This window comes from Aedes aegypti, chromosome 2, assembly GCF_002204515.2.
Source record: "Aedes aegypti strain LVP_AGWG chromosome 2, AaegL5.0 Primary Assembly, whole genome shotgun sequence".
Lineage (NCBI taxonomy): Eukaryota > Metazoa > Arthropoda > Insecta > Diptera > Culicidae > Aedes > Aedes aegypti.
In genome coordinates, this window is record NC_035108.1 from 126,185,332 (window position 1) to 126,329,510 (window position 144,179).

The window sequence follows — 144,179 nt, forward strand, 5'->3', positions numbered from 1 at the left end:
TCCGCAAATCATGCATTTAGAATTCATGCGACAATTTTTTGTTCAATGACCCCACTTTTGGCATCGACTCACAGTGGGCCGAATTAAAAAAATGTGGGATATGTGTTTTTGTGTTGAAACAATTGAGTTTTTAGCGTTTCATCATTTGTTGAGTACACTCGATTCTGTTTTTGCACGAGGGATGCAAAAAAAGATTTCAGTTCAAAATTTCAAAAACCGTGCAAAGAGAGTAACACCATTTCGCGAAAAAAAATCACTTAAAGTGATATACACTGAGAAAAAATAATAACTTTTTTATTTATTGTCAAAATTGAAAACTGTCTAAGCAAGTATTGTAGGCGACATCATTTCATGAAAGTTGGTGTAAATACATAAATATTTATTATCATAGAATTTGTAGTTTCTGCTCCGTGATTGACCAGAACAAACGAAATTGCTCAGAAATGCAAGGGTCAGGGTAATTTAGCATAAAGCCATTCGGAATAAGGTCACTTGACAAAATGCCATTTGGCATAATGGTCATTTGGCATCTTTGAAAAAAGGGATATAAGTAGGGTAATGACAAATGACCGTAATGCCCATACATTGTTATTTTGATAAATGACCTTATGTCAAATAGCCTGCTCCCGAAATGCAATGTATGGGGCTTGGACATCAGCTAACCATGCTTAATGTGCACAAATTGGGAGTTCAACATTTGAAGAAGGGTGGAAATGTTAGTTGGACAAACATTTTTACCACACACCTAGGAATTGAGTGCATCTCTACAGTTTTAATGAGAAGCATAATGTATTAGCGAAGGAACAGCATCTGGTAGTACCTTTTAGTTGATTAGATATATGGAGACGCATTAAAAGAAATAAACACTACTGACACGATGCGCAATGGTTGTTCATAAACGCACTACGCAAACAAAGAACTGGATATGACAAATCTTGATTTACCGCCCGCAGGAGCAAGCATTACTTCTGAGGCGGATTGAAGGTAGTATGTAACTCGGCATAGGGATTGTTAAAGCTGGTCCAAGAGTTTTAAAAGCATTTAATGAATTTTCAAATTTTGTGTATAGTGTGTACCAGAGCCTACTCTGTTTTTAGTAGAAGTTGCTTATCATGAACAAGATAATGGCTGTGATATTCCCACGCTCAAGAAATACGATCTCAAGTTTATCATATTTTACAATGACGTTTTTTTAGTGTAAACGAATACGAATAAATACGACAGTAAGTATAATTTCTTCATAGAAAATGCCTAAATGCATAACAGGTAGTAGATATCAATTGTAGTGGATACTAGATCAGTACATAGTTTCTATTTATAATAGGGGATCGCATCAAGCCACAATCAAATGACACACTCCACATGATAATTAAAAAGAAGGTTTCGACTGATTTTACGCTGCTTTTAGGCGAACACATTCAGCCTGATTTACACTTGTGCGGACAATACAACGGTGTATGGTGCGGTACGGGATATCACAAATCATACGTGGTAGATACTTAACTATTCGGACTACGTACTCATTCTTACGTTTCATTCGTTCGCTCGCTCGCTCGCTATACAAACTTTGTGTTGGGCGGATTTGGAACTGAAGCCAAGCTGTTTTACTCTGGCTTCAGACTAGAATTATTGAACTTTGCTCGGTTGGTGCAGCCCTAGTTCGAGGGCGGTAATTTCCGTTTGAGTTCCTCGTTCTGTTCCATCAGTGCTATGGCCATTGTTTTGTACTTTTCATACTTTGTCCGCAAAATCTCGTGATCCCCCTGAGAAAGATTCGGAAATTTTGTAAAATGCAATTAGAAAATTACAACAACAAAAATTAATAATAAAAACGTTAACTTACGTTTTGAATTGTCTTTTCCAGAGACTTGGCAGACTCGCATTTGCTTTGGTACAGCTTCTGTATCTGCAAACACTTATCTTCGGTCTCCTTGAGCTGTCGTTTCAGAATGGAAACCTCTTGCTGAACACTCTTGTTGGCATTGCAGCTCTCATTCTCCTTCTCTACGATGTTCTCGTTTAGACTGACGATTTGTTTGTTCCGCATCTGACAGACTCGCTTCATCGATTGATACTTCTCTTTTAGCTTTGCCAGCTCATCCTGGCACTCTTCAAGTCTTCTGGCTTGCTCTTGCTGCACCATGCTATTGACGGAAGCTCCTTCCTGTAGATCGTTCCTTTCCGTACCCACGGCCTTATCGCTTCGTAGCGACTTTAACCGTTGCTGCTTAGCACATACGTTGCAACGCTTGTCAGTGCGCTTCAATTCCTGATCCAGGGACGAGGAAAGGGTGCAGAGCTCGTGTTGCAGCTTATTGATCTGGGACTCGCGTTCTCTGACAAGCTGTCGCAGCTCAACGACATCGTTTTTGAGCGGGTTGGGCATCATCTTGTGAGTGTTCAGCTGGCATTCCTTGACTAGTAGTTGTTTACGCATTTCCTTGATCTGCGCATCCATTTCGCGACAAGCACAATCCGCAGCTAACATTGAACGAAAAAATCAATGAGTATTACAGAATTGATCATAAAAGTATTGAAACAAATAAAAAAACAGTAATTAAAAATTATTTTCTCGATAATTCTATAAGTCAATGGTTTCTTGAATATCGTGTTATACGGAAATTCGACTGCAATACATATTTACAGTGGCAACCTTCACTGAATTTTCATTTTGAAATTGCCGCTTTTAACGGTTTTCCTGGAATATTTATTTTTTTTTCCCCGTTTTTTATTGCTCATAAATAGCAACCATTTCAAATATCTAAACTGGTTGTCCGACATTTCGCGGTAAACCATTCCGCGGTCAACCATTTCGCGGTTTGTATCATTTAGCGGTTTACCGTTTTGCGATTAGTACCATTTCGCGGTATGCCATTTCGCGGTCTATACCATTTCGCGGTTTGGTTTTTCCTACGAGTTGCACTGAAAATTGTTGGCATTATCATCGATAACATTTTCATCGGTGATTTACCCTTCTTTCGAAAACAGGCAGTCCTTAAAATGGCACTGTTAAGATATATCAAACATCTCAGTACAAACCGCGTAACGGTGCACCGCGAAATGGTACTGACTGCGAAATGACATGCCGCCAAATGTTACTATCCGCGAAATGTCGTACCGCAAATTGGCAAACCGCGAAATGGTACACCGCGAAGTGGATCACCCCGCAAAATGTTATACAATCATCTAAACTTCTGATTTTTTCCTTCCTGCACAAATAAAGGGCAAGAGCAATACTATTTTAGCTAGCTTCTGATTCAGGGTTTGATGTTGAATATTTGAACATAAGAGTGTCTCATGTGAAAAATCTTATAAAACTTACAGCTAGGATCCGTCATGATTTCCTTGTCACGGGTATCGAACAGACCGCCACGACGATCATCGTGGGTGCTCTGTCGTCGTGATTTTCGATCCTTGTCGGCTATCCTTCGCAGATCGTCCATCTCCATGACCAAGTTTTGATGTTTCATCCGCAGTTCGTCGTTCTGGCGCTGTAACGACCGATGCCGGTTATTGGTGTCCTCGTACACAACTTCGTACCGCGTGATCTTCTCTTTCAGTTCTACGATTTGGGTTTCTTTCTCCTGGAAACTGGATTCGTGACTGAAACGATAAAGGATTCATTAATTTCCCTTCATTTCTCGAACTTTCATCAAACATTACCGCATTGTAGAGATTTCTTCTCGCAGATTATTGCACTCCACTTCCATGTGTTTCAGCTCGTCGATTCTGTCCTGTAACTGTTTAGTTTTGAACACGTGAACCTTTTGCATCTCATTCAACTGCTTCAGCAAATCTTCGTTCTCCTTCCGAAGAGCCTGAGCAACCTTGCCATCTCCAAGCGAGGGCCGACCATCCGGCTGAAGCGAAAACGACCCTTGTCTGACGTCTTCCAACTCCTTTTCCAGTCGCTCCACATTAAGCTTCTCTTGCTGGTAGAGTTTTTCCAGCCGTTCCACTTCGTCGGCATGTTTGATCGACGCTTCTGAATTTACCTTCAGTTGCTTCTCCAGCTCGTCTTGACGCTCGGTGAAGCGCTGAATCGTGCTCATCAGCGACGGTATCTGAAACGTTACGTGATCATTAAAAATCTTTAGTCTATCGGTGATCACATGAAATTCAGATAACGATCAACATTATTTTCATAAACCTAGCACTCATTACAAAGGGTCTGGGTCATTTTGGAGATTTGGCATACCAGTGAGATTTCCATTGAAATTTCGGTTTAGCTGTAAGAATTCTGGGATTTCAATAAGCAATTCGAAATATCTGCAATATATCTCTGGAATTTTGTGTTTGTAGTTCCGGATTTCAGATACCTATTCTAAATAAATATGGGAATCTCAGAAATAATAAAAAAAAAATGAAATTCCGGCGGATGGAATCATGTGGAAATCTTTGAAACTCCGATCGCAATATTTGGGATTTCTTAAGGATTATGTCTAGATTTCTGTAGGATTCCTGCATGGGGTTCATAGAATCTCGATAGTAATTTTTTGGTGTTTCTGCCTAAAAGTTTTAGATTCTATTGATAATCTTTTGGATTCCATAGCTAATCTTTGGAATTCTTGTATAATTCTTTTGAATATTGGTAAAAATCTTCGGGAATTCTTGGCGATGTCAGTAAGAATCTTTTAGATTTCGTTGGAAATATTGAAGTTTTAGCGGGACTCTAGACGAATCGAATCAGATAACTATTGTGCATTTGAAATAAATCATATTATTATTGATTACATGCTTGAAACCCTTTTTTGTATAGAAATAGTCGTTCAAAGTCGGGAGAGAGCTGTGTTTAAGCGGAAAAATGCCTGGCTCATTTGTTGGTACTTTAAGTGTGATTCAGGAAATTATTTCTTGCAAAATCGCAAAAATCTCATATACCATACAGGGAACTGTTCAAAACAATATATTGTACTGTAATTGTATTGTCATTTTACAATATACTGTATTGTATTTTCAATATATTGAATGGTACTGTTACAATACATTGTATTGTTTTTGTATTGTATTTTATATCCGGGTACAGGTAGTGAACTGCCCATATTCGCATAAATGCCCCATATATTCAGAAAATCCTATGGGAAATAGAACGATTATACGAATAGGAGCAGTTTGTTTGTATCACTTTCGTTCATAGCGTATGTTTGATTGTATTTTCTACTAACTTTTGCTAGCTAGCCTCGGAGTCTACTACCATGATTTAAGACTACTCATCGATATAATTGACATTTTCTGAGTATTCTGGAATTTCAAGGGATATTCTGGTCAATAGGCATAAAAAGCCTTTTCTTTTTTCTTTTCAAAATAATGCTTTTTTATGCAAAAGTTAACAAAATACATCGGATTTGTTCAAGAATTTTGGAAACCAGAACATGACCTGTTAAATAAAGACGGATGGTAGGGACAGGGATACCATCGAAACAACAATAATCCCAAATTTATAGAACCATTTAAAAATCTTGAGACCCAGAAACTTTACCACAGAATAATTAGGTATCCTGAAATCTCAAGAATCCCAGAAATTAATTTTAGGTAAACTACACCTATTACAAGGTGTCTACTCAAAAATCAAAATCAAAATGAAATTCCCTAATATTTCCAGGTTTTTCCAGATTTTGAAAAATAAATCCATATTCAAGAAATTTTCCAAAAATTATTGACGAAATTTGAAGTATTTTTCATTCTATAAAATTAATCATTTATTTTCAAAGATAGGAGTTAGGCATTGAGACACTTTAAAAATAAATTGCAAAGTATTTTTCACTGAAAAAAAAACAAACAAAATTTAGCGTTAGCATTAGCGTAGTTACGGTATACTTCGTAGATTGGATACTAGCAACATTCATGTTTCTTTTTAATAATCTCATCCTGACTACTTTCAAGAACAAGGCAAGGGAAAAGGTATATTCAAATCATAAACAAGAATACTAAAAGCATGAATATCGCTATTCCCGGCCACGCCCATCTTTACCGTAACTTGGGATAGGGGAAGGAAATGTTGATGTAGCACTTACTTAATGAGAGGCCACCGACTCAGCGACACCCTCATAAGTGCTACGGAGTTGGAGGTTGGGGAAGGTATATTGTCAGGATTCGCCTAGAAAGCTGGCGATAGACCATAAATATTTGTTTTTTAAGCGTTTTCAAATTAATCTTTTGAATGCCGGCAATCAAAAGAGAAAACAATAGCTTTTTATAGTATAAATAGTATTTCGCGAAATGCTTGTCGATTGTGCAGTAATATTTTTGCTCAATAACCAGTAAAAAGCAAAACCGATCCCTCCAGGGTCATCGGATTGTATAAAATAACGATACGCGTTAAAAAAATCACGCCAATTGAAAAACAGTACTGTGCCCATTAAGACAGTTTCACAAAAATCAAAATGTCTGGGATTCAACCAGTCACCCCCTTGTCCTAGTTGCAATACTAAAACAAACTACCAGACAAATTTTCATCCCATTTGGAGAAGATTAGGAGGTGCCTCAAGTCGAATTTGTGTTTTTTGGCTATTTTTTACATTCAAAAAATTCTAACGAGAATTTGGAAAAACGAAAATCAAAATAAATACCACTAGTTGAACGTATTATTAGTACTTTACAACTTTTGAGAACACTGTATGCCGATTAGAGATGGTTTTGACCTCATTAAATTGATTTCTGTTCATTAAAGTACCTGTAAAACATACATTTCTCTACAGTTTTTGTTCTACGAGATTCTTAACCTCATGCCTAATCATAAAAGTTCAACCGTAGTATCATTCCATTATCATTTCTGAACATTATTGTAGTACATCATCCGAATTACAGATAAATTGTAAAAATTCATCGGGAATACGATATTCCTCATTCCCCTGCATTTAGAGCTGCTGCCATATGGTGCAATTGCTGACATGTTACAGAATTGAACATAGTAGCTTTGCTTTTTCAATGATGGATGATGATTGAAGAAAACATCTAGCAAATGTCATCAACGCAGTCGTGTTTCAAACAACATTCGCATTTGATGCCAAGCAATTACACATGTGATATAGCCCCGAGGTCAAGCTTCTCGACTACCGATCTTGAGGATCGGAGTTCAATTATGATTCTTTTTTTCGAGTGAAACCAATGTTTATTATATGCAGCATAGAAAAAAGGACTAAAGGCGCAAATCACTACTTGAGCGTTTCTCTTCATTCACTTAGGAGTGGGAGATTTTTATGAGTCCTATTGATTAATGTCGTTTTCGATTATTCCCGAGGGTGCACCGCGCGAGTGTAACAATTGACACCGGAAAATAGAACGGTTTCGGTGCAATATTTTGACAGCGTATGATGGTGTTAGTGAAGGCGTCAATCAAAACAAAACGTCATTTTTTAAACAGAACAGCTGTTTCCGTTATTCAAGATGTGATGTAAGAGATTCGAAACATTAGATTCTTTTCTGTTTTGGATACACTGATAAAAATCCACACGCTCGATCTGTGTGTTTAAAATTATGGATTGATTCATGAACGTCCATATCGATTTGCTATGATTTTCTTGCAAACTTCGTGTGTGTTACACATTAAATTCCTGTGTTTTGCTTCATGGATTGATTCATCAACCGACAACAGGGATTCCATATTTTTTCCACATAAGTTCCCGAAGCTTTCTCTTCAGATTCGTATGTGTCAACCTATGGACGCATAGATCATCACCCCAACACGGATTCAGTGTGTTTTGCTTATGGTTATCTTGTGTCATAATCATCATGTTCAAGTTGGTCGATTCATTGATTTGCGCAATGAGATTGTTATGATGAAATCCATGAGCTATGCTATCGATTTCCATGTTCAAAGCTTCTAAATTGTTTGTGATAACCCATGGGATGCATAGTGAACTGAATTGCGGTTGGACCTCGTGTCGAACGACAGTCATCATCATGCTTCCAAAGAGAAGTAGCAAATTTCGAAGCTGAAAGTGTTAGATGAAAATTTGTGAATTCGATTTTTCTTTTATTAGTGAAATTGACCGATATACGAGAAAGGTAGAATTTTCTATAAGGAAACATTGATTATAATGTATAGTTTAATAGAAAAATCGGATTCCACTAACAGATTTTCCTGGCTTTCAGTTTCGAAAAAAATGGAATGCTTATCCCTGGCTTCCCAAATTATGGATTTGCGGTGCCCCGCTTGTTGCTGGCTCACGAGTTTGAAAAAAAAAAAACCAAGAGAGCTTGCGACAAGCAGAGGAGCCTCGGATCCATATTTTGGGGAGCAAAAGTTTTTCTACCAAATTTCTTCTTTCAGTCCCATGATATTTATGTTCTATCACACATGACTATCTGAAGCTTCTACATTTCGAATTCAATAAGCAAATCAGTTGGTTTTCATGATTTAATATTTGGAAATTCATGTTTGTTTCACATGACAACCTAATGTTGATACACATGTTATTATACCGTGAAATCAATGATGAAATCCATATGGCTACCACACTCAAATCATGTGGTTTTCCTCATTGCGCAAATCTATAAGTAAAACACACGACCTTGACGTGTAGATTTTTCTCAGTGTAGTTTGTGAACGGTTTCCACAACACTGGCTGAAAACATTACTATGCCGTGGGCCAAAATAAATGTTTGGTATATGAAAATACATTTATTCTTTTTCTGGGAATTGATACCATGAATACATTTTTCATATTCAGAATTTTCATAGTTCAATACTGTATATGCCCTTGACTTCATCGATGTTCTCTCTTGTTCATAGCTTCGTCGAAACGTATAGTTCCGCAATGTTTCTAGCTCACGATGAGAAATGTGAATCAGTTTTTTTAATAATGCGAAGACAGCAACGGAAATCGATCATGACATTAGAACAATAATGAAAAGTCAATGTTGATTTTGCAATCCGAGTTAAAAATCCGAACATACAGCTTCGGCCGCTGCTGATTCTATTTTGTTGGCACCCATGAACAAATTTCAGAATATTTGACTGTAAAAATGTTTTCTATGTACTACTCACTTGTATACATGTAATATAAACAACCAAAAGAAGAATTCCATTTTCTGGTATAAGCCGTAAAAGTTCCTACTGATAAAAAATCCTATTGATTGAAAAGCTATTCAAATATTCTGAAACAAATCACTTTCCTCCGCGCAGTCGAAAATGAGCTCAAATGAAGAATCTTGCTTACTCGTTACCGAAAACAACAAAACCGATCAAAACAAGAACGCCATTGACAGCTTAGAACCCTGCATGTGTTGGTAAAAAGAGTGCACTACCTGCTACACCCAACTCGATCAGGGTGTAGGATTTTCTGCACCGGTGGCCATCGGGTGTAAAAACGGTGTGCTACCTGCGGAATAAAAGAACGGTTTGGGTGCAACTTTTGCTACACCGGTGGGAAAACGGTGCAGGCGGTACAAATAAAGAAAAACGACATAAGACTCAGCCACAAGATGCACTTTTGAACAATGAATCGTGATGAAATTTTTGGGCCTCAAGTCATTTGGTCCATGGCAAAAAACAACACTCTAAAGGAACTCCCGTAATCAAACTCTGATCCTCAAGATCAGTAGTCGAGAAGCTTGACCTCGGGGCTATAACACATATGTAATTGCTTGGCATCAAATGAGAATGTTGTTTGAAACACGACTGCGTTGATGACATTTGATAGCTGTTTTCTTCAATCATCATCCATCATTGAAAAAGCAAAGCTACTATGTTCAATTCTGTAACATGTCAGCAATTGCGCCATATGGCAGCAGCTCTAAATGCAGGGGAATGAAGAATATCGTATTCCCGATGAATTTTTACAATTTATCTGTAATTCGGATACAAAAATGATGTACTACAATAATGTTCAGAAATGACAAAGGAATGATACTACGGTTGAACTTTTATGATTAGGCATGAGGTGAAGAATCTCGTAGAACAAAAACTGTAGAGAAATGTATGTTTTACAGGTACTTTAATGAACAGAAATCAATTTAATGAGGTCAAAACCATCTCTAATCGTCATACAGTGTTCTCAAAAGTTGTAAAGTACTAATACGTTCAACTAGTGGTATTTATTTTGATTTTCGTTTTTCCAAATTCTCGTTAGAATTTTTTGAATGTAAAAAATAGCCAAAAAACACAAATTCGACTTGAGGCACTTCCTAATCTTCTCCAAATTGTATGAAAATTTGTCTGATAGTTTGTTTTAGTATTGCAACTAGGACTAGGGGGTGACTGGTTGAATCCCAGACATTTTGATTTTTGTGAAACTGTCTAGTGCCCATTGAAAAACTGTACTGGGTAGTACTGTATTTTTAGATAATCGAAAAACGAAAGGAAGCGCGTTCGAACTAAACACCCTAGGATAACACAGTCGGTTTTTCTGCTCAAGATTATACGAAAAGCAGAATCGATCCCTCCAGGGTCATCGAACGGTTAAAAAGCATCCACAACCGATTGATAGTTGCGTAACAGCCGCCCGGACAGAATGCGCAATCTGAACATAATTATCAAACTCCGAAAATAACATTTTCCGTTCAAGAAACGATCAGAAGTTCCACGACGCGGACAAAAACGATCCGGAAGGCTCACAAAAGAAAAAGTATCATACTGGAACAAACTCACCGGATTGATTCTCTAAATTTATGTGCTGCCTGTCACTTCCGGATGGTTCGGTGAACTTAGGGCAGCCAAAAACCAACAGTACTGAGGACACAAATCAAACAAATCACTTTTTCATTTTTCACTTTTCACTATTCCATTTCTGAATGTAAAAACTGTCCTGCTTGGGCTTCACAAAGCACTACCCTTAAAAAAAAAAACAAACAAAATTTACACGAAAACCAAGAAAGCTTATCGAATGATCTGAAAGTGCCTTTAATTATCAGATATGAAAAAATACTCTATTCGAACTTAAAACGTACAAATTAGCGGGGTACAAATTAAAAAGTGGTCAGATTAAATGTGGTCAAATCAACGTACCCCCGGTAGGCCTATCTGTCAAGATAACAACATATTAGAGTATTTGCTCGTCTTACTAGTGATTTTAGTGGATCTAACCCGTTTGGCATAAAGTTGTTTGGCATAAAGGTCGTTTGGCATAACAGCCGTTTGGCATAATTGTGAAAAACATGAAATTTGATCAAATTTCTTCCATTAAGCAAAGAGATGTTGATAAACTGCTCGCGAACGAACATTCCGTTGTCAGTTATTGATTAGACATACTTCTCATACTCTTTTTTAAGGAAACCAATATATAGTGAAGCTTTTTTTTAGAATTGCATCATACATAACTTTTGGGGCCATTGTGTCCGGAATATTATAGCACATTTTTACAAAAATGTGTCCAACGCCTAAAATCTTCTTCTTCTTTCTAGCGTTACGTTCTAACTGGGACAAAGCCTGCTTCTCAGATAAGTGTTCTTATGAGCACTTTCCAGTGGCGATTCCCTAACCTCAAATCTACCTGTTCCACGCATAGAAATTCTTGAATTTTTTCAGCAATAAATTTGCATGTAATGAGAAGAGATTTGTTAGAAAGGACGATTTCAATAATTAACTTTTTGATTTATAATATAAATTAACCGCAATAGTTATTTTTAGAGTCGTAGAACAGGTAAAAATTGAGGTTACGAATCGCCACTGGCACTTTCACAGTTATTAACTGACAGCTTTATTTGCCGATTGACCATTTTTGCATGTGTATATCGTGTGGCAGGTACGAAGATACTTCTATGCCCTGGGAATCGAGAAAATTTCCTTTACGAAACGATCCTCGACCAGCGGGATTCGAACCCACGACCCTCAGCATGGTCATGCTGAATAGCTGCGCGTTTACCCACTACGGCTATCTGGGCCCCTATATGCCTAAAATATGCCATGCTATTTAAAAAAAAAGAAGGAACATGATATTTTATGACGCATCTTATGGTCCTGGATTTTACTGTACCTTTGCAGTATTTTCTTTATTAAAGTATGCCAAACGACCATTATGCCAAACGATTATTATGGCAAACAACTGTTATGCCAAACGACTTTATGCCAAACGGCATTATGCCAAATGGCATTATGCCTAATGACATTAAGCCAAACAGTGTAGACCCGATTTTAGTATTTCATTTTTTGCAAAAGTTCAATTAGTAGTTTTAGAACTGAGAACTGTACTTGCTCAACTTGACTTCATTGTCTAAACATGTTTTATGCTGAAAAATAAGAATGACTAAACAATATATTACCGAACATCGCAAGTAGCGTTTTGATAGTGGCGCAGCAAATTTTTTTTTGGTTGGAAACATTTTGTGTCGAAAAAAAGGAAATATTCTACCATATAATACTAATTTAAAATAATATCCCTAATTGTGGCCGAAATTCCCTGAGAATTCCAGGTTTTTCCAGATAGTAGATACCCGGTATTAAATATCTAGGAAATACTTGAAAACCAGAAATCGTTCCAACCCCTAATAAAATATAATGTATAAAATATATGTGTTCTTCCATAAACACTGTGATTTATTATGGCTTGGTTAGCATGCCTTCAAAAATATAAAATGTAAATAGACCTTCTGAAATAACCGTTTGATTGACTGAAATAACCTTTGCTCGTTAATCTAGGAGTATGATTTTCCCCCTTCGTGTTACACCATAAAAATACTGTTCGCTCACCTGATTGTTGCAATAATCCAGCACCTTTGATTTTTCAGCCACCAACTCTTCCCTAACTTTCCTCATTTCGGAATCATGCTGCTCGGCCATTTGTCCTCTGGTAGTAGATTCGCTCTTGAGCTTTTCGTTCAGCTGATCGATTTCGGACTTATTTTCCAGCAATAATTTTCCAAAACTGCTCAGTTTGTCGTCACGAATTACCAGTTCCGCCCTGACGTTCGCCAGTTGCGCTTCCAGTTGGATGATTTGCTTATCCACTAGAGATTTCTCTTGCAGTATATCGGTGTGAATGTCGGTCAGACTATTGAATTTTTGCTGTACGGTTTGTAACTCCGATGTCAACGCATCCTTCACTCGTTCTAATTCGTCGATTTGGGTTCGAAGCTCGTTGGAATGTTGTTTTTCTACTTTCAGGTTTTCATTGGAAGCAGTTTCCGCTTTTGTACATCTGTCGTTCTCTGTTTTCAATTCTGTTATTTGGTTCTCCAATGATTCAATTTGACATTGAACCTCTTTTAACTGACAATCTTTTTCGTTCAGTTCTTTACTGAGGGATTCTTGTTCAGCTACAGCCTCCTCAAGTTGTTTCCGCTGAAGTTCATTTTCTCTCTCCAAAGCACCAAGCTTATGCCTTTGTTCTTCGTTGCAAGCTTCCATATGTTTATGCTTCTCAGCCCATTCTTTTTCGACCTCAACAATCTGGTCACCATTAAGTTTTGCTGCAGCTAATTTTTCTTCCAGATTAATCACTTCTTCTGCCTTCTTTTCAATTTCTTTCTTAAATTGCTTAATTTCCAGCTCTAAGGTATCACGCAACTTCTCAACTTCTGTCCTACGTGATTCACATTCTACATTTCTCAACTCCGTTTCAGCCAGCTGTTTTTCCAATCTTGAAACCTGATGACTAATTGTCTCTAGTTCAACCTCCTTCTGCTTGATCAGCTCCCGCAGTGATTCACATTCCCCCTTTACAGCCACCACTTCTTCCAACAAGCCATTTTTCTCCGTTTCCAACGCATCCGATTTGATCTTGAGCTCTCCATTGCAGCTTTCAACATTTCTCAGTTTCTCAACCCACTCGCTTTCAGTTCTGCCAACACGTTCGACGCTTTCTTTCAGCGCTGCAGTCAGCTTCTCCTCCAATTGTTCAACCTCGTCAGTCTTACATTTCAACTCGTGCTGGAACGAGTCGTTTTCCTTCTGGAATTGTTCCAACTTTCCGTTGTTCTCAGTCAACTGTTGCTGCAGATTGCCTAAATCCGTCTTCAGTGCTCGGACTTCCCGTTCCAGGTGCTCCCGGATGCTTGACGACTCTTCCATTTCGTTCTCTAAGGATTGCAGCTTTGCGAGAAGTTTACTTTTTTGTTCGCCTACATCGGTCAGCTCTGATTTCAAAGCATTGATTTGTCCGTTCAACGCTTCGTCTTTTTCTTGCAGTTCGCTTCGCAGATTATTGTTCTCATTCATGAGTAGTTGCCTTTCAGCTTCGTTGGCTTGGTCTTTGACCGTTATCATTTGCGATAGTTCATTGCAGAGACTTTCACATTTATCCTCAATTGACTGTTGTTCCAATTTGTGGGATTCGATTCGCTGTTCTAGGATCGCCTTCTCTTCCTTAAGGGCGGACAATTCCTCCAACGATTGCTGCAGTTTAATTTCCAGTTCTAGAGAACCATTTATTGCTACTTCATTATTCGCTTTTTCGTCTTTAAATGCTTTAATCTGCTGTAATAAAACGCATTTCTCTTCTTCCAGTGCAGACACATTATCGGACAGAAGTTGTAGTGTTTCTTCTTGCTTCTGTTTGGCATCTTGAAGACTGGCATATCGGTCATTCAGCTCGTTCAAGTCTTTCTCTAAACTTCGCATGGCATTTTCCTTATCTGTTTGCAAAGCTACAAACTTTCCATCCCACTCATTTTGATCTGTTTGCAATCCGTCGATTTGTTTCCTCAGATCGTCATTCTCCTGTTCGAGATCTTGCACTTTCCTTTCGATTTCTTCCAGATTGGGGAGTGCCTCGGAGAGATGATCTCGCTCTTCCTTGATCAACTCAAGGCTGCTTTCCAGTTTAGCTTTGATGTTTTCGCTCACCAACTCGACACCACTATTATCTTCTCGAACCATCTGTTCCTCCAGGCTGACAATCTTTGCGGAAAGCTCTTGGACTGCCACTGTTAGGTCATGGTTTTCCTCTTGCAGCTGTTTGAGCTTCAAATGTTGCTCTTCAAAGTGAGTTTGCAACTGCCCGTGTTTCTCTTGAGACTCTTCCATGGAACACAATTTACTTTCTAATTCCTTCTTAGCTTCCTCCAGGGCTTCGTTTCTTGCCTTCAACACTTCATATTCTGCTTTTAGTTGTTCAAGCTGTTCAGAAACACTTTCAAGCTGAGCGACTTGCTGGGTGGACTCTTCGAATTTTGCTTTGAATGGTAAAAGTGTTTCATTTTCTTCTTGAAGCTGAATGATGCGCATATGTGCTTCACTCAATTGGTTTTCAGTTGCCTTGTTCTTTTCGTGTAAAAGCTGAAGTTCGGTTTCAGTGTTTTTGTATGACTCTATCGTGTTGGAAGCCTCCTGCAACTTCTTTTGTAGATGTTCAATCTGTTCTTTGTAATTGTCAATGTCCTGAATATTATCCATCACTTGTGTGGACAGCTCATCATACTCAACTGTTAATTTTTCGAACTCTTCCTTCTTGCTTTGCAACACATCGTGCAAACTCTTCGACTTGGATTGCTCCTCTTCCAACTGTTTCACAAGCTCTTTCATATGACTATCAGTCTTGTTCAGCTTCTCGATCTCATTTTCATACTTCTTCAATAAAGCATTCATGTTTTTGTTTTCATCTTCTAGCAGTTTTAGTTGCTTTTTGAGTTCGCCATTTTCAATGGTCATGTCCAGCAGCTGACTGTTGCCGTTCTTGTAGATCACATTCGTGTTCCCTGTGTCATTTGTCAGAACTATTTTTGACGGCGACATTCGGTCTAGACTATCACTGTTGAAGCTGGAGTCCCCTAAGCTATCGGCAAACTCGTCTGTGTCGATACTGGTGTTGATCAGTAACAAATCTTCGTCCGCCAAGATCGCCCTCAACTTGTTCACCAACCGGAAGAGCTTCTTCGCATCTTTCCTGTTGACATCCTTATCCAGGGCTTCCTTCATTTTGATCAGCTTCTCGCTGTGGTCATGTTCGGTTTTCTTAAGTTTCTCCAACTCTTCAGTTTGCCGTTCAAGTTGACGCTGCAGCTCATAGTTATGCACCTCAAGTTGCTTCAATTCCTGCCGCGTGGTCTCCAAAATCTTTTGGACGTCTGCTTTCGGGGTAGTACCGCCTCTGGCTTCTTGGAGCGATTCGATGAGCTCGTTTTCGCGTGACTTGGCGCGTTGTTGATACAGTTCGTACTCCATCTGGACGCTGTTCTGTACGTTTCGGCAATGTTCGGCTTCCTTGACGGCTGCCTCGCGCTCTTTCCGTGCGATAATCAGTTCCTTTTCCATATCGAATATTTGTTCTTGTTTTTGATGTAGATCTACCGTGAGGTCCTTACATCTGGAGAAAAAAGAGAATTGGAAAAAATATATATATGGGTATTGAACATAATTAATAAGTATCTGTTTGGATAATTCAATAACCGCACAAAAGCCTTCCTTTCCTTGAAATTATGGCAATGTCAACGACTGTAAAATCACCCTGAAATTGTATGGGTCTCATTTTTTCATGATATAGAATTTATGCTAAACTGTTAATATCAACGCATCGCCGATTATTTCTTATATGATTTAGAATTAATTTCAAATAATTTCAGTGGCTTCTCAGATAACCCCAAAAGTCGTAGCAAAGCTTCAAAGGCACCGTCCACCCAACTATGCAACGCTCTAGGGGAGCGGAGGTGGGGAGTAGGCTCAAGCGTTACGACTCATACAGAAGTTTGTAATTTTTCATACAAAAAGCGTTTCGGACGGGGAGGAGGGGGCCCGAAATTTCCAATTTTAGCGTTACATAATAAATGGGTGCTGCCAAAGATTTCAATTTTATATACATTGTCTTCTTCTGTTGGCTTGAATGTTCTTAATGTGGGCTTCGTGGCCGTGCGGTTAGTGTTACCAAGGGGATAACCACATCGAGTCAAGGAGTGTGGGTTCGATTCTCGCTTCAGCCCAGAAAACTTTTCGTCGGGAAGGTATTTCGACCACTGGGCGTTGCAAGCTAGTACGTTGTCTAGTGTGGTGTTTCCTTCAAATAGCAGATCGTCCTCTGGAAGCATTAACTTGTAGGCGTCTTTTTATTTTTTTAGATGTGATTTTTTAAAGTAAAATTGCTATCTAGCATGAGCTTTGGACACTTGACGTCATCTGACCAATGTATTGGAACCCTTCTCATCGTGACAAAATGTCTACTTGAAGGTTTCGAATAAGGAGATTTTGGTTTATGTGGGAATATTATTAGTTGAGTTTTGAAAGCATTAGGAGAAATATTCCATTTCTGTAAGTATGAAATCATCCAAAATTTGTGCAATCTACTTACAGATGATACGCAGGTTTCGTCCTTTGGCGGAGAGGCCTGTGTCATCGACAAACAAAGATTTTTGACATCCCTGAGGTAACTCAGGTAAGTCAGATGTGAAAATATGGTATGATATTAGTCCCAAAATGCTGCCTTGAGGAACATCAGCTCTTACAGGAGTCTTTCAGAACTTGAGTTCTGATAACTAACAAGAAGTGTGCGATTTGACAGATAATTTCAGATTATTCTAAATCAAATATCGAACTTTTTCAATTTTACAATCAAGTCTCCATGTCAAACCACTGTCGAATGCTTTTTCTATGTCTAGAAGCGAAAGATCAGTAGAATAGCCTTCAGTTTTGTTGGAACGGTTGGAATGAATCAAATTTGTTACCATTAGCGTAGCTAAGATTTTTTTCTGGAAGAAAATACTTGTAACTCACAAGGAATATCCTTTGTGTTTCTTCCTTAATCTTATCATGAATTATGTTCGTGCATTTCAGTGCTTTCTCCAAGAACTCGTTTACTTACCAGTTTTCACTGAGTTCGTCCTGGGATTTTCACGGAAAATGATTCCCAGACTTTCTGATCTCACCAGAAAATTTCTCGAAGGATCTCTATCGAATTGCTTAAAAACATTCTTGAAGAATTCCACCAGAGAATGCATTAGAAATTCTTTTAAACATTTCTCCTCTAGCAGGGTGTCTACTAATTTACAGAAATGAAATTCACTGAGATTTCCATGTTTTTCCAGATTTAAAAAAATCAAATTTCTGGAAATTCTCCAAAAACATAAATGATTGATGAATAGTTCATTTTACATGACTAAAAATAAAGTTTTTGGTGTGTTTCAAAGTTCTTAAGTGTTTCAAAGCACTTAAACAAAAAAATACTCAAATTTACATATTTTTCATTTTAATAAACAACAAATAACATTAGAAAAAATAAGAATTAAAAATGTTGTGATTTTCATTTGATTTCCACAAAATATTTTTTTTTTTTCAAATGATCTGAAAGTGCCTTCAATCATCAAAATCAGATGAAGAAAATAATCTATTCGAACATAAGGGAAAAAAACCTTTCCCCTAAAATGGGATTCTAAATCATGGACATTAGCGATACACCCAATTTCTTTAGAGGGCATTTTGTATTTTTTTTCTTTTCTAAGATAATATCGGGTCTGGCAGGCTTGATAATTCTCCTTAACATCATCAGAGTTCGGTGACTTACTCTAGAACAGCGTGCTGCCTTTGCCTCTTTGCGAGGGAGCGGAAAAATGGTAAGCAGAGAGGCAACGAAAAATGAGCGAGGAAGATGCAGCACAAAGGTGCTCTCACAACTCCCCGAGGACTGTCTGTTCGGGCGGCAGACTCGAGAGTTCGTTTGAAGTGTGAGTGATGGTGAGCATCGTAACGAGAGAGAGAGAGTGCCTGAAAAAATCCTCGCATTTTTCTGCACTCTCACTCGAGTCGCTTGAGGATCTGTGTTGATAATTTTGAGTTTATTTTTTCCTCCTCAGAAAAACGGCAAAATCGCCTCCTCTTTGCATCGCAGAGGAGTTTCTATCAAGCCTGGGGTCTGGTAGCGTTTGATAGTCTTCGAAATAAGAATTTTAGATACCTCTCGCATGAAAAAAAAAAACGAATAGAGATGAGACGATTATGAATATAAAAAAACACCGTGAAACACGTCATGAAATTTTCGTTCCTCATTTGATAATTCTAAGACTTGTCGAAGTCCCTTGACATTACGACAAGTATTAATGCTCGATTTACCGTGGATTTCTTTCACATATTACTCCAACGATCTCTTTAGTTTTTGATACCTTCAATAAATTTCTGTATTTTTCTGTATTTTTTTTTAATTTTCCAAAGAAATTGAAAAAACTAGTTGTTCTTCTAGAGATGTCTCCACTCCAGGGAAATGTCAATTTATAAAGAAATTTACTCGGGGATACGACTGTGATGATTATGTTGTAGGTTATGGCCTTCAGTCTATTATGCTCAAAAACGGATTTCAAGTTTTCATCCGACGTTTCAGGCACAATAAATGTGTCCGAAACGTCGGATGAAAACTTAAAATCCGTTATTGAGCACAATAAACTGAAGGCCATAACCTACAACGAAAGAAATTTAGAGAAAAATCCGCGTGGAATTTCTAAAGAAAATTTATGTGTGAGTTCTAATATGCCTTGATGAACTCCTACGAGAATATCTGAAATAACTTCTGCATTCTTGATGAAATTCTTCTTAGCTAAAAAGCTTAGCTGAAAAAAAAACCCGTATTTCTGAATATTGTCCTACAAGAAATTCGAAGAGACTCCCTAATACATAATAGAAATATAAGTATGAAAGAAAATCCTGTTAGAATAGCTATCTTATGTGGAACCTTGAATGAAGTTTTGAAGAACCCAAGGAGTTTGGAAATATTATTTGAAAAATTGTTAGATACAAGTTTGAACCACCGCAATAACATTTTGAAGAAATGCTGGAGATATTCTGAGAGAAATTTCTGGAGAAACTTAATGAGGAATTCCAGGTCGATTTTTTTGAGGAATTCTTGGAAAAGTTCATAAAAGATTTCATCGGAGTAAGGCCTGAGGAAATTTTCGGAGCAATTCATGAGAGTAATCGTGGATGATTTTTTATAGAATCCATGTGAAAAATGAAAAAAAAAACGACGTATGAATTATTGTAGGATTTCTTGCAAAAATATCGAAACTATGGAATGAACGTTTGTGCAAAGAAGGAATATGTGGTGAATCTCCTATAATAACTGGAAAAATCGGTGAATGAATCAGTAGAAAAACATTTGGAGAAAATCCTAGGCTAACCGCTGTCATTTTTTTTTTCAGAGTAATCTATGTGAAAATTACTGGAGGTAATGATGTTGCTCTACAATTTTCTTAACAAAATTTGTGCAGGAGTACATTTAAGCATCCCTTGAAATAATGCTGGCAGCATGTTTAGAGAAGTAATGGTATTCCAGAAAGAATCACTAGAATATCTGAAGCATTCCTTGAAATTTTGTCCAGAAGTTGGATAAATAAAAATCGGTAATAAAAAATAAGGAATTAATATTTCTAGCAGCATCTTGATAGCGGCGCAGCTGTTTGAAAAGATTTTCTGTCACGAAAAGGACATATTCTACATTGTATTACAGATGCAACAGAATTTCCCTGATTATACCCAAAATTCCCTGAGAATTCCAGGTTTTTTTCAGGTTGAATAAAATTTCCTGATAATTCCAGGTTTTCCAGGTTTTCCAGGTTTTTCCAGGTAGTAGACACCCTGGCAGGGTGTCTACTCATTTACAGAAATGAAATTCCCTGAGATTTCCAGGTTTTAAAAAATAATTCCAGGATGAGCAAATCCCTAAAAATATACGAATAGTCAATTTTAGATGGCAAACAACTTTGTTTTAAATGAAAGGTATCCTTGAAAATAAATTTATTTAACAATAAATTTCAAAGTATTTTTCGCTTTAATAAACAATTATCTGTTTTGTTATTAGTGTAAACATAGGAAAAAAATGGTGATTTTTATTTAAATGCCGCGAAAATCAAGAATGTTTATCAAATGATCAAGTGCCATCATCAAAGTCATATTTGAAAAAAAAAGTCTATTCGATCTTAAGAAAAAATATCTTTTCCCTCAAAATGGGATTCAGGATTTCTGGAGAGCGTTACGGTACTTTTTTCTTTGGGGAAATCAGGGCTGGTTATGACCGTATTAGAAATAAACGCTTCATAGACTTAAGACCCTTTTTGGAATTTCTTATGACATTACGACAAGTATAACAGCTCGATTTACTATAGATTTCTTTCACATATTACTCCCCAGATCTCTTCAAGAGTTTGTTTTGAGATTTGTCACGAACTTTCTAAGTAATTCTTCCATGAATCCCTTTCTATATACCCGACTAAGGGTACATAACAAAATTATATCAGCATATGTTATTATGTTATAAGTTTTTTTCGAGCATAGGTTGTTACAAACTTGATACAGGATGTTGTTAAAATAACTAAAATTATAACAAAAAGTGTATGAATAGTAACATAAATATAACAAAATATGTTTTAATTCTATCAAAAACATATCAAACCAAGTTATAATGTTTGATACAAAGTATCAAAATTATAATACTGTTCGATATACGATAATATTGTATATTATTGAAATGCATAACTATCTATTTATTTTGTTATAAAGTTGTTAAAAATGAATAAATAAAATATCTTAAAGGGAAATAAAACACATTATGTTATATTTCTGTTTTATTATGTTCTATGGAGAACGGAGCCTAACAAAATTATATCATAATATGATGTGCATATCATATTCTGATAAAATTTTATTATATTTTTGTTATAAGCCTCTAGTCGGGTACCTTCAACAATTCAATCTAGATTTATTCCAAGGATAATCACATCAGGAATCATCTATCCAAAAAATATTCCATTGATTTCCCTAGGACTTCCTCCAGTATTCCCGTTTAGAGAATCTTCAAGAATGCAAAATTCCTTCAAGAATGCCTCCAATTTTTTTTAAACATTTCTTAAAGAAGTCATTAAATATTTTTTCATCCAGCGAAACATAAAGAATTTTTTTTGATATTTTGGAGAAAAAAAAAATCTGCGGTGAATTTCGAAAGAAAATTCTAGAGTAACCTCATATGAAGCTTATGTGAGTTCTAAGTACTCCTTGAAGAATCCCTACGAGGATCTCCGAAAAACCTTCTGATTTTTGATAAAAATCTTCCTAAAACATTTAAAACATAAATTAGAGTCTTCAAATAATGTCCTACAAGACGTTTTAAAGAAATTACATGGAGCAATTCGGCCGAATCCCTGAATTTTGACTAAAGTTTTGAATAATCCATTTCATTTGACAAATTATTAGAGAAGTTTTTGAATCGCAGCAACAATATTTTGACGATATGCTGGAGACATTCCAAGATAAGTTTCAGGAGCAACTTAATGAGGAATCCTATGTCAAATTTATCGAGGAATTCTTCGAAAAGTTTATAATAGATATCATCGAATAATGCCTAGGGGGGTCCGTAGCCTTGAGGTTACGCTTTCGCTTCATAAGCGGAAGATCATGGTTTCAATTCCCAGCCCCTCCACAAAAAAACCCGTCCAGCCACCAGAAGACACCGCACGGAGGAGCGTGCTTTGGGGAGCACATTCATCCTCCGTCAGTATCAGATGGTGATTGAGACAAACTGACCCTCTTCGCAGGCAGCTAGCCTCACTAACAGCAGAGCTCTCTCCTACCTGCTCGGTGTGAGAGTGAAAGAGTAGGAGAGAGTGAAAGTTGATGTAAATATATAAGTTAAAAATACGAGCACAGTGTGCCTTAAAAAAAAAAAAGGATTTTTGGAGCAATTTCTGAGAGTAATAGTGGATGGATATTAAAAAAAAAACCTTATGAAAATGTCTGGAATAAATGAAAAAAAACCGGCTTAGGAATTATTTTAGGATTTTGTAGGCAAATGTCGAAATTTTTTTTTTTTCCCAAAAACTCTGGATTAAACTTTTGAGGAAGCGTTGGAGTGCTCTAGGATTTTTAGACCAAATTCTGAAGAAATGCCTCTAAGCATCCATTGAAATCGCTGATAGTATCTGGGGAGACATTTCTGAAAGTATTCAAGAAGAACTCACTGGAGAAATTACTAGCATGACTGAAGTATTCCTCGCGAGATCTAAGAAATAACATTAAGAATTTGTGGAATAGTCGCCTAAAAGCCTAATAGTTATAATTATAATATAATTTTGCATCAGAATTCACTGCAAGCAGATTAAAAAGGGACTTTAGAGATAATTTTTATTAAAATAGACTTTAGAGACCATAACCAAAAATAGAGACTTGCATTAAAATAGTGATCTGAAAAGACTGAACATGTCAACTAGCGTTTTGATAGCGGCGCAGCCGAAAATTTTTTTAATTGAAGACATTTTATGTCAACGATAGAACGACATATTATATTATCTATTACTGTTTCAAAATAATTTCCCTGTGTGGAGCCGAAATTTCCTGAGGTTTTTCCAGGTTGAATAAAATTCCCTGATAATTCCAGGTTTTCCAGGTTTTTCCAGGTAGTAGACACCCTGCGTCCGGCGCCAGGAAACACGTACAATGCCCACACAGTTACGGATCACCCACAGTGACGGATCACTTTGACGTTCAACATCGGATAACTCGCTCAAAACATTAACGTTGACGTAAAACATATTTTTTGCATGTTATACTATTTGTCTTTTACCATTTGTAATGTTAAGCACAACATTCAACCGCTAAATAACTGTATATTTGACAAATGTTTAGTTGGTAGCACACAGCTATCATTATATGGTCGTTTTCTGTAAGAAGTGCCGTCAGCATTCATAAGCTCCCACAGGTGGTAAAATTCAAATGTTATAGCATGTTTTATGCTCGTTCGCTTCGATTTAGTATAAATTCATCTTTGGAAAACATTTTACTTGATTCTTTTATTCCAAATGCCGAATATTAGCACTTCTAACTAGTGATCCATAATATGGACCAGGAAATGATTGGTTACCACGGTTATGGATCACTTTAAAAATATGTAGATTTCTGCTATTTTATGCATTGGATTCGACATTTTCAGACAATAGCACTAAGGATAAAACTAATAAAACATCAAGGTTTGTAAATTTCATGTTTTAGCAGACAAAAATGGGTGGAAAACTTGGTGTGGAGTGAAAACATTTCATGTCTCAGTTACTACAATGCAGTATCACAATAAAAAAGACATTTTACCCTTGTTTCCAGCTCTAACACTGCTATTTTTTGCAGTAATATATGACACATTGTTAACTTTCGCCATACTATGCAATACAGATGCATTGAGTTGAAAATCTCTTGATTTTGCGCACTGATCCGTAATATGTCACAATTTGATCCATAATATGAAAATTGATCCATAATATGGTTTTCAGGAACCGACACAATTTTTAATTTTTATGCAATTCTATGTATATATTACACTCAAAACAGTTTACTAATGGAAGTTCCAATTTGAAACGATTCGATTCGTGTTTTTTAATTACAATTTTACGTTTCCCATGTCGTTTTATTGAATTTTATAGGTTGGACTCCATACTATTTGATCCATAACTGTGGGGTCATGGTATACGGCAACCAAACTTTTCCTGCACCTATTTTGCGCTTTCCAGTGGTAAGTAGTCGAAATTTAGTGACAAACTCAACTATTTAGCAAACCAAAAAGGCTCAGCACGATTTTAACTGCTGACGTTGGTGAATTCGGTTGGTTTCCATACAAGAGTTAAATTAATCTGTATCAATGAGTTTGCCTCTTGTATACAAACCAACCAAATAATAATTATTTTGTCACACATTTTTCGATTACTTCCACTGAGATTCGAGCATACCGTACATGTTTATTCTCACGATAAATGCTTAATAAGGCACATGTCCATGTCGATTTGATTTTTATTTGTATTGTTTTCGGATTAAAAAAAACAAACCGGAGGAGCAAAGCGTGAAGCATGGGAAGCCAGTAAAAAACGCTCTTTAATTTTACTGACTAAGTCAGTAATTTCCATCAATCAAAACATGTTTTGGTTTACTGGGTTTTTTCGGTAATCGTAAAAATTACCGAAAAAAACTGTAGTTCCAAAACCCAGTAAAACTTTACTGGGGTCGGTAATCTGAATTGGCTGTATAAATGACACTTTTCGCTGAATAAAAGAAGATAACCAGTCTACTTAGCTGAATCATCCAACAGAATCCGTCAATTCAGCGTCTTCATAAAGTACACCATACACAGTATACGAAACCCAAAACTTGGTCAATATTCATGGCATATGAATGTTTCGTTATGCTTCGGGAAGCATAAACAATGATCAACAAAATTAAGCGATTATTCTCAATGCTACCTGCAATAAGACGCCCATACTCGCGTTTAAGATACGATATCGTCTCACGTTTCGTTTCGTTACAATCATACAGATACGCCGCTACTGTGTTGTGGAATAAGAATTCAAAATTTGAAACCATTTAATAAACCCTGTGTTCTAAATGGGAACGATCGTAAAATCATTCAACACCTACAACTATAAAGCTACTTACTAAAAGTAATGTTACAAAACTGTGACCCACGCGAAGAAGCGAGACTTTCGGTTACGTATGCTCCACTCCTGTCCTGGGTGATCGTATCAATCAGCTACCGTTTCATCGCAATCAATTAACACTGCTTTAATGATCGAGCCAACACTTATTCGACGTGGATTCCTCTACTGCTGTGAAGTGTAGGCTTTCGAGGTGAAGAGCGCCTCTCACCTAATTTTGTGTGGGAATAAAGTTCGCATTCACTCCTTTCCATTTGAGTTCCGCAATGCGACGACTTCCATCATATTTCATCGATAACATTTAAACTTGCACTTGCTCGGCAAGAGTGCCACCGTTCGGTCATCGTAGGTATGCCCCACACACAGCGAATTTCGCCTTATCTGGCCTTTTATTTGTTGCCATGTTCTTCTTCTTCTTTGTCGTGAAGCACGCTTTTCTCAACCACCCACTGTAGTTCCATTTGATTTAAAAATAGGTCATGAATCAAAAATGTCAGAACATGTTTTTCTTTTTAATTGCTAAGCTACACACATTTAAAACTTTTTCGATTATCCATACACATTTGTCAACATAGGAGGGTTACACACCAAGTTTTATGGACAGCAATTGATAAACTGTCGGTTAAACGCAATGCACCTCAATAAAAAACAAGCATTTACGGGATTGACTTGAGGTCCCATAACAATTTCTATAAAACATCTTCATGAAGGTTGGGCTTAAAGAGTGACGTTCCTTACTAAAAATACAGAGGGAACGTTATAAATGTTAATAAATGATTATGATTTTTTATTAGTTCGTTTGTGTAATGCGTCCCTTATTTTAGTACGGCCAAATGAGCACTTTCACAGTTATTAACTGAGAATTTTCTTTGCAAAAGTTACTATTCTCGCATTCGTATATCATGTGGCAGATACGAAGATACTCTATCGCCAATTTAAGTAAATTTCCATTACGAAACAATGCTTGACCGACCAGGAATAGAACCAAGACACCATCAGCATGGTTTTGCTTTGTAGCCGCGGACGTTACCAGTAGGTTAAGAAAGACCCAAAGAGTATGGATGGAAGTCATAAAAATGAGGCAAATTATTTTTCGATTTTTGTCCTACGAGCGGTACCTCTGTGCGACCCAACGTGATTGCCCGTGAACCGGTAAAATACTTTTCTCCCACCCACACAATTCCAAGAGAAGGTAGCTTCTAACTTTGCGGCAGTCATTAGCAATTACAACGAACAGGTAAGTAGATTGGCACAGGGCGGGTAACTGGTTCAACTCACCTTTCCTCCAAGCTGTCCCGTTCCTCTTTGTAGCGCTGCTCGGCTCGAGTGTCCGCTCCGGTTTGCAGTTTCCGCTTGATGTCAGCCAAGTCCAAATTCTTCTCCAGATTGGTAAACTCCTGCAGCTCCAGCAGTTCCTCTTCCAACTCTCTGCATCTGTGAATGGACACGACAATAAAAATATAGAACATTATACGGCACTTTGATAATTTATTGCCTATGGCTATCGAGCTCAAAAATAGATTTTGTAATTTTGATGTAACATGAGAATGTAGCGAGAATAGGTATAAGAGAGAGAGAGAGACGATGCAATTCGGCTCTTACGTTGAACTTACAAGTTACAAAGCAACCCGGTACGGAGAAACGACGGCGAAGATCGTCCCTTGATGAAATACCGAGAAACGCGAAAACAGCCTACTGAGATGATCGAACGACCGAGAGCGACTAAATTGTCTCCGTGCTCTAAACTTGGATGTAGAATTTCGTACAGCGAAGTAAGGTAAAATGCGCAACTCAACACTACTGCATTCTACTGCATTGCTATTAGCTCTCAGCTGTGTCTCTGTATAGGCGTCTTGGATCTCAGCTGGGTTCGCGACTTACTGCATGTATATCGGTTCTACCACAGAGTTGGCGACGACGACATCCATGGCAAGTGTAGGTATAAAGGTGAATGAAATGCAGAGAAATGCAAAAATAAACAAAACCTGCTGAATGAAGCACTTAGCAGTGCTGGAATTCCTTCCTTAGCTAGCAACGTGCGAAACTCACGCAGCTAAATATATGACTTAAGTAAATTTGTACTGCAGTCAACTCTCCCTTACTTGATGAAGAATGGTCAGTCCCTTCAAACTAGCATACATTGAACCCTCTATATGACGATACATCTCTATCTCGATACTATTTAATGCTATTTGTTTCAGTTTTCCATGTAAGTTTAGCTCTCTAACTCGTAATTTTTCTGGAAAATTGCAAATATCCTTCAAATGTTATTAAATTTAATAAATTCGATCATTTTAATTATACTGATACTAAAACATGGTGTCTATTCGTTTACCGAAATGGATTTCCCTGTTTTTTTTTCAAGTTTTACAAAATAATCCCAGGTTCAAGAAATATTCTAATTTAATATGGTAAAACAAATTAATGATATATTTTAAAGTATTTTTTGTTTTTATTTAAGAGGCTTTCAGCCGAAAGCTGGTTCATTTCTTAACTAAAAGTATTGTTGATTTAATAGCTATTTACACTTGAAACTTAGCCTAAATTAGAAAAGGTCGATTCATGATTTTCACCCAAAATTTTAGCGCAAATTAGTTGAAAAAGTGACTTTTTGGCGAAAAAAGAGACTTTAGTTTAAATGTCTTAAAAAAAAACATTGAAGTGACTGCCTTCAAAAAAGTGAGCAAGTCACTTAAAAGTGACTCGCTACCAGTCCTGTTGTCTTTATTTTTTTACAAAGGTTCTGTTCATTAGGCATTCAAAATAGGAAAATTGTAAAGTCTATTGTCTGAAAAGAGTCACAAAGATACCAAACAGTAATAATAATAATAAAAAAAACGAAACCTTACTAACCAGGCGAAAAGAGTTTGACTCCTCGTGGAATCAGCCCAGACATTTCTCTGAGAATATTTCTAGTTTTTTTTGTGGAAATTCCCCGTGTACTGCTTGTATTACTGTAAGGTACCGTGGGGCAAGTGGGTAATGGATTTTGCATAGTTGAGATTCTTCAAATCCTAGAGACTTTAAATTAAAACAAATGAGGTCATGTATATTTTTTAGCTTGACTCCCACCAAATATAAGCAGTATGCTGAAATTTATTTTTATGAAAAATTTAAGAAAAAAGCCCAGAAAAAGTTTTTGAAAAACGTCTCCTTACTTTTCACTTACCCTAAAAGTGGGGCAAGTGAAAAGTTTATCGTTTTGAACAATAAATTCAAAAACTAACAGTTATTTTCATGATTTCTATTATCTTTAACATTTGTTAAGGCTTCCCAATGAACAATAACATAAGTAACATGTAAGCAAAGAAAATTTTATTCTTGTTACTCGAATTTTCTTCTGTTTAGTTATGTTTGTTGAAATGATTCGACAACATTATAACTGCAACATTTCCAATGTTAGTTCTTACATCATGGGACAGCAATTGCATTTCTGCTCTGTAGAATTTACATCGCTCTTTATTTGTCAAGAAAATCGGATATGACGTCGGATAGCTCTTCGGGAGAAATCAAACGGAATACTTCAATGAAGTATTTAGAATTTTTTTATGTGGATACGCCTATATACCATTTTTTTTATATTTTGAACTAGCTTTACATAGACATTCCACGAGATTTACGTGCGTTCTCTTATATTGGAAGTTTTCAATCAACGACTTCCTTTTAATCGGCTGTCCAAAGTAAACATATTAATATCGTAATATTTGGCAACCCTTTTTAGAGAAGTTCTATGATAATAGCTTTTAACACTTTGAGTATAGTGTTTCTTGAATTATCAGCACATTCTGTCGTGCTATGATAATTGCGAACCTTGTATCCTAAGGAGAAAACACAAATTCAATCTCTAATAAGAAACTTTTCACTTGCCCCACGTGATTGGAAAATAGACGGTGTTTTAATTTAGTTGTTTTTAGTTCTATGTCGAATTAATTCTGAAACTTTTTTTATTGCAGTTTAAAACTGTCAGAGGGGACAACTTAGAAGTGGTACAGAAAATTATTTTCCGCAACTTTTTTCCGCTGAAAATATTAAAATAAGATTGCACGCCGCCAACTTGTTACGAAGTTATATTTAACAGGTTAACAATCTTTCGTTCTATTATGCAATAATGGTTGAAAAATCTCAGGAATCTCTCGCCTATCGTAATGTTCTGAATGGCCTCGAAGGTTTACACATGAGTTTAAAACGTTAATTCACATATTTAGTAAATTATGCAAATTATTTTCACTTACCCCATTTACCCACTTACCCCGCGGTACCTTATGCCTTTTCAATGATTTTATGAATATAACTCAAGATTTCTTCAGGTTAGATAGATGGATAAATATCTTTATTTGAGATATTTGCATTTTGTTTTCCTTCAGGGGTTCATTTAGTGATTATTTCCTATGAAATCCTTTTTAATAATTTCCCTAAGGAATTCCTCCAAGAATTTTGTTTTGGATATCTCAAAATACATACTGGATTTTCACAAAAAAAAAAAAACAACAATTACCTCAGAGATTCCATCAGGATCTCCTACAAATTGCTCTTCAGAATTTCTGTAAGATTTTAAATATTTCTCTAAGGAAATACTTCAGGGATTGCTCCTAAAATGTCTTTGGGAATTCCGCCAGTAATTCTAAGAGATTTCTCAAGAATGTCTTCAATGATCATTCCAAGCATTCTGCTAGGCATCTCTCAAGGGAAATGTGAATGAAATTTTCAGAAATCTGAGAAATTGTTGATGAAATTTCGTGACATATTCCTAAAGCAAATCTTTAGGTAAGATCTTATAAAACTTGTATAACTTAATAAGTCATCCTTGATGAATAAGGGTTTCTGAAAGATAATTGAAAAAAGAAAAACAAATCAATTGAATTTCTGTATAGTTTCCCGCAGGATTTTGTGAGGGAACTGAGAAAATTACTGTAGGTAGTAATGCTGAAGCGCTCAAGTAATTTCCTAAAGCAAATTCTGAAAAAAATCCTTTAGGCATCCTTTGAAAAATTACAGAAGTAATTGGTAGAGGAATCTCTTGGAGAATTTCTGGAGAGAAACCTGTATTACTTCCATAAAGAACTTTAGATGAAGTCTCTGGAGAAACCACCAGGATAATTCTTGAAGCTTTTCTCGAGAAGGAATTTTGCATCAGAATTCACTGCAAAAAGGATAAAGACAAAAGATACATTAGAGACCATTTTGGTTAAAATAACGACTTCAGAGACTTTTCATCAAAAATAGAGACTTTTTAGACTTGCATAAGAATAGAGACCAAATCTCTAAAAAAAACCTGCTCCCCGCCTTAGAAATGTGTATCCTTTACTGATCAAATATAGAGATATTAAAAAAAATATCAGTCATGTTTTGGTAAGTCAATAAAAACATAAATAACGACTTCAGAGACCCGAATAGATCCAAACTGATGAGCTGAAATAGCGTTTTGAAAGGGGCGCAGTCTATTTTTTTTAGATTGAAGAAAATTCACTGGCAAATAATTATTAACTCTGAGTATTGTGATTGTGATTGAAATTTGCTATTTTCACGTTAAAATTATAATTTTTAATGTATATTGTCAAAATAATAAAAAGGTGAAAAAAAATTCAATATCATGTTGATGGCAGAGTTGACAGTATAACAAACAGTGTTTCATGGAGGGGGTGTGGAGGATCCAAAAAAATCCAATTTTAGCGTTACGTAATGATTGGATACTGCCAAAGTACAAACAACGGAGTTTTGTGATTCAGTGTATTCCGGCACTTCAAAATTTTCAATATCAGTAGGCATAATGAAGGACTATGGATAAGAATGAAAGTGTAATACAATAATTACATGGTTATAGACTATAGTAGAGCCGGTAGATCTTGATTTGGATGACTTCCAATATCCGATATTTTGTCAAACAGAGTTTCCATTCCCGGGAATTGAGATTTCCCGGGATTCCCGTATTCATCTGGATTTCCATATTTTCTGAATAGTTCTATAAAATAGAGAATTAAGTATCTGTTTTCAAACAAAAACAATCGCACAATTTACTTTTCACACAATTCTAACCAATGACCTCACTACATCACTAGTTAAATTTCGATGCTGATTTTTTGTTTTCCGTAATGAAATAGTTGTTGATTAAATGGATATCGTTTTTGATGCTTTATAAAATAAAGGATTTTTTCAAGTGATCTTTTCTATGAATTGAGTGGGCTTATAAAGGGTCCCATGGATGTGACAGTCACAATTTTGAATATATATATATATATAATGGATTATATTCTAAACTTAATACGATTTATCAAGAATAAACCACAGACAACAATAAACTCCACGTAGGCTTTTGCTTAATGCTATTGCGCATTTCTTTCACCACTGGACTATCGCAGAAGTTTTTACAAGTGCGGAAACGTCAATAAAAGTGCGCAATGGCATCAAATCGGGTAGGTGTCTTTGGGGGATTTATTCTTTGTAAATCAGAGAATAAGTGCTCTGAAGACACCAACGTGATTCGATGCAATCCCGCACTTTTATTCACACTTTCGCACTTATGAGGCCGCACTTCGCAGTCCAGTGGTGAAAGAAATACACAATATATACTCTTTTGTATTAAAGACAAGGGTTTAAAACGAAGCTAACATTTTATTTAGAGAAAAATGAATAAAATACTCACTAAGAAGAGAAGCAACCAACAAATTTGCTTTATTTTCACGTTTTTAAGAATTTCCCGGGATCCCGGGATAATTTTATTTCCCGTTTCCCGGGAAATTCGGAAACTCTATTGTCAAAATTTGTTGATATCTGTTGGTTTTGCGAATACTGCATAGAGCCATTAAATGTATAGCCGTAGCGGTGAATTCAGCAAAACTATATGCTTTGGGTGAGGGGTTCGAATATCAAAGGTCGGGGATCTCCTCGGATTGGAAAAAAATTCTCGACTTCCGAAGGGTATAGAGTCTTTTGGTAACGAAAGCCTTCAGTTAATAGCTTTGGAAGTGCTAATTAGAACACTAAGCTAAAGAGCAGGCTGTGTCTCACTTTAGACCTGATTCTAGAAGAAGAAGAATTAGAGAGGATCTGCATTTTATCATCATGAATGACTCCACCAAACATTCATACCTTATGTATTCCGCAAATTATATAAGTTAGATAATTGATGTAACTACCTAAAGTGAGATCACTGAAGCTGATTTGATCGAAATAGACGAATAACTGCAAGAAATGTAATCAATTCACTGGAGAAATGTTTTGCAGATTTCCTCAGAAATTCAAATGCTTCACTAATTTTCCAGATATTCCCAAGGAAATTATGCTTTCAGTCTTGCAGGGTTTCATAATTTGTCCACAGACTTTAGCATTTTTCTTCCGGAATTTTCCCCTGAATTTTTAACCAGATTTATTTTGTTTTTTTTTATCGACAAATTTACAGAAATTCGCTCAACATTTTTTTATGGAGTCTAAGTCAAATTCCTCATGGTATTGAGCTTGAGCTTGATTGGCCGCCCGTGGTTGCTACTCCAGTATCGCGAGATCAGCTGCACTTACACAAGGAACCAACCAGATGACTGTTCGGGACTAACAGGCACCCTCAGTGTATAAGTGCTGGTGATCTTCTATTTTTAGGCAACAAAATGGTGCCTGCCACGTCAGAATGCAGACCAATGAGGGGAAGGCGAAGGAGTTGATGATGCATTCAACTGGCTCCCACGGTAGACCGTATATACCACTGCGTCTACGCCAGTTCATGCGGGAATGGTGAGGCGTAGGGGTAATTTTTATGGCAGAGAGGCTTGTTGGTTTGGTCACCAGACTGCCTATGCATCGGACGTAAGGAAAGGCGTGTTGATGGAATGATGATGGAAGAATGGAAGCGTAGGGAAACGATTTATTTCTGTCCCTCTCTGATTCTAGCAAATGCTGTGAACTGTGATAGATCAACTGTGATATATTAAGATAGAAGCAAGCGAAATGCACAACTACAAAGTACGAGGAAAGGGACGGGCCTGGAATTGAACCCATGACCTTCCGATTATGAAGCAGAAGCGGTAGCCATTAGACCACCAACCCCGTCTCCTAAGTCAAATTCCTCATGGTATTACAGCAAAAGTATTACCTCCAGAAGCTTGATGAGCGGATAAGGGGATACAACGTAGGCAACAACCTCAACAATCTGTGTGAGTCTATCCACGGTGCGATGAGCACAGCAGCGCGAGAGGTGATAGGTACTGCTCAGAGACGACCCAGAAACGGTTGGTTTGATGAGGAGTGCCAGAATGTGACGAATGAGAAGAATGTTGCCAGAAGCCGGATGTTAGTGTATGGTACCCGGCAGAATAGAGAGCGGTACAAGGAAGCTAGAGCAGCCGAGAAACGAATTCAACGCAGAAAGAAAAGGCAGTATGAAGGAGACATTATTACTGAGTCGCAAAACAGCATGGAACAAAACGAAATGCAGAGATTTTACGAAACTGGCAATGGCGTACGGAAAAAAAAAACTGCACCGTCTCCCGTCATGTGCAATGACCGTGAAGGTAACTTGTTGACAGACAAAATCTTGGTGGCTACCAGGTTGAAAGAACATTTGGAACAATTGTTGAATGGAGAGAACACGAGTGCGTCTGAGAACAGATTAATCATCAGCAACGATGGACAAGCTATGGAGCTACTGCACTGTACTCTGCTAAGAATATGGGAGGAAAAAGAATTGCCTGCTAGCTGGCTGGAGGGCCTCATCTGCCCTCTGCATAAGAAGGGACACAGATTGGAGTGCGCCAATTACCGAGGAATAACGCTCCTCAATTCGGCGTACAAAATAATGTCGCGTGTTCTGTTCAACAGATTGAGACCGCTGGAGGAGTCCTTCGTCAGCAAATACCAAGCTGGTATTCGTGAGGGCCGATCAACGACGGATCAAATGTTTACCTTGCGACAAATCCTTGATAGGTTCCGGGAATACAACTTGCAGACTCACCATCTGTTCATTGATTTCAAGGCGGCGTACGATTCAGTCAAGAGAAATGAGTTATGACAGAAAACTGTAGAACACGGTTTTCCGGCGAAACTGATTAGACTTATTTGTGTAACGTTGGATGGATCGAAATCAAGTGTGCGGGTTGCGGATGAGACTTCAACCTCCTTCGTAACCTTAGATGGATTGAAGCAAGGAGATGCGCTTTCGAACCTTTTGTTCAACATTGCTCTCGAAGGAGCTATTAGGAGAGCGGGCGTGCAAAGAAGCAGTACCATCGTCACCCGGTTGCATATGCTTCTTGGTTTTGCGGACGATATCGATATAATCGGAATTGATCGTCGATCCGTACACTCAGAAATAAAAATAGTCACAGAATTACTAAAGTTTATGCATTAATGATTATTTTCTATCTGCCCCTCTTTCATTCTGCTGTGAACTTTCACACTAACTGTCATTTCGACGGGGTTGAAGCTTAGCGATGCTTCAACCCAGGTGAATTGACAAATAGGAATAAAATTCCCTGCAGAATGAAAGAGAGGCAGATAGAAAATAGTCATGAATTACTAAAATTTAGTCATTCTGTGGCTACCCGTGTTTCTGAGTGTAGAAGAGGCATCTGTGCCTTTTAAAAGGGAGACAGCGAGGATGGGACGAATCTATGACAAAAGGTCGAAGGGACAAAAGGTCGAAAGAAAAAAAAAACGGTCAAAAGGACAAAAGGTCGAAAACAAAAATGGAAGGACAAAAGGTCGAAAATATATTTTCAAAGAAGGAAAAATTTCCCACCAATCAAATCATTTTCGACCTTTTGTCCCTCCATTTTTGTGCTTCGACCTTTTGTCATTTCGACCTTTTGTCTTTCAACCTTTTGTCCATAAGCCCGATAATGATGTTACCCGCGAAGTGAAAAGGCGTCTTGCAGCTGCGAATAGGGCTATTCACGGGCTCCGTAACCAGCTTAAGTCCCGTAGCCTGCAGACGAAAACAAAATTCGCGCTATATAGGACACTAATCCTTCCGGTTGCTCTATACGGCCATGAATCCTGGACATTAATAGAGGTCGATCGGAAAGCGTTTGGAGTTTTTGAGCGTTAAGTGCTGCGAACAATACACGGTGGTAAACAAGAAAATGGCATCTGACGGCGTCGCATGAATCATGAGTTGTGGAGAAGAATTATCCATTCGGCGTAGATCCAACGTAGCGGATTGTAGCCCATCAAGTATCAAGTAAGTAGTATTATAGCAAAAGTCATAATTCTGTAGAAATTACTTTTAAGACACTTCCTGATTTTCCAACGAGTTTTGTCTAGCTAGGTAACATTAATTAATTGTATTCGGAAACCTTCAGGAACATTTTTCTGGGAGTATATCTGTTCATTTCCCTGACCATGTACAATTTTCAAAACTATCTACAGAGAGTTTCATTACAATCTTTGTATTCGTCCATTGCTTTTTCCAGGCATACCTAAAACATCTACTAGATTCTAAGACGAATACCAGCTATTCTTCCAAACATTCTACTAAGAATTTCTCGAAAAAATCCTCAAAAAATGTGTTTTAGGATTTCTTTTGAAAATTCTAGCAGAATTATCTCTAGAATTTTGACCTGGTGTACTTTTAAAAATTCCACCAAGGATTGATCAAGAGATTTAGCTTTGAATAACACCAGAGACTCTTCCAGATTTGTTTTATATATTTTTAAGAGATTGATTGCTGAAAAGATTATGCAAGTCCTTCTCTAATTCCTCAAAACGTTCTTCTAGAGATTCTTCCCTAAATTTCATGTGATACTTCACAAGGAATTCAAACAATCTTTAGTTTCAAGACAAATTTCGCCAGTTCAAACCTAGATTCAAAAATATTTCGACAAAAGTTTGCATAGAATCCACGTATTCGGCTGGGTTTGGAATATTTAGAAAATAAAAAACGCAAATTACGTTAGAGATCTCTTTCCAATCCACCAAAAAGAAAACCTCCAAAGCAACGTTTTAAAACGATACCAAAACAATAACATATTGCCAGATTGACCTTCCCCCGCTAGTGCTGCATCATCGGATCGAAACCGAATACCAAATGTAAACAAACTGTCACGCAGTGACGACGTCGAATCAAGCCTGACTGTTGTTTCTATAAATAATAGCTTTCGGAGCATTTCCCACAATAATAGACAAAAACTCTATCCACTATGGAGTCGAAAATAGAACGAACCAACTCCCGATAACTTGCATCCCAGTCTGCAACAGATGTTTCCGGCTACTGACATGATAATTTGTAAACCCAAATAAACGATAATCGTAAATCATACATTTTAGATTCAGCATGTTTAAACTGTGTGGAAAAGGGCATCATTCATGGAATTATGGATATCAAAGTTTGATCTGAACAATGGTAAATAACAGATATAGTTTGTTGTGCTAGTTTGCATTATGATATGCCATAAAAAGAAAGATACAAAGAAAGGTTTTTTTTTTCACACAATTTCATAGCGAGAATTTAAAGACATCCATTGTGTTTGAAACTAATCTCCATGTTATATAACCCGTATGAATCAGTTCAGAACATAATATCTAGTACGTTGAATATTGATAAAAAAAGATATGCTCATGACATGCGCTTCTTATCGGGACTTATCTTGTGGCATGTGATTGTTTTTGGCACATTCTTTCAACTCTTCATCACAACTGGACTGTTTGTATGATGAATATTTTTTAATCGACATCAATCGAGATACTTTGGTTTGGTAGGTGTGAAAGAAATTCAAAGAAGAGGAGCAAAAAATTGGATCCCTCCGAAGAGATTATCTTAGCGTTGGGTCAAACAGATGAGAATGAATGTGAACGCACAATGTGGTAGGTATTCATTACTTTTGCTGTGAATGGGTTGAAAAGTATTGTCTTCCTCTCATTTGCCATTTCGGATATAATGGCAAAGGAGAAAAAGACAATAAAGTATTTGTTCAGATTCTAAAGAATCTAGTTCAGATTCTCATGAATCTTGTTCAGATTCTGGAGAATCTCGTACAGATTCTGGAGAAAATCATTCAGATTCATTAGAATCTCGTTAAGATTCTGGAGAATCTCCATCAGATTCTCAAGAATCTCCATCAGATTCTGGAGGTTCTCGTTCAGAATTTCGCTAAGATTACGGAGAATCTCATTCAAATTCTGGAGAATCTCGTTTGGATTCTGAAAAATCACGAGCAAATTCTGGAGAATCTCGTTTAGTTTCTGAAGAATCTCGTTCAGATTCTGGAGAATCTTGTTCGGATTCTGGAGAATCTCGATCAGATTCAAAAGAATCACGTTCAGATTCAGGAAAATCTCGTTCAAATTCGGGAGAATCTCGTTCAGATTCTGGAGATTCTCGTTCAAGTTCTGGAGAATCGCGTTCAGATTCTGGAGAAACTCGTTTAGATTCTGGAGAATCTCGTTCAGATTTTGGAGAATCTCGTTCAGATTCGGGAGAATCTCGTTAAGATTCAGGAAAATCTCGTTCAGATTCTGGAGAATCTCGTTCAGATTCTGTAGAATCTCGTTTAGATTCTGCAGAATTTCTTTTAGATTCGGGAGAATTTCGTTCAGATTCTGGAGAATCTCGTTCAGATTCTGCAGAGTCTTGTTCAATTTGTTGAGAATTAAGGTCAGACTGTGGAGAATCTCGTTCACGTTCTGGAAAATCTCGTTCAGATTTGGGAGAATCTCGTTCAGATTCTGGAGAATCTCGTTAAGATTCTGAAGAATCTCGTTCAAATTCTGGAGAATTTCGTTCAGATTCTGGCGAACCTCGGTCAGATTTTGCAGAGTCTTGTTCAATTTGTTGAGAATTAAGGTCAGACTGTGGAGAATCTCGTTCACGTTCTGGAAAATCTCGTTCAGATTCTGGAGAATCTCGTTCATATTCTGGAGAATCTCGTTCAGATTCTGGAGGTTCTCGTTCAGATTCTGGAGGTTCTCGTTCAGATTCTGGAGGTTCTCGTTCAGATTCTGGAGGTTATCGTTCAGATTCTGGAGAAACTTATTCAAATTCTGTAGAATCTCGTTCAGATTCTGGAGAATTTCGTTCAGATTCTGGAAAATCTTGTTCAGATTCTAAGGAATCTCGTTCAGTTTATGGAGAATCTCGTTCAGATTCTGCAGAGTCTTGTTCAAATTGTTGAGTATTAAGGTCAGATTGTGGAGAATCTCGTTCACGTTCTGGAGAATCTTGTTCAGATTCTGGAGAATCTTGTTCAGATTCTGGAGAATCTTGTTCAGTTTCTGGAGAATCTCGTTCAGATTCTGGAGAATCTCGTTCGGATTTTGGAGTATCTCGTTCGGATTTTGGAGTATCTCGTTCAGATTCTGGAGAATCTCCTTCAGATTCTGGAGAATCTCCTTCAGATTCTGGAGAATCTCCTTCAGATTCTGGAGAATCTCCTTCAGATTCTGGAGAATCTCCTTCAGATTCTGGAGAATCTCCTTCAGATTCTGGAGAATCTCCTTCAGATTCTGGAGAATCTCCTTCAGATTCTGGAGAATCTCCTTCAGATTCTGGAGAATCTCCTTCAGATTCTGGAGAATCTCCTTCAGATTCTGGAGAATCTCCTTCAGATTCTGGAGAATCTCCTTCAGATTCTGGAGAATCTCCTTCAGACTCTGGAGAATCTCCTTCAGATTCTGGAGAATCTCGTACAGATTCTGGAAAATCTCGTTCAGATTCTGGAAAATCTCGTTCAGATTCTGTAGAATCTCCATCAGATTCTAGAGAGTTTTGTTCAGATGCTGGAGAATCTTGTTCAGATTTTGGAGAATCTTGTTCAGATTTTGGAAAGTCTCGTTCAATTTCTTGAGAATCTCGTGCAGAAAATCTCGTTTAGATTCTGGAGAATCTTCTTCAGATTCTGGAGAATCTCATTCAGATTCCGGAGAATCTCGTTCAGATTCTGAAGATTCTCGTTCAGATTCTGAAGAATCTCGATCAGATTTTAAAGAATCTCATTCAGATTCTAGAGAATTTCATTTAGATTCTGGAGAATCTCGTTCAGACGTTTAAGAATCGTTTAAAATTCTGGAGAATCGTTCTGGAGACATCTTTCAGATTCAAGAAGGAAATAGGGAATAATTCTCATTGCAATCACTTACCTTCTCTCGTAGTCGATGAAGTTGACCGGAGTATCGCCAGTGGATGACCGCCGAGAGCGCCGCTTCGCCTTGAGCGTGGTGGGAGTGTGAATTTCCCGCGCCAAACTCTCGGGCGATTGGTCGTCGAAGTTTGCTAACTCGCCGGGAATGAACTCGTCGCTGTTGCTGAGGGCACCCACCGACAGGAAGCGCCCATTGCGGGGCGTCGTCGAGCGTACCTTGCGTGCCAGCCACTCCGTATTGGTATCGTTGGCCAGTTCCGGTCGAAGCGTAGGCGACCGCTCGGTGGTTTCGATGGAGGAAATCGACTGATCGCCGGAGTAGGAGCTAGGTCTGGACAGGAATGACGGCGGCGGAGGCATAAGGCGTGTATCGGCAGAAGGTTCAGAGTAAGCCAGTGGCTTTGGAATGCTGGAAGGGCACCAGGTTCGGCGGCGGGATTTGTCGAATTTGATGTGAGTTTGGGAATTGACAATCTGGTTGGCTCGCATCATGATTTCGTTTTGGAGCTGAAGGGTTTTGATGTTGCTCTGCTCGGATTTTAGTTGCTCCTGGAGGCGTTCGATTTCTCGTTCCAGGCGCTTCATCATGACCGTCTCCGAGAGGACCTCGTTGACTTTGGGCTTGTTCTTGATCGTTTTGGCGCGCATGGCGAAGCTCAGCGTGTAGTAGCTTTCTTCGAACGCAGCTGGGGTGATGTTACAGATCATGGTGGTCACGGCGTTTCCTCCCAGGGATGCTTGCAGTATTCGCGTCAGTTTGGAGTCCCTGTAGTTGATGTACTTGAGATTGTCGGCATTTTCACTGAGCTTTTGAATAACACAACTCAGCGAGAGCAAACTCTTGTTGATGTGGGCGCCTTCTATCAGACGAGATCCACTGGCCCCGGTTTGGTTCGCCCGTTCGCTTCCTGCCAGATCCACCAGGTTCAACGTACTGGTTTGCACCGCGTCATTCACATCCCCTTCCTTCCGGTCGATTAAACGCGATTCTATCGTTATCCGGAAGATGGTGTGCGATCGACTAGAGCGCTCGTTCATGTTGGTGTCCCCAATCCGCCTCAGCTTATTCCCTTCCTCCAAATACTGCATAATCTGTTCCGGACAGTTGGTGATGAACTCCTTGTAGTTCAACGACACATCCCCGTTCTGATTTTCAAATATCTTAAGCGTAGTGTTGCTCTTATCGAGCAGATCGAAGATTTTCTCGTTGTAGATCTCGATAAATCCAACTCTGATCAAAAATTGCCGGCCCTTAATGTTTTCAATCTCTTTGAATATCTCCCCTGCCGCCAGGGGTACCACTCCCGGTTCCCCGTCCTCGCCCATCATCGTGTAGGTTTTACCGGAAGAGGTCTGACCGTAGGCAAAGATAGTACCGTTGATTCCATTCAAGGTGGACGATATGATTGGACGACACACTCTTTCAAACAGTTCCCGCGTTGGGACGGTTTCATCGAAGATGTGATCTGCAATGATGAGTGAAATATGTTTGAAGATTAGTGAAACGTAAATGGTGATGATGCAGAGGTTCCCAACTTTTGTCCAATGATGACCCGATTTTTTTAGGCTCTTTTTCCAATAGTTTTTCAGCGCTCCTTGAGAGTATAAACATTTTATGAAAGTTTTTTTTTCTCCTGTGATGTGCATATTTATTAGGTCCTGAACAGGACTAACCTTCCTTGTGCATTGGGGACATGTTTGACCAATCGGCACGATAAAGAAGCTGTAACTTTATAGAGAAAAAATTGAAAATCTGAAATTTTCTAGATTTTCCTAACTTTTGAAAACGAACATTTTCGTGTTAAAAAAAGCTTTCAGCGACACTCCGGACATTTTTTTTTTGTGAGTATAGCCGAACACAAACCTAACATTTTTCTTCTTGTTTCTGGCATTAGGTCCCAACCGGGATAGCCTCAACTTAGCGTTCATATGAGAACTTCTACAGTTATTTACAGGGAGCTTCCTTTGCTGATTGACCATTTTGAATGTGTATATCGTGTGGCAGGTATGAAGATACTCTATGCTCTAGTAAGTCGAGAACATTTCCAATCCAAAAAATAACTTCGACCGGTGAGATTCGAACCTATGCTCCTCAATTTGGTCTTGCTGGAAAGCTGGGCGTTTTTTTTTTCTCTGTTTGGATGCGCCACTGCGACCATTATTTAGATCTATTGTGGCATTACCCGTATCCTTAGTGTATAGTGCATGTCGCATTACTCCATTTCCATTGATAGGTAATAAAGCATCGATTTCTGTACAGTTCTTGTTTTGGTTCCACACAGATTGATAAAAATCGAATGTGATGAAAAGGTCCCGCTATTTACACCCTTCATAGAGAATTACATCTCAGCGAAGGCGCGCCCCTTAGCAAACATAATCGATTTAATTACTGAAGAACCAAATCGGTACTACTGATATTTGACCATGCAACGGAACTCTAGTCCCATCCTTGTTTCGCTTTTAGGTTAGTCCCAGAAAAATACTAGAAAAAAGGGGCTTTGTAGTAGCAGCAAAACCGAATCAAGCTCGAAAATTTATTTAGTAATTCTAATTCACGTGAGTCCTTGAATTACCAGTACTTACAGTCCTTGTTGAGTTAATACTCATGATTGTTATCCTGGCTTCAAGTGTAGTCTCGGGACTGACCAACTCCGAGTCTTTAACCATCTGTTGCCAGTAACAAGGACTTTGTACCGCGAATCCTTGAATTACCAAAGCATACTACCCTAGCCCGACAAACAAGATGAGACTAGGGTTTAAATTGGTAGATCCTACCCCATAACGCACCACGAAAAGGTGATCTACCAGCGTAACCATTTCCGTTATGTTCAAATTAGAAAAAAAAACAATCAAAATTTTGGGACCAGTTCAAATGGGACTCCATCAAAACCTCCAGAGATTCCTTCAAGAATTCCTATGGAAGTATCTCCGGAGACTCTTCCAGAGATTTTTTTTTCGAAAATTCCTCCAGGAATTTTACCAGAACCAGATATACTTCCAAGATAATCTCTACCATAATCTCTACAGGGATTCCAGTAGCGGTTTTGCCAAAGATTTCTCCAGGAAGATTTTTTGTTCGTTACTAGATTTTTTAGATTGGTTCTGATAGGGCTCCAGAATAGACCTATTTATATTTTCAAAAATGCCTGGAAACTCCCCAGTAAACCAATGTTTTGATTTTACATGTCGAAATGAACTTCTGGTCAAAATTTCAGTCAATTTGGAGTAAATTTAGATGCGCTTCTAATCAATTATGTCTTTTTGGGCTGTTTTCAAGCTTTAAAAAATCATAACTACCGAAAGGAATACCAAGACTTATAAGAAATACCTCTGCACAGTAGTTTATCCAATTCAACGAACTTTTGTCGAACACGACTTTATGATTGGAGCAACATAGTTTGGTTGAGGTTTGTGTCTCGAGGTTCTTGAAAATCTCTATTTTCGGGTAGTGATTTCTTCGAATTTTCAGACATGATGACTATGCATATCTAAAAGTCAATTCCGTTCAAAGTAACCATTTATCTTACGAAAATAAATTATAAAATATAGGTAATTATGAATATAAAATAATACAAAAAATGAACACGTTATCACTGCCTTTTCTCAGTCGATGATGATGATGGTTTTCAAATTGTTCTAAATGGTTAGAGAAATGCGATCAAAATGATTATCACTTTGAAAGAAAAAGCAATACTTCTTCTTCTTGGCAATAACGTCCTCACTGGGACAGAGCCTGCTTCTCAGCTTAGTGTTCTTATGAGCACTTACACAGCTATTAACCGAGAGCTTTCTTTGCCAAAGTTGCAATTTCGCATTCGTGTGGCAGGTACGATTCTAGTTATGCCCAGGGAAGTCAAGGAAATTTCCATTACGAAAAGATTCTGGACCGATCGGGAATCGAACCCAGACACCTTCAGCATGGCTGTGCTTTGTAGCCACGGACTCTAACCACTCGGCTAAGGAAGGCCCCAGCCGAGTGGTTAGAGAAGGCAAAAGCAATACTAACTTGTTAAAATAGGTTCAAATCATTCATTCGTCGGTACATGTGTCATGTACGATTAAACTTTCATCAGGTTGCGATGCTGTGTTCGATCTTTGGGCATTTTTGTAATTTAGTGCCTTAGTACCGCAATCTTTATCAAATGAGCTGAACATTTCACCAGACGTTGTTCTTAGTATGAGAATTCAGAATACTGCTTGACTGGAAAACTTACAAACATTTTTTCAAATATGAACACTCCAGAAATACCTTTAGTAATATGTTCACAAATTTTGCCGACCTACTCCAGGGATTCAAGGATTATTTCTGAAATCGTTGTTTTTTTTTTTTCAGGGATATATCTGCCGGAATGCCTCCAGTGGTTCCTCCATAGATTTTTCCAGTAAAATCTTTACTTGAATTTCTCCAGGAATTTATATAAGGATTTCTCAGGAAACTTCTCTAGGAATTATTGCAGAGATTACTTCAAAGAGTTCTCCACGGTTTCTTCCGAAGATTCTTCAGGCGATTTGTCCTGATATTCCTCCAAAAAATCTTCTAGTGAATCTCCCTGCCCCTGGGTGATGGGATTGACGGTGATTTATCAAGTGAATACATATTGTTGATATTGTGAAATTACTCTAATGCTAATATATTGATCGCGAAAATTAATCGTGATCATAACTTATAAAATGTAAGCTAGTCTAATAGTTTTAAGTTATATAATGACATGTGTTTCAATGCTTTAATATATTTTACACTTGATTTATCACACCTTCAGCATGAGTTTAGTTACTGTCGCATGATCTAACACCAGATAACTACGCGTAATGCTGGAGGGACCGGCAGGGCCTACTACCAGTCTCTACTAACACTCAAATCACTAATAAGACTGGGAAACCAACGATCACCTTCATCAGTAGCACTATTTCTAATAGTATTATTAGTTCAATATACATCATCTTCAGTAGACCACGAGGCGCAAGAGTGGTATCTGCATCTCACAGGTCATTGAAAATAGACTTCTATGTTAGGTTTACTAACAATGTAGTAATTGTTACCTTAGTAATACCGTAAGGTACCGTAATTCAGCGCATCGCCTAAATCCGCGTATTTGGTCCGATATTTGTCGAAATTTAAGAAAAATTTTGAAATTTGCCCATACTGCTATTTGTATATGATGGTAATGCATCAAAATTCCAATTCAAATTTTCATTAATAATAATAATACGAATTTTGAGAAATATTCTAAAATGTGAATTACGACATTCTATGGTATTGCGTTATCTAGTAAGATAGGTTGTAGCGGTATTAGATATAGTTTAGAAGTGTTATTGATATATGTATAATAATTAGAAAACTTATGACGCTGTTGTTACTGAAATTTTTAATTTTTTACTATCTTTTATAATATGATATAGGGTCGATGTACCAATAGCCGCATAGCTAAGAACAAATATTCGTATAAAATCGAAAAATAAAGCCTGCGGAATTATTTTTACATCATCTGAAAGCTTTTTATCTTGGCTTTGTGGAAAAATTATGACACATACGAAAACTCATGTTTTTGTATTTATTATCGCTTGTGCCACTATAGGAACACATGTGCCTATAGTAGCACTATTCCTAATTTCTGTTCCTATAGTAGCACTAGCCTCACGGAATAGGCAAAACACAAATCAAAACCGTTTTTTTACAAAACTTTTATATTTTTCCTTTGAAGTGTGGATCAAAAGCGTTCGATTGATGTAAAAAAGTTCGTAATTTATCAACTATTTTGTTTAATAACAAAATAGTTTCTCTTAGTAGTGCTACTATAGGAACAATAGGTTAACTATAGGTGCAAGGGAGCTAAAATTTTAAGCAAAACTATTTATTTTGACCTTTATTTGAACAAAATCGAGCTGTGTGTCAATGGTACTTAGATAAACAGCTACTGATCTTCATGTCAAAAATTATTTTGCTACGATTACCAGCGAAACGGCCGTAAAAAGCCACTAGTGCGACTATAGGGGACCGTCCACTAAGGGAACACCGACCCTAATATTGTTGAACAAAATGCTGTAATAACTTATTTAATTCTCTAAACATGTTTGCACTACTTTGCGTTTATCACACCAACACTGGCGACATTAGCGTTCTTTGGGTAGTATTTCTGTTATGTAGTAGTAACCTCTATCGTTTTTGTTCTAACGATCATAACATAATTATCGTGAGCGTAGTAGTGGAAATAACATAGAAGTAGCTTTTGGATTTGTAGTTAAGGTATTATGGTATTAGTTGAAATGTGACACTTTGTTATAGTCTATGTATATACCGCTTTGATGATATCACATATATTTTCTAATTCTCTATTTCTCGGTACACCGGCCACGGGAACGTCCCTCGGACTCAACGGACCAGCGATGGACCGCATCTCAAGCTAAGTACAAAAATTATACTGCATACTATTTTTGTTTAAACTGAAACAACAACTTAACTTTTCGATCCCTACATATTCACCCGCCCGATAATACAGCCTTTCCAATCTGGAAACTAACTTGAGACATTATTCAATTGAATTCTCATTTTGAGAAGACCTCAGAACAATAGCAACGAACATAAAACACATCGCTGACCATACCGAACACATTTACAGTACATTTCGATTTGATACTTCTTCTCATAATTATCTATAACTTGGAATCGGTAATACAAGTTGTCAACATAGATAGTCATCTCTTCTAGAAATTGTAATGATTAGAATTCCAGCGCGACCTTTGGAAGATAAGACTTTTTAACTTGACTCATATTTTGGGATAGATCAGAACAATAGATTGGAATAGATTGGAACACATCATTGACATTGTTTCAGACTAGTAGCATAAACGACTAAAATACAAGAGAATACATGACATACAAGACCTGAAAAATGACAAGACACTTCAGATAGTTCTTGTTCGCGTATAGATGGAAGCACATTTCATGTTTTTCACTTCTATAACGTTCATTCGGGAAAACGGATATTCCATCAAATCGCTATCATTTTTAAATTCGACCGCAATCTATATAATTAACATTCTCTGTATATCATTGTCAAAAGATGCTTGGAGATGACATTTGGGCAGCAATTTGTCAACATAGACTACAACATGGGCCTATTCACATGACGTTCCAAAACAGCTGATCGGGAAGCGCTTTGACAGTTCTTCTATGAAAATGACAGCCTCGTGTATGCACCGGTCCTCCACCGATGTAAACAAATGCATAGACGGACCTGTCACATGAAAAGGCCTATAGCTCTGTATGTTATTGTGTTATTTCCAAGAAGTGCATTCATTTACAACATATATTTTCATGTCGCTTCTCCAAACGACCTTCAAGAATCCGAATGGATCATTGAAGGTCGTTTTTGTCATGCTCACCGAATCAAAACAAAGGCGCTACTGTATATGAGATTTAATATGTGACAGCATTGCTGTTCTGTCAAACACACAAGGCTACGGTGGCTATGTTTTCCATAACGGCCGTTTTGGTTATTTTAATGATCCATTGCTCAGGACTAAAGGCTGACTATACAAACACGACAACGGGAGGGAAACTGAAGCAAAAACAATTTAATAAAACTACTTCTGCACAATATTCAAACAAAATAGTGTTAAAGCGGGCAACATAGCCTATTCCGTCTAAATATTGGCAAAAGTAGAGGTAAAAATTTGCACTACGGGGTCCAGCACAGACAAAGAAGCTGTCATGCAGCTCCAGCTGAGCACACCTTAAAAAAAATCTTTTAGTGAATCTACAAGAAATAACTTCACGAATTTATAGAGGGATTCATCAAGAGTTATTTTCAGGAGTTCTTCCAGGGATACCTACAGGAAAACCCGGTAATCCTCCATGGTTTCCGCTTGAAATTTCTCCAGATAATTCATCCACTAATTTCTCCAGGAATTTCATAAAAAAAAGAATGAGATTTCCTCCCGGGATTCTGCCGCGATTTATTCTAGAGATTCTTCCAGGTACACCTTTCTTGAAGCAGTTTTTTGAGAATTCGCTGGATAAGTTCCTGAAGGAGTTTACTTTTTCCAGTAGACTAATCCCTGAAAGAATCCCCGGTGAAATTCCTGTGAGAATCCTTGAAATTGTTTTTGCAGGATCCCATAGAGGGATCCCCGAGGAAATCCCTGGAGCATCAAATATGCTTTTCGGCTATGCCGTCTTCATTTTTTCAACGACTTTTTAAAATAAAGAACGCGTAGACTAAAAGCGTATTTCATTAAAATATAGAATCGATTCTCCACCATGTAGAGATTTTTATGGAGCAATCCTTGGAGAAGCCTTTAGAGATTTTCCTAGAGAAATCCCTGGAGAAGTCTCTGGAGAAACTACTGTAGACATCTCTGAAAGACTAAGTAAGCTAATTACTGAAAGACTCATTAGGGAATCCCTAGAGATTTTTCGAGGTGTCCCAGGAAGAATCACTGTAGACATTTCCTGGTAGAATCGATAAAGCAATCCCTGAAAAAAAAAACTTTTTCTGAGGATATCCCTGCAACAATCCTTGGAGGGGCCTTCTTTAGCCGAATGATTAAAGTCCGTGGCAAGCAAAGCCATGCTGAAGGTGTCTGGGTTCGATTCCCGATCGGTCCAGGATCTTTTCGTAGTGGAAATTTCCTTGACTTCCCTGGGCAATGAGTATCATCGTACCGGCCACACGATATACGGATACGAAATGGCAATTTCGGCAAAGAAAGCTCTCGGTTAATAACTATGGAAATGCTCATTGAACACTAAGCTGAAAAGCAGGCTCTGTCCAAGTGAGGACGTAATGCCAAGAAAAAGAAGAATCCTTTGAGGAATCCATGGAGAAATTTCTGGAGTTTTTCCAAAAGCAATTTATGTAGAATTTTTACTGGATGAATGTTTTGTAGATTTCTTAATGTGTATGAAATGTAATTAAATGTAATCTTAGAATAATGTCTGATGAAATTCCACCAGGAGTTCATTGGAGAATCTCTTGAGGAATTTCAAGAGGAGCTTTTGGAGGAATCTTCGAAGGAAATTCCTGAGGAATCTCTGAAGGATTATCTGGACAAATCCTTGGATTTTCCTATCGGTAATTCTTGGATAATTCCTGGAGGAAAATGTTTAGGAATCCCTTAAGGAATTCCTGGTAGAATCCCTGGTGCGATCCGTGACGGAATCCTGAAAGAAATCTTCGAATCTCCAGAGGACTTACTTAGGGATATCTATGTATGTATTTATAGAGGATTCGTCGGAGGAAATTCTGGAGAAATCACTGCATACATATCTTAAGTAATCCATGAGGAGATTGTCCTTGCGTCCTGGAAGAATTCTTGGAGAAAGTCTTGAAGACATCTCTGGAAGAATCGTTGTAGAGTGTCGTAGTATCAACATATTTTGAGTTGCTCTCATAAATCTATTGATAGCAACCATGGTATATTATTATTATTATTATTATCTTTATTAACGAGATTTGCAGCCCGAGGCTGGCTCATCTCGGAAAGACCATGGTATATGCAGGTCACGATGCACATGTTAGGTACCATCAAGTGCATCGAAGCAGGACGAACTCTTTGCTTACGAATAGCTTTTCCATTCACTGCTTACGAATAGCTTTTCAATTCACGTCGATAACAAAAGGGTTCAAATTAAATGCAACGGTCTGAATTACAGCAATAAATCAGAGACCGATTTTTCCACTCAGCATTTTTGGATTAACGAATGTATTCCAATATGCAATCCTTTCTTGAATAAATCAGTTGTTTCCAGAGGTTTTCTGGAACGTAAGCAAAGGTTGTTATATAATTTAATCAGAGAAATAGTACCCCTCTGAACCGGTCTACGTTAAGAGATTTTCCTGGAGGAATCCTTGGAGAAGTCTCTGGAAGATTTTCTTGAGGAATCTATGAAGGAATATCAGGAAAATCGCTTGAAAATCACTGGAGAAACCTCTGGAAAAATTGCGTAGTATTTCTGGAAGACTTCCTGAAACAGATCCTGGAGAAATCCTTCGAGAACTTTCTAAAAGAATCCTAGTACAGATTTTACTGGAGGAATCCTTGAAGGAATTCTGCAGGAATTCATTGCGAAATCTCTAGAGGAATTCCTTTCTTGCAGGAATTCCTATCAGAATATGTCCAAAATGTCTCATGGCGAACTAAAGTTCTTCCTGGAGGAATCTCTGGCATAAGCTGGTACCGTTGGAGAAATCGCTGTATGAGTTACAGTAGAGATTATCTTCTAATAAAATCCCCGGAGGCCTTAACAGAAATGATATTCGGGTATGACAATTTTATGTTTAGAAGGCCTTATACCCGTAGCGGTAATCGCGCAGTAAAAAAAGGAGACCGGATATATATGGACAACAAAATACTCCTAACAAGGATTTATTAAAAATTCCGACCAGAATTCTTTTAAATGTTACTTCTACAAATTTTATTGTGGATATCTCGTGACATCATGCAAGCATTACGGCTAAACTCCAGAAATTACTCCAGAGACTTCAGTCTTCACTCTTCCAGGATTTGTTTAAATAGATTCTTTTACAAATTTCGCAAGAAAATCCCAATATAACCAGGAATTTATGAATTTTTTTTTTTCATCGATTTCGCTAGGATTTTGTTCAAGACATTATTCAGGACATCCTAATGAATTCAACCAGTGATTTCTGCAGCAATGCTTCCACTTATTTCTGAAGGTTTTCTCCGAAACTGTCGTTCAAGATTTTTTATGGATTTCTAAGGATACTATCAGAAAGTAGTCCAGGGACTCCTCTCGAGATTCCTTCTGAAAGTCCTACAGAAAATCTTCGAGAAATTTCCCAAGGAACTCAGAGAACTTATCCAGGAATGTTTCCAGGTGTGTCCCTAAGAAATCGTCAAGGATTATTTTTAGAAATTGTTGCAGAAATTCCCTAAAAAATCCGAGTGACATTTCTGAAATTTAAATCTTTGAAAGAAATTCATAATTTCTGAGGAAGTCATGGTGAATTTTCTAAATAAATTTATAATTAAATGGGATAAAACCCTGTAGGATTTTCTGTAAAAAATGTCTAGAAAGACATGGTTGGAATAAATGTTGTAGTATTTGCTGGTGTAACACCTTAAATGCAATTTTGAAGAACCCATGGAGATTTCATTTGATAGAAACTATTCAATAAATGTTTGGAAGGATTGCAAGACGAAGCTTTTTAAAATACCAAGAAAAAATGCTGGAGGAATTCCTGGAAGAGATATCTTAACAGATTTCTAGGAATAATCCTTGGAGGTGTTCTGCACCAATTCCTGAGACAAACCATTGATGATTTTGAAAAGCAATCCATATAAAAATGACTGAAGAAATCAATCGACGTATGAACTACTTGAAGAGTTTTTGTAGTTCTCTGGAAAAATACTCTAACAAATTTATTCAAAAACTATAGAATGGACAATTGATTTTTTTCTTGTGAGAAAGATTTCTACATCTTTGGAAGATTCGATAGAGTTATTCATGGAGAAATTGTTTGAAGAATTTGTGGAAAATAAAATAAAATTCAGGGTAATTCCTGGATAAATTCTTATATCTCTGGAAGAATTTCTGGAGGTAAGGGAAATTGAGGGAAATCTCTAGAGGATTTCTGGGCGAGCTCCTGAAGGTACCTATTCCAGATGAAATCTTTGGAAAAATCACTACAAGAATTCCTGAAACGCTTCCTCCAGGAATCTGAAAAGGAGAGACATACTACCAACCTGGTAATTGCTCAAATGAAAACTGTTATTAACTTAAGAACTCAAAATTGGCACAATTGCACAATGTAGCTGTTTGGGAACCTCTGAAATTGTAATATTCCATAAATAGAATTCATGTCACCTCGACTTTATATAGGTAAAGGAAAGTAACACTTACCGAACACAAACGGATCCCCATTTCCCTCGACGGCCACGATGGTATTCTTCCGAATCCGCCATTGCGACGTTTGTTTACTGTCCTTTTCCCGTTTGATCAACGGCCGGACCTTAATCGAGACCGTGATGTTATCGGCCATGGTTGCAGTCTGTCCAAAATCTTCCACTCAAAATAGTGTTTTTCCCTCTCCCAACACAGTTTCCTGAATCACCTGTTGCAACAAAAGAAATTTTCACGTTTTTCTCACTGATAACAATGGAACCGCTTTATATTTCCTCAACCGGCGACGCACATTTTTCTTTATATTCGCAATCAACCGATAATCACACTTTTTATTTGAACGCCATCTCCAAGAGGCGTTTTCAAATTTCCTAAACACAACACCATTGATTGCAAACCGACATGAATAATCACGAAAAACGAAAATATTACCACGATATTAATTAGATAGGTTGGTAGGTATTCTTCCTGTGAATATTATTCAAAACTCGCGAAGAACAGAACAAAAAACTCGCTTAACAACACAACGAAAATGTTATTCTTCCTTTTCGCTTCGCGGGATATTTTTAAACTGAGCCAACAGAAAAAACGTTGCGCTGCCAAAGCGAGACGTCTTTGTATTTTTTTTTTATGCGAAGGGAAAACACAAAAGAGAGAAACGTCGAAAACGAGCAAAATAGTTGAGCGATCAATTTGAAATATTTCCGTCGTTCGGTTTTGGGAGCATTGGGCGATTCGCGGGTTAAAATCGATTTGTTTTTGCTATGATCGATTTTTTTATACTTTCAGGATTCGACGTAACTCTGCGTTGAATTATAGAGATAGGGTAATTAATGTATTTTGGACCTATATATATTTTGGACCCCCTGGGCTATTTTCTTGCAAATATCCCAGTAAAAATCTGAAGACCAACTAAATTCGCATGTCATTTAAAAAGATAGGCCTATTCCGCACTTGCATCGACCGTTTGTACACAGAAAATGTGTTTATTTTATCTGAAATTAATTTAATTCAATCGGTTCACCCATGCAACCGTTACAACACGTTACACACAGAAAGTGAAGCCGTCAGAATTTTTTCAAATGTAAACAAAAACGTTTTTCAAATTTCTGGACTAAAAGCATAGAATTTTTTTCGGTTTTCCATTGTCAATCGGGGTCCAAAATATATACTTTGAGCCTTTGAGGGTCCAAAATGTATTGGTGTGTCCAAAATAATGAAAAAACAGTGCTTCACAATTCAATTATTTTCGACGATTTTTGAATTTTACATGACCGTGTGGGCAATTTTATCTCGTAGAGGAAGTTTTTCTTCGTATGTTGGCGTGTTCTTTGTTTTGGTTGCGCCAGTTGCGCTGTGCAATTAATTAATTGGGACAAAAAACTTAAATCACTTCCTTAAGGGGTCCAAAGTACGACCGTTACCCTAGATATTGACTGGTCCGCAGGATATGATACACCGCGCGGCTGTTGTAAAGTGTCCAAAAACGCGCATTTGCCCGAAATTCCACGCGGCGAATGGTGTAGGAAAGAAACAATCGCGTTTGATAAAACACCGCAATGTTATCTCCCACAAGAATGAGGTAAAAAGGGATCTGTTGAAGAAACCAGATCACCCTTTTTCCCAGGATAACACAGATAATTCACCGATTTTCGACAAAAATTGGCTGAATAGTATTGGCACGATGAGCTAAATATAATAAGAAAACAAAAATCATACGCTCGTTATCTAACTTAACACATTAAATGATAAAATTACTGATATACAGTCAACTTACTATTAATTTACAGTTGAAGTTCAAAATCACTTTGTTTCGAACAATTTAATCTTATTGAAGCAACTTTTTTTTTTTATCAAGGCGTCGTTTTAGCGATTCAATTTTTTATGAACAGTAATTCGGCGAGTAGTTGATCAGCGGGGAGAAGTTGATCATTTCCGTACCCACATGTATAAACTGCCAAGAGAGCTATGATCCGTTTTCAATATCACAACTTCTGTTATATCACATTACCTGATAGCTGGTCTTGACGTTTCTAAATTCGGTTTGCCGTTCAAGATAGCTATACCATGGAAACAGATTTTTAAGGAAATGTTCGATGAACTGTTGAAGGGTTCTACTCCAAACATTCGACCATTGCCAACACTGAGCTGAATCTCCAACTAGATTATATGTGCAGCGCACATATATTTTTACAATCAAGCTTTGCATTTGGACTGTATTAATGCTGCACATAAAATTAAATGCTCTGTTACCCTTAGATTTCAGATAGAGTGCCTCTATAAATTATATGCAACCGCATGTAATTTTTATAAAATCTAGCCAATATATTTGATTAGCGACCAAATGTTTATTCCCCCCTATTATTTTTTAATTAAAACAAGAATAAAAGCTAATTAAACACTTTACGGTTAATTGAACTCAATCTCATGTTTATTTTCACTTCAATGAAATCATTTTGGTGGACTTTAGTGGATATTCGGCAGAAAGTTTGTAGCCTTGGTTATGGTGACGCTGCTCACGGTAGGGTTGATGAGAAAGTATTCATGCCGGAGTACGGGTAGAGCTAGAGCATGTGGAAGTTTGCGCTGGTATCTATTCGGAATAGGCGAATCCTTAAACGTTCTAGAAGCGTGGCACAGTTTTTACTGCAGTCCATGTCGTCCACCGTCGCAGAATTTGAATTCGGTACAGTCAGATTCTCTGGAAAGAAATAAATGGCTGATTCGTCAATATATTGTTTTCAAACATTTTCACTTAAAGAAACCTACCGTCTAGTCAAACAAAACTCCATAATCCGTCGATTCAGTCGTTCCAATAGAACTTTTGAGAATAAAATCATATTTTTAAACAAAAGAACAATTAACTTCAAAACCACAAATCGTGTTAGCAGGATGATGCGAAATTGACATGTTTTCTTCCCGTTGCTCTGCGAGTATTATAGAATTCGATTTGAAACATGAACAGGTTGTAACAATCTGGCCTTTTTAATGCATTAGAACGCAAGTGAAGATTATGTGCACTGACATTGTATTTTATGTTACCAACTAAAATTTATATGCGGCACATAAAACCAAATTTGAGCACAAATTCAACATCTATCTGGTTTCTGCACATAAAATATAATGGAGATTTGATTTCAGTGTAAAGACACCATTTTGATAAACTGTTCCATACATTCCTTATATGTTCTGTAAACTCTGTTTTAAATTTGCTTTGACGATAAAAATTCATTTTCAGGGAAAATAAAAGTTATTTTTGTGGGCGAGTTACCAATTTCAAAGTAAATTGTATACCTTCAGGCGTTTTAATGTGATTATTAGTGACCCCAAATTTAGTAAATAGCATGTGTTTTTGATTTTAGGAAACCTGTCGCAGTAATTGATCAACTTCACCCCGGAATCAAAATGTCCACTTGTTGATTTCTAAAAAATGTTTTTATTATAGGATAAAATTTCATAAACATTTCGTTTGTATTATTCGATAAAACATCCAACCATTAAAGGTTAAAAAATATTTGGATGAGAATACATGCATCCTACTACTGATTATAAAACAGAATCGCTCAAAAGTGATCAACTTCACCCCATTTTATGGAACAAAGCTGTGGGAATAAAAGGTTTCACTTTGAAGTGTAGTATGGAAATCACAAAAATAAACTATTGCATCAATCAAGTTCTATTCTATTTTAAGCACTTCCAACAGTTATTAACTGAGAGCTTTCGTTGCCAAAGTTGCCATTTTTTGCATTCGTATATCGTGTGACAGATACGATAATTACTCAAGGCCAGGGAAGTCAAGGAAATTTTCATTATGAAAAGATTCTGCACCGACCGGGAATCGAACCCAGACACCTCCACATGGCTTGTTTTGTAGTCGCGACTCTAACCACTCGGGCTAAGGAACCCAAGACAACATTTGCCTATTTTATAATCATTTATTAACGCAATTTTTCACACTACATACTGAATATTTGCTTTATAAATATTACTTTGCAGCTGCTACGCACACATTGTTCAAGCAAATCTGGCGAAAATTATTAAGCTTCTTATCATTTAGTGACTGTAATCATATATGTAATGATGTTTATTCAGGTTTCACTTAGCTTAATAAGGATTAATGATTTAACAACGCTAGTTAACAAACTTCATTATTGCTGTATAATTCAGCATCATGTTAAACAACATTTTAATTATTTCCAAGTGAAAGCCTTTGTTCAGGCGTTGTTCACACAATTTGGGAAGAAGTTATAAAGCGTGTCGTTGTATATTGACTTTATTCTACAACTTCAAAATCGCTTCATAAGCATTCATCTCAGCTTTTATTCAACTGCCACAAAATTGATTGAAAACAAAATAAATGACTAAAATAGCTAACACTGTATACATCAAATGCAGTTGTATACCCTTACCATGAATAAATAACCACACTTTTAATAATACCGAATACTGGATTCAAACTCGAGACCTTCCATCGTCAGCGGTATACCTTGCCACTCTGCGTCATCTTGATATTCATATATCAGCCTTCCAGTGCCCAATATAAACCTCTTGTAGCTGATTATTGATCATGCTTGAGCTTCTATTCAACAATAACTAAATCAACACGTGCTATGCTGATCACACAACTGAATAAGCGCATTACTTCTGCTCTGTTCAGTACTGATGCGAGCTGAACTCAGTCGGCTTATTTATAGCGCACAGTGAGAAAAATTTATTTCAATTCTGGTTCAAAAATAAAGTTTATTCACAAGGTAAAAACAGTCTAAAATGATTAATCGAATTTCATAATAAGTTTTAACTTGTTAAATTTTAATTGAATTGTTCATCTAACTATACTAAATTCATTTATTAAATGGTATAATATTTCTACTAGGGTAATATTTTAATTATTTGTCGTACTTTTTCCATCTATTAAACATTATACAATATAAAATATATTTCATCAATAATCCCTTATGTCAGGAACTGATTCAAAATATTTTGTAAACAGCAAAACATCTATAACATTTTAAATATTGTATTGAGAAAGCATCAGTTATTATTGTATCAACATGTTTTTATATATTAGTAGTAGTGGCGAATTCGCCAAGGGCGAAAAGCCACTTCAAATGAAGATAAATAATAATTAATATTAGTAAGTTGAACATTGCAATATATTAGGATTTCAACGCAATTTTTAGATATTTTGTTCAATTTTCAAAATTTGGCTATGGTGTGACCTCTTTTTGTAGAGCTTCTTTGTTGCTGAACCAATGTGTTTAGTAATCGTTATTTTGGACTTCTTTGGATGACCTTCTCGGATGATATATCTATGTTGTATTAGGATTTTATAAAATACCTATTCAGCTTTAAATCATGTTCATGTTAAACATGGAAACAGCTGAAGTGCGAAGCAACCAAAACGTTAGTTCGTCTCCTGTACATCTGTTTACACAATTATATTTGTTTGGTGGAATATTGGCTCTTTAATAGAAGGAAAAATGACTTGTTCAACTCATTAGTAAAACAATTCGACAAGTCGGCAGAGATTCTTTGGAGAAGTTTAATAAGTGTTGATTCTACTATTATTCATTCCAATGAAAAATGTTGAACATTGACTTAAATTTGGATCTTAATACCATCTTCTCAGCTCTTTGTAGGGCATTTTTTCAGCTGTCACCATTATTCAACAATAATTAACTATGTATGTTTATTTGTGACACTTGCCTGTAAGTTGGGTAACCACTTTCATGTAACTATTGTTAAATTATTGTTTATACTTCGATTATCATTAAAAATGTTATGATTAGTAACTTTTTCCGATTTCAATAACGTCGCAGATGATGATCACTACATTTGGAAAATTTAAATTTTGATATTTTTAATCCAATGTGATTCGAACTTTACCCTCGTTGATCCATTACGTCGCTATTACGTCCATCACGTTAATCCATCTATCGCACACACGTCTTGGATTTGATTTGAAAAACATTTGAAACATTTGAAAATAACATAAAAAGACATAATATGTTTTGCTTGAATAAGAGCATACTCATATACTGTTATTCACGTTGTTTATAAGTTTTACTAATCATGCTGGTCAACATTTTAAGTATTAGACACTGAAACTTTTGTACGATTTGTTGTTAATCAAATGTTCAATATGCTACTAAAATGATGGCTACAACCTATAGAAGCTTTTAATCAGTCAATTGTTAAACTTCTTATGTGTTGTAGAACAAAAGCTACTATATTTGCATTTTTTGAGGTTTATTCAGCTCTTATGCAAAACACAAACTGCAAGTGGAATAACAGCTTTTTTATAAGCGGAATTAATATTATTCAATTAATGAGTCAACTTAAAATTTGTTCAGCAATGGTTGCTGCTATGCAGCTTGTATTAAACACGTAAGTATCTTAAAAGCTACCAATTGTTCCTTGGGAAGGCCCCTGCACTTCGTCGATTAGCAGATGGAGTGCGTCTAGGGTGCCCTTACTTCTCCAAAATCCGCAAATTTCATCAGAAATAAGCTAGTGATGTTCAACATAGCTTTCAATTATTCTTTAACCATAGTCTTGTTACTTTTTACGGAGACATGACGCCAAAGCTAAGGCGCGGAAAGAGTTAGCTTTTGATGGAGGTTTTCCAGGCTTTTCCAGAGAACCACTTGAAAGGTTTTCCAGGCCTCTGGGATGAGTGTCCGGCCATTTGGCCGAACGCCGTTTGGCCGAATTACGAACAAAAAATTATCAAATTACTACAACATTTATGTGTAAGATTCTTAGGTGTTACCCAATACAGTCGAATTTCGTTCCTTGCACTACGTTTAATAGACCATTTCCGTGAAAATTTTTGTTGGCCTATATGCTTTCTGTCAATTTATTGAACAAACTTTCCTAAGGAACCGATATGTTTTGGAACCTTGAACTATTAGAAAACAATGAAAAACTTGCGGCACGTTAGTTCACCACTCGGTCCCCTACAATTTGTTTCACCTCAAAAAAATGCAGACCCCTTTTTCCCCTATGGTTTGCCACCACGTTGTGGTGAATTTAAGATCAGCTGACATGACCAGATGATTTTTGTTTATGTTTTCATTCATCATAATGGGCTCCGCTGGTTTCGCTCTCTCCTTCCTTCACGGTTCCTGAAGTCTCCGTATTCACCGTGGAAACCACCTTCACCGCTTCGGACGGTTATGCCCGCACCCGACTAACACTAGACGGTTCTGTAACGCAAGGATTGTAGTCGACAGATGCCTGATCTCTCTGTTTTGTGCCGACGATGATTGAATAAGCCGGAAGATTCCCGCCTAGAGGCAGCAACAGCCGCTCAAAATTTCCTTGCGCGGCTCTTGCTGCCTCAAGGCGGAAATATTCCGGATCAACAGCCAACAGATAGATTTAGCCATTTGCCGGCATGAATAGTAAAATAGCGTCTACTAGAACTAGCGGTACCGTAACTGTTGGGTGGATGAGAGATTTGTTGTTAGGGGGTGGTTTTGAATTTTGAATCTGTGGAGGAAAATATATTTTCCCAAACCCCATTCGGGTTGGAGTTGAAACTGTGATTCAGAACGGGTTGCGCCAGTTCCAACCTGGTTCAAAACGTTTGTATGAGTAATTTCAGGTTAGTTTCGTTGTTGGCGCTCCTGTTTGGGGCGCCCTGACCGGGATCACGGTCAGTTTGAGCGCGCACCTGATTTGACGTTTCCAAATGTAAACAAGCATCCCAATGCAGGAGTGGAATCGAAAAACTGTTGCAAAATCACCACGCTGAAACCCGTAGGGGTGAACAAACTGTGCCGCATCTCGAAATATTTTTCAAAATGTGGTGAGTATCCATGTTTTCAAAATTTGTAAGAAATTCAGGAGTGCATATAAACAAAATCTGAAAGCGTTAACATTCATTAAAAATGATTGTCTTTCGAATAAAAATACAAAAACTGGGGGTTAGATCTGACGGAAAAGGTCTATTGCACTTCGTTCTAATTGGGCTCCCGTTAAGTGGGCTATAGCCCACCTAAAACGAAGGCAAGCGTAACTTTCTGACATAAACCGCAATTTGTCAATGTTGGTAGCCCTGAATTTCTATTGTAATCGGTGTTTTGACAGCTCAAACTTAGCCTGATTAGTGAAGTCTTTCACTAATCGGGCCACGGGTTTAGTGCAACGAACGAAAGTTGACTGTAATTAATCAGTTAATTAATTGACTTTAATGATGTGATGGGACGTAATGTTTGTCACTATTTAAGTGCTCCAAGAGAATGATTGTGAACTCCCCTCATTGCATCAAAACTCAAAGCTCATGGTTGTTTCATCTGGGGCTACCAACGGTATGATATGGTTCCAGATTTTTAATGATTTCATTAGAAGTTTTTCCATCTTTTAAGCACAGACAAACAGACGTCACCCTCTCATCATTGTGCATCGACCACCTTTTTAACGGTCGCTTCAAAAAATATGTCTGTGCATAAAGCTAGCATTACTGTACATGTACAAATAAAATGATTGAAAAGGAAAAGGGCCCCTCTATAGAGCCATATTGAAATCAGAGGCGCGTCCACGTTCGAAACCATGGGTAGGACAAACATTGGCTTATATTTTGTGAAGCTAAGAAAAAAATTAACCCTATGGAATACTAGACTAGAAATTAAAAGTTACTATATTTGAAAGTGTCAAACACAAAGAAGTGAGAGTGATATTTTGGACGGTTTTGACTTTGTTTTGAGGAAATCATACTCTTCCTATAATATCCTTAGAATGATTTTCAGGTGATTTTTCCGCTCACAGAAAATAACATAATTTTTAGAAGATTGGCTTATTATTATTATTACCGTCGTTGGGGGTGACAATGGGTCAAAAAGGGAAATGTGCGATTTATTTTTTGAATAACTATCGCAATTTAACTCCAATAAACGTCAAATTTGGTGTATATGTACTTTGATGGTACATTAACAACTGTTCAAAAATTAAAGACAAATATTTATTCACAGCGGCACCACAAGTGAATGAAAAATGACCCAATCTCACCCCATAGAGGGGGTGACATTGGGTCACTGCAATTGAAATAACTTGTTTTTGAGAATATGATTTCAAAACCATTCACAACTGAAAAATTTTGACAAAAAACGATGCAAACAAGGCAAAAAGATATCTAAGATGTTTCACAAGTATGATAAACCCACTTAAAAGAAAGATTATACTGAAAATTGAAGAGCTATGAGAAAAATACGTAAACCCAACATTTATCGTCAAGTTTACATAAATTTTCTTGGTTTTACCCTCAAATTGTCTTCAAAGTCTCATCCCATTGCTATAAAGCCCATTCAGTTTCCCCAAAGGTGTACTGAAACAGTGATTATTTTAAACCTTCGCAAATAGTTAAATTTCGGTGCGACATTCCACGATCAATAAATTTCAGGCAGAAGTTGACGTCATAATCCCAGTATTTCAGCGATCCAACTCATTTGTACTTCCGTGAGATGTTTCTATAATATGAAAACACTGATAAATAATCAAATTTAGAAAAAAAAACACCCTTTTGATAAAAATTTACGATGTTGCTGCGCACGAAACACAGTTGCTGGTTTGAGAAGTTGTCAAAATGCGTTGTATTGTTATTCAATGCACGGAATACTGAAGTAGACTTGTTTGATGTTTCAGAGATCCTGTATTTAGAAAAAATAAACACATCTTAATGAAAAAGAGAACACCCGGCACCGTAAAATGTCAAAGAAGTGGACTTGGAATTTCATTAACTATCGTTCTTGCTTGACCCAATCTCACCCCCATTTTCAATGTTTTAGACATCGTACAGAAAAAAATGATTTTTTATGAGAAAATCAAACAGATTCCGGAAAATACCTGTGATGTATAATGAAAAGACTTTCAACATTCTACTAATACAACGATAGAGGCTAGAGTACATGCGTGATACTTTGTACAGGAGAAATTTAATGTTGTAAATTTTATCTAGTTTCAACATGCAAGTTTATTGATGTAGTATACAAAACTACTATTTCTAAATATGTATATTGTTATGAATTATGTGTAATAATATGTTCCCTAACATATGAATTATAAATTTTAGTAATATCAGCGTTATTAGCTGAAATATTTCACAAAACATATTTTTCCGTTTTGACCCACCTCACCCCCTAGACCCATTGTCACCCCCATCGACGGTATCTTTATTTAAGAGATTTTCAGCTTTAGGCTGGTTCATGTCAAGGCTAAGACTGGCTTGTTTTTTTGGCTTGTTTTGTATGAAATAAAAATTGCTGAAACAACTTCAACGTAGATTTTCCCAAAACTAGGATTTTGTCACTGACATTCCAGTGCTGTAGGGATTTACATGCTAGTCGTCACCACAAAAATGCATTTTTTCGTATTTACATGGCTGGTAGTGACTGAGTGCCTTAAACTAGGAAACTACTTGCCTGAAATTAGGAGATGGAAACAGATCTTCAAGGACCCAAAAAGAGACGGAAAAGAGATCAAACAGGAACCAAGAAAACAAAACGTAACCTAATAGGAATCATGAGATAAAAGTTCGATTCGTCATAGCATCAGAGCAAACATTTCTCTAAGATCTAAGACATTTTTGAGTATTCCTCGTGACATTACAATGAGTATTACTGAATGTATTTTTCATGATTTTTAATAGGAATTTCATCATAAATTCATTCAGGTATTTGCTCATATGTTCAGATATTACTTCGGAAATTTATGAAGGAGTTCATTTAGTGATTATTTTCCAATGAATTTCTCCATAAATTTTCCTATGGAATTTCTCCAAGAATTTTGTTTAGGATGTTTCAAGAATTCATCCTGGATGTTTCCAAGAAGAAATGAAATTTCCCCAAAGATTATTCCAGAAATCATCTGAATTCGTCCAAAAATTCTTTGAATTTTTTTTTTCAAGAAAGTCATATATTTTTCAAGTTTGTAGTAGTCCGTAGGATATTCTTAAGAAATTTCTCGAAAAACATTGGACATTAACAACATTAACTTTTGAAGATTGTATGGGATTTTTTGGATTAAATGCTGGAGAAACACCTATAAAAAATAAAATAAATTTGTTCAGAGATCTCCTAAAAGAAGTTTTGGTTTCCAGGAGAAAATGAGGACGTTTTCTCATGAGCCAGACATTTTGGGGGTCATGCACAAACCATGTCACGCTTTACTAGGCATGAGAATACCATGAAAAATTTTATATTTTCTTCCATCCTCCAAAAGAATAAGTACGGAGCTGATCGAGTTTATATGTATATTTACAGATGGTGAATAGTTTAATTTATTTCCTAGCTTTCTGCTGATTTTGTTTTTTTTTTGTGTTAAATCGTGGGTAGGACAATCCTTTGACTGTCCTACTCAGGTCTTTTTGTGCGTAATACGTGTCCTACCTGTGCTACCCACTTCCCGCACCAATGATTGAAATTGTAGCTTATAACATTAACTCGACATTTGTGGGCCCTTACCGACTTTAATTTAGTTTAACTCCCTTCCACACATGCATGTTCGCTTTAGATCAGGTTGATAAGGCTTTTCCAGAATCATAAGGAAGAAATGTGTTTCGAAAATGCCAATAAAATATCGGCTGCAATCGAAAAAGTACCGAGTTTGCACACTTTTGTAAATATAAGTGATCTCATGAGGCTTTCTACTGCTAATATCAACGCACCCCCTAGCCATGGCCAATCTGCGTTGTTTACACAAACATCCCTATAAACCCCACGCTGGGAAATACGTTTACCGAAAAAGGCGTTATGAGGTTCTGCACTGCATTCTTGTATTGGATTTACTTTAATGGCATTGTTGTTAGCAAATTCACAAAAAAGTGAAAAAGAAAGAAAACATGATTTGTGCAGGCAGAGCCCCATAGGCCATGCTATACCAGTTAGCACGCCCGACGCCCACCGATGACAGAGTGGGTAGGCTCGCACCATCGTCCCGCCCTTCTACCTATTTTTGAGATAGGCAGTTCTGTCAGGGTGTAAATAGTTATTATTATCCATGTAATCAAATTGTAATGCACCGATTTACGACCTTCTACGTGTTAACGACCTTAAGGTGGGAATATTTGCGTGCCGGGTTTGCACATCTTCCAGTTGTGACATCACTTCTCCACAATGGCTTGGAGGTTTCCTTCTTCATTTCGGTTGTTCTGGAAAGATAAGAAAACAAGCGTGCCTATTCTGCGCGGCGTGTGAGGTGACACGAGTCGAATGAGGTGACAATTGTCGACTCGCTCCCATTTGATTAACATTAGTCGTCTCACGTCACTCGCGGTGAGAGCGAGTCGTCTCGACTCACACGCCGCGCAGAATAAGCACGAAGGAAAGGAAGGGGCCACACCACTCCACAGAATGGCGGCCCATCTGGTATTAGTTTTGTGTTAAATAATTATTGTTGTGAGTAGAGATCCTGAAAGGGAGAAATGCGAGTAGGCGGTAAGCCCGCCAATCGAAACCGTCAAAATCCCCATTAGCTTTCAATACTATGCCTCTATCAGAAATTCTAATAAATCATAATTTATTCTCCTACACTTTCCCTAACACAAAGTATTCCTATTTAATAAGACAAGTGCAAAAGCACAGATAAAAGTGTGGGACCGCATCGAATCATGTTGATGCCATCAGAGCACTCATTCTTCGATTTGCGAAATATGAGTCCGCTGAAAACACCGACCCGACTCGACGCAATCGCGCACCTCTACCGGCACCTCCGCACATGTAAAAACTTCTGCGATAACCCTGTGGTGTGAAAGAAATGCGCAATATTATTTTGATTTCAATCCTAACTTCATGACCCGTAGGCTCTACGCGTATGATTATTCATTATTTAGGCTAAATATACCTGTTTATATCTGTACATCAGAAAAAAAAAAACGAAAAACGACTACGAATATCTTGCAGCGTAAAGTTTAAGTGATCAAATATTCATCCTCTCTTCGACCCTGCTCTATAATAACCTCCTAAACGCAGAGCTAAAGATTCTTTCTTGCGTTACACAATCTGGACCAGAAACCATTTTCAAATACCTCCCATAATTTATGCGAGGCAAAACAGATTCCACTTTCTACGTAATGTAACGTAATGTAACGTAATGTAACCCAGCATAAACAGCTGCCCAACTCCCCGAATAAAAAATACAATACAAAAATAATATAACGTATTGTAACAGTACCATTCAATATATTGGAAATACAATACAGTATATGTAAAATGACAATACAATTACAGTACAATATTTTGTTTTGAACAGTTCACTGTACGGTATATGAGATTTTTGCAATATAATGTATGGGTGGTTAAGTATCGTAACAATACAAATATAGATATTTTCTCATACAAACATTTTAAAAATACAATACGATATAATGTTCATGTATTGTCTTAATTAGCAGTTCGTGTATTGTTGTACAATACAAAAACAATTCAACGAACTGTATCATGGTTGCATTCGTCGTTACAGCTAATGTCAAGTGACTTCTAAAAAACTACTTATTTTTACTTTTTGAATATTTTTCACCCAACATTTCTTGCTTTCTGAACTTGTTTTGTTTATTTCTTTCAGCAAAGCTACATAGAAAAAAGCAACAGTTGTTTTACGCAAAAATAGGAATTTGACCAAAATTGTAAGGTATAAAACCAATTAAAAACAATACAATGTTCTGTTACAATATATTATATTGTTTTTGAATTATATATCCAAACAAGAATAATATTGCTTCGACATTCAATTACAATACGCTGTATTGTATCTAATACGTTATATTGTACATTAATGGTTTATTCCATTCACTGAATGATACGTTTTTATCCGGGTCTCCAGACCTGCGCCCTCCAAGATCCAAGGTGCTGCTGCCTTACGTTCAAAACTTCTTTCCTCTAAGTCTGTCTATCTCGGAATGTATGACTCTATTGCATACTACAATACCAATCAGACCCTATTCCTGACAAGACACAGAGTCACAACCCCAATGTGATGGATTTACCCACAACCTTGTCATAACCCCTCTTACGTTTCGCTATCCTCGGAAGTCACCCATATTGATGCTTGGCAAAATATATCAGTATTCAATCCACAAATCCCAAATTACACCACATTACGTTGGTCCGTTTGGCGTCGCCGGTGGATACCTGTTCTGACATTCTTTTCTTTCAAACACCACTTCAAGCCTGTCCCCCACTTTATCAATAAGAATGTTGACGAATCACGATAATCTGAAGATCGTGACCAGAACGGATCACCATCGAGGGCGGACCTGGCATTCAAGCGGGTGGATACAACGTCATAACATAATTGAAAACGTCATTGCATAAAGTCATTTGGCATAAAGCCGTTTGGCATAAATATATTTGGCATAACGGTCGTTTGGCATAATAGTCATTTGGCATAATGGACGTTTGGCATAATCATGAAAAACTGAGTTGCTATGCTTTTGGCATTACCATTGCTAACATTCTCATATGTGATTTTCCCTTCTTTTGGTCATAGGCTGTTCTTTCTCATTACGTTGTTAACTAGTGGTTTGCATTGTGACTTCTAAGATTTTCATTGACAATTTTGCCTTCTTTCCTTGGCATTATAACTACCGTGAAAGCCCATACTCTGCGCACTTAAGGCTTTTCAAATTTTCAAACAGCTGTAATTAATTGAAAACAAAACACAATACTCTGAAATTTGGGAGCAAATACTTATTGATCTTATGTATAAGGAAAAATATAAAAGCTTTACTAAGTAATGATTTTGATTGCAAATTTTTAATTTTTCTCAAGGGTGTCCGTGTTCCTAATTCTGCGCACTCATTTTTGCAATGCTCCTTATTCTGCGCATTTAGGTTCCTAACTCTGCGCACTCGATAAATTCTTTATAACAGTTTAAGTATTTTACTAAAAGCATTACTAGCATTTGAACTTTGAATTAATATTCATTTTCTTGCTTTATTATGGCTTTAATCCCCAGTGGAGCGTGGAATGTCTCTTACATAGAAGTTTACTAAGTGAAGTGAATTTTATTTATAACTCAATCTATGATAATTACTTATACTGAATGCCATTAAGTGCAACTCTCAAAATAATCGAAATCATCATATTACTTCCAAAGCATGTAATTAGCTTTGGTTTTCTAAATCTAGAACATACAAAAAGGGTACAAACTACGTTTTTTTGCGTTCACCCTAAGCGTGTAAAGGAAAGTTAGCTTTGTCTGTTTATGTGTTTTCACTAAAAATATAAAAACCAAATTTACTTTGGTTCGGGGTATTAAATAATTGTCTCTGGATTCGGGTCGGATCCGGGTTTTGAAGATAATTAAATAAAGGGGGGAAAAAAAACCTAGGTGCTGGTTTGTGTATTACGAATAGTCGTATAATTAAATACGATATCGTTATGTAAATTACGAAGAATGAGTTTAAGCGAAAGGATATATCCAATTACTTAATGTTATCTATTTCATCCTCAAATCGAGAAGATATCGTCGCCTCTGTATAAGGCGTTGACGTAATTACATGAACGATTCGTATTGCAGATCAATAAACCAGTACTTTATTGGCGTTTCTATTAGCAGAATACTAATTAAACCTCGATTGTTTCCATTACTCGATTATTGACTTCATGAAAACTATACAAAAATCAAAATGATTTTGATTAGGGATGGTTTAGGGAGCATTCAAAAATTACGTCATCGTTTCAGGGGAGGAGGAGTCTACGAAAATATGGACAATTAGGTACTTGTAAAAATAGGCGTCAGGGGATTGGAGGGACGGAGTGTAGAAATCTCTAAATTATTGATGGACGCCATTTTTTATCTTCCCTTACTATGATGGTCCCCTCAAACAATTTTCCAAAGCATTTCTATTCCATATCTAAATGGTGTCGACAAGACAATGGTTCCCTTCAATATCGACCTCTGGAGGGTTGATTGTATGTTGAAAATAACGTTTTATAACTGCTGCGCATAGTAAGGAACATAGTTGAAAAAATGGTTCCTTACTATGCGCACTTAAGAAGAAAAAGAAAATGAAGAGAAAATAAGTTGCACTTTACCAGTGATGATTGCTCGATAAATAAACTAGTGCCTACATACTAAAAATCTGAAGTATATTCTCTTTAATTTGCTTCAAATGACTTAAGTGATGAGGTACTCTCTTAGCATTTTTGCTAACGGGCAGTCAATTTGGACGTTTTTCAATATTTTTAATGCTATTTTATTTTTTACTAGTGGTCCCGGCAAACTTCGTCTTGCTATCAAGTAGGCTGTTGAAAAACGTCATGGATCATCCCATACAAAATGACAGTTCCGTTCACGCTCGTTTTTCCGACATTCCCGGTAAATATCCTGGATTTTTATACACACAAACACGTCGGAACCCTTGACGAACAAAACGAAGGAAGAATCATTTAAATCCTTTGACCCGTTCTGAAGCCATTTCGTGACATACAAACACCATTCCATTTTTATTTATATAGAAGATTAAAGTAATAAACGTAAATTTGCCAAGAAAATTTTTCGCGTTTTTTGTTTCTATTGTAGCAATATATGGAAAAAAGTTTAAACAAAAATTTTAAGTATTTTACCAGATTTTGGTAAAAGTGCGCAGAGTTATGAGCTGCGCAGAGTTAGGTGCCCTCACGGTACTAACACTTTCATCGACGAATTTCCCTTCTTTTGATCACCAGATCTTCTTTTAAGTAGCATTATTTAATTTTTTAATTTCTTTTCTTTTATGCCAACGTCCATTATGCCAAATGACCATTATGCGAAATGACCATTATGCCAAACGGACTTTATGCCAAATGGCTTTATGCCAAATGACTTTATGCCAAACGGGGTAGCCCCGACGGAGGTAGGATTTATTAGTAGGGACCAACCACCACCAGTGATCTCATGAGGCTTTCTACTGTAGCAAAAAACCATTTCATGACACATATTCGTAACATAAAACAATTTGTATTTTGAATACCATTTGATTGGGTGCTGCTATACCGGTTTCGTTTTCCCACCATCATTAATTAAACTAAGGCTGTAACTATATTCTAGGTAGTTCAATCACAGGATCCATCCGCTGGTCGTCTCTCCAGCGCTCGTTCACCTTGGAACAGTCGAATTCGGGTTTCCCTATTTTCACGTTGACCTTGTTGTGCATCCGGCAGAGCCACTGGGACAACGTATGCTGGGACTTGGTTTCCGTGGCGAATCCTTCAATCTGAAAATACGTGGTTCGAATAAGTGGAATTGAAGTCAAATTACAAGTGCTATTAAAAAAAGGGCATTTTTTTATAAATCAGTGTGGCGGAACCTCTGAATGATTTGGTTGAAATTTGATTCGATTCTACAAAAATGCTATACAAGCATAAAGGTATTATTTTTCATTCTAGAACTGAGCACCATGACTTTCCCGAACATGATTTTTTTTCTCTGGGACACCCTAATGCTTACTCTTTTTGGAAATCCTTGGCGCAGTACTCGCAGGGATACACTTTGGCAAATGCGTCGAAGAACTTCTGAACGTTGGTTCGATCCTGTGGCGAAGGATCATCCGGATAGTAGGCAGCCATGGTGTGCAGCAGGCCCCATGTGTGTCTCCCAAGGCGTTCCTTATCCAGGGGGCAGTGTTTCGGGAGTGCACTCGGTTCCGGAACATGTCCACCGGTGCTACTGGCAGTATTGGGGCGATACTTCTGAAGTGGGAGGTTTCGCACTTGTTGTGGACAGAGTTTTCCGCTGCATTTTGGACCACGATTTGAAATCTGTACACGTCCGGCATGGGACCTTTTCTTTCCCGTCCATCGGTTGATGTCCCTCAGCTGGCATTTTTGCTTTATAACACAACTTGAATCTAATTTAATAAATTTTAAAAAAGCCGGGCACGTCGAATGTTTTACTCCGAAACCGCATAAAATACATCACTCTTCTGTTTGTGATGTAATTTGTGTAATTTGCGTCAGCTGTGGTGAAATGTTTCACTATTTACTGATCGAGGGGTGATTAATATGTTTCGTTAATCTTCCTTACCGACATTTAGCGGCGGCGCGAGTGTAATACACGGAAAAATAAAAACGGAGAAGAAAAGTGGTCGTTTGATTCACAGGGAGCGGCGACGCGAACAAAATCTGACAGAGACAGCTGTCAGAAGATTTTTTTCCCGTCGAGTGAGAAAAATCGAAGCAGGCAGCCATCTTAGCTCGTCCGCAGGTCACAGTCGTAAGAGCAGTGTGTGTCAAGTGCGTGCAAAAATTTTCCTACCGTTCCCGAATCAGGTAATTTTGCCACTTTTCAACTCCGAGGCGGATGCCAGACATCCTCCGTAATGGTTTCCGCCTGTAAGAAAATGCATTTTCATGTCGGAATGGTAGAATTTCGAATGGAGGAAGTTGTGATTCATGTAAGCCTCCTTTCGGCTGCCGTCCGAATGGGTGAAAAAATAGGGGATGGTGGGATTATCTTATTCGGTGTGTAGAATGAAGTGTGCTAGAGAAGAAAATTCGATTGGGATGGTGAAGTTGGGAATTATGTAATGGTTATTCGCTTTTAGGGGAGTTACGGCTTCCGGTTGCGTATTCCAAGTTCCGCTGGCAACGGCAACTTTCCCTCGGAAGATGTAACTTGCTTTTTCCATCGAAGCACTCCACTTCTTTGTTGTTATGTAAGCGTTTCGCCTTTCGGTCTGTCTGTCACTTTAATCCAAAAAACTTGCATTGAGAACATCTCCACAGAATCGTTTATTTTGGTAGCAAAGAATTAAGGGTGTCGCTGCGGAAGTTGTTCCAGGATTTGCACAAACAGAGTTTAGAGCCAATATAGACAACAAAAATCGGCTCTCCCACTTCAATCTGCAAGGAGATTATTCTCAAAGAAACCCCCTCACCTCACTGCTAGAAAATAGCCCTTTGTCCGCAAAAAATCGGACCTGTTTTTCCCATTTCCAAGGGAGGTTTAATCTGGAGAATGGGGTTTTGGTTGAAGCGAAAAGAGCCAACAAATCCATATAGCCACAAGCCACAAACCAGTGTAATACTGTGCAAAAGTAATTATATTCCGCGTAAGTTTCGCTCATTTCGAAGAAAAATTCACGTTGGAGTGCACATTTTTTCAGGAATCGAAATAACAAAAAAACCTCCGAGATTCACGCAGAGAGCAAACTCAGATTCAGAAAAAGCGCGCTTAGCTAGCTGCAAGAACCACCGCATCCAACAACAAGAACAGCAACAAGGATCGAAGATAGAGCGGAGCTGATTGCTGCTGTTCGGAAGCTGCAGCTGGACTAGGCCGGAAAGAGTACGGAACACGGGAGCAGATCGCCATCGGACAGAGTAATGTACCATTTTATGATTGTTTCTCATATATAACTACTACACTTTTTAGCGAAGGTTTCCTATGTTTTGTTTCCCAGTTTCAAACGATTTTCTTTTTTTGATTTAGTACTTACTTGACTGTGTGTTGGTTCACAATTTTGATTCTAGTTTAAACGGTTATCATGATTAAGGTTGGGCCCTTCCTTAGTCGAGTGGTTAGAGTTCGCGGCTACAAAGCAAAGGCATGCTGAAGGTGTCTGGATTCGATTCCCGGACGGTCCAGAATCTTTTCGTAATGGAAGTTTCCTTGACCCTCCTGGGCATAGTGTATCATCGTACCTGCCACACACGATATACGCATGCGAAAATGGCAAGTTTGGCAAAGAAAGCTCTCAGTTAATAACTGTGGAAGTGCTCATAAGAACACTAAGCTGAGAAGCCGGCTCTGTCCCAGTGAGGACGTAATGCGAAGAAGAAGAAGAAAATGATTAGGGTTGGGATTGCGCTTAGAGCTTGAATGCTGAACGATACAAGCACTTAGGAACATTAAAATTCAACATTTGTAGTGAATACCGTCTCTCCCTCCACACTATGAATCATCTAAGGGCCACTTTTCAGATGATACAAAATTATGGTGACGCTGTACAAGATAGACTTGCCTGATACAATGCAGAATATAGTTCTTTTCTAGAGTATGTCTCGCACTTCACGGCTATATTCGAAAAAGTGATGTGAACAGCTGATTCAGTGCCTGAGATGCTTCATTACGAGCTAAAGCATTAGTTAATTAATTCCAGCAATGGAACAATGGCTAGATACACATTCAAGGTTTACATATTTGACTGAAATCAGGTCCTCAATTTTGGACCTGCGATAACACCGACCTCAGGATGAAATTGCCTAGATAGAACTTGACAATAATTAATTAGCTGTGCAACCGACCATGAGTTGTTCGAAGTAAGTGCTTTCATAACAGCCTGACTATCTGATATACTTCTTACAAATAGCCAGACGTCCACTCTTTCCGCGAAGGGAGTGGTGTGGAAAATCTCTGGATCACTAAGAGCAAGTACAATTGTGTCCCATTTCATCAGAAGTGGAAACATCACTAGGATATCCAATGGACGTAGAGTATCCATGAAGTTTGGTTATAACCAATTTAATATGGAGTTCCCAGTTTGTTAACCTGGGATTCCTAAAGTGCAAAGCCTGCGCATTTACACTCAAATCTTTGTAGTGAAGGTCAGATTCCTCATCTGATACATTCCAATTTGTCAATTCGTGACTGATTCTGTTCGAGTAGAGCGTTTTTTCTAACTCTTCTTTTCTAGCAGAAAGCATGCAGGCTGTTCAATTGCCTAAATGAAGCAATCCAAGATCTGTGCTACCTAATTATTCCATCAGAACCTCTTAAATGAATATCTAAGCTGCTTCAGATAATCTGCCCATAACAGTCCCATATTCCATGGGATTTCCTATATAAATGAGACTGTTATGCAAATATGGGCAGTGATGTGCTGAGCATTAGTATCACTGCCCACAATTAGCGCAAGGCCTTTTTTACGCAGTATTCGACAACTCGTTTGAAATCATCCATTGGGGAAGGGTCACCATTTGGTAAATACATTGAACGATAGCCGAGAAAGATCCAACGTTATGAATTATGATAGCACATGCATATCTGGTAGTTTACTAGAAATGAGTGTAGCAACGATTGCGCTATTTGCAAGTATGCATGCACTGGGCATAACACGTGAGTTTGCCATTTCATGGTTGCTGAAAGTAACAAAAGCTGGGTCCACAAAGTTACCTAGATAGAAGATCCCCTTTACGAAAGTAAATCTACGAAAACATCTGCGTTTCTTTAATTAACAACGGAATGAATGAAGTTTATCGATTACGAACTTTCCCGAAAATGTAGACACTTGTCCATTTATCCGCAATTGTTCACATCACAAGCGATCCGAACACGACTTGGGTAACGAACAAAAGATAATGACCGCTAAGTGTGTTCATCAGAAACCCTGAAGACGTTTTCACCCATTAAAGAGTATAACATTTGAATTAATTAATAGATACAATATACTCATGATCCAAAACAAAAAACTACTCCGTTTTTTGTCAGCTTCATACATGAGAAAAAAATTGATGCTTTTAACGCCTTAAAGGGTAGTGTCAAGTTTACAGTGTACAGTCGAATTTCGTTCGTTGCACTACGTTTAATTGCACTTCGTTTTAATTGGGCTCCCGTTAAATGGGCTATAGTCCACCTAAAACGAAGGCAAACGTCACTTTCTGACATAAATCGTAATTTGTCAATGTTGGTAGCGCTGATTTTCTATTGTAATCGGTTATTTGACAGCTCAAAACTTAGCCCAATTAGTGAAAGTCTTTCACTAGGTGGGCTACGGGTTTAGTGCAACGAACGAAAGTTGACTGTATATAATAATCTCACCCTTATGTAGCCTTCAATCAAGCTTGAAGAAGGGTTGTTGATTATCTCGGAGAAGCACATGGTCACCTTCACCTTTGCTTTGGTTAGCGCAGGAAGGGCACAGTACAGGTCGGACTCGATTATCCGGAGACTCGATTATCCGATGACTTGATTATCCGGGATTAAAAGGTGTTTCGTGCAACAAGACCGGCATATGGCGGTAGTGTGAAATGTCAAACGCGAAGAAAAACAAAGCGCGCGCCTCTGGTTGTCAGATTTGTAACATAGAGAATTTGAAATGATAGTTAAATGAGTGATCGATGAAAATTTCGTCAGTGTTACGTCTGTTTGTCCCAGGCTTTACGTTTCAGGTAGAGATGCTCGGTTGGGTTCGGGTTTCAAAATTCAAAATTTTTCGGGTTCGGGTTCGGGTCGGGTTTGGAGGCTATGAAATTATCGGGTACGGGTCAGGTTGGGGCTTGAAAAATGTTGGATTTAGTGGGGTTTGGTGAAAATTGTAATCAGAGTAAAAACCTGAAAGCTTCCTCATGCATCAGAAATGATGAATTTATCATCTTTAGAAACTCGGGTTCTATTCGGGGTTTTCTTTGAACAGCGAAAATTTTTAGGGTTCGGGTCGGTTCCGGGTTTGAAGAAATAAAATATGTCCGGTACGGGTCGGGTTCGGGTTTGAAAAATGTGAAACCCGACCATCTCTAGTTTCAGGTGCATACCACACATAAAGCAGCGCCTATTACGAAAAATGACAGAAATAAACAAAACCGAAACATTTCCTAGCAAAGCTATCGTGGTCAGAGGCATTCAATTGACATTTTTCTTTCCGAAATTTTTTCGATCGCTTGTGTTGTGAACGTTTGGAGGCAAGCTCTGCCGAATATCAGCGAAGACGTGTCGACCAGAGTCTATATACACAGAGTTGCGCGGAGAGACTTCTTTAAATGCTTGTTCTTCTTCATCTTCGAAAACAACCCCTATATGTTTTGTTGGGCTGCTTGATAGGTAGACGGTTTGACAGTTCGATAGGTAAATTTGGCTTCGCGCAACTCTTCACTTATGGTAGCAGACTACCATAATTGCTAACAGCACTGCCTCTTAACCATTAATTCCTAGGCACGGTAAGCATGGAGCCGCATCACACCATGAATAAGAGGTGGACTGTTACCACCGGAACAGGCAGTCCGTAGTGCAGCTGGCTATCTGTTCCCTTACCAAAATAATCAATGTATTATTTCATCGGAAAGACTAACAACTCTCAACCTTACATTATTGAGTTGGAAGTTAGTTGTGATTTCATTCAGAATATCTCTCTCCATGCAGCAAATCACCCCTTCAATAGATATGCATCATAAATACATTCAATGAAAGTGACACATGAAGTGTATGTGTCAGGTTCATTGATTACATTTGAGTTAATCATGCTTCCAATGCAAACAAAAATTGTCAATTGTGTTCGATTTCGCACATACTCTCCATGTACAAACCCCCAGTGCAAAAATCCATGTAGATTGCCACATGAATCAAATGGGAACTTGACATTCCAGGTTTTACATTTTTTTTGTCATATACATTATATTGCAGCTAAGTATCGTATCAGGTAATCGTAACTCCAAAGCGAAACTACGAAAAAACATTCCTCAGCTGCCATTTTTGTACTGCATATATGATACAAATGGTATTATTGAAATAGAAAAATCGAATCAGGTGCAACTGCACGTGTATTCTAGGGGGCTGTTCTATTGAGTGTATACATGCTTTCCAACCACTTTTGTTTTCTGCTCGTTCCAAGAGCTTTTTATCAGACTGGTTCTCCATACCTAAGCTATGTCTGAACCAGCAGATTTTGAAAATCCAACGTACATCGGATTTTCCCTGATAGAGACCATAAGTTGGGCTATACTTTCATGCAGTTTAATCTCCATGACTCGATATCGACTCATGGAACCATATTAAAAACAAAATTTCATGGTCACTGCCCTCAAACAGCTTTCCAAAGCATTTCTGTTCCATGACTTGATATGTTCATGAGTCGATGTTCTCTTAAAACGTCAATTCATGAAGCTTTGACTGTAATTCGTTCATAACTGTGGTATTATTTACCCCGTCCAGTCAATTGAAAAAGCTTCGTTCGGAGAAATTGATAAAATATCTTGACCTTCCCAAAATGGAGCTAAAGTTCTTGTAAGAAACCCACTTTGAATGTTGTCAGAAATCCACATAAGATTTTGTCAGAGTTCCACTTCCTTCCGAAAAGTTCTTCCCGGATTCCAACAGAATGCCCTGAATTATACAAGAATACTGCCCAAAATTGTGCAAGAATTTTGTTTTATTTAAATTAGAATCATACGCAGGAATCTGGTGAAATTGATTTTATAAAAATCTTGCTCAGAATTCTGTCCGAATCCTACATTGAGTTTAGATTTATGCTGTCGACGTATTTGCTAAACATTATGCTAGGATCCTGCCCAATACTCGTAAGAATCCTGCTCGAGATTATGCTTAATTCTTTCCCAGAATGGTGTAAATGTTATGCCTAAGATTTTGAGACAATCCAGTCCACAATTGAACAGGATTTTGTTTGACCAATTTGGCCTAACTAGTTGTAAAAATGTCATGGGGATCTAATAAAAATGAGCGAATTGGCAAAAAACTTGGTTTTACATTACGAATTTTAAAGTGGTATTTTTAAGCTAGATTATTATAAAGAACAGTTGTACTGTCCCTAAAAGCATATCTCAAGCGTGTGCTAGAATAAGAGCATAAGTCGCATGATCGATTTGTCTTCATTGATCCTCTCTTCTGCGAATAAAGGTGACAAGATGCAAGTTTGTTAGCATTTCGCTTCAGACCGCTTGGCAGCAATCTTGCTATCTGAGGTGACAAAATGATGACAAACTTGCATCTTGTCATCTGTATTTACAGAAGAGATGATGAGATATGAAGAGAAATCGATCATGCGACGTACGCCCTTATTCTATCACACATTTGATCTGTTCGAAATTGATTTGCAAACATACACCCTTTTCATCGACACATTCATGTTAAATATATGTTTTACTGTTAAAAATTAAAATACTTCGCTTGAAAATGTTGTAGAAAAATATGAAGCTAGCGCAGACCTATATTTAAAAGTGAAGACATAACAGTCTTCATATGAATTTTAAACCCCAATATCTGCTGCTAAACGTGATTAATATTCAAGTTTTTTTTTTTTGTTTTTCATTAGTAGTAGCAACGTGTGTAATCTGTACTGTGGTGCTAAATGAATATAGCATTTACTTAAATTCATGATCTTTTTTTATATGAGAAGGCAAACTTCAAACTTTGACCATTATTTTTTCAATGTCATATTTTTCCATATGGGAATTTATGTCTGATGGTTACTCAAATTCCGTAACAGAGTGGTTAGAATTTAGTTATTAGCACTCTATTTTCAAAATTTGAAATTCGAATTTTAGTTCAGCTTGAAACACAATAATTTATTGAACTTATTATGTTCTAACCAGTGCTGTTGAATGTTATGAATATCACGTGACTTTGGTAATTGCTTATTGCTAATATCCCTCTTCTCTGTTGTCAATGTCATCGTAACATGTTTTGCCGACGCATAAGGATTGACTTTTCGGCGTAGCACTTCTGTAGAATGCCGACATCGAACTTCAGCGAACTTTTGTCGGTGATATTTCATTTCTCTTATAAACTTCGGTCTAAAGTAATCTGAATGCACAATACGTGGGCATTCAGCGATGTTTAGAACACTTCCTTTAAAATTAAGGGCCCTATTTTATAAGTCGAGTCGATCAAAATGACTCGACTGGAGTCACTGTCGACCAAAAATTTCGCTCGACACGACTCTGTCACTCGAGTTTCTCGACAGTTGTCACTCTATGTGATTGGATTACTATGGGAGTCGACGGGTGACATCTGAAATATGCATGCTTACTTTGATCGACAGTGATTACAGACGAGTCACCTGAATCTGCTCGATTTACAAATAGACCCCTAAATAACTTTAAAGATTGTTTTACATATGAGAAACATAAGCTTTACATGATTAATTTGGTGTTACAGAATCGTGCGCCATACTGCTATATTACTCAATTCACGTCGATTATCAAGTCTGCTTTACTAGACTAAACTACTGAACTATTATACTACTATTAGACTGAACTACCTATCTATAGGACTGCATTCGTAGTCTTAAGTAAAAAAAATCAATGGAATCAGCATTGTGAACCAACACACAACGTCCTTTACTTTTCCTTGCTCTTTCTTTCTGTCATTGTCCTTCGTATCCCCACATGTTCCTGGGAAACAACAATCACCGCAAAGCAATTGGTCAGACTTGGTTGCTTATGTGTAGTACTGTATATTTTCAGAATCCCGCCCAACTGTCCGGAGCGGTTACTGACTGAGATCACCCCACTCCTTCCGGGGTTGCAAAAAACCGATCGATGCAGGACGACGATTCACGTTCATCCAGCGGTCGCGATAAATATCGCGACGAGCATCGTCATCGCAGTCGTGATCATGACCGGGAACGGGACCGTGACAGGGATCGGGATCGTCGTGATCGGTACCGAGACAGAAGTCGCGAACGGCGACGCGATGACAATCATCGAGATGATCGAGGTTATCGATCGGAGCGATACCGTGATAAGAAAAACCGCGATCGTTCCCATCGGGATCGAAACGATAGAGATCGGGACTACCGCAGAAGCAGTAGACGGGATCGCAGCAGAAGTCGAAGTCGCGATCGCCGGCGAAAAAGTCGTTCACGATCACGCGATCGTCATCGGAATGGATCACGTTCCCGTGAGGGAAGCACTTATTCCAAGGATCGTGAACGCAATCGAAGAGATCTTTCGATTGAAATAGAACAGGAGTTGCAAAATTTAAGGAAACTATCGGATATGAAAGCAGCAGCCAATGCAAAGGCGCAAGAATTGAATAGCGGTGAAACTGGATCTGAGTCAAAATCTATGGATGCAGAGAATTCAAACAGCAATAGCTCAAAGGTGGTTGATCAGGAGGAACCGAAAAGTAGTATTAGCAAATTCTTCAGTGCGAGTGGTAACAGCTCGAAAACGGAATACGTTCCGGAAATACAAACCGAAGAAGAGCGAATCGAGTTCCAGAAGAAGATGCAGGAAAAATTGCAGGCGCATCTTGCTGCCGAGGGAAAACTCTATCCCAAACCGAAGCCTACACCTGCAATTAACACTGCCACAGGATTTGCAAACGACGGGTCGTTTTTGGAGATGTTTAAGAAAATGCAAGAACAAGCTCAAATGAGTGGCGTTGCCACGACCGGTGAGGACAGTTACCCAAGCGCGACGCCGACAGTTCCCACAGTCGTGACAGCAACGGTGCCAGTAGTAGCTGTGGCCAGTTCGAGTCATGTGCCATCATCGGCCCAGCTGATAAAACCCCACCCAGTGCCGATTTCGATCGTTGGACGACGAAGAGGAGGCAAAATTCTCAAAACTGGAGTAGTCAAAAAGCAGAAACCGATGGAGGAATCATTCGCCGAAACTCCGAATGACGCGTGGAATCTCTATCTGCAGGAGGTGAAAAAGTACAAGAATGCGTCCTGTGATGCCGATTCCAAAACGCGACCATTAGTCAAGTAGAGTTCGTGTCGAAGTTTAACTTATCGTTAATTTTAAGCGACATAATCGTGAAATGAACGAGCGGAATGATTGCGACGAGTGCTTCAATCGTGTTATATATAAGTTTACCCAATCGATTAGTAAGGATACTACTGATATGAATTTTCTATTTAGACTAAACACTATTGGGAAAAATGTCGAGGTTACACGTTCCTAAAATGAAACGGAAAAATTCGACCATCACTTTAGTTATAAAATTCCAATTGGTTGCCCTAGGTTTTAAGATGTATAGACATGTACAACTTTTTCTGTCTGGTCAAAATGCATTTTCTTCAATGATTCAATCCACGATTTACGTATTACGCGATATATGCACAAATTATATTTCCCCTCCCCCTATCCTGCATGTTTGGATAATTTGTGCATCTATATACAGTTCTAGCCTGTCGAGTATTCAATGTCCAATTGTTTCATTTTCTCCATTCAATCTACCCCTCCCCCCTCTATGGCGTCCTCCTCTCATTAAGCTCCCAACTTAGAATCGCTGTACGAAATGGCCCCAGCAGCATCTGCAGGCACACTGCCCCTGAAGGCGGCTCCCTTCGATCCGCGCTTCCCGAATACGAACCAAACTAAGTACTGCTATCAGAGCTATCTGGACTTTCACCGCTGCGAGAAGGTGAAAGGCAAGGGCGACAAGGTGTGCCAATACTTTAAGCACGTGTACGGCGATCTGTGCCCGAATGCGTGGATCGAGAAGTGGGACAACCAACGCGGGGAGGGAACTTTCGCTGGTCGAATCTAAATGACAAATGGTGGAAGTACAGTGTTTGTGTGGTCGGTCCCCACGGTGGGTCGATCTGGTGTGACAGTAGATGATAATGTAAGCATAAAGAAGACCGACACGCACTGCTAATATCTCCGTTTGCTGTTGCGGTCACGCACTTTGCACCAGACGACGCTTTTTGGCATGATTTTCTGTGACCGAAGGTTTATCTTATAATTGGCTTCTCAAAATTCGCAAATTGTCAACCTCGATTGGGCATTTGGCTTTAAATTGGTTAGGATGTTAGTACGATTAGTGATAACAGCAAAAGGGTTTGAAATCTGTAGTATCACACCGGCAAAATGGCATAACTGTGAACTTGCAACACCTTCAAGTGATAAATAAACTTATCCAGAAAATAGTAACACAAGCGTATTTTATTCATTATTTCTGTCATTGATTTTCTTTCAGGTCCAAAGTTCTAGAAAACGATTCAATGAAACTAACATGATTGATTTTGTCGAGCACTACTTAGTAGATATTAGACTTGTCCAAATTTTTTAAAAGTGCTTGGATTTTTAATTCCACGTTCGTAATTTAGTTAGCTTTCTGGCAGTCTATCCAAAAATTAATTAAATTGAATCAAATACAGAGATGGCATCGAATCAAACTTGTATATTTGGATTATTTTCAAGACTAAAAAGTGACTTACTAATCATAGAAGAATAAAAAAAAATGGTTCTTTAAACAAGAAATGAAACTGCTTGTGTCTGCTAGAAGTTTGCTGAAGAAATATATCGACAAATTTTAACATTACATGTGATCTATTCGTTTCTAAACACATAAGTATTTAAAAAGTGTGATTTTACCACGTTACATTTTTTTTCGATTTTTACGTATTTTGTTTTGATTACTACAGCATTAGGGATGGTACACAAATTATGTCACGCTAAATTTCAACTTTTTCGAATTTTGTAAGGCTTGTCACGCTTGGCTAGACCCCCTCCCTTCCCTTGGAGCGTGACGTACTTTGTGCATGACCCAGTGTAAAAGAACAAAACATACGAAAACCCTTAGAGAATATAATCCTGATAGTGACATACCAATTTCAATTATAATGGTAGTTTTACAAACTTATATCATCTAATATGTTTACAAAAACTTACCTTTTCAAGGCCCTCACAAACATAAAGTCTGTTTATTGACTCAAATTTAGACCAGAAATTTCTGTTCGGATGTCAGTGAACTGAGAACTTGTTTCGAAAAACAGGATAGGCTCAGTAGACATGCATACTTTTGAATTAAAGATGGGCAAACTGATCGAAGATTCGGAGTGAATCGGAGATGAACCATGAGACTAATCAATCGATTCAATTGGGTTTAGTCTACGAGTGGCAAGAGGTGAGAAATGTCGGTCTCGTATATCGAGGTGACAGTTCTCGACTCGAGTGAAGTGACTCTCCATTCGATTTACACGGCGAGTTACTTCGAGACTACGAGACCGACAATTCTCACCTCACGCCACTCGTAGAATAAGCCCAAATGGCGTATGTATTTCGCAAAATCAAAAGGACGTATAGTTGTTATATGCAAACTTTGCATTACACTGATCCTCCAGTTTTATATGACAAGGGGCTGTTTTTCTAAAGTAGAAGTGGATTCATGATGTCATCACATGAGAGGGTTCGGAACAAAACATTGAAAATGGCCTTAATTAGTTTTAAAATAATGTCCACAACCATAGGGTTTATTCACAAATTTCATAACGCCAAAAATGGGCAACTTTGATATCCACCCAGGGCAGGCAATCGTCAGATTCGTCACAGTGCGATGACGAAATAAAAAAATACATCGTCATCCAGTATAATAACTCTGGCAGGTGGTCGTCTCTTCATCGACGAAAGAATGCACGACTAACTTCAATCCAAAATCGTCAACGAGCAAATTTTTCTTCATCCCGCTTGCTACCCTTACTCACAAGAAGAAGACGTTTACTGTATATTCGCTTGCTTCGCACCAACCAACGAATGCCATCACATAATTGCTTGTATTGGCAAATGAACCCGCTTCCCTCATGATTCTAAAATAGCTTGGTTGGTAAGTGCGTGGTGTTGACGATTCGGAGATCGTTTGTTCGATTCCAGTCGTGTTTTGTTATTTTCTTTTTGTTTTATTTTTTCAAAAAATGCTCTCTATCTGTCGAAGACACGATTCATATTTTTAGTCGGCTCAGTGCTCCCGAACGAAGATTCGCCCGTAACGAAGGAATCGTATTTGTTCGTCATGACGCCGAGCCTCTGCGCCGGATCTCTGCGGCAAATCGTCATCCGACGCTACTTGAGTGACGATGACGGTGCTTCTTTTAGTTTCGTCGCCGACTTTTTCCATTTGAAGGTGACGATTGTCTGCCCTGTATCCACCCACCCTTTGTAACGCTTTCTGTATGAATATTTTACAAATTCTGAATGAACTGCAACATTTTGAGGACACCCACCCACCCCCTTTAGCGTTATGAAATTTGTGAACAGGCCCATAGAGCAAAGACATGCTGAAGGTGTCTAAAATCCAGTATTTTTCCGGAACATAAATTTTCTTGAATTCTCTGGGCAAAACTGGCATCTTGGCCATATATCTCTCGATTGATAACTGTGAAAGTGCTCTAAAAGCGTCTTGAGTAGAGTTACAAATCGTTCGGGCGAGTTCATAATTCTTGCAACTGTCATACAATAGGGTCCTAAAACTTTTGATAAAATATTGTTTTTATTAAACAACACGATAGAGCGTGTGTTTGCTACTACTTTGAGATATTTTCCCGCCCAAATAACGGCAAAATCATATTGAAACTTCAATTTAAAACCTTGTTCCACACACACTTTAGCTCATGTTTGATGTTCACATAGTAAACAAAAAACACCAAATATACCTAAAATTTGAGTTTGAATCAAAAATGTGATAAAATCTTAAAAAAAAACGGAAAAAAGTTTTTTGGGGTCAAACGATCGAAAGACATTTAACAATTGAGTAAACATGTGTCTCTGGCCTAAATTTAAGCGGTTGGTACTAAAATTGGGACAAGGTTTTACGACCCTCTTTGTAATTTTGATGAACCGCCTTTCTACGCCTACTGGTCCCATGTTCTACGTAAACGTTATGGACCGCGGGACAAATATGCGTAGAATGGCGGTGAATCAACCGTAAAATATTAAGCTAAGAAGCATGCCCTTCCCAAGGGGCATGTCATACCCAGAACGAAAAGAAAGCGTAATAATATTCACACTGTTAGGGAGGTTTTTGAAATGTTGCAGCTCATAGAAACTTTGTAAAACACCCTCCCTTTTTGATGTTTTATTCAGTGTAGGGCGTAACTTATTTTTCGAAAGTTCTTAAAACTAAGGATTCGTGTGCTCTTCTGAATTTTAATCACATAAAAAGGGAACTCTCAAAGTTTCATCCAAAAATATCAATATTTAGAGGTGGCGCAAGCGACTCAAAGGTTAATTTTAAAGTTATAAAATATGACGTTCAGTTAATTTTTCATAACTTTGTTATTTTCTAACCAACTTTTTAGCTCTTAGCATCATTCATTTCAAAATTACTGCTAGGTCGAAAATTGAGGCTTTTCCCCTAGTAAACATGTAAATTTCGGCGAAAAAAATTCAACAATCCAAAGAAATGTGATAGTTTTTGGTAAATAACCAAGTCAGAACAATCTCTGAGTTAAATGTGTTGTATACACAGTTTAAAACTAAATTAGCTTTAAAAGCATGGATCTGGAATTGGATGAGTATTTATGAAGTTATGGTTGAACAAAGATGTTTTTTTAGTAAAAAGAGGAAACAATTGAAGAAAACTACATTTAACTAAGACAACTTTTTTATTTTAGACAAATTTGATACTGTACAAACTTTTCATAAATTTAAGTTTGAAGAAAACGATGTCAAGAGCTTCAAAATTTATTGAAAACTAACAAAGTTATGAAGATTTCATCGAAGGTCATATTTTACAACTTGAAAATTAATCTTCAATTCGCTTGCACCACCTTCAAATTATTTCTAGCGTAACATTTGAAAAAGGCCTAACTGCAAAATGTAAACAAACTTGATTATTCATTATTCGTATCATTTTTTACGTAAATTACTCCTACATACTCTTACGGGCATGCAAAATGCATTATTAATGGTAATTTTATTCAAATTTAAAAGGGCCTATCTGAAAATGATAAAACTAAGAGGGCCTAACTGGTCATAAAAGGGCCTAACTGAAAATTTCCATCAAAATCAGATTGGCCCTTCCGTGCATTTCTAATTTTCCTCCATATTTTTCAATATTTAGCCATTGTATAGTGTTTTTCTCACATAATGGAACCTAGTGACATATTTGAAAAGGGTCTATCAGCATAAAGTAAAAATTGAGAAATGCTCGATTGAAGATTCTGTAACATATTGATTGTTACTATTTTAAACTCATTGCTATCTAATAGTTTTAAACTTTTGTTCGACATTCATAGTCTATTACTGGGCCACGTAACGTTTTAAATCTAACATAACATAAAAACTTGTAAAAAATGTTGAATTCAAACATCATCGGCAGATAGGCCCTTTTAGGAGTCTTCAAACCAGTTAGGCCCTTTCAATTAGGCCCTTTTATTGAACATGGTTTCAGTTAGGCCCCTCCAGTTAGGCCCTTTTGGAATTTGTTAATTTTATTGTTTATTGAACAGATTTTCAAAGTTTTAGAACAAAATCAATCGATTATGTGAGAAAATCAACATTGAATGTTGAAAATTCTTTATTGAAGATTCAGTACTATATTGATTCATATTTCAACCCCTTTCTCCTATTTACTAGTTTTATGTTTGTGTTCGACATTCATAATAGTGTACTAGGTGGCCCATAACGTTTTAAATCTTAAATAACAAAACAACTCGTGAAAATGGTTGAATTCAAACATCATCGGCAGATAGGCCCTTTTGCGAGTCTGCAAACCAGTTAGGCCCTTTCAGTTAGGCCCTTTGATTGAACATGGTTTCAGTTAGGCCCCTCCAGTTAGGCCCTTTTATTAAACTTAGTTCCAGTTAGGCCCTTTTGGAATTCGTTAATTTTATTGATTATTGAAGTGATTTTCAAAGTTTTAGATCAAAATCAATCGATAAGGTATGTGAGAAAATCAACATTGATTATTAAAAATTCTTTATTGAAGATTCAGTACTATATTGATTCCTATTTCAAGCCCATTCTCTTTTTTACTAGTTTTATCATAATCTTAATGCGAAGTTAGTTGAAAAACTAATTTTTTATCCTGAAAAAAAAATCAATTACATTAAAAATTTTGAATAATTTTTATTTGTTTTTTTTTTATTTGTTGCCTCTAGTTGTGGATCGAGTTCCAAAAGTCACGATTTTCACAAAAACAAATTCGTTTGTTTTTGTAACAGCCCTGCAAGAATTCTTCTTATACTTCTTCTTGGCATTACGTCCTCACTGGGACAGAGCCTGCTTCTAAGCTTTGTGTTCAATGAGTACTTCCACAGTTATTAACTGAGAGCTTTCTTTGACAAGTTGCCATTTTCGCATTCGTATATCGTGTGACAAGTACGAAGGTGCTCTAGGAAAGTAAAGGAAATTTCCATTACGAAAAAACCTGGACCGACCGGGAATGGAACTCAGATACCTTCAGAATGGCTTTGCTTTGTAGCCGCGGACTTAAACTGCTCGGCTATGGAAGGCCCTCAAGTATAAAACAAGTAAAAAAGTGAATGGGTTTGAAATAGATATAATCAATAAGGTACTGAACCTTCAACCGAAATTGTTTTTCTCTCGCTTTATTTTATTTAAGAACTATGAAAATCACTTCAATAAGCAATAAAATCAACAAATTCCAAAAGGGCCTAACTGGATCTATGTTTAATAAGAGGGCCTAACTGGAGGGGCCTAACTGAAACCATGTCTAATCGAAGGGCCTAACTGGATTGAAGATTCATTAAAGGGCCTAACTGCTGATGATATTTGAATGCAACCATTTTCACGAGTCGTTATGCTATTTGAGATTACTAACGTTCTGGGCCACGTAATAAACCATAATGAGTGTCTAAGGGTTCATTCAAATATTACGTAACGCAAAATTTTCTAATTTTCGACCCCCTCCCTCCCCACGTAACAGCTTTTGTATGAAAAATTTTATTTTTTTTTGTATGGACCGTAACACTACGTAAGACCCCCTCCCTCCCCCTGTTGCGTTACGTAATATTTGAACAATCCCTAACACAAGTATAAAACTAGTAAAAAAAGTGAATGGGTTTGAAATATCAATAATCAATATGTTGCTGATTTTGTATAGAATAGTTTCTAATATTTAGCTTGTATGATATTGTGTTGTTTTCTCACATAATCATTAAATGTTGTCGAAGAATTATGCAAATCACTTCAATAATCAATAAAATAAGCAAATTCAAAAAGGGCCTAACTGGTTTGAAAATTCGTAAAAGGGCCTATCTGCGGATGATGTTTGAGTTGAACTATTTTTACAAGTTGTTGTGCTATTTGAAATTCAAATCGTTGTGAGCCACGTAAAAGACCATTATAAGTGTCGAACACAAGGGGTTATCCGAAAATGACGTCCATCAATTGGGGCCTCCTCCAATGGGGGGATGTACGAAAATGTGACAGTGCATGGATTGGGTATTAGAAAAAGCGTGACAGAGGGGGTAGAAGGGTTCTAGAAATCCCGAAAAACGATGGACGTCATTTTTGGATCTTCCCCAAGTATGAAACTAGTAAAAAGCGAATGGGTTTGAAATAGGAATAATCAATATGGTACTGAATCTTCAACCGAAAATTTCCAATATTTAGCTATTATACAGTGTTTTTTCACACAATCGCTAAATTTTGTTCAAGATTTATGCAAACCAATTCAAAAATCAATAAAATTAGCAAATTATGAAAGGGCCTAACTGAAACCATGTTCAATCAAAGGGCCTAACTGAAAGGGCCTAACTGGTTTGAAGATTCATAAAAGGGCCTATCTGCCGATGATGTTTGAATTCAACAATTTTTACGAGTTGTTGTGTTATTTGAGATTAGAAACATAATGGGCCACGCAACAGACTTTAATGGGTGTCGAACACAGGTATGAAACTAGTAAAAATGCGAATGGGTTTAAAATAGGAATAATAAATAATGGTACGGAATCTTCAATTGAGAATTTCTCAATGTTTACGTTTTGCAGATAGGCCCTTTTCAAATGTTACGCTAGATTTGGTTCATACAAGTATGTATATTTTGGTTTCTCTTTTAATGTGATTTGAATTCTAAAGAGCACACGATTTTTTTGTTTTGAAAACTTGAAAAATAAGACGGTTGTAGAATTGATGAATTCACTTAAGGTGCATCGAAGCCAAAACTCAAATTTTCAAGAACACAAAGCTAGAGAACCAAACAGCGGTTTGAGCTGAAAACTTAATCGATTGGTCGCACGCTGGTAGCCAATCGATTAAGTTTTCAGCTTTAACGGCTGTTTAGTTTTTTTTTTTTAATTTGTGCTCTTGGAAATTTAAGGTTTGGCTTCGATGCATCTCCACCTTAAAGTCTACTTAAAAACAATAATTTAAGATGAAACATCTCGGAATCCAAAGATGGCCGGTACAATGGCCGACTTGTGTCCCTACTCACGTTTTCAAGGGCACTAAACTGGAGAAATTGTTGGCAAACGGTTCTGATCTTCTTATTTTAAGCTTTCTGCTAGTGCACAAAGCCAAAATAAAAAGTGCGCTGTTGTTGGATGCTTTCTTCGCGAGATTTGTGCCTTTGAAGTTTCAGTGCAATCTTAGAAGTTGATTCCAAACTGTTTCACCTTAAAAACAAAACCCTAAGCACAAAATAAGTAATCATCAAGGTACGAACTACAAATCTTGTAGTGGAGGGGGTGAAATCGTCATATATTTATATCTGTTCTGTGGTTTTGGTCAGAGGTATTTCAAAAATAATGAAAGAAAAATACATGCAGTTGTATCTATTGTCAAAGTGACGTGTAGTGTAAAGCTAGTAAATGAAAGGTAAAGTAAGAGTTTGCTAAATTCTGTACATTTTTGTGTTAGTAGTAAACATTAATAAAAATCTCAATCCAAAATTCGCGTATGTTACCAAAAAATCCCTATTTCCTACTTTCTTAATATCGAACAATCAGACCAACAATTTGTTCAAATTGGAACAGTTTTTGATTTCCCAAAATTTGCACCCAATGTTACACTAACAGCAAGCACCTTAATTAAAAAAACGAAATTTTCATAATCAGGAAAAGTGTTAAATTCAAATCGGCATTTAGTGAGACCACATGTTTCCTGCACGAAGTTTCTATCCCTCGTTTATCAAACCCTATCCTTGTATCAACGCAGCACCACTAATGCCCTCTACTGTGCCATCTTTCGTCAACAGAACCACCGGAGAAGTCAGCCGAAACCATGAGCCCGAAACCGACTGAGTCCGAAACGCCGGCGATCGAGCTGAAGGCCGCCCCGTTCGATCCCCGCTTCCCGAACCAGAACCAGACCAAGTACTGCTACCAGAGCTATCTGGATTTCTACCGGTGCGAGAAGATCAAGGGCGAAGGCGACAGCGTGTGCAAGTACTTCAAGGATGTGTTCACCGATATCTGCCCGAGCGTTTGGATCGAGAAGTGGGACAACCAGCGGGCCGAGGGAACCTTTGCCGGTAAAATCTAAACAGAGTTTCCAGTGGAGGCGCGGAGAATGCTTGGATGACGGGTTGTTAAAAAAGAGGAGTTGCGTTTGTACAAGCATTTCAGTAATACAGCAGATATGATCGTTACGTAAATGGTGGTGTGCAACAATTAGTTTCGAAAGAAATTCTTTTACCTAAGATTCTTAAATTTACTTACTGCATTTCTCAAAAAGACGATTGGAGCTGTTCATACATCATGTAGACCAAACTTTGCTTATCTCAGTCTTTTGCCCAAAGTTTTGAAATTGGGCTTATTCAACGAGTAGAGTTACAGGGTGGCCAGTGATTATCTGATTTAAAATTCCCGGTTATTTCCCGGTATTTAAAAAAAATCCCGGTCGTAAATAAGAGAAAACCCTTATTTTGAAAAAAAAAAAAAAAGCGTAACAGATGTTTTCAAAATTGTAACACTCAGGCATGCGGAATTGATAATTTTTTTTTTCGATTTTTCAAACAACCGATTGTATGATTGTAATGTCTTCTCGACATATGGATCAAGTGATCGACAAGAACGTTTTTCGTACTAAGATTTAATTAAAGAGGCTTGTTGTCATTCTGGTGCAAGTTCTCGGTGTACACCCGATTCTGTTTTTGCACGGGGGATGCGTACCGTGCAAAAAAAGATTTCAGTTCAAAATTTCAAAAACCGTGCAAAAAAAGTAACACCAATTCTCGACGTTTCATGCAAAAATAAGGTTTTGGTGAAAAATTTTGTATGGAAACTCTTTTTGCACGGCCGTGTAAAAAAAAATCCGTGCAAAAACAGAATCGGGTGTATGTCTGTTTTACAAAGATTTTAAATGAACTTTTAAACATATTTTACATATTAAAATTAGAACAATTCAACAAAACCGATCATGAAAGCAAAAATTCAACAATTTATCTATAGTCTATACTGCTCATAACTGCATATTACAGTCAAACCTCCATGAGTCGATATCTGAAGGGACCATCGACTCATGGAAATATCGAGTCGTTGAAACAAATGCTTTGGAAAGCTGTTTGAGAGAACCATCTTAGTAACCATGAAATTTTGGGTTCAGTATGGTTCCATGAGTCGATATCGAGCATTGGAACATCGACTCATGGAGGTACAGGGCTGTTACAACAGGCGCGAATTTCGCGATTCTCGCGGATTTGTAGCGGATTTGGCCAGCCAAGCGCGAAAATCGCGGGTGGATAAAATTCTTGAGAGCAGTAAAGTTCAGTTAGTATAGTCACTGATATCAAAAATACTGTTCAGGGAAAAATTAAAAGCAGTAACATTTTATTAGTTAATCCTTTTCATTTTATTTGGAGTCATTTTTCTCGAGGGTCGCTAGTCAATCAAGAGATAGCTCATCCCTAAATTCTTAATGACACTAATCTACAAGTCTATTCTATTGACGGCGATCTATAGGTTCTTGACTTTAAGATAAACTGGAAAGAGAAAATTATACCGTTCAAATCCTGTGAGTTTGAAGGATATTTATGTTCCGTTAAAAATCGTAGAAAATGGCGCTGATTAAGACTACTCAGCACATTTGCCAAGCCAAAAATTAAAATATTTGAGATCAGAAATGTGTCAAATTTACTGATCATGGATATAATATGTCAAGACATTAAACCGTGTAGGAATGCTAAATTTGTTCAGCTTGATTACATAAATGCATGCATTCAAAGTTTGTACGGATAATATGCGGACACTCTGGCTGAGTGTTGGCGCTGCAGTCATAGTTGGTTACGTTATAAAATCTTACGATCGATAGAAAAGTTTAAAACAATAGATAGCTCCGTAGTCAAATTAGCAGTTTTGTCAGTGAAGAATAAGTATTGTAAATCTAGAAGATACAAAATACTTGAAGTTAATAAAAAGCAGCACTTAAAATTGTATGTATAATTAATGAAATATTTGGTGTAAATATAACTAAATAAAACCTCTTGGCTGATCACCAAAAAACCTTTTTACGATCTGTTTTAAAAACCAGTTCAACGATTGAATCACCACCACAACAAGCCGGTTAAAAAGTTAGCACCAGGTGAAATCGTTCAAAATAATAGTTTTGCTTGGTTAATTTTTGTTCAGCAACAATTTTGTAATAAAAAATGGATCATTTGTAAATTTGTAACTTTGGAGAAAACTGTTGAACACCAACGTGTGAAGAAAAAATTAAAAAAGCATAATGCAGCTGATATCAAAACTACAATATTTTGAGCGATTTCACCTGGTGCTTAACTTTTCAACCAGCACCATATTGAAGCAAGTAAAATGACGTGAATCTAAGTCACAAATGACACAATGGACTGAATATAATTTGAATCACAAAAATTTTCAGTCACATTGGACGCAATTTTACAAGAATGACGAATTTTATGTTTTAATACCATCAAATTTACGTTACGTACGTAATATTAGGGGTTTCTAAGTGTGCAGTACTATGCAGAATTTTGGGATAATGAAATTGAAGAGACTTTTAGTGGGAACGGACCTGGTGTAGTGGTTAGAACACACGCCTCTCACGCCGAGGACCTGGGATCGAATCCCATCCCCGAGATAGTCACTGAAAATTTCATTGACGACTTCCTTCGGAAGGGAAGTAAAGCCGTTGGTCCCGAGATGAACTAGCCTTTGGTTAAAAATCTCGTTAATAAAGACAGAAAAAAAAAGAGACTTTTAGAGTTCTCTGTCAAAATTTCATGCGTTTTGCTCATAGGAAAACAAAGTTACAGCATGCCATAGTTGAGAATTTTGTATGAAAATCGGCTTTCACTACTATTATTCTGAATACAACTGTACCGTTTTGATTCATATTACGGACACTTAAGGACTCAGTGAAGTATAACCCAGCATGAAGCATACAAAATAAATCATTCTGTATGATTCATTAGCGCTATCGAGCGTGGGAAGCCCTTATCTTTCGAATGGTGGGTAAAGAATACGCTTCCGCAACTTGAATAATTTTAAATTAATCAAAATATGTGGCCTTTTCATGATTCTTATTCCGGACGCTTCCTCACTTTTGCCTCATATTCCGGACACTTTGAATCGAATTCCGGACAGCTTTTGATAATCATTAATAAAACAGTCAAATCATCAATTGAAATCGTCAAACCACTAAAGAGACATCTAAGGTAGTTGGGCATTATAAATTTTCGAAGATATTTGTGGAAAAAGCTTACTAAAACGAGCCTCGAAATTGACAACTTTTGAAAGGCAAAAAATGAAATATTTCGTGTGAAATGTTTCCCATACAAAGTAGAGTGTCCGGAATTTGAAGCTGTCCGTAATATGAATCAAAACGGTATATACAATACATTTTCAATACTTTTGTGTAAAATAGTAAGCTCCGCATAATCAAACTCAGTAGTTTACAAACCAATTTTTATAAAATTTTATTGCGTTTTTTTTTTGTTAAAATTTTTAATTTCATTTGTTTTAATATATAAATAAGGTCTTGTTAACATTTCATCAAAATTGATTTATAGGTGGTTCAGATCTGCCCTGTAGAGTTGGACATTTTGTATCAAACGTCGAGAGAGTTTTAAATGTGTAGTCTAATGTACTGCCAATGACTAATGAATATCACTGAAAAAAATGTAACAATTTTCATAATTTGTTAATAATATTAAATTATCACAACAATCTTGTATTTTTACCTCAAATTGATTGAGTATTAGGACTTGAAGTATTATAAAAATAAAAACAGTTTTCAAACAATAAATGGCATGCAGTTCAGACTGAATTTTTTTTAATAATATGATGGTGTTTGCCTATCCATGTGTTTCATGAAAAATAAAAAATACAGTTGGCGATCTAATCTTATTAATGGCAATCTTTTCACCACTTAAAATATAGTGTAAAGTTAGATGAGACAAAAAATCGAAATTTAAGGTTTTGTATGCTTTTAATTGACAATGTAAAATTACTGTTTGTGTTTTTCTTTTTAAGTTATCATTAATAACTACATTTTGCATCTCCTATTGTATGCAAAGACATCGAATTGTGATAAACATAGTTGCAAACTAGGCCTCCTCTCTGCTTGTAGTGACACTACCATTTATTAAATTGCACGATTTTTTATAAAAATATATAGAAATGTTGATGACAAATTAATTTCGAGTGATATTGTTGAATACGATTTTCTCCATGAAAAACTCGAATTATTGGATTTTTTTCGCTTTTTACCTTATTTCCTGCCTAGTGGCGCAACTTAAGTAAATTAAACATATTTCATAATTAAACCACAGATACAGACGTTCATCTTTAATCGTCAGCGTGTGTAAAGCTTTGTACTGGTCATTTCTAAGTATGTCGTTACGCTCCTGTTAGGCGTCGCTGTCATCAGAATATGGGAGCTTCAATTTTGCCGCTTTTTACACTTTGGCGCTAGTGTCACTATCAAAAATTGCCACTTGTGCCAATGTATGTTGTCGTACACTATAGTGCACTAGTGCCATCGTGTGGTCGAAACGAGTTTGTAAGTCGCGCTGTCTGCGTTGGCGGCGCTGATGATTGACTCTAACCTTTACACACGATTTTGATGGAATTTTGTTCGAGCCTCCATGTCTGTTCTCTGTGATTAAACTCTACCCTTAGTGTTGATAGAAATCCGTATACCAATTTGTCTTGCTCAATTGTAGATACTTTAAGGCGAAAATAATCACTTAGTACCATTAAAAACTAGTTTTTGATCATGCACGCTTACGCATTTTTTATAATGAGTAGTAAATATATTGCTAGGCGCGGATCGAATTTCTGAAGTCGCGATTTTCGCGGATATGATTTTAAGATTTTTGTAACAGCCCTGGAGGTATCACTGTAGTCAAATTCGACATTTTTGACAATTTCGAGTTAATACCGTAGAGAGTCATAAAATGATATATACTTTCGATCAACTTACTAAAATTTGTAATTTTGTTCTAGAAAATCCGAAAAAATACCTAGTTGTTTTGTCATAATGGTAATTGTAACAGCATAACAGAAACATTGAGATTATGCATGAGCCTCGTAATGTAGTAGCAAAGAAATTTTTATCAGAATTATTTTCTGACTGTTCACCCAATATGTGATACTCACATCGTACAAATTTTCAGCCTCAAATAAGCACTTCTGAGGTCCTGGTAATTTATAGAAATTTTAGCTTATTCCCAGACTGCTATAAAATGCACACTTGGTGTTCCATTTACTCAATGCCTACTTTTGTCGAATATGCAGTTAGCCTTGGTAAATTTTGTGACTAACTTTGGCATAGATTTTTTTCTCAACCGAATTGTCTGAAACTTTGCAATAAGAATATACATTCAATATGACGCCATTGTGGCCGAATATGAGGTCAGTAATAGCTTTTTAAAAACAACTGGGGTAGGTTTACCAGTTATGGCCATAGTGGTTCCCTATTTCGCCATACGTGATAACTTGAGTTCATTCACATTTTGATAAGTTTTGTTTGTTTAAGGAGTAAGATAAAGAATAAATCTTGATGTTGAAACATTAAAAAATACTAAAAATCTGAAACTTATCGAAATTTTACATATGGACAAATAGGGAACCACTATGGCCATAACTGGTACACCTACCTTGGTAAATTTAATCAAAAGTGTCAAGAATAATAACCGGTTCCCTACCTGACTGATTTAAAAAAGTCATATCCAGTTTCAATCTAAAGATCAATGTTAATTATTAGAGTTGCTTGAAGTACGGTTATGATATCAATAAAGTGTTGGATGTAATCAGCTAATTATACTTGAAGTCCTTAAACAAGTGTCAAGCAAACTATTTTTCCAGTTTCAAGGACATGGCCCAGTTTCATTTCTTGGCCCGTGGTGGCCAAAGTGCGGCCTGCGGGCTGCACGTGTTCTCTGGATCTCCTGAATGTGACAAACTTTGTACAGTTATTTGTCAGGATCTTAGATCAGAAATACAGGCGATTGAAAAATGAGTCTGAGCATCACTGTTATCTAGGCCATCAAAATGAAGTATTTTTCCAGTAGTAATTGGAATTCCCGATTTTCTCCCGGTGATATCAAATTCTCGGATATTTTCCGATTTTTCCGTTTCGCTGGTCACCCTGGAGTTAGGTGAGAAATCTCGGTCTCGAATAATGAGGTGGCAATATTCAACCTTCCCTAGTCCCTAACAAAAAGTTATAAATTGTGACTTAGGGTCGTTTTAGACCCGAAAATTCAAACAGCTTGACCGAATTTAGTTCTGTTGGGCTTAAATGAAAGGCACACATGTCTAGTTTCAGTAACCCTCTCGGAGATCCGGGTTTGGTCACTGTGGGCACCGGGAACCTGCTACATCTGAAAAAAGTCCCTTTAGAGACCCTTACGATTACACATTATACAACTACAAAGTAGTTAGTTAGACTCGTGTTATCACTAGGAATGTCTGTGGTTTTTCAAGTTAATTCTTCTAAGTTGTGTTTTTAACTCTTATACTCTTCAGGGAGTTTGATAAATATGAAATATTACTACAACAAGCTTATAAATAATCAAAATTACTAGCCTTTAAACGTGTTGTCTCAACAGTTTGTCAAACGTTCAAATACATTCATTGGTGCACCATGTAACCGTCAGAGCATACAAATTCCTTGTTTTTTAAGATTATTTGGCTGCCTGTGGAAGTATTGCGGCCTCACTAGTAATTTCAAAAAATTTTAGATTTTGTAGGTGTGGATCATGAATTAAAATTCTGAAAAAACCTTTTTTTGTGGATAATTCATGAAAACAGGGTGCTCATCTAAAAATGTTGGAAATGTTGTTGTGACTCGGATTTGTCCATTAGAAATATGAACGCATTAGCATTCCACTACAAAAGTAAAACGATAGGATTCCAAATTCATCCAAAAACAAAATTTAATTACCATTTTGGAAACTTCAAGGTGTCATCACATATTTTGTCATAAAATCTTTACAATGAAAGCAGAACTCACTTTTTAACTTTGGACTCGATTAACTAGATTGTAATATGTGACAATTACAAAGTTTTACATGAGTTTTCCAATGCTGATCTACTTTCGACCTACTGCAACAATAGTGGCAATGATTTCTATAGCAAATTGCTGCGCCTAAAGATTATTCCTGAAACCATTTTCATTGTTGAAGAACTCGAAAACATGATACAACACAGCAGAAGAACCATTCACGGCATCACGCCAATAGAATGTAATATTACTTAATTCATTTTACTATGCAAAAAACAAAGCATATATTAATTTTGAACTAGATGTTTTTTGTATTAAAAATATCTTCTGACAAACTATTTTGAAATTGGCAAAACCCCCCCCAGAACTAAATCCTGGTTGCGCTACTGGTTTGTGTGTATAAAAATCACAGAATATTCACCGGGAAAGTCGGAAAAACGAGCGTCAACGGAACTGTCATTTTGTATGGGACGATCCATAGCATTTTTCAACATCTTACTTGATGGCAAGACGAAGTTTGCCGGGACCACTAGTAATGAATAATAATCATTCTACACTAATTTCTTCGGGATTCCGTCCAATGTTTTTCAAGAATATCCTCAATTCACAGATTTGACTGATTTTTTTTAGTTATTCTAGCAATTTTTCTATGAAATTCTGAGACTTCCTCAAGAGTCCATTAATTATTTCAGAATCCTTGTGAAAATACAAGGATTATTCTAGTTTAACTAAAGGTTACCATGGAATTTAGAAAAACTTTTTGGTTTTTATAACTTCTCCAATAGGTGGAATGAAAAAGTAAGGTAATTAATTACGACAGAGAAACTTCATTCATGTCGTGCATTTGAATTAATCAGTCCCTAAAATAGAGACTACCGATTGAAAGACCAGCTCGCTGCGGTGAGGCTCCGATTTATGACTGCGATGCACAAGCAACGCGAAAGAAAGGAGAAACTGCGCTTGCTGTGATGAAAGGAAAGATTTGTCGGTTTGAAACGAAACCGTAATGCATACACAAACAGACGCCACACTCTCATCATTGTCCATGAATCATCTTTTTAACGGTCGATTTAAATACATTGTAGGCGGTCAATCAACAACCCGCAGCGCTCGCATCGTTTTTGTTCGCGTATGACATTTGCACTCTACCGCCATCTGTTGGCCCATTGGCCAAACACACCGTTTTTAGCACTGAGCGTTTTTTTTTATTTTGATCGCGATTTGTTCTAAGTTTTACGTCTGTTTGCATGTGGTTTGTCCGTTATATGGCGCTAATATACTATACTTCTTCAATGTAATTATAAAACGAAGCCGAAATTCGAATTTTTAAATTCGCAGATCTACAGAACTTAACAAACATTCGCGTTGAAAATTTGATGGATTGGTTGCATTCTGGAGATGGTCAAACGAAATTTTTAACTCCGAGCGCTGTTAGCTTCTCCAGTGCTCTTGACATTTCGAGGTGTGGCTTCGTTTTATAATCATCTTAATGTTTCAATTTACCGAACATTCAGTAATACACAAACATTATAGGGATAAGGTAATTTTATGGCACAGAAAGGCTTTCTTTTTGGTGAACAGATTGCATATCTATCAAGCATAAGGAAAGGCATGGCATACGACAAAATGGATGAAAATTCGATTTTCTCTAGTTGGCTAACCTATTTTGAACGCAAAGAAGTATATCATAGCAGCGAAACATTATTGATAAAAGTTGTGAAGAACGCCTAAATTGTTGCAGGTTTACGTTAGGGGCGGATTAATGGATGAGGGGGGTTTGTGATTTCTTACGCGTCATACAAATTGTTTTGAATTTTCATTCCCAAATCTTATTGTTTGGATCCAATTCCTTAATCTGTTTGAAAGAAAGTGTTAGTTACAGCGGAATTGATGATAAATAGAAAATATTTACCCTTTGATGCATTAGAAACGGAGTCAGCTAACGACAAATCAGCAAACACGTCCATTTCGGAAGCCATATTGAATTTCTGATAGTGAAACGAGAAAATTTGCCTCACGTGGTACTTCACAATGATGAGCAATGGGGTTCATAAGCGTTCTTATGACATTGACAATTGATTGTTATGAAAAAATTACACTTGTCTTATGAATCTCAATCTCGTCGAATGAAATACACAAGTGTCTTATGAACCAACAAAAAAATAATAAAAAACGCGTTCATTAGTGTGATCTTATGAAAATCATGCGAGATTTTTGCCTCAGTGTGGATGAGGGGGGTTTGTGATTTCTTACGCGTCATACAAATTGTTTTGAATTTTCATTCCCAAATCTTATTGTTTGGATCCAATTCCTTAATCTGTTTGAAAGAAAGTGTTAGTTACAGCGGAATTGATGATAAATAGAAAATATTTACCCTTTGATGCATTAGAAACGGAGTCAGCTAACGACAAATCAGCAAACACGTCCATTTCGGAAGCCATATTGAATTTCTGATAGTGAAACGAGAAAATTTGCCTCACGTGGTACTTCACAATGATGAGCAATGGGGTTCATAAGCGTTCTTATGACATTGACAATTGATTGTTATGAAAAAATTACACTTGTCTTATGAATCTCAATCTCGTCGAATGAAATACACAAGTGTCTTATGAACCAACAAAAAAATAATAAAAAACGCGTTCATTAGTGTGATCTTATGAAAATCATGCGAGATTTTTGCCTCAGTGTAGTTGTTCAGCATATAAAGGACTATCTGACAGTGATAAATCTGATTACAAACTCATCCAGTAGATGGCGCTAGTGACAAACGCTCTTCAATAAAACTAGAAGGTGTGTTCGGCAAAATTGTTATCCCTGCTATTGAGCGGGAATTTGTCTGCTAGGTGGCACTAGTAACAAATACTACTCTTTATTCTTATGTATCTTGAGATCCTGATAAGCTAGAAGGTTTACGTCCTTGGCAAAGCCCTTGATCTGTAGCCTTTGACCTGTTGTAAAAATGCTATTTAGTTAGCTATTTTAGGAAATTTCAAAATAGGTTGCCCTTTGCTTTGAATTTGAGGAGTTCAGACTTTATACCTTCAAGAATTTCTCAACCTTTCCCCTTAAATAACAATTCCAAAATATCTGAATTATACACTTTACTACCTACGCAATTAACCGCACCGTATCGTTATCCACCTCAACGCCCAGCTTAGTAAGTTTCTTACTAAATTTGCGCTCAATCTTATCACTGACTTCCTCGCCTCCCATAAGTTGACGGTACTTCTTCAGAACCTTCTTCTTCAGCTTGTCCAGCTTCATTTCGTTGTTCTTGGACATCAGCGTCGATCGAATCACGTCACCCCATTTGAACTTGTCCCCGCCGGTCGAGGAATCGTTGGTTCCGTTTTCTTCCACCACCGGTGCTACAAGCTGTTCGTGCTCTTGTTCGGTTGTACCATTCTGCTTTTGTTGCTTGTCCTTTTTCTTGGTCTTTTTTGCAGGTACTTCAACTTGCTCGTCCTTTTCCTCTTCCAGTTTACGTTTCTTGAAACCATTTTGTTTGGGTTCCTCATTACCGTTCTGCTTCTCCTTGGGCACAGTTGCCTTCTGTCCGGGAATCCACATTCCATCCGGAACGGCTCCATTTGTTTGATTCTGCTCTGCCGCGTTGGTTTGATTCTTCTTGACCTCTTCCTCCAACAATGCCCATGCGGCTTCAACGTCATTCCTCCGAATGTGTTTGGCCGAGTTGGCGAAAAAGTTCAGGAATCCTTTCTGCTTCCGTGGGATGTTGTCGTTTTTGCGGATCACGTTAAACACTTCACTGATTCCCTTGGACAAATTTCGCTTACTGTCCGTAATCGAGCGGATAGTGTCCAGCCAAGCTTCCTGCTTTTTGGCCCCCTTGTTGGCGTTCGCTTTCGGAACATAGTCCTTACCGGAATATTTTTCCGCCTCGGTGATGCAGCTCGTGTGGGCATCATACTCCTTGCCATGGAAGTCCTTTTGGCAGTCCATGCAGGAGACGTTGAGTTCGCGCTTGCACTTCCAGCCGTGTTTTTCGACGGCTTGCTTCTTGAGCGACTCCCCGCAATGATTACACGTGAAGAACACCATTTTGGCTGGATTTAGGTAGATCTGCGCGCTTCCAGAACGAGATGGGCACAACAAACACTGGATGGAATATTGCCTAAATTCCGTTGAAAGCGATTCGCGAATCTTTGGTCCCTCACGCACGTGTTGAAGCCTACAGTGTTTATTTACCAATTTAGTGTATCAGCGGGGCGGTGCATCACAAATGACGTTTATTCTCCGCTGCATCCTTTTGACGTCAGATTGTTTCGTCAAGTTTCACGATGTCGATAAAGCAGAGTCAATTGATAAGTACACACGGAAACGCATTTTTTAATTTCAAGTTCTCGGCTTTGAGATAATTAGCTAATGGCCGGTACGCTGATCATAAGTACTGTGCAAAAGGATAGGACAAGAAACGGTCAAGGAATGATTCCGCTACCGAAATTACTTGAGCTGTACGCAGCTGAGAAGTAGAGCTGATTTCATAACGTCGGTAACGCCTGCCGTACAAATGAATGGGAGCTGTCACTTTTCCGAACGGAAAAATGTGCCGCTCAATGGGGTCCTAAAATGTTTGACAAAATCTTGTTTTTATTCAACAACACGAAAGGGCATGTTACTTCAACTACTTTAGCAATTTTTCCCGCTCAAATAACGGCTATATCATGTTTAAACATTAATTTTAAAATTGGGTCCATAAATGAACCTTGACACTTGAGATCATGTTTGACGTTCGCTTAGTCTACAAAAACACCACAGGGGTTTAAGTTTTAACACTGGGTTTGTTCCTATCTGACATTTCGGAAGGGACACGGAAAACAAAATTCACCCAAAATTTGAGTTTAAGCCAAGGGGTGTGACAAAATCTAAAAAAACATAAAAAAATGTTTTTTGGACATAAACCAACGGAAAACATTGGAAAATTGAGTAAACATGTGTTTTTGGCCTTAATTTAAGCGTTTGGCACTAAAATCGGGACAGGGCTTTAGGACCCTATTCACAAATTTCATAACGCTGAAAGGGGTGGGTGGGTGTCCTCGAAGTATTACCTCATTCAAAATTTAAAAACTCTTCAAATAAAAAGCGCAAGGGGGGGGGGTTGTTTGAGTGTCGAAAATGGCCATTTTTAGCGTTATGAAATTTATGAATAAGCCCAATATTGATGTCATTGATGTCGTCTAATTGGACCGCTTCAGGTGCATTGCTTTAGAGGCCTATTCATAAGACGTTCCAAATCAGCTGATTAGGAAGCACTTCGACAGTTCTTCCACCGATGTAATCAATGGACCTGTCACATAAAAATGCCTTAAGTCCATTTTACAGAACGGCAACACTGATTATATTGCAGTTACTTTCACACGTTACGACACCGCCTCATGTCTCGTAAAATTGACTAATAAAGCGATTATAGGCAAATATTTTCAAAGCTAAACGGTCACTCCGACATGTGGTGGCTAGTAGAATAACCGCCAAAAAAGAGATTGGGTTGAGAACGCCCTGTGTGCAGCATAGGAAAGAACACACAATTTACACTTTTTCTCGGCATAGTTATTTATGTAGACGATCATAGAGCATCAAAAAACATAATAAATTTTGTTTCTTTCGAAAATGTACAGATCTGGTCTGTGCTCATGTACGAGTAGTGGGATAAAATGGGAAAATTGGTGTTTGGCAACATAGGTTATAAACTTCCGGATTCTTTGTTGGTTGTTGAATTTGTTGTGAAATCACGCGTAGCGCAAGAATAATGGTTCCAAATGATTATGCCAATGGAAAACAGTTCAATACAGCACACGACTGCCTTCCATCTAGCGAATCCGACCCGTTAGTTGGAACGACTGACAGCTGGTGAAAATGTTCCAGACTAACGCATCTGGAGCGCAAATCGTCACGAAACGCACATACACATACATATTTTGTTCTATATATGAAGACTTCAATGCTACTATACTCAGACGTCAAAGTCAGTTTGACATTTTCTCTTGAAATTCGAGTGCTTTTAGTTGGAATTTTTTCCAACCAGCGAACATCCAACCATCGAGTCATTCCATGTAGCGGACCTCCAACGAACGAATCCCCACTGTAATCGATTGATTATGACCGAATCTTTGGGTTTAAAAATTGAATTTTAGACGTAAACAAACATTTTCAGTGCCATTTTTTTTAATTCTTCCCCAGCGACCTCTATGATGGTGGCGCATTATTGCGAATATTTACTTAAATCCGCAGCCAAAAAGTAAATAAAGAAATGTCAAAATATCTTGCCGAGGAAGTGAATCACTTTTAGGGCTCGAGTCCTAGACTGGAGAGCGAGCATAATTGTTTAATCAACACAGAACATATGGAATAATATTGTTCGTACCTTCTAGTGTTCAAGTTGCAAGCGATTTAAATCGTTTCGACGGACCCACAATTCGGCGCATGATCGATCGGCGCGCAACTTATTTGGTGGTCTGCGGTTTTGAGAAAAGATTGGCAAAGTGCCCAACTAGTACCAGACCAGAGAATTTGTTTATATAGAGAAGCGCGAATTCTGAAACAAAAGGTTCCAATTGAACCGTCAAACGTGGTTCCAATCGACCAAATTCAATGAGACTCAAAAAGATGTTATGCAAAAGAGACGATGTATGTGTATTAGTGAAAAGCGATACGTAAGTGACGTCATTGATAAGCTTGGTTACTTATGGCGACTGACAGGATGACACGCACACTAAAATATTGTTTGAATGACCTCAATTTTTTATAGTCATTGCAAATGTTGTTTATAAGCAAAGTAAAAATCCTCTCCGCGTTTCTCTAGTATAATCATATTCTCTGTACCAGACCATGGCGCGTAACACTCGAAGTACAGAGGAAGTGATCAAAATGCTAAAAATTTGCGAAAAGCTCAATATATTTGCCTATAGAACGAAGCCACATCTCAAATTTTAAAAAGGGATGGTACACAGAATATGTCATGCGAAATTTCAACCTTTTAGAACATCTCCCCCCCCCTGGCACACTTTTTGTATGAGTCTTCTTAAATTTTTGTAAGGCTTCCCGCATAATCATGAACCGTATTTCTACTGTTTCCCTAACTGTTCATAACCATTAACGACAATATTAGAATAGTTCCAAATGACATCCAAAATAACAATAAACCAACCCTTTCACAAACTGGTTTGACAGTTTGGTGAATGGTAATCGGGAAAATCACAATGTGGGAAATGGGCGGTTAAGTTATGTAACCATTTGAAAACGTCTGTTTTCTCGAACAAAATTTTTCATTTACAGTTTGCCAAATGATGGTTATATCACAGACAAACAGACGTCACACTCTCATCGATGTCTATCGACCAACTTTTTAACGATCGATTCGAATATCTGGTAGGTGGTTAATCAACCACCCGCAGCGCTCGCGTCGTTTTTGTTCGTGTTTGACGTTTACACACTACCGCCACCTGTTGGTCCATCGGCCAACTACAGTGTTTTTAGCATTGGGCGTACATGTTTTCGCGACTATGATTTTGATCGCAATTTGTTCTAAGTGTTACGTCTGTTTCTCTGTGGTTATATTGTGCCTTTTCACGAAATTCACATTAACGCAAATAGTTAGAAAATAGTTGAACTATAAAATAGAAATAAGAAAAGTAATGTATGTGTAATAAGTGGTTTGTGGTTGGTTATGATTGTTCAACCGTATGCCTTACTGGACTGATATGTTCATATTATAAGAATAATTATAATTTTTTTTTTTTTTTTTGGTTTAGAGAGACTTTACCCAGAAGGGCTATTATAATTATTTTCGACTTAATTGAAGAAGAAATAATGAAACTGAACGTTTATACCAAATATGAGAATTTTGTGTTTTTTTTTATTAAACCTTAAGCTATCTCACATACATTGAACTAAATTCCATTACTAAAAATAATAGATGATTGCAGTCCCGAGTTGATTACAGCTTCGCGTTTCACCAACATATTTTTTTAGTTGTTTTGTCGCGCATCATGTTCCGGACTGACTCCTTGTGAATTGCATTGCCGTAAGTTGCCTTCTGTGCGTATCAAGACTTCGGAAAAGCGCTGGTCGCTTCTGTTGGCACAGGACAGTTTTAGCAAGAGTCGGCATCTTTTCTGGGACCGCCTTCTGGTAATAACTGCTGTTTTGTTGTGGGTAGGAACTACTGTAGATAGAGGGGATTCAAAGGAACTGCATCGGCATTCGAAGCTTCCAACGCCTGTTCTTCTTACGGCCACCGACTTACCAGGTAGCTGGATTCTATTCGATGTTGCCTATTAGTGTTGATCCGGTTCCTAAACCTGCAATAACAAATGCCGTAAATACCGTTATAACTTAAGGACACGTTGAAATACCTACGTTTTGTCTTTTTTCCAATAATGTGGCACGGAAATAGACGGCAGCAGTTTTTATTGCAATCTTTCTGGGACAAGAAAACGGAGCAAATTTGCAAAGTCAACATTTTATTTGTTTTTTTTTTTCGATTCGCGAAAAATACACGCTCAAAAATCATCTACTCAGTGACTGTATATTATTCGTAAAATAAAAAAAAATATATTTATTTTTATTTTCTATTTTGCACTTTTTGACTGAAAAGACAAAAATACAGAAGTTTTAAAATGTAACTACAGATGTTGTGTGCATCGTTTCAATAAAAAAAAAGATAGATTTTAAATTATTTTACTTCTTGCCACTGATGTACTTTTCAAACGTGCATAAATCAACACTTGCAAATACCAAAGCTTGCAACAGTTTCCCAAACTGTTGAAATTAAGTTTTATATTGTAAAATTTTCATGTGTAATTGTGTTGTGCAAATTTATATCTGACGAGTTTTTATTTTTATATTATCCAACTATATTCGTCCACTATATTTTATTGTCACAATTTGGGATACATTACTCAAACCGCTTTTAATAGTAATTATTTTTGCGTTTCATATTGTTCAATGAAATAGCAACTGTTTGTGGAACATTAACCCTTCCAGATATAAGAAACATTTTGTTTGGAAAGTGTAACAAATTGTATTTTACTATGCGGGTTGTCACACAAAATATTCTAAGCTTAAGCCAAGTACGGACCTGAAACGTAAATCGCTCAAGTAAAATTTCTCCTTTTTACCCAAGTAATTTTGACAGCTGATTCAGTATGAGCGAAATGTCACTTTTACTTGCGGAATAATAGGGTCCTAAAGCCCTGTCCCGATTTTAGTGCCAAACGCTTAAATTAAGGCCAAAAACACATGTTTACTCAATTTTCCAATGTTTTCCGTTGGTTTATGTCCAAAAAACATTTTTTTATGTTTTTTTAGATTTTGTCACACCCCTTGGCTTAAACTCAAATTTTGGGTGAATTTTGTTTTCCGTGTCCCTTCCGAAATGTCAGATAGGAACAAACCCAGTGTTAAAACTTAAACCCCTGTGGTGTTTTTGTCGACTAAGCGAACGTCAAACATGATCTCAAGTGTCAAGGTTCATTTATGGACCCAATTTTAAAATTAATGTTTAAACATGATATAGCCGTTATTTGAGCGGGAAAAATTGCTAAAGTAGTTGAAGTAACATGCCCTTTCGTGTTGTTGAATAAAAACAAGATTTTGTCAAACATTTTAGGACCCCATTAGCCTATGGAGCCCATTGTCGGCTCAGTAAAAAGGTAGAACATTTCTATTTTATGCGTAGTATGCACCTGAAACGTAAAGGGCTCAAGTAAAATTTCTCCTTTTTACCGAAGTAATTTTGACAGCTGATCCAGTATGAGCGAAATGTCACTTTTACTTGCGGAATAATTCGCGACTACGAAACAAAAAGAGATTTACAAAGCACTCGCACTTATGGAAAACCTCGTAAGGAACTGTCATCGTGTGCGTGAAAAAAAAGCAAAAAATATATCTCTCCTTGTTTTTCTCACAGAAAACCGAAGAAAACATCAGCAGCTTCGTAGTCCCGAATATTGGCCGGTACGCTGATCATAAGTACTGTGCAAAAAGATAGGACAAGAAACGGTCAAGGAATGATTCCGCTACCGAAATTACTTGAGCTGTACGCTGCTGAGAAGTAGAGTTGATTTCATAACGTCGGTAACGCCTGCTGTACAAATCAAATGGAGCTGTCACTTTTCCGTACGGAAAAATGTTCCGCTCAATTATTCCGCAAGTAAAAGTGACACTTTGCTCATACTGTATCGGCTGTCAAAATTACTTTGGTAAAAAAGAGAAATTTTACTTGAGCGCATTACGTTTCAGGTGCATACTACGCATATGAGCGGCACATTTTTCCGTACGGAAAAGTGACAGCTCCATTTGATTTGTACAGCAGGCGTTACCGATGTTATGAAATCAGCTCTACTTCTCAGCAGCGTACAGCTCAAGTAATTTCGGTAGCGGAATCATTCCTTGACCGTTTCTTGTCCTATCCTTTTGCACAGTACTTATGATCAGCGTACCGGCCATTAATTTAATGGTTCCTCTCCGAAGTTGGATTTTTCTCAGATCCTATGCGAAATAGCTAACTTCTGGAGTGGTGCATTCGATTCTCATCTGGATGCGCTCGAATGCACCCTACTTCTGAAATAGGGTATCTTACATACACGCAAACAAAAAATGTACAGTAAAAACTACCATTTTAGGTGGCTAACTTAAGCGCTCGCACCGGCAATTTTCAGCAGACCATAATTGCGCTTAATTTTACCATGTCCGTAGTCGAAATCAGATTGTTGTAAATTCTTTCTGTCAAATGTACCAGTAATGTGGTGGGATGTACCGTAAACATAGTAAATTGGTCTGTAATTCCATGGTAGTTTCACCCCCTGGTTACGCTTTTAGTATGAAAATTTCTTCGAAGGTTTCACAAATTCATATTCTTAAATATTCATTATATATCTATTTATCAATAACTATTATCTCATGATATTAGGCATCTAGAAAAAGATGCTGAAGCTTAAAGGAAGATTAAATTTGGTAGAGGCAAAGATAGAGTATTCTACCAAGAGCAAACTTTATTAAACGCACTAACCTCCATCGTTATGTCTAACAGCACAACCATCTGTTTTTGCTTCCACAGACAGCTAGGGTTTATTCACAAATTTCATAACGCCAAAAATGGCCATTTTCGACACCCACCCACCCCCTCGTAATGCTTTTTGTATGAACATTTTACAAATTTTATATGAGCCGTAACACCACACCAGCTCCCTTTAGCGTTATGAAATTTGTGAATGGGCCCCTAGGTATCTTGAAAAACTTGGTAAAATTGTACAAAATATCTGGAGAGCCATTTGTAAAAAAATAAGATGTTCATTGGTGGTCTCTCTAAATTTTTACCTATATTTTTATATTATAAACTGCGGAACACATGATTATCCTGATATGACATTCCTTTTAGAGCACCAAAATAGAGGTTTTCGGGCTTGGGCTTTTTCATTAGCTGAATTGCACAGAAATGTGGCTGTGCCTTGAGTTGTGATTATGTGAGGTAAAAAAAAGGTTTCACATGCTCATTTCCATAAGTTATCGATCAAAAGTCACCATATAGTTGGGTATCAAGCGGTCAATGTCTTAAAAAAATAGCTACTTAAAAGGCATCAGAGTAACAACTTTTTTTACTTTTCGACAAGTTCAGGAATATGTTTTTAAGCCTCAAACCACGAATATGATTCCCATTAACTCGACTCGTTTTTCATTCCGTTGATGTCCGCATATTATCAATCTAAAAGAGCAAATACAGTTAAACCTCCATGAGTCGATGTTCCATTACTCGATATCGACTCATGGAACCATACTAAAAATCAAATTTCATGGTTACTATGATGGTCCCCTCAAACAGCTTTCCATAGCATTGCTGTTCCGTGACTCGATATTTCCATGAGTCCATGATCCCTTCAATATCGACTCATGGAGGGTTGACTGTAATTAGAACAAAATAGGAAATAAGTTTTCAACCATCGTTCTCAAAAGACACAAGTGAAAAAAAAATCAGGTTCAACACAGCATATAGTGTAAGCAAGAAGTGTCAAAAAGGAGTGATTCAAAATTTATGGCATATGAGCGTAAAAAGCTGGATCGAGCAGACCAGCAATACAGATTGGGGCCATTTTCGAAGACGAAGAAGAACAACCATTCAAAGAAGTATCTTCGTTCAACTCTGTATATAGACTCTGATATTCAGAAATTTCTTAAGAAACACCCGCATAATCATGAACCGTATTTCTACTGTTTCCCTAACTGTTCATAACCATTAACGACAATATTAGAATAGTTCCAAATGACATCCAAAATAACAATAAACCAACCCTTTCACAAACTGGTTTGACAGTTTGGTGAATGGTAATCGGGAAAATCACAATGTGGGAAATGGGCGGTTAAGTTATGTAACCATTTGAAAACGTCTGTTTTCTCGAACAAAATTTTTCATTTACAGTTTGCCAAATGATGGTTATATTGTGCCTTTTCACGAAATTCACATTAACGCAAATAGTTAGAAAATAGTTGAACTATAAAATAGAAATAAGAAAAGTAATGTATGTGTAATAAGTGGTTTGTGGTTGGTTATGATTGTTCAACCGTATGCCTTACTGGACTGATATGTTCATATTATAAGAATAATTATAATTTTTTTTTTTTTTTTTTGGTTTAGAGAGACTTTACCCAGAAGGGCTATTATAATTATTTTCGACTTAATTGAAGAAGAAATAATGAAACTGAACGTTTATACCAAATATGAGAATTTTGTGTTTTTTTTTATTAAACCTTAAGCTATCTCACATACATTGAACTAAATTCCATTACTAAAAATAATAGATGATTGCAGTCCCGAGTTGATTACAGCTTCGCGTTTCACCAACATATTTTTTTAGTTGTTTTGTCGCGCATCATGTTCCGGACTGACTCCTTGTGAATTGCATTGCCGTAAGTTGCCTTCTGTGCGTATCAAGACTTCGGAAAAGCGCTGGTCGCTTCTGTTGGCACAGGACAGTTTTAGCAAGAGTCGGCATCTTTTCTGGGACCGCCTTCTGGTAATAACTGCTGTTTTGTTGTGGGTAGGAACTACTGTAGATAGAGGGGATTCAAAGGAACTACATCGGCATTCGAAGCTTCCAACGCCTGTTCTTCTTACGGCCACCGACTTACCAGGTAGCTGGATTCTATTCGATGTTGCCTATTAGTGTTGATCCGGTTCCTAAACCTGCAATAACAAATGCCGTAAATACCGTTATAACTTAAGGACACGTTGAAATACCTACGTTTTGTCTTTTTTCCAATAATGTGGCACGGAAATAGACGGCAGCAGTTTTTATTGCAATCTTTCTGGGACAAGAAAACGGAGCAAATTTGCAAAGTCAACATTTTATTTGTTTTTTTTTTCGATTCGCGAAAAATACACGCTCAAAAATCATCTACTCAGTGACTGTATATTATTCGTAAAATAAAAAAAAATATATTTATTTTTATTTTCTATTTTGCACTTTTTGACTGAAAAGACAAAAATACAGAAGTTTTAAAATGTAACTACAGATGTTGTGTGCATCGTTTCAATAAAAAAAAGATAGATTTTAAATTATTTTACTTCTTGCCACTGATGTACTTTTCAAACGTGCATAAATCAACACTTGCAAATACCAAAGCTTGCAACAGTTTCCCAAACTGTTGAAATTAAGTTTTATATTGTAAAATTTTCATGTGTAATTGTGTTGTGCAAATTTATATCTGACGAGTTTTTATTTTTATATTATCCAACTATATTCGTCCACTATATTTTATTGTCACAATTTGGGATACATTACTCAAACCGCTTTTAATAGTAATTATTTTTGCGTTTCATATTGTTCAATGAAATAGCAACTGTTTGTGGAACATTAACCCTTCCAGATATAAGAAACATTTTGTTTGGAAAGTGTAACAAATTGTATTTTACTATGCGGGCACCTGGATGAACTTCCAAACCACTCGTAGCGCTCGCATCACTTTTGTTCGAGTTTGACGTTTTCTCACTACCGCCACCTAGTTCGCGGTTGGCCAAAATGAAGTACCGTAAAACGGGGTAACTTTGATAGTTTTTTCGAAGAAAATTTGAATATTTATGCATGCTGTTTCCAAGAATTATAAATTATATTTTTAAAACAAGTACTGGCATCCTAGCTATCGATTGCAGTCGATGGATTGCCAAAAGATTTATTTTGAATGGATATATAATTTTTCATATAAACGAAAGTTGGTTTTCTGTTTTGGGGTAACTTTGATAATGGAGTATGATTCGAACAAAATTGAATGAATAACGAACATTTGTAGGGCATTGCATACCTCTAGGCGTTTAACGTTATATGGAAATTTCTGACTTAGATTACAAAAATAGTCCCAGTTTGTGAAAATGCTTTTCGCTAAGAGATTTGAGACCGTATTCAAGTTCTATGATAATTAGGCTGTCAAAGATAAGTGGCCAACTATTCAAAACTACATCAAATAGTGATAGTAGAACAGATTGTTTGTAAGCGTTTCGAAAATGCTAAAATTGTGTCAATATTCGTATAAAAAGCCTCAAATGTTCTTGATTCAAATGAAAACTGCTCTCACATGAAGTGTCATACTAATATTCTTTAGTTTTGCATTCGTTTTGCTTGACAGAAATTATGATATTTCGTTTAGTATGTGGTGGGTAACGCACTATCAAAGTTACCCGCATTATCAAAGATACCCCGTTTTACGGTATTTGTAATATTGGGCGTAAATGTTCACGTGACTACGTTTTAAATTGTTAATTGTTCTATCTGTAACGTCTGTTTGGTGATGATCATGGTTGCTAAGTGCCCTTTAATAACTTTGTGTTACCGCATTTGAAGCCAATTTAGACAATTGTCTTAAGATTTGCACGTCAAACACAAACAGCAATAATATAAAAAATGCCATGAAGAATTTCTGTTGGAAATATAAGATTTTTGGATTTTTAGTAATATTCTTGTATACAGATTATTTACGAATCCCCAGCAAAATTCCTCGATGGAAGAACTCTTGATGAAATTGTGGAATGTTTATGGCAGCATCTCAGAATAATTACTAAATGTAATGTATAGGAAAAAAAAATATGAATATTAAAATAATTGCTTGAATACATTTTGAATTAATTCCTGGAAATATATTGCAGTATTCCTAAAATTTTCTGATTGTAATTGCTGAAGGAATGCATGAATAAATAATCGAAGGCCAGAGTGTAAACTAAAAACATCAAAGGGGAAATCTCTAAAGGAATCCCAAGTCATATTTATGTGGAATTTTCTGTCATATTCATTGAATGGGATTAATCCTTGGAATTTTTTAGAGAAACTATATGAAATCTTCATATTTCGTTTCAAAAACTGAGTAGGCTTAAAATTTCGGTCACTCTACTAATAGAATTTTCAAACTCTTTGGATCTGAAATTTCGCAAGCCGTTAAAATGACCCGTTACTAAGGCTGTGAACCTTTTTTTATCGATTCATTTAACTTTTATTTAAAACTAGTGGTCCCGGCAAACTTCGTCTTGCCATCAAGTAGGCTGTTGAAAACCGCTACGAATCGTCCCATACAAAATGACAGTTCCGTTCACTCTCGTTTTTCCGACATTCCCGGTGAATATCATGGAACTTTTATACACACAAACACATCGGAACCCTTGACGAACAAAATGGAGAAAGAATCATCCAAATCCGCTGACCCGTTCGGAAGCCATTTCGTGACATACAAACACCATTCCATTTTTATTTATATAGATTTGACAGTTCGATAATTATTTCCCATCCGCACAGTGGCGTATGGCCGGAAAAAAAAACCTAAAAACAATGAAGTTCTCGAAATCGTCTGGTATTTGACAGGTTTCTCAACTATTTCATAAAAAAATATTGATTGGTTTTTGTACAGCCTTGGCAGCTTTTAAATGTGGACAGGTCAGTATAATTTTATATGATCAACTTTTATCAAGAATAGGTCACCTTACCCTTTTCAAACATCTGTATCTCAACGAAATCTTAATTCACTTCACCACAATATGTATCGTTAGAAAACATAGTCCCAAACCTTGGATTTCATGACAGCCATTACATTTCTAAAATGTTAAACATTAATTCGTAACAAAAAAAAAAATAATACATCATTGCTTTATGGTGAAACATCTCGGAATTGTTTTTAGTTTTTTTTCACTTTTTGATGTGTATGCATGTTTTGAGAGGTATGCAGTTATTTTGAATTTCTGAAAATATTATAACAAATGACGGAAAATTTACACAACACTCAGAACAATAAAAAAGTTGATCAAATAATCAACCGTAGCAGTTTAAAATGTTGTAATTTTCAAAACAATTGTTATCTTAGAATTATCAGATCACTTACCCACATGTGATACGCATGAAAGTTTCATAATCATTGACTGACCGCACTTAAAGCGTTTGTATGTGGGTGCTGCTGGACATCTATTGAAAGAACACCCTCCATCATATAAAACACAAGCATTGTTCCAGCAAAACCTCAGTGCCCTATGCAAACTATACCAACTGCTCGCATTCATGGGCTGTACCTTTCTCCATCTTGCATGGTAAGTACACATTACCAGTTCGTGCGTAATAAATACGTCGATAAGCGTTTAGGAACGGCTCGCTCGCTTCCACAGAATCGGCACCGTCGTCACTTGTACGCGCCATTCAAACAAAACGCCTCCACCACGGGACCTGTCAACGCCGAAACGCGTCCGTTGAAGGGGCTCCAATGCCTTTGCAGACAGGAACCACGCTTTGTACAACAATGTCCAAATACCTTCATACACGTTTATTACACTAATTGATGGGCAAGACCAGAGCGGTGTGGTTATTTTGTGGGCGCTTGAAAATCACGACTAAACCTGCGCTGCGTGTATTTCAGCAGGGCTGGTAGCAATTTATAGTTAACTTTTCATAACTCGATTTTGAAGGGACCAAAGATTGAAAAACGGACAAAAAATGAGTTATTTCTGAAAGTGTTTACACGATTTTCAAGTTCTTTTTTTTAAACTGTAGGTCACTGTTCGGCCACTATTTTTCAAATCTGATCATCGTGGATGGGTAATATTAAAAACCATTTTTGGTGCCACTGTTTGCCCCCAGCCCTGCTTCAACATAAAGCTAAGCGAAAGAGTCGCACAATCAAAGCCGGCTGGAAAAGCGCATGTTTCCATGATAACATAATTAGCGCTCTCCGCCCGCACTTGTCTCCGTGGTGATGGGATTGATCAAGGTAGGCATCGCATACCTACCACTTGATGAATGCGCGGAAGAAGCAAACCTATCCATAAATGGGGAAATAAAATTGAAGGCTTTGTCACTACCTTGAATATGGAGGAACTAGGCGAGATCTTGGGGCACATATTTTCTATGCCGGGAAACACCATAATTGCTGTTCCCTGACCAGAAGGTACCTATACTCACGTCACGCTGGAAAATCCACGCGTGCGGCAATTAAAATTCAAGCGATACGCGCGTCAAATTCGATGTCATGCCACGATAAGCATGAAAGCAGGGCCCTCTAACATAGCTGTAGCTGTATATCTGAAATAGTCGATTTGTTTGATGAATTTGACGCGCTGGTCGTCCGTACGAGGTGGAATGTGCTTCGGCAATAGCCGCTTCTATTACGTAACGATTTATTGATATGCCGGAATTGTGAGTTATGCATTATGATCGCTAATAGGGACATTGTGTGCGTTGATGTACGAATAAATTAATATGAATTTGAATTGAATTTTATGTTTGGTACAGTTTTAACACCTAAACGGTTGGCTGGTATCATCTGCACTGAACTATTGTGAATAGCTTTTTTATCTGTTACTGTTTGCCAATAAATTATAAACACGCCAGCAAGCCAGACTCGTCTGTTTCCGATTTATCTTGCTATGATCTTTTGGTTTCTTTGCCAATTATTAATTTTAGCAGTACTGTACCCAAAGTATCCCATCAATATACCTTGATTCAAGTAGCGATCTAGAAGGATACAATGGCCAGGACATGGGAGGGAGAAACCGATACGAACATTCTGTACGTCAAAGTGAACCGAGTTTCTGCTGACACGAACGGGGTGACCCATTTCGCATAAAGACTTTTCGCATACGGACGTTCAGCATAAAGCAGTTTCATATAAGAACAGGTAGCATTTTAAAGAAGGCATATTATTCTCTTTATGCCAAACGTCCATTATGTGAAACGTCCACACCTAAAATTATGCGAAACGTCCCTCCCCCGACACGAACTGTCACTGTGAGCCGGGATCATAAACAATAAACACATAATAATAATAATAAACATAAAAAGGGCACGAAATTGATCAAAACATATTTTCGCATTTTATCAAAGGTGACAAAAATCGAATGAGAATCAATCCATGCTGATTCAAATGTAATGTCACGAGAGCACCTTTTATTTTGTTTAAATATAAAGTATTAAAATACGCGTCTTGTTACTTTTTCCAATAAAATGAAAATTAAATGCATAGAAAACTATGGCCCTTTTGCCATGTTTGTCCGGAAAGATCGAAGGTACACAACAAAAGAAAACCAACGATTTTCATCAAGTCTGCCTTGATTGTCGTTAGCAAGCTGGAGTTATCTTGCAGTCTGAAAAAGCTTTGTTTGCTATTACGTGTGTAGTATCTGTGCCTCCCTCCGAGCTCCGAGGTCAGGACATGTCGTTAGAGTGCCGGACAGTAACTTTGCAAATATTTTCTTCTTTCTGACTATCATCACACCCGCACAAACCGGTGACGAAAATCGTGTGAGTGACGAATTTCATTGCATAAAACGCTGTTTTCTGAGTTCATCAGTGCATTTTGCTTCGTTCCGTATACGCCCACAAAATAAGTCGAATTAGTCCGTAGCAGTTTTCAAATCAACTTTGTTATCATAAATTAAATCGCATGAAATTACAGAATAGTTCATAATAAAATCTGTACAATCGCATTGCATGCCATTTTTCATCATATAAACTATGCATATATATCGCCTCCACTGTTGTACGCATAAGGCCTTTCGATGACATCTCATAACTTTACACATACCCAATGTCACCCCCTCGATGCCCAAACAGCCAGGGCACGTCAGGAGTTAATCATCAATGTTAACTTCCTTTTCCCGAACAGCCTAGATAGCCGTGTAGTGTCGGTAGCGGTTGTTTCAATTGGCTAAGAATTAACACTACGGACTGCCTGTTCCGGTGGTATAAGTCCATCTCACAGGTGACCCCTAATTCATGCCGCTTTAAGCTTACCGTGCCTAAGAATGAATGGTTAGGGGGGTCTAAAAAAAACCTAACCGCAAACGGAGCCTGTGGAGTACCAGGGCGCCCTCTACAGTATTGTGCCCTTCCTGTGCTACCCGGAGCAATGGTGCAGGTGACCTTGTGTTTCTCCGAGACAATCGGCTACCCTTCTTCAGTCTCAAACCTGAGGCTAAATAAGGGTGGGATTATAAGGATGTTGTAAAGTAGTTTAAATTTTTCACCCTTATGGCTTCGCATTATGCGTTTTTTTTTTTTGTTGGGGCAGCAGGGACGACAGTTCAGGGGCTTAACGGACCCCCCCCCAGGACCTCTGCGAGTTGGGGAGTTGCCCAGGATGTGGTGAAGTTCGCAGTGGGCTCTGATGAACCTTCATAAAAACCACAAAAATCCGAATGCAACTCTGTCACAGCGACCGGTGCCGCTTAAAGTACCCTAGCCCAAGCTAACAGGAGTGCCAACCGGCACATCAGGATTGATACCAGTGAGATCCTGATTATGGCATACTGGTCGCGATACAAACGGACAAGGCATGGAATTACGAGTAGGAGTGCTTCGAGCACATTGGGACCAACGCCAGTACGGCCCCAATTATGTATACTGGCAGCGCACGACAAAGGACAAGTAACGGTATATGTACTGGATAATATGCTTTGAGGCTGACAGCGGCGACATTCTACTCCCTTAGTAGGGTCGGGTGACACTGGCCCGAAACGGCGAGTGGGTTAATGGCGCAGGCTGCCCCCGTCCCGTAAAACCGTGGCAGGCCTTAGAGTACGTTCCAAATCCGTCGCCTGGTTGTTCCAACTGGGCGGGAGTAGGCTCAGATGCCATTACCTGACCTGCGCCGATCCGGCTCTGAACATAGTACCCCATAAAGGACTATGTCAACCCTAGCATGGCCTCCCTACTTGCATAGATAACCATGGGATTATAAAGGCGACTATTCCAGCGGAGATGGATAGCGGCTCTTAGGGGGACCCATAAGAGATGATTAACCAAAACAAACAACTAGCGGAATGTGAAGGAGAGGCTTCTGGACCTATCAGTAACCGGCTAAGGTTCCCGCCAAGGAAGGAGGCGACCAACTTTATTGAAAACAGTGTGGGCAAAAGCCTAGATACTGTGACGACGGCAGGCACTGGCCGCTCCAGTGCAACATGTGTGGTGACCGATGGCCCGGGACTAATCGAGGCCATGGATCGCAATAGGGAGTACCTCCCTAAAATGCAGGTAGCTGCTGAGCAACTTGATGTCATCATCGAATATGTTAAAAGCAAAACAAATATCAGCAAAGACTTGAAAACAAGTCTACTGAAATTGCAACAATCAGTCCTAGCTGCAAAGCAGGACTACGAGAAAGCCAAGGAACAACTGGGCAAGGTAGAAGGCCAAAAAGACACTAGGTCGTGTCAGACCGAAGTGTTTTCCTTCACAGGCAACGCGAATATATCTGATGATATTATTCGATACGCGATGCGGAAGAGGGAAGCTTCCGGGGATGAATACGTGGCGAAAAGACGTATGGTTGCTAAGGGAAAAGTGACCTACGCGGCCGTCCTCCATAGCGGAAAAGCTGGCACGAGCCAAGCCCCGCGATCAAGAGGACATGGCAACAAAGGAGAGGCCAACACCAATCCTAAGGTCAAGAAAGCCAAGAAAAAGGAGCCACGGGTTAACCGGAACCAGGCAGTGCATCCACAGGAACCACGGGCGCAAGGCAACAGCAACCCGTGGATACGAGTTGGAAATAAGAAAAAACAGAGGAAACCGAAAACGGAGCCCAAGGAGAGCGCTAAACTGAAAACAGCGAAACGTAGGAATTTAGGCGAAGCCCTCGTTATCAAAACGGAGGAAGCAAAATACGCCGAGGTTCTGAAGGCGATGCGAAGCACAGAGAAGCTATCGCCATTGGGCGCAGACGTGCGAAGCATAAGGCGAACTAGGATTGGTGAAATGATCCTAGTCTTAAAGAAGGACGCCAAGGAAAAGGGTGCAGTCTATAAGCAACTGGCACAAGAAGTACTTGGTGACGAGGTTGATGTAAGATCCCTTACTGCTGAAGCGACTCTCCAGTGTAAAAATCTGGATGAGGTCACCGATGCAGCGGAGGTCTCGGCTGCCCTTAAAGAGCAGTGTGACATCGACGTAGCCAGTAAGGCCATCCACCTTAGAAAGGGCCCGCAGGGCACCCAGGTGGCGGCGATCAGGCTGCCGGTCGCAGAGGCCAACAAAGCGAAGAACTTGGGCATACTCAAGGTAGGCTGGTCGGTTTGCCGGCTGAGCATACAACAGCCTCCTGAAGTTTGCTTCAAGTGTTTCGGGAAGGGCCATAAGTCGTGGAATTGCAATGGTCCCGACAGAAGTAAGATGTGCAGAAAATGCGGCGCTGAAGGCCATAGGGCAAGCGATTGTAAGCAAATCGCTAAGTGCCTAATATGTGTCGACAGAGCAGACAACGGACACTTAACGGGCGGACCCAAATGTCCGGGCACAAGCGGAGTATCAAAGCAGCCAAAACGGAAGTAACACAGTTAAATTTAAACCACTGTGATGCAGCCCAGCAGCTGCTTTGGCAGTCAGTCTCGGAAACCAAGACTGACGTGGTGTTATTATCGGACCCATACCGCATACCAGCCAATAACGGGAACTGGGTGGCGGATAGGTCTCAACAGCTAGCAGCTATAGGGACGACAGGACGATACCCAATCCAAGAAGTAGTCTCTAGCTCAAATGACGGTTTTGCGATAGCAAAAATCAACGGCGTGTTCTATTGCAGTTGTTACGCGCCCCCAAGGTGGTCGATTGAGGAATTTTCCCACATGGTTGACAGGATGATGGTCGAACTAGCTAATCGGCAGCCAGTAGTGATAGCTGGCGACTTTAATGCATGGGCAGTGGAGTGGGGTAGCCGCTGCACCAATCAAAGAGGCCAGCTATTGTTGGAATCCCTGGCCGCATTAAATGTAGAGCTGGCAAATGTGGGTACAGTGAGTACCTTCCGCAGAAATGGTGCAGAATCGATCATCGACGTGACGTTTTGTAGTCCTAACCTTTTAGGTACCATGAACTGGCGCGTTGATGACGGTTATACTCATAGCGATCATCAATCGATTCGCTATGGTATAATACCAGGCGGGCAGAAGGCAGCGCGATGTAACTCGACCCAAGCCCGAGGATGGAAAACAGCGCGCTTCGACGGCGAAGTATTCACTGAAGCCCTGAGGCGCGAACGAAACACTCTGGACCTAAACGGTGAAGAGCTAGTTGCTATGATATCACGAGCGTGTGATGCTTCCATGTCGAGAAAAGCCCCTCCTAGAGAGAACAGGCCGCCAGTGTATTGGTGGTGCGAATCAATTGCAAATCTTCGAGCAATCTGCCTTCGGGCTAGACGAAGAATGCAACGCGCACGCACAGAGGCACAAAGAGAGGAACGCGGTGCAGCATTCAGAGAGGCAAAGTTGGCTCTCAAAAAGGAAATCAAGAGTCGAAAACGGGCATGCTTTGAAAGTCTATGCGAGAGTGCCAATTCTAGTCCATGGGGTGACGCCTACAGAGTGGTAATGGCTAAGACCAAAGGAGCCATAGCGCCCCAAGAGAAATCGCCCGAGTTGCTGCGATCGATAATCGATGTACTCTTCCCGCACCATCCCATAAGCCCATGGCCCCCAGCGCCGTATGCGGCAGATGAAGGAGAAGAAGTGGCGAGAGTGACGAACGAAGAGCTGGCAGAAGTCGTGAAATCATTCGCGTCAAACAAGGCACCGGGACCCGATGGTATCCCGAATGTTGCCTTAAAAGCGGCAGTGAACACGGATCCGGACATGTTCAGAACCACGATGCAACGCTGCATTGATCAAGGAATCTTCCCGGATGTATGGAAGCGACAGAAATTGGTGCTACTACCAAAGGCGGGGAAACCACCAGGTGACCCGTCGGCGTATAGACCTATCTGTCTACTAGATACGACGGGCAAGTTATTGGAGAGGTTGATTCTCAACAGACTAGTACCGTATACGGAGAGTGCGGGCGGCCTGTCCAACAACCAGTTTGGATTCAGAAAAGGTAAATCTACTCTGGACGCCATCCAGTCGGTCGTTCAAACAGCTGAGGTGGCAATCGAGCATAAAAGGAGCGGCATCCGTTACTGCGCGGTTGTCACTCTGGATGTGAAGAATGCGTTCAACAGCGCAAGCTGGGAAGCAATAGCACACGCGCTTCACCGCCTCAAGGTACCGGTGCAGTTGTGTAAGCTTCTAGAAAGCTATTTTGATGGTAGGATTCTACTGTATGACACAGAGGAGGGGCAGAAAAGCGTTCGAATTACCGCGGGAGTACCTCAAGGTTCAATCCTGGGCCCGCTGTTATGGAATGCGATGTACGATGACGTACTGAGGCTGCCCCTTCCGACGGGTGTTAAGATTGTTGGCTTCGCCGACGATATCACCCTAGTGGTCTATGGTGAATCGATGGAGGAAGTAGAGTTGACAGCAGCGCACTCTATTTCCCTGGTTGAGGAATGGATGAAGTCTAGGAAACTAGGACTGGCCCGTCACAAGACTGAGGTGGTGGTGGTCAACAACCGCAAGTCCGAGCAACGGGCGCTTATCTCGGTAGGTGATTGCACCATAGAGTCCAAGCGATCCCTTAGGCATCTTGGGGTAATGATCGATGACAAGCTGAGCTTCGCTAGCCACGTTGAATATGCCTGTAAAAGGGCATCTACGGCTATAGCGGCGCTTTCGAGGATGATGTCTAACAGCTCTGCTGTAATTGCCAGCAAACGCAAGCTGCTGGCAAGCGTGGCGCTATCCATACTAAGGTATGGAGGACCAATCTGGTCAAAAGCGCTTAGAACGAACAGAAACCTAAAGCGGTTGGAAAGCACGTACAGGATAATGTGCTTAAGAGTAGCAAGTGCATACCGGACGGTATCTAAAGAGGCCGTGTGCATCATAGCCGGGATGACGCCCATCGGGCTCATCATCAAGGAAGATGTTCAATGCTTCAACCAAAGGGGTACCAGAGGAGTCCGCGACACGTGTAAAGAGGAAACGCTCAGAAGCTGGCAGCAGGAATGGGATAACTCCACTAAGGGTAGATGGACCCATCGACTAATACCAAATGTGTCAGATTGGTATGGTAGAAGCCATGGGGAAGTGAACTTCCACCTGACGCAGTTTCTGTCAGGACATGGTTGCTATAGACAGTACCTGCATAGGTTCGGGCACTCAGAATCTCCTGCGTGCCCCAATTGTGCTGGTGTAGAGGAAACAGCGGAGCATGTCGTGTTCGATTGCCCCCGTTTCATTGTTGTGAGAGGTCGCATGCTCACTACATGCGGAGGGGACACGTCCCCCGACAATATTATAGAGAGAATGTGTGCGGATGCCGAGTGCTGGAATGCAGTAACTACGGCAGTCACTCACATTATGTTAGAATTGCAGCGTCTATGGCGCGCCGACCAAGAGTTGGCTGCAGAGGATTAGCCCTGCCGAGGCTGGTCCCTTGTAACATTGTTTAAGTCGGCTAGGAGAAGCAGTTTGCCTAGGCTACTTCTGCTACACGTGTTGTGCTATATGCACTGGTCCCTTCCCGAAGAAATACCGTAAGGTGGTTCCGGGGAGATGAGGGTCTGAGTCCAAGGGTCATGTCGATGCACTGTTCACCACTTGAGCAATTCTAAATGAATTGCTCATGCACAGTGCATAGGCTGGTTTTAGCGGGTCGTCGTTGGTGCGTCATCCCCACATTCCCTGAGTTATCTTCTCAGGGGATCTGTTTGCAGATTTCCCCCTTGTAAAAAACAAAAAAAAAACCCCTCGATGAGATGAGAGTGGGTCAAATTTCATACATTTGTAGATCAGTGAGCAGTGATTAGTGATTATTTCGGTATTTTTTAATATTTGGAAAGGCATTACCCATGAATGTATTCCCTTATTGAAAAGAAAATTGCACGTCAAATTACGAGAGTTATCCAACAATGCTTGGACATGTGCGTTGTTGACCAATTCTCACCCCCGCCGACGGTATATGATCACCACTCTCTTGGGCGAACCTGTATCCACGTGATCATTGCCAATAATGACAATCATCATCAAGCAGCGTTGCCGCCAATCTTCGTCCCCAATCTATATAGGACCAAGTGGCATCTCGCATGTCTGGGCCATCAAGTACCCTATCTTTCCCCTATATGTAAGGCAGAGGTTCTCAAACTTTTTAAGATAGTGGCGCTCTTACCAATTTTATGGGAATGGTGCTCTACACTGTACTGAAATTTTCATCTCTAAAGGTACAAATTGAAAATATTTTGGAACCTGGAATTATAACTTTAAACGATACATTTTATGTGATGGTTGGCTTGATTTTATCAGCACAAGTTAATAGATTTGAATTTATCTTTGAAATCAATAAACATATGATACCAAATAAAATATACAACCGTGAAGCTTATCAATTTAACAAACAACGACAATTAAACTGAACTGCCCTGCTCTTAAATTCGAGAAAAGTATCCATTTTCGTCATACTTTATTTTTGAAAATGAGTTAGTAGGACAATAATTTTTGAAGACACAAGTTATAAGCATTTTTGGTGAATTGAATATCTGGAAGCTAAAATGAAAAAAAAACTTGAATACCAAAAAAATATATAAAAAAACACAATCAAATATTCAAAATATCTGGAATGGATATACAAAATAAGTGAAAACGTGGATGGGTATTATTAACCATTATTGACCTTTGATGAAAAAATATAAAGTGTGGATTCCTGATCTGACAATTTTTTTGATCTTGTTTTCTTCTTATTATTAGTAATCTGATTTTCCTTTTGAAGTCAATACAGAGCATCGTTAATTTGAATGATACGTCGTGCAAACTGGTTGGATGGCCTCATCCACCCTATCTACAAGAAAGGGCACAGACTGGCGTGTGCCAATTACAAAGGAATTACCCTGCTGAATTCGACGTACATAATTCTGTCGCGCATCCTGTTTAACAGACTGAGACCGCTCGAGGTGTCCTTCGTCGGCGAATACCAAGCTGATTTTCGTGAGGGCCGTTGGATAACGGACCAGATGTTGAGCTTGCGAATGATCATAGACAAATTCCGGGAGTATAACTTGCAGACTCACCATCTGTTTATTGATTTCATTGGGGCGTACGACTGAGTGAAAAGAAATGAGCTTTGACAGATAATGTCTGAACATGGTTTTCCGGCAAAACTAATTAGGCTGATATGTGCTACGCTGGATGGTTCGAAATCAAGTGTTCGGATCGCAGACGAGGTGTCAACCTCGTTCGTTATGTTAGACAAGTTGATGCAGGGAGACGCACTTTCGAATTTACTGTTCAACAGTGCACTCGAGGGTGCTATTAGGAGATCTGGCGTGTAGAGAAATGGCACTCGATCGGGACTCGATGGAATCGATCGCAAATGACCAAAAATTCTACCAAAACGAAGTACATGGTTGCAGGTAGAGACAGAGTCAAGGGCGACTGGACAAGTTTCGCCCAAGACCGACGAAGATGGAGCTGTACAATACGCCCGGCAATGGCGTGACGCTACGCTGTAGCCATCAAGGTATCATGGTAGGTACGTCGTGCAAACCATCGGGGTTAATTTTTAATTTGAACTTTTAGTAACCTTGCCGCCGTGTTTTTGGTTATCTCTTTGGCTGTTTTGTTTTTGCTTTTCCGGTATCCGGTTGTTCCTTTTCAACTGTGCCTTGCTTTTGCCCGATACACCATACTTAGGGCTAAACCCAAATATTTGTACGTTGACTTGAATTACTGTTTTCATGATTTTCAGTAGTTTTCAGATTTTCCGGCCAAAATTTTAAGACAGTTTGAAATGTTTTTTTTAGCCTTAAAGAGTTAGAGTAGTTAGAGTTCCAATTAGACGTGTAATCTCAGAGATGTGGACAGAACACTTTTTCATGTTAATTTTGGGGGTGAACTCAAACTTTTGCGTGGGAGTGTATTTTTGGAATTATTTGGATTCCAGGAGAAATCCATGGTCCTTGACGAATTCTTGGATTTTTTTTCAATAATCTAAGGATAACATAATTCCTGTAAAGATCTTCGGAAAAGTTATGGAAGGAACAGGAGAAATCTTTGCTGGAGTATTTGTAGGAACTTCCCTTGGAATTGGTGGATAGTTTACTGAATTTATTTTTTCAAGGGAACTGTTACAGCTGGATTAATTTTTGGAGAAATTTTTGCAGAGCAATCTGAATGAAAAGCACTAGAAGAATCCTGCCATGATATTCAAAGAAATTCCCAACGGAAATCCTGAAGAAATTCAAGGAGAGCCTGGAACAACTCTGTATGCAAAAAGTTCTGGAAAAATCTTGGATAAAGTTTAGTGTCATTTTTACTTGTGGAATAATTGAGTGGTACATTTTTCCGTACGGTAAGGGACAGCTCCAATTGATTTGTACAGCAGACGTAACCGACGTTATGAAATCAGCTCTACTTCTCAGCTGCGTACAGCTCAAATAATTTCGGTAGCGGAATCATTTCTTGATCATTTCTTGTCCTATCTTTTTGCACAGTACTTATGATCAGCGTACCAGCCATAACAAAACGAAGTAAGTAAAATTTTCAACTTTCGTAACCTAACCACTACTTTCACCCAAGGGAGGTACTGGCGGCTCTTTATTGTTATCCCAACATGTCGCTGGTTCTAAAATGTAAACAACCATACAAAATAATGATCAAACAATGGTAAAAGCGTAATCAATTTTCTCAAAAATAGCTATTTTGGGAATTTAGCAGAATTTTCCGATTAAATTGCCAATTGTAAAAATAATGACGCTAGCGTTATTTTTCGATTTTATACGAATATTTGTTCTTAGCTGGGCTGCAAAATGGTGAGTCGACAAACAGGAAGGAGCGATCAACACAGCTCTGGTCCTCACAAGTTCCTACCTCGCGCTTCCACGGGTCAAATGATGACAAAGACCGCCAGCTAAGGGTTGCGTACTTAGCTGGTAGTGCAGCCTGGGCACTGTTGTCCTTCTGACATCAGCTAGAGTGAGGAGGTGCGTTCTGAGCGTCTGTACACCAGGAGGTGCGGCTCAAACAGCGTCTGTTCTGGTATCCAGCGGCTGAGTACGAAACGCTGTATCACGTCAGCTACACCTAAGATGGCAGTCCCATCAACGTGATGTAGGTAGCGCGACCCCGGTAAGGTAGCATACCGAATTCATTATCCACCACGAAAAATGGAGAAAGAAGAAGAAACGAACGTTATTTTCAGAAACCGACCTGGCAACGAAATAAGGACTATGATTGGAAACTCGGTACCTGGAACGTCAGGACCTTAAATGAACCTGGACGAGTGAGCCTTTTGGCTCGTGAATTGCGAAAAGTTGGCGTGTGCGTGGCTGCAATTCAGGAAGTGCGTTGGCTAAGATCTGGAGAACGTGAATTCCGAGCGGTAGACCCCATCGCTAACATCGCTTTCAAATACAACATCTACCACAGCGGTGGCGATAAAGCTGAACACGGAGTCGGTTTCATAGTGATCGGGAAGCAGATGAAGCGCGTTATTAGGTGGTAGCCGATCAACGAGCGGATCTGCGTATTGAGGATTCGGGGCAAGTTCTTCAACTACAGCCTGATCAACGTATATGCACCGACTAATGACAAACCCGATGACGTGAAGGACGCGTTTTACGAATGTCTCGACAAGACCTATGGAGAATGCCCAAAACACGACGTGAAAATTGTCATCGGCGACGCGAATGCGCAGGTCGGAAAAGAGGACTTCTTCCGTCCTATCATTGGTAAAGAGAGCCTTCACTCTGTTACCAACGACAACGGCCTACGTTTAGTGAACTTTGCTGCCACCAGGGGGATGGCCATCAGTAGCACTTACTTTGCACGCAAGGATATCCGCAAGCACACCTGGCAACACCCAAATGGCGAACTTTGCAACCAAATCGACCATGTTCTGGTAGACGGCCGACATTTTTCCGATGTCATCGATGTTAGAACTTTCAGGGGTCCTAATATCGACTCAGACCACTATCTCGTTGTAAGCAAAATTCGAGTGCGATTATCAACCGTTTCGAGTTCTAGAAATCGACAATCGTTGCGTTTCAATATCCAACGCCTGTCAGCAGCTGATGTAGCAGCGGACTACCATCAAAAGCTCGACGAGCGGATTAGCAAAATCGACGAAAGCGTCAACCTCAGCGATCTGTGGGAGTCAGTCCACGGAGCGGTAAGCACAGTAGCGCGAGAAGTGATAGGTACTGCTCAACGGAGACCAAAGAATGGTTGGTTCGACGAGGAGTGCCAGAGAATGACGAACGAGAAGAACTTGGCTAGAAGCCGGATGCTGGTGTCTGGTACCCGTCAGAGCAGAGAGCGGTACAAGGAAGCAAGGGCAGCCGAAAAACGGATCCATCGCAGAAAGAAAAAGGGCAGTAATTGCTCAGGCGCAAGAAGCTATGGAACAGAACAACATGCGACGGTTCTACGAGTCCGTAAATGGTGTGCGGAGAAAAACAGCGCCGTCTCCCGCCATGTGCAACGACCGCGAAGGAAACTTGCTGACGGATAAAACAATGGTGGCCGCCAGGTGGAAAGAGTACTTCGAGTCATTGTTAAACGGAGATAATGGAAGTGGATCTGGTAGCAGAATTCAAATCGATGACGATGGACAGGCTGTAGAACCTCCCACGCTAGATGAGGTAAAAAAAGCTATCAATGGGCTGAAGAACAACAAGGCTGCTGGGAAGGACGAGCTCCCGGCCGAACTTCTCAAACACGGAAGTGAGCAGCTGCACAAACTCCTTCACCGTATCATATTGAGGATGTGGGAGGAAGAACAAATGCCTACTAGTTGGTTGGAAGGTCTCATTTCCTCCTCTGTTCAAGAAAGGGCATCGACTGGAGTGCGCCAATTACCGAGGGATAACACTCCTTAATTCGGCATACAAAATCATGTCTGGAATTCTGTTCAACAGATTGAGACCGTATGAGGAGTCCTTTGTCGGCGAATACCAAGCAGGTTTTCGAGAGGGCCGATCAACGACGGATCAAATGTTTACCCTGCGTCAAATCCTAGATAAATTCCGGGAGTACAACTTGCAGACTCATCATCTGTTTGTAGATTTCAAAGCAGCGTACGATTCAGTGAAAAAAAAACGAGTTGTTGCAAATTATGTCCGAACATGGCTTTCCGGCGAGGCTGATTAGACTGATTCGTGCAACGCTTGATGGATTGAAATCAAGTGTGCGGGTGGTGGACGAGATTTCGTCATCGTTCGTAACCTTAGATGGATTGAAACAGGGTGACGCTCTTTCTAACTTGCTGTTAAACATAGCGCTCGAAGGTGCTATCAGGAGTGCCGGTGTGCAGAGAAGCGGTACCATTATCACACGTTCTCATATGCTCCTTGGCTTTGCGGACGATATCGACATCATCGGGATTGACCGTCGGGCAGTGGAAGAGGCGTTCGTGCCTTTCAAGAGGAAGACAGCGAGGATTGGGCTCACGATCAACACCATAAAAACGAAGTACATGATAGCTGGTGGTCAACGTGGGTCCGGACGTGTTAGTGGTAGCGAAATGGTGCTAGGTGGTGAAAAGTTTGAAGTGGTGGAAGAATTTGTGTATCTTGGAACACTAGTGACATGCGATAATGATGTTACCCGCGAGGTGAAAAGACGTATTGCAGCTGCGAGTCGGGCTTTCTACGGGCTCCGTAACCAGCTGAAGTCCCGTAGCCTGCAAACGAAAACAAAACTCGCGTTATACAAGGCACTGATCCTTCCGGTTGTCCTATATGGCCATGAATCATGGACATAGAAGGAAGTCGACCGGAGAGCTTTCGGGGTGTTTGAACGTAAAGTGCTGCGAACAATACTCGGCGGTAAACTTGAAAACGTCATCTGGCGGCGTCGCATGAATCACGAGTTGTACCAAGTGTATAAAGAGGTGAATATTGTCAAGCGCATAGAACACGGCAGGCTGCGTTGGGCTGGTCACGTTGCCCGTATGCCGGAAGAACGACAAGCAAAGATAATATTCAAAAGAGAACCCGGACGAGGCCGCCGACTTCGTGGCAGGCCGCGCACACGATGGCTTTTTGCGGTTGAGGAGGACTTAAGGGCACTAAACGTTCGGGGCGACTGGAAGCGATTGGCCCAGGACCGAGCCCAGTGGAGAAGACTCATCCATTCGGCGCAGATTCATCTTAGCGAATTGTAGCCCATCAAGCATCAAGTAAGTTTTTGTTCTTAGCTATGCGGCTATTGGTACATCGGCCCTATATATTGAGTTCGCTGATACCGTTTTGATTCATATTACGGACACTTAAGGCCTTAGTGAAGTATAACTCAGCATAGAGCATACAAAATAAATCATTCTGTATGATTTTTCAGCGTTAGCGAGCGTCGGAAAACTTTAACTTTCGAATGGTGGGTAAAGAATACGCTTACACAACATGAATAATTTTAAATTAATTGAAATGGGTTGCCTTTTCATGATTCTTATTCCGGACGCTTCCTCACTTTTGCCTCATATTCCGGACACTTTGATTCGAATTGCGGACAGCTCATGAAAATCATTTATAGAAAAGTCAAACCATCAGCTGAAGTCGTCAAGCCACTAAAGATACATCTAAGGCAGTTAGACATTATAAGTTTGCATATATGTTTATGGAAAAAGCTTATTATAACGAGCTTTGAAAGTGATAATTTTTGAACAGCAAAAATTGAAACATTTCGTGTGAAATGTTTTCCATACAAAGCAGAGTGTCCGGAATTTGAAGCTGTCCGTAATATTATTCAAAACGGTATCTGATATTTGGACAAACATTTGAAAAGGGCCCAAGAGGTCTTCAGCCTTTTTTCAGAAACTTTGCTGTTGAGTTCTTTTTAGCCCGTCTACGCAAACTAACTCCTCTATCAGAAAGATTGATGTAAGCTCTTCCTGATTGTGGTATTAGTGAGCGTGATCGAGTTTAATTGGGCTCAACAGCTTCTTGCAAAGCCAATGTTTACCAATGTTGATGTGCCCTTTTGAAATTATTGCATTTCAACAGCCAGTATCTCAAAAACTGGACGTGCTATGATATTTAAAAAAACGACAATGGATTTTGATAGTTATTTGATAGTTATTGGGGAAATAATGAGTTATTCTAGAGTTTTAAATTGGTTATTCTAAATGATTTGCACTTGCTCCTCAGGGTCTATCCGGGAGAAATTGAACTATTGGGCGGACTCACTTCCCATGTTTTTTTGCACCAGTCGAGCAACGAATTGAAGATGGTGGAAATAAAAAATTGTGGAGATTGTGGTCATAAAAAATTAAATATTCTAATTCAACAAAGTCATTTAATTCACTTTTTTTTTAATTTCAATAGGATGGGGTAACGACGATCCTCATCGGTAGCTGGCGATGCGACGCCACGCCTCGATGCTGGATGCGGTCTCAGGTTGGCGCAATTTCTGCCGCCTATTGGCTTCGACGCACTATTGTCGTTGGGATGCTTACTCGATTCTTTCAATAGTCGCACCCAATAACTTTGGTCGACTATAGTTCACTCACGTGGCACAAAAGTTGAGCTGTCTCGACCCGAGTTTCGTTGTCAGGTTGGTTCGTCCTACACTCACGTGGGCACTAGTCTCACTAGACTATCTGTTACACTGTTTCGATGGAAAATATACGTAAAAAACTACTGGTTACTTTAGTTTTGGAAATCTGTTACCGAAAATAAGAGCGATCCATCGATGCATGGGGTTTTTATATCAGTTGAATTACTTATCCTGGAATCCATATTGGGGTGACGTGTAACCAACGTTCAATATGGTTGGTGCACACGGTCTTTGGTGTCAGGGGGATAGTGGAAAGGGATTTTAAATTCAAATTATAATAGGGTTGTAAAAGACATCTGACACCAAGGAAAAAGGAGTAGGATAGGTATAGGGATTAAATTCATTTCAACTTGAAAACTCAATAAAGTATATACAAAAAACTATTTACAAGGAGGAAGGAGTGAATTCAATTGGTTGATAGAAGGGATCAATTATTGGAACCTTCTGTGAAAGGTTAAAATATAGCAGCCCTTAATTTAGTATTTTAACGCTTGAGACAAAAACGTGTTCCGCAGTCTAATAAGTTTGTTTAATCTTCTGGCTTGAGGCTGTTTGTACAAGTTTTCGAGATTTATCTATATAATGATTCTTTAATGCATGTTCGAATCCTCTGAGCATAATCTCAAATAGAGAAACTTAAAAGTAGATGGAGTACCGTGTACCTTTTAATTCCGCTCCTAAATGCTTATCTTTGACAGATACGCGTATTTCGACTACCACTTGCAGTCTTGTGTCAGTTACTCGTATCCACTGAAGAAATCGTCGCATCTCTCTACCTTAAATACTAACACCAGATGAGTACCTACAAAATCAATCTACCTAGAAAAAAAAAATTATGTCTTTTTTCGACAGGAGTCCCTGTCATGTCTTGGTCAAAAATTGAAAAGGGGATAATAATAACTATACAAATCCTTAACTATCTACCTATGTATTCAAGCTCGTTTATATTTATTAGGTACAAACTTAAACAGCCTTGACTGTCCGTTTCCTTGATCCCTATTAAGAAGTAGGGGAACTGGGGGTAATATGCCCATAGGGGGCAAAACGCGCCACCATCGATTTGGCCGAACGATGTGTTTTAGAATGCTTTTTTTCACCCTAGATCATAGAAAATGGATAGAAATGCCTTTCCTAATATGTTTTTATGTGGTTTTCTCAACCAAATCGATAAAATCGTATAAAAACGTTTTTCGCTGTTTTCGTTGCAATTTTGTGCGATTTTCAATGTCATTTTTTAGGTCGATAAACAACCAAAATTCTGAAACTACTGCCGAGAGCCAACTTGTGCACTGTCATAGTTTGTATTACGTCCAAAACATATGCTAAATTTGCCCTCAAAAAGCTTATTGAAGGACCTAAACTTTAATCAACTCTGGGGGCAAAACGCCCACCCCTATTTCATAACACCAAAACAGCCGTTTGAATTCAAATTCTACCAAACGTAATGGCACGTTGAAGTTACGCAAAAATTGGAACCTTACAAATGTACATTTTTTGCATCAGCATGTATACTATTATTGAACAATAACATCTGAACAAACGCCCGGATGTATGCAACATATAAACAAGCATGATTGTGTGCGTTCGTTAACAGCATGGCTAACGCCAAACTCAAGCGGGGCGTTTTACCCCGCAAAACAATACATATGCAGTTAAGCAAGCATTTTTTATAAATTAATTTATAAACCCCAAAAAAGTTAAAATGGATAGCTGTTTCTACTATTTGGTAGAAAACATGTTTGTCTATCCGACCATAATTAAAAAAGAGCATAACATAATGTTTTTCACATCTAAAATCGCTGTTCTCCTTAACGTGGGCAAACTACCCCCAGTCCCCCTAGTGAAGGCTTTTGCTTGTAAATTTCTAAACTTTCAGCGACGTCTAGTTTCCAAGTTGAAGATACGCTTCGTACGATGTCTATGTTATCGCTTGTCATTTGATGTCCATCCTGGAAAACATGTTCAGCCACTTTTGATTTAAAATCATACGCTAATCCCTTTTCTAATTCCTTGCCCGCTTTTTTTACCTCAGCAATATGTTCTTTGAATCTTATTTCTAGAGTTCGTTTTGTTTGTCCTATATAGATTTTATTACAATGGGGGCATGAAATTTTATATACTCCTGATCTATTCAGTTTATCCTTTGTTGATCCTAATCTAGATTTAAGCTGACTACTCCTACTGCTGAAAACCAAATCTACTCCATATTTTCGAAATTTCTTAGCCAAAGGCTGTGTAATCTTGGTATCAAAATTCACCGCTACTCTTTTTAAATCCTCTTTTTCGGCAGTAAGTGTTGTCATACTTTTCCTATATTTATCCCTTGCCCTCTTATCTACTACTGCTTGTATTGTACTATTCCCATATCCGTTAAGCCTAGCTGTCTCAAAAATATAATCCAGTTCTTTTGATTTTCCAGTTTCACTTAAAGGAAGAGTTTGCATTCTACGTATCAAAAAAAAAAAAAGCCGCCATTTTATGTTGATAAGTGTGGTTGGAAGTAGTCGGAATAACTCGCATAGTATTAGTTGGTTTCCGGTAAATTTCAAATTAAAAGTGAGACGATTCCCTAATAATTAGCTAATCCAAAAAAGGTAGTTTATTATCCAAAGTACAAAGTCGGGTTAATTTGATGTAATACCGAACTTTGTTTTTCCAATTTGACTCATTGTGTTGGTTAAAAGGTTTATGGCTTCTTTAACTGGCACACTAGGAAATAATGCTTTAACATCAAAAGAAACCATAATTTCATCATCTTGAATATACCCAGAAGCCTGAAGTTGGCTTGCAAACTCCTGAGTATTGTTAACTGAACGGCTTTCAAAAGGTTTGGGCATGGATTGGAATTCCTTAACCAGCCACTTTGCAAGTTTGTGTGTAGGAGACCCTTCTGCTGATAAAATTTATCTCATTTCATTGCCAGGTTTGTGAATTTTTGGCAATCCTTTAATTCTTGCTAGAACTGGATTAGAAACTTTGAGGCGGCTAGTGTTACAGTGAGAGGCAAAATAAAGTGCCCACCTTACCAGTTTTCGAATTTCTCTCATTGATTTGGTTCAAATTAAAGTTAACACACCTAAATCTTTTGTGATATTTTATTTTTGATGTTCTTTTAAAGTTGCACTTACGAAATTTTGATAAAAAAAAGAATTTTACTTAAAGAAAAAGAAAATCAATTTGTATTGAAAAAAAAGTAGTGACAAAAATAAGTGCCCACTTCCTTCTTGGCCCCAGAAAAGATGATTTAAGAAAAATAAAAAGCAATTTAATAGTTAATGTGTCCTCCTTTGGCCTTAAGGACTTGCTGGAGGCTCTTCGGCATGCTTTTCACAAGGTTTTGTAGGTGTTGTGGATCTAGTTCTTCCCAGGCGCGCTCCAAGGCTTCAAAATAATTATTTTTGTTGGTAACACCAGTTTTTTCAACCCTGGCATCGAGAATCGCCCACAAATTCTCGATGGGGTTGAGGTCTGGGCTTTGTGGAGGCCATTCCAGCGGTTTAATCCGACAAGACCGGAAAAAAGACTTGGTCTTCTTTCCAGTATGCTTCGGGTCGTTGTTCTAGAGAAATATGAATTTCTCTTCAAGGCCCGTCTGGATCAGCGAAACCTCCAGATTTTCCAGCAAGATGTTAATGTAGGAATCTGCCATCATTATTCCGTCGATTTTCACGAGGTTTTCTACTCCACTCCATGAAAAACACCCCCAGACCATCACATTTCCTCCTCCATGCTTCACCGTTCCTTGGATGTGGTGCTCTGCATCACACACGAGCCCGCCGCTCTCGGTTAGACAGCTCGAGCTTCAGGAGCGCCACATCCAAGGAACGGTGACGCATGGAAGTGTGATGTGATGAAATGTGATGGTCTGGGGGTGTTTTTCATGGAGTGGAGTAGGAAGCGTCGTGAAAATCGACGGAATAATGACGGCAGATTCCTACATTAACATCTTGCTGGAAAATCTGGAGGTTTCGCTGATCCAGACGGGCCTTGAAGAGAAATTCATATTTCTCTAGAACAACGACCCGAAGCATACTGGAAAGAAGACCAAGTCTTTTTTCCGGTCTTGTCGGATTAAACCGCTGGAATGGCCTCCACAAAGCCCAGACCTCAACCCCATCGAGAATTTGTGGGCGATTCTCGATGCTAGGGTTGAAAAAACTGGTGTTACCAACAAAAATAATTATTTTGAAGCCTTGGAGCGCGCCTGGGAAGAACTAGATCCACAACACCTACAAAACCTGGTGAAAAGCATGCCGAAGAGCCTCCAGCAAGTCCTTAAGGCCAAAGGAGGACACATTAACTATTAAATTGCTTTTTATTTTTCTTAAATCATCTTTTCTGGGGCCAAGAAGGAAGTGGGCACTTATTTTTGTCACTACTTTTTTTTCAATACAAATTGATTTTCTTTTTCTTTAAGTAAAATTCTTTTTTTAATCAAAATTTCGTAAGTGCAACTTTAAAAGAACATCAAAAATAAAATATCACAAAAGATTTAGGTGTGTTAACTTTAATTTGAACCAAATCAATGAGAGAAATTCGAAAACTGGTAAGGTGGGCACTTTATTTTGCCTCTCACTGTATCTCCAAGAAGTGGCTTACCGTCAAGCTACCATTCACCGTGCATTTAAGAAAAAAATGCACATTCAAAAATTATTATACTTTTCCTAATAATTTGAAGCGTACTAGAATACCACTACGTAGCGTGCATTTATATCATAATTCAGGGAAAAATCTGAAACTAGTGATGCATAACAAAAAACTACTCAAAAATTATGTTTGAAAATTTCATGTTAAGGTCGCCTCGTACCGTTCTATGTCACCATTTACCGTGCACACTAGTGCACCATTCACCGTGCGTATAGTTTTCATAATAATTTAATTTTGTATCTTGAAGATACGTTGTTGATGGAGCAACTATGTTGCTAGTAGTGTGTGCACTCATTTTTAAGAGTATTCAAAACTTCATTTACAATAAATATAATAAAAAGTTTAAAAATTTGCTAAATAATTATTTTTTTATTAAAATCGTCATAGGAGGTTTGACTGTGTTGTCCAAACCATTTCATATTCACTCAAAAACTCAATATGAAGTATTTTAATCACGACATAACTATAAATCTAATATTACCGAATAAATTCATGCTTTTTACAGTAATGCACGGTAATAGGAACCATACATATTGAAAAGGGTCCATTTACCGTGCATTTGGGTTTTGACTGAAACACAATAAAAAATTCTAAATTGCATAAAATCTCATTTCTCATACGATGAAATACATCTTACTAGTAGTATCCACAGTGAAAACTTTTTGAAATTTTGAAAAATTTCATACTCTAACGTTAAAATGAAAAATGTGAATTTTTGGCGTTCCTACTAAGAATGTTGAAAAATCTCATTATCAAACAGAATTCACATGATATTGACTACATAAACTAGGTTTTTTAAAATGCTTTATGCCAACAACTACTTTATTTCATCAGTTTTATCTTATTTTGCTGACAAAAGAATAATTTGTGAAAATTGTATGGATATTCTGTAGGAATTTGTATAGGGTAGATGTACCAATAGTGGAGGTACTAAGCACAATTGAACTTCATTCAAACGTCCAAATTTAAGATGCGCAATTGATGTACATGTTAACATTGTAACGGGAAGTAACGACCGTTGACTTAATGAGAAAAATGCTTTCATCGCAGTAATCCACGGCATGTCAGTGAAAAATAATACCTCCACTATTGGTACACTGTTCCTTTAGTTGCGGTATATTTTTTATTTGTGTTCCTATAGTTGCGGTATCCGTTGTTTTCTTATGGGATCCTCCACTATAGGAACACTTTACCGCAACTATTGGTACAAGCAAGTAAGGTTTTAGCCATTTTAGTGATATTTCATCAGTTTTCAAGCAATTTGAACGATCTTTCCAACTATTCCGCGTATCAACAAGTCAATACGTCGATTGGCAGTGTCGGTTCTGTGGTAAATGTAATAAAATCAGTGAAAACGGCACTACCGCAACTATAGGAACACCCACAACTATGGGAACAATTACCCTATGTGCACGGTGAATGGAGGCCGCACGGTGACTGGTGACTTAACGGTACATTCTTTTAAAGTTTTTCCTACATGTCTCACCATTGTGGGAAGTGGATCGACTCTAATCAGTGCGCATCGTACCTTCGTGCTGTGCGTACACGAATTCTCTCTGCTCTTGGAAGTTTTCTTAAAAACTACCTAAAGCAATAAAACAGTACTTTTCAGTGCTACAAAAACAGTACTTTTCAGTGCTAAAATTAAAAACGGTACTTTTCAGTGCTTCTAAAACAGTACTTTTCAGTACTATTTTTTCTACTATTGATCCCTTTACGATCCTTGTTTGGACCCGTGCCTTCGATTTTTCGTTGGACCCGTTGGCGAAAGCTAGCAGTGGTAATCCTTCTTGGACACCGTCTTGGGAAAAAACCTTTCGAAGGTCACGTCTTCTTTCGTTTATTAATTAAACATGGTATCAACAACAAACAAAAGGAAGGGTGAATCTCTGAATTCACTACTTCCTTCCAAAAAAGTGGGTTTTAAAACTGTCACTACACGTGGCAAGAATGGAAGAAAGGACGCTTCCCCGGAATGCGAAGTTTCTTCCAAGGGTGAAATGAATAATTGTATCGAAATGAGCAATCAGTTCGATGCTCTAGACAAATTTTCCGAACACCAAATCGAAGCAGCCTCTAGCCCAGGCTCTTTGATTCAAGTGAGGAAGCAAAGAGTGCCGCCTATCGTGGTCAGTTGTTCCGAATTTGGGGGATTTAGGCAGGAGATCTTGAACTCCATTAGGGGAATCAAGGTTTCCTTCCAAATCGCAAAGAAAGGAGACTGTCGCGTTTTGCCGGAAACTCTTAAAGATCGTGAGCTTCTTCTCAAACATCTTGAAGAGAAGAAGCACAAATTTTTTACTTATGACGACAAAACTGAACGTTTGTTCAAAGTTGTCTTGAAAGGTCTCTCAAGTGACTATAAATCACCTGAAGAGATCAAAAATGGAATAAATGATTTACTTGGATTTTCCCCAGTCCAAGTAATCATTATGAAAAAGAGAACCCAATCTGGCATTGTTCGGAAAGGGCTTTCTCAAGAATTTTATTTAGTTCACTTTAACAAAAAAGAACTAAATAATATTAAAGCTTTAGAAAAAGCAAAACTTTTGTTTGATGTCCGTGTGACATGGGAACATTTCCAGAAACCTGGAGGAAATTACCAGAACCCCACTCAGTGCCGTCGGTGCCAAAAGTGGGGTCATGGTACAAAAAATTGTCGCATGGATGCTAAATGCATGATTTGCGGAGGTTCTTCTCACGCCAAAGACGTCTGTCCAGTGAAGGAAGATACCACCAAATTCATATGTTGTAATTGCGGGGCTAACCATAAGTCCAATTTTTGGAATTGTCCTTCACGCAAAAAGGTCATTGAGGCTCGTGCCAGGCAGATGAAAGATAATATCCGTTACGATAACGGTCGTTTCCGGAATTTGCCTGGTAGAGTATCGAACAATGCTCATTTTTCAGTTAACGATCGCTTGATCATGAATCATACCCATCAGGAAGATCATAATCATGCTCATTCACAAACTAATTTTAATCCGTCGGGTAGCCGTTCGAATCTTTCAATTTCGAATGTATCTACCCACGGTAAATCCTTTGCCGATATCGTAGCAGGAAATTCGAACTCCTCCCCTGTTCGATCCATGGGTACCCATTCTACTTGTTTCAAATCAAATGGAAAAAACCCTACCGCCACAGGTAACTCCGCTTCTTCGTCTACCGAAAATTCCAATGGGAAATCACATGACATGTCTGCCTCTGATTTTAATTTTCTAACTGAACAATTGAATCTGATGATTGATGCAATGTTCAAAGCCACCACTATGACTGAAGCAGTCCAAGTAGGTGTAAAATTTACAAATCAAATTGTTATTGGATTACGTTTTTCTAATGGATCCAAATAATAATTTAAATATTTTAAATTGGAATGCTCGTTCTCTGAATGGTAAAGAGGACGAGCTGTTTAATTTTCTTACGGTTAATAACGTGCATATAGCAGTTATTACCGAAACGTATTTAAAACCTGGATCTAAACTCAAAAGAGATCCTAACTTTTTTGTTTATCGTAATGATCGGCTTGATGGGGCATGTGGGGGAGTTGCAATCATCATTCATAGGCGTATAAAACATCAACTGTTTTCATCATTTGAAACTAAAGTTTTTGAAACTTTAGGTGTTTCTGTTGAAACACAGTTTGGTAAATATACTTTCATAGCTGCCTATTTGCCTTTTCAATGCTCTGGGCAGCAAGTTAATTTGCTTCAAACTGACTTGCGTAAATTGACTCGCAATAAGTCAAAATTTTTTGTCATTGGTGACTTTAATGCCAAACATCGGTCATGGAATAATTCTCAAAGTAACTCCAACGGCAGAATTTTATTTGATGAGTGCTCTTCAGGATATTTCTCAATTCAATACCCTGATAGCCCCACATGTTTTTCCTCTTCTAGAAATCCATCTACGATTGATTTGGTCTTAACCGACTCTAGTCATCTTTGTAGCCAACTGATTACTCATGCTGATTTTGATTCTGATCATGTCCCTGTTACATTTCAAATATCCCAAGAAGCGATTCTCAATCCTATCAGCTCCACTTTCAATTATTTACGAGCCGACTGGAAGGTCAATTTTTATGATATGTCCACTTTTACGGATGTTCCGGATATTCCGGAGCCGAATAAATATTGAAATCTTACAGACCTTTGTTGGGAGTTAACTTAAATTCAGGAATATAAAAGGGTTATGCAAAACATTATTCCAAAGAGGAGGAAGCTTTAATTGCTCCTTTTTCATGAAATCATAAATAAATCACTCCTCAGAAAATGTCGATGTTAATTATTGAAACTTTCAGCTTAATGTGCAACAGCAAGAGTGATAACATTTTCCATACTGGCAGAGAGCAAAAAGTAAATGCCGACGGAAAATTCTGCTCCCGGGGTGTAACTAGATTAATAATTTAATAGTTTTACCACAGCCTGAGGACGACGACGACGACGATAGGGACGACGCTCTGCGTAGCTTTCCTAAGCACACATGTATTCAAAGGGAAAAACCACGGGACAGAGGCAAATTTGCAGCAGGACAAAGTTGGCGGTTTATGCTGGAGATGATTGAGTACGAACCGCCAGTGATGGAAAGTGGCGAACGCTTCATCTGAACTGGAACAAAAACAAAACCAAACGCTCCCGAGCGTCAGAGCGCTGGCTTACTCGCATCTGTCGACTCCCGAGTAACTGAAGCTAAAAGTGATTCGCGAACGTGTTCGGAGCTGTTCAGAGTCATATTGTGCTTTTGGGAAAAAAGCTGCTTACCCTCCGAGATTTATGGTTTTCAAGGGCTTTTGACTACAAACTAGTAGTTTACTATCGATATGATGGTCATACAATTAATTTGTCTGTCAAAACCATAATAAATCACACCTTGCTCGGTTACTCGCGAGTAAAGGCTCGCGAGCTTGTTGCTACTTCTTTTGACATGTTCTCCCGAGCAGACGGGTGCGGGCTTACTCACACCTAGCCAGATCCCGAGTCTGTGATGTTTGTTATGCGTTGGTATACACTCGTGAGCTGCTTCGTGATGCGAACTTTTCCAGCACTGGTCCCTGTTACATTTCAAATATCCCAAGAAGCGATTCTCAATCCTATCAGCTCCACTTTCAATTATTTACGAGCCGACTGGAATATATATAAAACGTATGTTGACTCTAATCTTGATGTTAACATTTCTTTAGAAACTAAACTTGATATTGACAATGCTCTTGAAACTTTGACAAATTCCATTGTTGAAGCCCGGAGCATTGCAATTCCAAAATGTGAAGTAAAATTTGAATCCGTGATTATAGACGATGATCTTAAACTCTTGATCCATCTTAAAAACGTGAGGAGAAGGCAATTTCAACGCACTCGCGATCCTGCTATGAAAATTATATGGCAGGGTTTGCAGAAAGAAATCAAGAAACGTTTTGCTCAATTAAGAAACAAAAATTTTGAAAATAAAATCTCTCAATTGGACCCTGGCTCTAAGCCCTTTTGGAAATTATCGAAAATCTTGAAAAAACCTCAGAAGCCTATACCGGCATTGAAAGAGGAAAACAAATTATTACTAACTAATTGCGAAAAAGCTCAAAAACTTGCTATGCAGTTTGAAAGTGCGCACAATTTTAATTTAGGACTTACTAGTCCAATTGAAAATGAAGTTACTCAGGAGTTCGAAAATATTCTCAATCAAGAGAACGTTTTCGAAAATGCCTGGGAGACTGATTTGGAAGAAGTGAGAACTATTATTAAAAAATTCAAAAACATGAAAGCTCCTGGCGATGATGGAATTTTCTACATCCTCATCAAGAAACTTCCAGAAAGTAGCTTATCATTTTTAGTTGATATATTTAACAAATGTTTTCAATTAGCATATTTTCCTGACAAATGGAAAAATGCTAAGGTTGTTCCAATTTTAAAACCAGACAAAAATCCTGCAGAAGCTTCTAGCTATCGTCCAATCAGTTTGCTTTCCTCCATCAGTAAACTTTTTGAGAAGGTTATTTTGAACAGAATGATGGCCCACATCAACGAAAATTCAATTTTTGCCAATGAACAGTTCGGATTCCGCCATGGACATTCGACCACTCATCAACTTTTACGTGTAACAAATTTAATCCGTTCCAACAAATCTGAAGGCTATTCTACTGGTCTTGCTCTTCTAGACATAGAAAAAGCATTCGACAGTGTTTGGCATGAAGGTTTGATTGTAAAATTAAAAAACTTTAATTTTCCAACATACATTGTTAGAATAATTCAAAGTTATCTGTCAAATCGTACACTTCAGGTTAATTATCAGAACTCCAGATCTGAAAGACTTCCTGTAAGAGCTGGTGTTCCTCAAGGCAGCATTTTGGGACCAATATTATACAATATTTTCACATCTGACTTACCTGAGCTACCTCAGGGATGTCAAAAATCTTTGTTTGCGGATGACACAGGCCTCTCCGCCAATGGACGAAGCCTGCGTGTCATCTGTAGTCGATTGCAAAAAAGTTTGGATATTTTTTCTTCATACTTGCAAAAATGGAAGATTTCTCCTAATGCTTCCAAAACTCAACTAATAATATTCCCACATAAACCAAAAGCTCTTTATTTGAAACCTTCAAGTAGACATGTTGTCACGATGAGAGGGGTTCCAATAAATTGGTCAGATGAAGTTAAGTATCTAGGGCTCATGCTAGATAAGAATTTAACTTTCAAAAATCACATTGAGGGCATTCAAGCCAAATGTAATAAATATGTAAAATGTCTCTATCCCCTTATTAATAGAAAATCAAAACTTTGTCTTAAGAACAAGCTGTTGATATTCAAACAAATTTTCAGGCCAGCCATGTTGTATGCTGTACCAATATGGACTAGCTGTTGTAATACCAGGAAGAAAGCTCTGCAGAGAATTCAAAATAAAATTTTGAAAATGATTCTGAGGCTTCCTCCCTGGTTTAGTACCAATGAGTTACATAGAATATCCAATGTTGAAACATTGGAACAAATGTCAAATAAAATCATTAATAATTTCAGGCAAAAATCGTTACAATCTTCTATTGCCACGATTAATGCGTTATATGTTTAGGTTAAGTTAGGTTAAGTATATTAAAAAGGATTTTTTTTTCTCTTATAAGCAGGTGAAATCAACTCACCTGTAAAAAAACTGAACTGCTACGGCAAATGAAATGTAATATGTTGTTAACAAAATGTTAATTAAATCTTAAATTTGTTTTACCAAATTAGGATGATAGTGTTGTCAAATAACACAGAACACCTAGATATAAGAAATGAATGTAATGTTTGGAATGATACTAATAAAGAATTTAAAAAAAAACAAAAAAAAAAAAATAAAAAGGATCGACTCTAAAATGCCTATAGGGACCTAAAATGATTATTTTAACATTTTATTGAAAACTAGAATTGTGAGCATTAATGTTACCCTGTGTTACAATCAGGGGCGCGATCGGTGATATTGTTAAGGGTTTCCATGGTTATGAGCTGATTTCCAAGTAAGCTGTAAATCAATTTGGTGCTCACCTGGGCAAGTGCTAGACATCAAATCCATTCAGCAATATTTTGCTGCATATCAGTAAAAAAAATCTGAAATTGAGCAAATCTGATACTGATGATCAGCAGAATCACTGAAAAATGCTGCAAAATATCACTAAAATTTTCGGATTCAAAGAAAAAAAAATGGTGTGTACGGCTCACCAGAGCACCGCGACGCATAGTTTGGGAAATACTGCTGTAAGGCATCAGCTGTTCCTCCGCAGGTGATGCCGCGTGCTGAATTGAGCGTTGGCCAAAATGAAAGGCTCCCTCAGCCATGCGGGCAGATGCGGCAGGAGCGCTTTTCGCTTACAAATTCAATCATATCAACGCTCTGCGGCACCAGCCGCGATCCAGCCCAAAAACCTATCATCAAGTGTCCACCTAATGAGTTTATTATTTATTGTGCTCTTTTCCGCAAGAGACCCACATTTGAAGTCGAGCTCATCATCTTGGCTGTAAAATTATAACATCGTCAAACGATGCCCATTGTAAAAGGCTGCGCGCTTATATAACTCCGTTCCGGTGGGCTGACTCTCCATTCAGACTTTCCCATTAATCATTATCTGAGCATCCTTGGAACATTTGTATGACATTTGTTGGAAATTGGGAACTGGTATCTGGTTGATGACCACCAATTTCAGCGGTTTTCGCAACTTTGTAGATGCTGATACCGCAGACTGATACCATCGGACTCTTCGCCTCCTAAAAACAGTCCACCCAAAAGATCGGACAGTAAAATGCAAATGAGGATGCATCGAATTTGACAACTTTTTATTATCGGTTATATCGATGCATTGGTCTTCTTTGATATTTCTGCAAATCCAGGCCAAGGTTTTCGGGTATATGTTTTGTATAGAATTCATTAAACCAAATTTCGAACCGGTGCAAAAGGTTGTTTCTCACGGCTATTGATCCGATTGTGTAATCCACAGAGGATGCGCATCTGCAACCCAAATTTCCGATCAGTAGTTGATTCAATTAGACTGATACAAATAAAAATTTTCTTTTATGCCCGAAGCCAGAGGATACGAAGGGGGCTGGTAGCATTAATATAAAGAAGGGAAAAAATATATAAAAATGAAAAAAGTTAATTTATCGAGTTTTTATTTTCAATTATATTGCAAAAGGTGGTGAATGTGGTAACCTTAATCCAGGCCCCTATTTGAGGGGATGGCAAAGGGGACAATTGCCCCGGGCGTACTGACCAGAGGAGCTGCCGAGGTTTAAAAATATTTACAAATACCATGACCCCACAGTTATGGATCAAATAGTGTGGAGTCCAACCTATAAAATTCAATAAAACCGCATCTAAAACGTAAAATTGTAATTTTAAAGCACGAATTGAATCGAATCAAATTGGAACTTCGGTTAGTAAACTATTTTGAATGTAACATTCACATAGGATTGCATAAAAATTAAAAATTGTATCGGTTTCTGAAAACCGTATTATGGATCAATGTTCATATTATGGATCAAATTGTGACATATTACGGATCAGTGCGCAAACTCAAGAGATTTTCAACTCAATGCATCTGTATTTCATGATTTGGCGAAAGTTAACAATGCGTCACATATTGCTGCAAAAAATAGCAGTGTTAGAGCTGGAAACAAGGGTAAAATGCCCTTTTTTGCGATACTGCATTGTAGTAACTGAAACATGAACTGTTTTCGCTCCACTCCAAGTTTTCCACCCATTTTTGTCTGCTAAAAAATGAAATTTTCAAATCTTGGTGTTTTATGTGATGTTTTATGTTAGGAGTTAGAAAATTTTTTGGGTGGGAAATCTGTATATTTGAGTACGTATATGCCATTATTGATAAGCTATGACTTCATGGTGTCAAATATTTGGCAGCGGTCTGACAATAGACCAATTATTTGATTGATTTCCATGAAATGTTGTGTTTATGAATTGAAAAAGAACGTCTTTTTTTGTAGAACACAAATTTATTACGTGTCTATAACTTAATTGTAATAATATGAATAAAAAAATGATTCCATGGGCTCAATATCATTTTATTTCATTCGCACATTTGCCTGAATAGGCAATCGAAATAGTTACAAACGCCTTATGAAAATTCGCCACAAAATCGGGCAGAATTTCATAAATTTTCTTAAAAATCAAAATTTTAATGCAAAAAAACATGTTTGTGGCCACCTGGTCCTGGCTGGATTCAAACCTTGCGATCGATAGGCCTAAACGTACATGTACATATCGATCGCATTTTGATGTAGAGTGATGCTCTACACGTGTATTTATATAGAAATATAAAGTACATCGTTTTTTAGTTGTTTTAGATTAAATTGGAAGGTTCTGCAAGAAATTCATCGTCTTTTCCTCTATTAGTATTTAATCTATTCCTAAGCAAGATCATCGGGTTGGAGGTCAACATAAGCCATATAAAATACATCTACAAAATGTACAGCCCGATTGAATTCTGTGGCATGATTTTCCCAGAATCTCCTGATGGATACACGTTTCATGTTTTTCTTTGATAATTCACTGCCATTCCCACGTAAGCGATACCGAAAATAAGAAGCAAGCCTGGTCGAAAGGCTCCTTGTTGGTGATCTCCAGTGTGATCAAGGCACGTAGAAAGGCTCTTCGCGCCGTGAAGAGAATGGCACCTGACCATCGAAACCGAGATGTAATCGTTGATCGGTATCACATCGAACTCAACACTTGACGGCAAGCCATCCGATACGTCAACTGAGCCTTTTAGGAGGAACTCTTGGATAGTATGTCTTAGGATAGTATCAGTATCAAAGCAACCCAATCAACCGCTGACCTATTGGGGTCTGCACTGTTTTGATTTAATATGGGATTTTGACGTTTACTGGCCTTGTTGTTTACTAATTTCATGGAAGAGTGAAAGAGAAGGAATGATTTTTGTGCAGAGCCCCATGGGCCAACGTGAACGCCTTCAGGATCGTGAAGAATTTAGCTGCACAAATTTGCACTTTTTTGATTTAGGGCTTTTTGAATTTTTCCTATATTTTCAACCATTTCCTATTAAAAACAGCCAAAAAATAATTCAGAGAATAAATGATTATCGTCAAATCATTCGTATCATCATTTCTATGTAAGTTCTAACATTTACAATGGTTTTCACAATGTTAATCGCATAAATGGATTATATGCATCATTAGTAACAAAACTTATTACTTCGCTATAGGCCCTATTCAAAAGTTAGTCTCGAAAACTTGTTTTTGAAAATAAAACATCAAATTTGTATCACTAAACTCATAAATACGACAAATAGAAATATTAGTAGTAGAACGCTAATGGCGTTGTTCTCACAAAACTGAATTAGTTTATTATCACCTTTAACTGTATTTTTTCATTGTTTGTTCGATGCCATGTTGTAGTGGATAATTTTAAAATTTATTTGACACTTTGAGGACCGGTGCTCAAGCTGTCAGCGCGTGGCAAACTAGATGTTGGTGACACGAACAGTAGCGACATTAGCATTCTTAGGTTAATACTTCTACTATACGACATGAGCGATTGGTAAACCGTCGGCTTACGCATCATTTCCAGCAACGCGGCCTGCTGGATCAACCGCAGCAGGCCTTTCAGTCCGGTTACGGTACTAATATTGCTGTTTGCGGTAACACAAAACAATCAAAGGACACCTAGCAACGATTGTATAAATGACCGCCGACTTAGCAAGAAAAATATATCTTTGACATCGCATTTCTTGTGGAAAATCTTACCGCATTCGATATTTGCGTTTCAAACGCACACAGAAATACCTACCCAAGTAACACCAAGCATTATAACATTGCACAGTGGTCCAAGAATCAGTTTTACGCGGAAAGATGTTTGTATTAGTAAGGCCCTTTGTTTGGTGTTATTGAAAATTAGGGTGGACTACGTTTTCATAAAAATGGTGTGACTAACTTTTTTATTTGTAGAAGTTATATTATACATGCTTCAGCAAAGTTGTAGACAATTAAATTTCAAGCAATTTTGCCAAAAAAAGTTTTTTTGTATCTCTTGAATTGACCGATTTACGATTTGATTCTACGGTGACATAGCTGAACAAAACTGGTTTTCTGGCTCTATAGATACAGGGCTTTCACGGACTCAGTACTTAATTGGCGAGTAGGGTCAACGCAAGTAGGTTACGGTGGTAACAAACCAAACCACGATGCAATTTCAATTAAAAACCGCGAGGTCCTGTGG

At 38.2% G+C, this 144,179-nt stretch overlaps 5 protein-coding genes and 1 long non-coding RNA gene across 10 annotated transcripts; 2 read left to right on the plus strand and 4 right to left on the minus strand.

The window, feature by feature from the left end:
• Window positions 1-1,165: 1,165 nt before the first annotated feature.
• Window positions 1,166-51,772, minus strand: LOC5578606 (kinesin-like protein KIN-7O). 3 transcript variants are annotated; one of them, XM_021842250.1, is made up of 9 exons: window positions 51,610-51,772; window positions 51,178-51,388; window positions 39,310-40,777; window positions 26,530-26,685; window positions 12,629-16,181; window positions 3,664-4,064; window positions 3,323-3,603; window positions 1,844-2,481; window positions 1,166-1,763 (listed from the first exon to the last, which is right to left on the minus strand). In XM_021842250.1, exons 2-9 carry the CDS (start codon window positions 51,314-51,316, stop codon window positions 1,656-1,658), a joined length of 6,744 nt encoding a protein of 2,247 aa, XP_021697942.1. In that variant the 5' UTR covers window positions 51,317-51,388; window positions 51,610-51,772; the 3' UTR covers window positions 1,166-1,655. The 3 variants fall into 3 exon arrangements, with proteins under 3 accessions (XP_021697942.1, XP_021697941.1, XP_021697940.1); XM_021842249.1 differs by having other exon boundaries at window positions 51,470-51,772; XM_021842248.1 differs by having other exon boundaries at window positions 51,178-51,772.
• A 1,807-nt stretch (window positions 51,773-53,579) lies between these two features.
• Window positions 53,580-54,071, minus strand: LOC110675320. The gene is made up of 2 exons (XR_002499369.1): window positions 53,947-54,071; window positions 53,580-53,878 (listed from the first exon to the last, which is right to left on the minus strand). It is a non-coding gene; the product is annotated as an uncharacterized LOC110675320 (long non-coding RNA).
• Window positions 54,072-68,095: 14,024 nt separating this feature from the next.
• On the minus strand, window positions 68,096-69,132 carry LOC5571184 (FAD-linked sulfhydryl oxidase ALR). The gene is given in 5 exon segments (XM_001653451.2): window positions 68,096-68,233; window positions 68,236-68,355; window positions 68,358-68,371; window positions 68,605-68,832; window positions 68,834-69,132. Coding segments are annotated over 5 exon segments (531 nt in total). The 5' UTR covers window positions 68,980-69,132; the 3' UTR covers window positions 68,096-68,210.
• Window positions 69,133-69,288: 156 nt separating this feature from the next.
• On the plus strand, window positions 69,289-88,118 carry LOC5571186 (cytochrome c oxidase subunit 6B1). Of its 3 annotated transcripts, none has more exons than XM_001653452.2 (3): window positions 69,321-69,425; window positions 70,262-70,478; window positions 77,292-78,868. In XM_001653452.2, the coding sequence occupies exon 3, from the start codon at window positions 77,367-77,369 to the stop codon at window positions 78,543-78,545; it is 1,179 nt and encodes a 392-aa protein (XP_001653502.2). In that variant the 5' UTR covers window positions 69,321-69,425; window positions 70,262-70,478; window positions 77,292-77,366; the 3' UTR covers window positions 78,546-78,868. The 3 variants fall into 3 exon arrangements, with proteins under 3 accessions (XP_001653504.1, XP_001653502.2, XP_021697943.1); XM_021842251.1 differs by lacking the exon at window positions 69,321-69,425 and adding an exon at window positions 69,432-70,192; XM_001653454.2 differs by lacking the exons at window positions 70,262-70,478; window positions 77,292-78,868 and adding an exon at window positions 87,720-88,118 and having other exon boundaries at window positions 69,289-69,425.
• LOC5571183 (cytochrome c oxidase subunit 6B1) lies at window positions 69,308-79,711 on the plus strand. Its single transcript, XM_021842252.1, has 2 exons — window positions 69,308-69,425; window positions 79,052-79,711. Exon 2 carries the CDS (start codon window positions 79,078-79,080, stop codon window positions 79,327-79,329), a length of 252 nt encoding a protein of 83 aa, XP_021697944.1. The 5' UTR covers window positions 69,308-69,425; window positions 79,052-79,077; the 3' UTR covers window positions 79,330-79,711.
• Window positions 88,119-98,016: 9,898 nt separating the features above from the next.
• Window positions 98,017-99,157, minus strand: LOC5571197 (cell growth-regulating nucleolar protein). The gene has a single exon (XM_021842253.1). The coding sequence runs from the start codon at window positions 98,990-98,992 to the stop codon at window positions 98,039-98,041; it is 954 nt and encodes a 317-aa protein (XP_021697945.1). The 5' UTR covers window positions 98,993-99,157; the 3' UTR covers window positions 98,017-98,038.
• Window positions 99,158-144,179: the final 45,022 nt, after the last annotated feature.

Excerpts from the sequence above, each read along its gene's own strand:
- LOC5578606 (XM_021842250.1), bottom strand. The coding sequence starts at position 51,316 with ATGGCCGATAACATCACGGTCTCGATTAAGGTCCGGCCGTTGATCAAA. Across the intron at positions 16,182-26,529 it reads CGGGACAGCTTGGAGGAAAG|ATGTAAGGACCTCACGGTAG; the intron begins GTGAGTTGAACC and ends TTTTTTCTCCAG. Across the intron at positions 2,482-3,322 it reads AATCATGACGGATCCTAGCT|CTGCGGATTGTGCTTGTCGC; the intron begins GTAAGTTTTATA and ends GTTCAATGTTAG.
- LOC5571186 (XM_001653452.2), top strand. The coding sequence starts at position 77,367 with ATGCAGGACGACGATTCACGTTCATCCAGCGGTCGCGATAAATATCGC.
- LOC5571183 (XM_021842252.1), top strand. The coding sequence starts at position 79,078 with ATGGCCCCAGCAGCATCTGCAGGCACACTGCCCCTGAAGGCGGCTCCC.
- LOC5571197 (XM_021842253.1), bottom strand. The coding sequence starts at position 98,992 with ATGGTGTTCTTCACGTGTAATCATTGCGGGGAGTCGCTCAAGAAGCAA.